Source organism: Vombatus ursinus, unplaced genomic scaffold (assembly GCF_900497805.2).
Source record: "Vombatus ursinus unplaced genomic scaffold, bare-nosed wombat genome assembly UNPS02014818.1, whole genome shotgun sequence".
Lineage (NCBI taxonomy): Eukaryota > Metazoa > Chordata > Mammalia > Diprotodontia > Vombatidae > Vombatus > Vombatus ursinus.
In genome coordinates this window covers 1,441,805-1,585,983 of record NW_020954596.1, presented here as the reverse complement: position 1 = coordinate 1,585,983, position 144,179 = coordinate 1,441,805, and the positions used below count along the sequence as shown (strand labels likewise).

The following is a 144,179-nucleotide window of genomic DNA, read 5'->3' as shown; positions in this document are numbered from 1 at the left end:
CACATTCATATCTCGTTCTCCTTCCTTAAGTGGGGAAGGGCATTTCAAGAAGTGACCTGCAGTAGAGAGAGTTCCAGGTATAAAAGCCCTGGAAAAAGGATGTCAAGAAAAGATGATGTCTGGAGCAGAACTAACTAGTAATGAATCAAGGAGTCAGAATGGCAGAAGAGCATATGGCAAGAGAACAACATGGTGTCCAAGCATGTTTGGACCCCAAGTCCTAACCCCCCACTTTTGCCAGAGGATCAACTAGTGTAACACCATAAATCACAGAGGTTGTTCAGGTCATGGAGGGAAGGAGAGGGGGAGCTCAACAGAAGAGTGATTTTTCTGTGGACTTGCATGCACGTTTGTTTTTTTATCCTCACTGTGTAAATAAGACTGTCCTATGTTTTGAAGTCTTGTGATCTTGAGTGCTTATCAGGGAAGCTGGTGATTATACTCTGAGGAATGCCAGGTACTGAAGTTCAGAAGCAATAAATCAATTAAGTAAGAGGCCTTAAAGTGAACTTTCAAGTCAGGAAGAACTTCTGACGAGGATGATACAAGGTAGAGTACGACAGGGGCAAAAGAGAAATTCAAAGATAAGTAGTCTTAAAAAAATTATGAGGAGAGAGACAGACCACTAGCTTTTGAGGGGGCGGGCGTATCAAGAAAAATTTCACAGAAAAGGTGACATCTGAATTGGTGCTTTAATGAAAGGAAGAATTTCAGCAGGCATGGTAGGGTGTAGGGGACGGTGGGGAGTGTGTAGACTGAAGCTGGACAGGGAAGAATAAGACTAGAGAATAGTCCGATGGAGCACAGAGTGTATGAAAGAAAATAATAAGAAATAAAACTAAAAAGTCAGGTAGTAGCCAGGTAGTGTTAGTATTTTATCATAGAGACAGTAGGGAGCCATTGAAGGTTCATTAGAAGAGAAGTACCATGATCAGATCTACTCATTAGAAAGACCATTTTGGCTGATTAACCCACTGTGATACACACTGAGTATGACAAGAACTGAGCTCTACATTCTTACAGGAATGGGGAAGATGACTTGAAGTCCCCTTTACAAAACTGATAGAAAGAAGTCAATGAAAGAATCTAATAGGGCAAGATCATCCTGGGTAATATAGGGGAATTGTGTTTTCAAAAGAATCTGCTTAGCTCAGGACAAAAGTCTTCCTTGTGCAAAGAACCTTTAATATGGAAATGATCACTAAAAGGTACAGAACGATTGTCTGTACCTAAGCAGTCAAATCAAACCACCAAGCATTAATTAAAGTACCTACTATGTGTCAGGCACTATGAAGATACAAAGAAATGTAAAAGGCAGTCCCTGCCCTCAAGGATCTCAGAGTCTAATGGAGGAAAAACATGCAAACAACTATGTCCAAACAAGATATGTGTGTATATAAAATTGGAAATAGTTTCTGTAGGAAGAGACAAAGATTAAGGAGGAATAGGAAAGTCTTCTTGCAAAAGGTGAGACTTTAATTTAGACCTGAAGGAAACCAAAGAAACCATGGAGCAGAGATGAGCAGGGAGAGAATTCTAGGCATGGGGAGAGTCAGCAAAAATGCCCACAGTCAGGAGATGGGATGTCGTGTATCAGAAAGCCAGTGTGATGAGGTCACAGAGTATGTGGAGGGGAGGGAGGGCTAAGGTGTAAGAAGACAAGAAGGCTAGGCAGGAATGTGGCCAGGGTTCCCAGAATGTGTAATCAAGTCAAGAAGGTGATGTCTGCTATCAAGCATAATTGGTGGAACCAAAGAATAGCTTGACTGAATTCAGGTACTGTGGAAGCAAGTTTGTGCTTTTATTGATTGAATTCAGCCACACTAAGGGGTGTGTGTGTGTGTGTGTGTGTGTGTCCCTGGTTTCCATCATACTGGCTCTCTGGGAACGTCTCTGGGCATCTCTGTGTATCAATGAGCATCTGTGTGCGTGAATATGAGCTCAGCCACAAGATGTGTGCACATGCCTGTGTGTGTCTATGTGCTGCATAAATGTATGTGTACTTGTCTATATGTTTGTGTGAACATGTCTATGTGTCTTTGTGTCTTTGTTCATGTATGTAACCATGTTTGTGTACACATGGGACAAAGTTATGCCTGTTCCTCAGGGAAGTTTTTTGAAGGTGAAATGATGGACCACCAGTTTTCTTCAATGTGAACCTGACCCGGGGAAATTGTGTGTGCTCTGGGCTTGCTGCAGATACTGTCCTGCTCTGCTACCAGCTGTCCTGAGAATGGGTGTGTTCTTGCTGATGGAGGAAAATGAGAGGATGAGTGAAGTAGCAGCTGCCATGGTATACAATGGGCCCAGCTGGTTAAGTCAGAGGGCACCCAGCACATAGAGCAGTGACGTCTCCTGTCTCCAGCTTGGACACAGAAAGGGAAATTTTCCTTTCGGGGATCTTCTCAAGGTCCTTATACAGTAGTTTGCTTTTTTTTTTCTTTCCCAGAAATAGTGCATCTTTTTGGAGAGAAGGTGGCTGGGGGCTTCAGGGGTGCTGAAGGAGCTGGAGATCCCTATGAGAATTTCCCAGAGTCCCATTCATAAGACCAGCCCCACCCCCACTAGCTCCAGCTAGTGTTACAAAGGATGTCAGGCAAGGAGTTGGGGGGAAGCCATAAGACAAATCATTCAATCAGCAAGCATTTATTAAGCACCTACTATATGCCAGGCCCTTGTACTAGGCACTGGGGATACGAAGACAAAACTGAAAATAATCTTGGCCCTCAAGAAGCGTCTCAGATGCACTCCAACTTGTCAATGTCCTTCCTAAAAGGTAGCCCTGAGAACTGAAAACAATGCTCCAGGTATGGGCTAACCAGAGCAGGGGACAGCCAGATCAGCATCTCCCTAATTCTAGACATTGCCTCTCTTAACGAAGCTTAAGGTCTCGATAGCTTCTTGAGGCTGGCCTCTTCTTCTGTTGACCAATGGTCTTGTAGTCTATTTAAACACCAAGGCCTTTTTCACATAAAATTGTTAACTAGCCATACTTTCCCCATCTCGTATGTGCACAGATGATTTTTTCCCTAGACCCAAATGAGGGACTTTTCATTTATTCCTATTAGATTTCATCTGATTTAATTCAGCCTATAATCCTAGTTTTTTTCAGGCTTTAAAAAATTTAGTTGTGTGACCCTGGGCAAGTCCCTCAACCTCTCTCTGCTTCAGTTTCCTCAACTGCAAAATGAAGATAATAACAGCACCTACCTGTAAGGGTTGTGAGGATCAGATGAGACAGTATTTATAAAGTGTTTAGCACAGTACCAGGCACATCATAAGTGCTTCATAAATATTTCTTTCTTTCCTCCCTTCCTCCATTCCTTCCTTCCTTCCTTTCCTCTTTCCTTCTTTCCTTCCCTTCTCCCTCCCTTTCTCCTTCCCTCCCTCCTGTCCTTCCTCTCTCTCTCTTCCTTCTTTCCTTCCTTCCCTCTTGCCTTCCCTCTCTTCCTTCCTCCCTCTCCCTCCCTCCCTTCCCCCCATATTGCTTTAAAAGCCTGTTTTGTTACCCCAGCAGGAGCTTCAGCGCTCACAACAGCTTTTCTACAAGCCCTTGCCACTCCTCTGTGTTCATCTGTGCTTACATCTCCTGCCCATGTAAGCTGGTTAGTGAATTCTCTTTAGATGCTTCCCTTTTTTTCCTCGTTAGAATAAACTTTCGCTAATACAATGGGGGAGGGGAAAACATAAACACAAAAAACCGCAGTACAAGCAGAACATGGTAAATGGAAAAGAGAGCTGCAGGCGGTGTGTGAGGGGAGATTTGAAGAGGGGTAGATTCAAAGTGACCTGAGCAAAATCCCTATCTTGGCACATGAATTCCTCTGTTCCACAGCTGCAAGGTCATAATAATAGATAACATTTATATCATGCTTCCTGTGTGCCAGGCACTGTGCTAAGCACTTCACAATTATATCATTTGGTCTTCACAATAACCCTGGTGCTGTTCCTGCAGCTCTCCATTTGGCCATGGGATTCCTGGTGGCTCCATTATGTCCACTCAGCGATGTCCATCTAGCGAGGGCTCAGGTGGTTGGTTGCAAAGGATTCTCTCCTGGAAAGGAGTTTATGTCTTTGTGGAACTCCTCTCTTCTCTCTGTTTGACCTCTATCTCTTTCCAGATCTCCCACCCAACCCTGTCTAAGGGCCAGGTTCAAGGGTGTGCAGCCCTGGTATTAGTATCAGCTGAGAACGTCATCTTATCCTTCATACTGTCAAAGAGAAACTAGTACACAGAACAAGGTGAGTTCTAACCTTGTCAAAGAACTGACCTTGTCCTGAGAATTTCATACCTTGTTGATGGACTGGAGATCATATCCCACGGAGCATGCTCAGAGCTGCCCTGCCTGCTTCTTACTAACCTCATGTCCTGGCACAGTGTTGACAGACGAGTTCTTTGGGGTGATGGAGCAATCCCTTTATTGGTACCTTTGCACTGTGATGGAGCAGGAGAAGGGGCTGCATCTATTTAAAGAGAGAGAGACAGCTTCTAGCTCTCCTTCTTCCTTAGATTCTACCATGTGACAGGTTTTTCACAAGACTTCTTCTAAAGTCCTGGGGGGAAGGAGAAGCAGGGAATTGTATCATTTCCCACACCTCTACAGCGTGAAAGCTAAAGAAAAGACTCAGTAAGGATAGCTGAGTCTATGCCTTGGGGGTCCTGGTTCTGTGTGTGTGTGTGTGTGTGTGTGTGTGTGTGCATGTGTATATGTATTAAGGCTCAGCCTCCTAGGAGACTATAACTGTAATGTTATTGTTGCTGCTCATTATGTTTTCTTTAAATCAGTGCTTGTAGGTCTTGTAGTTTTAAGTATTTCTTCTGTACAGAAGGAAAATAAATAGCCATCCTATGCCTGATTCATATTGTGCAGTGAATGACTTTCTGCTTCCTTTTTCGGCAAGATCATATCTAGTATATGAACCAAAATTTAAACTTTAAGTAAAAGGAAGAAAGGGCTTCTCCTGGTGCATACCTGTGCAACCTATTACTTTATCAAGGTTTTATTTATTTAAATCTGATTACCTACTTCTTTCATATTTCCACTGATAAACATTGGTTATCCCTTAAGGAGAGTACTTTAAGAGACACAGGGCATCATGGAAGGTTAGAAGAAACCAAGTATCATGGGAAAGGGTCCAAGTGTCAGTAGGTATCAGGTGCCAGAGTCCAGGAGACACTGGGCAATCATGGATGGGGATGGAAGAGACACAAATTGTCACAGGCAGATGCCCAAAGGACACAGGATGCCATAGATGGAAGATCCAGGAGACACGAGATATCACAGGCAAGGTTCCAGGAGACAAAGAAAGTCATAGTTAGGGATCCAGGAGACACAGATTATCATAAGCAGGGCTCTAAGAGATATAGGTTATCTTGGGTGGGGATCCAGAAGGCCTGTTATCATTTTGCCCACAAACGGCCCCAAGCTAAAGCTTGTGCCATTTTACAATATCTCTGTTCCAGAATGAATGGCTAAAAACAGATCCTGTTCATTTTCTCAACCAAAATTCTCATGCATGAGCCCAAATTACACTTTAGCCGGCTGGAGATGTGACAGCAATGCCAATGAGAGATACCATCTGTACCAGACAGAGCTGGAGGAAGTGAGCCAGTCCAGAGCCAGGGGAATACAAGGTTCCTTAGGGAGAATATGATTATACCCCATCCCAGATTCCAGCCTCATTAGTTCACTTGACAAACAATGATTGAGCACCTACTGTGTGCAGAATAGTGTGCTTGCCCCTGGATATAACACAAAGTTCAAATCAGTTTCACACACACAACTGATCCTTGGACTTGGGCACTAGAGCTACTGAGTTCAACTTGCTTTCAATTTTCCAAAGCCACATGCCTTAATCAATGGCACTATCCATTAAAAACAACCTAGATCTTTTATTTGGTACAGTGTTAGTCGCACACAGTCTGCTGTCCAATTAGCAGTCATGCCCTTCGACTTCTGGTGTAGACACTTCTATATAGCCTGCTTCTGTCATTCCTGGGGGAGGAAGGCTTCATACAAATTTGTTATCTATTTCATTTCTCTCTGCCAGTGTAAATGCTCCCACATCCTGTGCTCCACTCCTCTGTCTCTGGTGTAGACACGTCCACATAGTCTGTCCATCACCTTCTGTTGATGTAGACATCTGGCCTCCTGCTGGAATAGATACGTCAATAAACTCCTCTCAGTGCCTCGCACTGGTATCGATTTTCCTGTTTAGTCTGTTGACTACATTCTGCTGGGGTAGATAGCATGGCATTGTCTACAGACCTTCTCCTGGTACTGGGCACTCGTTCTGCTCTGTTGGAGCAGATGGTCCCACCTAGAAACTGCACCACCCTATGCTGACCTAATCTCTCTTAGGTCTTGCCCTATGCTTTTTTTTAATGCTGGTGTAGCTCCCCACAAGCAGTGTGCACACTGCCCTCTGCTGGTGCTGGCATTAACCTGTCCAGCACTCTGCTCGTATACCCTCACAGAAAGTCATCTCCCTGTCCTCAAATCTCGACTAGCAATTTGGACTTTTCTTTTGCACTTATTATATTCTGCCTTACATGATAGTTCTTTGTGCATACATCTCTCCTCACTCCCATAAGTTTATTAGCATATTAAGAAAATCTGAGCCCCATTTTTCCTAACTGAAATACCCCAATCATATGATAACATCTCCAGTTCCCTCATTATTGTTGTTATTCTTTTCCAGAGGCCTTTTGGTTCATCAGTGTCCCTAATAAAATCCTACTAAAACCCCTTGGAAACTGTGTGAAGAGGGGAGACTGGAGGCAAGGAGGCCATTAGGAGGTTGTTAAGTAGTCCAGAGAAGAGATAATAAAGGTCTCAATTTTGGTTGTGACAATGTGGGTAGAAAAAGGGGGGAATAGGTACAAAAATGTTCCGTGCTCTATTTGTCAGAAAAAGATGAACCTTCCCTGAGGGGGCTGATTGGATGCAACATATGGCCAGTGTCCCTGAGGATTCAGAGATTAAGGAGGTCTAATGGGAGATGGAAATACAGTTCCATTTGGCTTCTATTAAGTTGGCCTCATTGAGACCTAGGAATTTACATTAACAAAGTGTATCTTGGGAACCAATTACAACCAGAAATTTGTTATCAAATAACTATTAGAGGAAGAGAATCTTTAGTTTCTCATACCCAAAGTTGGATAGCATGCAATTATCTCAGGAGCAATATACCCTGAAATTGAAATTAACCAGAGAAGAGAGAGGGCAGGGGGAGAAATGTGGGAAGAAAATATAATGCTCCCTCCCTATCAGGAACTTCTTCAGATTTGTGATTTGGTGAAATGGGCAGCCCCATGGAGACATTATCATTTCAGAAAACGAGTCTTATTAGACCAATAAGAGACAATGACTAATTGGTCTGAGTGCAAGGCAGAAGATGAATAGAAGGGTCTTAAATACTTAACACTGGGATCCTAAAAGCTGGAGGCCACTTCTACAGAAGCTCTTTGGTAAACCCAGAAAGCATCAAACAAGAGTTAACCTATTAGGCAGAATAGAGAGGGTGTAAAGATGCTAGTAGTAGGGCTAGGATTGAGTTGAGAACTGAGACCAATGTCAGAGTTGGAAAAGGGTCACAATCTAGATTGAGTTGATGGTGAGTGAATAAAGACAATTTAAAGTGGGAGGAGGGCAATGGGGAGAGATCAATGTTGGGATGATGGTCTGGGACTGTTATTGAGGCTTGATTATAGCAAGAGTGGAGGAGAATTTTTTTAAGCCCAGAACTGTGATTTCATTGGGAACTCCCAACGAGGAAACGAATTCCACCAAAGCAAATCGACATGTCTATAATTTTATCATCTGGGGCAGCTAGGTGGCGTAGTGGATAGAGCACCAGCCTTGGAGTCAGGAGGACCTGAGTTCAAATCTGACCTCAGAACCACATAACACTTACTAGCTGTGTGACCCTGGGCAAGTCACTTAACCTCAATTGCCTCACCAAAAAATAAAATGATATAATTCTATCATCTTAGAAAGTTGCCTTGAGCACTTAGAGCTTAAATGACTTTCTCATAGTTTTAGACATAGTATGTCTTAGAGTCAGAACATGAACCTAGGTTTTCCTAACCCTAAACCCAGTAGTCTATTCACAAATTCTGCATCTATCCATTGCTATTCCTGGGGCTACTTTGTTCCCTGGAGGGTTTGACTGGTTGCATTTAGAGGTTAAGTACCACTAAGTGAGAAATGTATCTATTGGATTAAATAAAGAGTGGCTAGGGTGGGACTGGGGTTGGATTCAGTAGTGCTGGAGGATAGATTGGGGTCAAGGCCGGAGCATGACTGCTGGGTTGAGAGAGAGGGGTGGTGCTGATGCTGAGGTGGTTTGGGAGAATCTAACATTTAAGGATGCCTGTTGCCACAGCAGGTATCTGACTGAGGCCAGGTACAGGCAAAACAGATATCTAACAGACTGTGATATTTATGCTGAGAACAGTCTGACTAAGAACACAGAGATTCTTAATCAGCTCTGGGGAAGGGAGTGTTGGGCTAGGGAAGTTAAAAGAAGAAAAGAAAAGAGTGGTAAGAGGAATTAGGAAGAGGTAACACAGAGGGGCTGGGTTTGGAACATGTGTTAGCACAGATCCTAGAATTGCTGTTGGAATGAGGTGTGGCCCACACACCAAAAGACTGGTCACTGCTCCCTTTGGGATATTTGGGACATGACGAGAGTCAGGAGAGCTGGAATCTAGGCTATTCTGAGTCATTTCCTCGCGTGTTCTTCAGAAAGCCATGTAGTCCCTCTCTGCCTCAGTTTTCCTAATTGTAAAATGGAGTTGGGCTCACATGAGGAAGCTGTTTTGAAAATGGCTCAGTAGGGTCAAGCTCTCAGGACTGATTCAGACCTTCAGGAGTAACTCGGTTAAACAGATAGTTGTTTTTCCTACTGGTTCTTCCTCTAAGGCGGTTTTCCCCATCCTTAGACTCAGGCTAACCACTAGTCCACCATATGTGTTTGGGGTGGGCATGGAGAGAGGTGATTATTGGGAGCCCATCAAGAGGGCAGTCAATAAAGCTCTCATTCTGTAGTCTACCTCCATGTCCAGAGTCCAGTCTTCTGCCAGAAAGCATGGGAAGACATTTCAAGGGCTTGGGTTTGTTTTGGGTTTTGTTTTCCCCACTGATTGAGTTAGGGGAGAGAAAAAATAAATGTTTGTTATTTGAAAACAAAATGGAAGTTAAAAAGAAAGCAAAAAAGTTCCTTGGAGAAAAAAAAGATTTCTTTTTTTTGTCATGGGGGACTGAGAGAGGATCTCAGTCTTTTCCCCCAAAGAAACCTCTCACTGTGGTGAACACACGTGAGCTCTCACGCACACACACACACACACACACACACACACACACTCCCCCATCCTTTCTCTTTGGGGACAATTCCATCAGAATGTACCCAGATGGGGCCATAACAGCTCAGCACAGAAATTTCTGCCTCGATTACAATGTTAGGCCCGCGTCAGCGAGCAGAGAACAGGCAGGCTCCATCTGCAGCTTGGAGAGCCTACATCTAGCCTCCATTTGGTCACTAATTCCATTACCCAAACATTTATTAAGTACTTACCACGTGCCAGACCCTATGCTTAGCCCTGGGGAGACAAAGATAGACACAGCTGCAGCCCAGACTCAGCACACAAGGAACTTGCAATTTAATTGGGTTGTGGGGGGAGAAGGGGCATAGAGAAATACACAAATACCTGCTCCAAGGGTGGGTGTGATAAGCACAGGAGAAAGTCCCAGGTAAAGTGCTGTGAGAAATTTGAGAGGGGAATTTCCCAGGGGTGGAATGTGGGAGAGGAGGGCTTCAGGGATGAGAAAACATGAAGGAAGTGTATTCTAAGCACGGGGAACTGCCTGAATAAATGCATACAGACAGAAGAAGGTAAGAAAAAGCCAGGGAAAAGCTCATGGTTGAGCTTATGAAAGAAATAATATGAAATAAGACTAGAAAGGTAGGTTCAGGGCAGATCACAGAGGACCTTAAATGAGAAATAAAGGGCTTGTATTTTATTCTGTAGGCAATGGGTTGCTACTGAAGGTTTCTGAGCAAAGAAGTGATGCAATGTAAAGGGGGCAGGATTTCAAGTCAGAGGACTCAGATTTGACCTTGAACAAGTAAGTCACTTGACTTCTTCAGACATCAGTTTCTTCATCTGTAAAATGGGGAGTGTAGCTCTTACCTCTTGGGCTGTTGTGAGGATCAAATGAGATCTTATACGTAAAGTTCTTTGCAAACCTAAAAGCTTTATATAAATGCTACTTTGTTTAGATAGCAGCATGAAGAATAGAGAATAGGCACACTAATACATTATTGGTGGAGCTGTGAAACAGTACAACCATTTTGGAAAGGAATATGGAATTATGCAAATAAAGTGACTAAACTGTCCATACCCTTTGAACCTGAGACTCCATTTACTGAGCTTATACCTCAAGGAAGCCATCAATAAGAAGAAAGTTCCCAAACACACAAAATATTTATAGCAGCACTTTTTGTGATAGCAAAGAATTCGAAACAAAGTAGATGCTCATTGATTAGGAAATGGTTAAACATATTGTGGCACATGAATGTAATGGAATATTACAGTGCGGTAAGAAATTATATATGTGGTAAATATGAGGAAGCATGGAAAGATCTACATCAACTGATGCAGAGTGAAGTAAGGAGAGCCAAGAAAACTATATATGCAATGACTGCAACAATGGAAATGGAAATGACAACCCACACATAAAAAAAAAAGTAAATGTAACAAAATCAAAGAGGACTCAGATGAGGAGATATGAAAGGACACCCCCAACTCACTCCTTTGTGGAGTTTGGACATGTTTTTGGACTTTTTCAACCTATCATGCAGTTGTGCTGATTTTTTTCCTCTTTAAATTTTTTGTTTGTTTGTTTGTTATATGGGTTGGCTTTTGGGGAGAGAGATGAGAAAGATACTGAGGACAACTATGATGATGTAGAAAACAGCAAACATCAATAAAAACTTATTTTTTAAAAAATAAGAGAAGATGACTGGCAGGGGGGAGTCCAGTTAGGAGATTATTGTAATAGTCCAGAGAAGAAATGATGAGGACCTGAAATAGGGTGGTAGCAGTGGGGTGAGGGGTAGATGCCAGAGATGTTGAAGGGATAATCAGTGAGACTTGTAAATTTGTTGGCTGTCATGGGGTTTGGGGAAGAGACATTGAGAGGGTGGGAGGGTCAGAGATGACTGAGGATTAAAATCTGGGTGACCTAGAGTATTGAGTTGTCAGTAAGTGTTGGCCTCTGGGCCTAAAGGGGCTGCTCATCCATCATTTTCCTGTCATTCTTCCTTCTCATTTACAGCAGTGCTCATAGGCTAGATCTCTTCCCTATGCTGCCTCCTTCTATCCCTGTCACCACTGCCCTCTCTGCTTTGTTAAGGCAGCAAAGTCAGCACTGCCAGCAGCCTCTGGGTTTCTCAAACGCCTTCAGATCAGTAGCTAATTTGCTGGTTTGGCTTTTTACCTCTGGAGTTGTTTGTTTTTAAATGTAGCTGCTTCTTTCCTTCCTATCTTGGTCAATTTCCTGAGCCTGAGAGAATTCTGGTGCTCCATGTCTGAGCCCCATACCCTTTTATCTGTAGATTCTGGTCAGGAAGATTTGAAGGTCAGCTTGTGCTAGAGGGAGATTCTGAGGTTGAAAATGCCATCCAAGGGCATCTTTCACCTCCCTTCCCCTGCAGTTCCTTTTCATTTCCAGATACAGTAAGCCTGGTGTTCTCCAAGGGCTGAGGACACATTTAGATATTCGTCTCCAGCCCACACAAAGCATGGGCTATGTGGATGGTATGTGCATTTTTTGGAGAGAGAAGGAAGCAGAGGGCAGGGCCTGCCTTCCTGCCTCCTTCTTCATTGTTTTCATACTAAGTACCATGTACTCACATACCTGGAAAGGTCCTCAGAGGTCATCTAATCCGTCTCCCTGCCTGATGTCGGAATTTTCTCTACAACATCTACTCTCTACTCGAATACCTCCAGAGATGGGGGATTCACCACCATCCAAGGCAGTCTATTCTATTAGTAAGTAGATCACTCTAATCTTGGTGATATTCTTCCTTTCCTTGTGCAGATTAGGGTTATATAAGAAATGAGCCCTCGACAAGCTAACCTGGCTGATTAAAACTTTAGGAATTCCAACTTTATGGTTCCTAGAACATCAGAATTGGAGGGTCCTTAAAGATCATCCAGTCTCACTTCCAAATGATAGAGACAGGGAACCTTAGGCCAAATAAAAAGAAGAGACTTGCTCAATGTCTCATGCAAATCAGTATCTAACCTATTTCTCCCTAGTTCTGGGCTCTTTTTTGTGCCCTCCACCACCTCCATGCAGCTCACAGATGCTTCATGCTGCCTGCAGACTAATGCTTCCCAGCTCAACCATTTTGTCCAAAGACATAATATACATGCCTCCTATGAATGGAAATTTCCCAGGCTGGCAAAATAGCATGCCTTCTAAAGACACTCTTCTTTGTTTTTTTGTTTTTGTTTTTGTTTTTGTTTTTTTTCCAAATTAAATTTTGCTGAAGAAGACAAGTTTGGTAATTAAGCAACTTTGAAATCTCAAATAACCCACATCCCTTACTTTGCAATTAGAAGGTTTGGGTTGTGGGGTGTTTCTGTTTTAGGTTGTTTTTTTTTTTTAAAGAAAATATATGGTCATTAAAATTCTTAGACAACAATAAATCCATTTAAAAGATCAAAAGGGCTGTTAATTAGCTTGGCATTTCAGAGGATGACATTCTAGTGGAGGAGATGTACAAACTGCTTTACAAAACCTAGTTTTGGAATGGTTCCTGGCTGCTGCAGGAGACAGGTCTTCTTTTAAGAGAGTTGAATGTATAGACAGACTAGGCATCTGCCTTCTTGGTGTTATATAAGGGAGTTTGGGAAGGTCCCTGAGCATCTCCCCTATCTGCCTGTTATGATGCCTGAAATTCCCCTATTGGTACTTCAATCCTTTGGGTGACTGGATTAACCACTGTTTAAATGCAAATGCTACTGGAGGTATGATCCATTAAACCATTATTAGTCCATAACAGTTTCTAAATGGCCTCCTTTCAGTGAACACTACCAATCTCCAAAGAATTAAAGTTATAGTCCTCCAATGGGCAATGGTGAGGGTGACTAGGCTGAAACATATTTACCGAGGAAGAATTATTCAGGAGAAGTGATTGTGTAAAGAATGGAGAAATACAACAAGGCAAAGATGTGACCTGATATAGTGACAGCAAAGGATTTCCAGCCTGCTTGTTCTTAGAAGGTGTTATCTACTCATTGTCAAGAGATCTGGAGGAAGGCACATTGGGGGGACCTACCATAACAGATTTAGGACAGGACATAGACAACAGTCTTACAGAATAGGCAGGCATGGCTACATTGTGATGCTCACCTCTGAATGGAGAACCCACTTATCCACTAATAGGAATTCCTTTATCAGATCATGTGCCCACTCCAGATAATATTGCCTGACTCTATCTCAATATTCATTGAATCCTAGCAGGTGACTACTACCCACCTACAGTTGGGAATAGAATGTGCCTGGGTGCTGCTACAAACTCTGCAACCCTATCTCCACCCAGGCTTCAGTTCCAAGAGAAAAAAACAGAATCCCAGAATCCCAGAGCTGGCAGGGATTTCAGAGTTCAAGCCATCCAGGGGGCAAGAATTCCCTCAACAAACCCTCCAAACCTATATTTATACTGATATCAAACCCTTCAGCCTACCTCCCGGGAACGTGTTTCTTTACTTGCTCCTCAAACTCTATTTTGATCTTTTCACCGACCCCTGCTTCTGACCTAGATACTGCTTTCTATCTCTGAGCTCTTAATTCTTCACCTTATAATGGTCCAAGTAAAAGGCGATAAGAGGAAATGAGGGCAGTAGCAGTGAGAAGACAGTGAGGGGGACAGATGTGAGAGAGATTTTAGAGGTAGAATTGACTGGACTAGAAAACTGATGGCATGTGTTGTATAAGGATGAGGGAAGGATATAAGGTGATTCCAAGGAGCTTGGGTAACTGGGAGGAGGATGGTGTCATTTACGAGAAGAATGGGTTTGAGGGGAAGAAAATCAGTTCAGTTTTAGACATATTGAGTTTGATGTGCCAATAGGACATTAAAGCAGGCATTAGTTGTACATATAGAGCTTTGGGGAGAAATTGAAAGAGAGAATTATCTCCCATTAAAATCATAGGAGTGGATGAGATGGTCAGGAGAGAGAGTGTCAAGGATAGATCCTTGGGTGTAGACAGAGAGTATATATAGAGAAGGTCAGGAACGGGAAGAAGATAAGTCAGTAAAAGAAACAAAAAATGAGCAGTTAGAGGGATAAAAGGTTACTATAAGAGTATAATGTCATGCAAGGTAAGAGAAAATAAAGAATCTGGGAGGAGGATATGGTCAATGGGGCAAAATACTACAGAAGGGTCAAAGAGGAAGCTGCTTGGGGGGAAATGTCACCAGACTTAGCAATCAGGAGGCCACTGGGGGCAGAGAAAGAACTGATAAATAGAAGTATGTACAGAATAATTTTACATATGTATACCTATTTATGTCTAACAATAGCCATCTCTAGGGTGGGATGGAGGGAAGGGAAGAAAAAAAAGAAGTTTATATGATAACTTTATTATGTATTTAAAAGGACAGCAAGTTGCACATAATAGATTTGCAGTTTTGTGTGCAATCATCTTTTTATTTAATTATGTATTATGGAAATGCTTGTTTTATTCCATAAACTGAAAATAAAAAGAAAAGTAAAGTAGTTTCAGTAGAATGGTGAATACAAAAGTCAGATCTCAAGACATATGGGGGGAATTGGCAGTGAAGAAATAGAGGCATTGAAAGAAGATTTGTCTTTCTAAAAACTTAGCACTGAAGGTAAGGGATGAGAAAGGATATGAAATTGGCAGGAGATAAGTCAAAAGATCAAGGGACAGGATTTAGGGAAAATCTGAGGGTGCCTGCAGTCAGAAGGAAAAGAGCAATTAGAGATGGAGAGATCGATGATGATGGAAAAAAGAGACAATTAATCGAGCAAAGTTTCAGAGGAGAATGAAGAAGATGGTGTCAATGACATAGTTGGAGGCAATTAGCCTTGGCAAGAAAGAGGGGTTAGAATTTCTTCCAGCCCTTTCTCTGAGGAAGGCCAGAGATGAAACCTGCCATAAGCTAAGGCTGAAAAGGTTGCATAATACAGGCTGAAACTCCCCTAGTTAGGGAGAGAGGAGAAACCCTGACCAGAAGATTCCTATGCAAGGAAAGGGGTAAGACTCATAGAGTCAAACAGAGTTCATTACCAGGATGTAGACGTAGAGTGCTTAGATGAGGGGCCAGAGGTGGAAAGTGGCATCTGAAGCCAAAATTGGGTCATTGCCAAGATCAAAAAGACTTTGAGGGGATAAGTGAAAATAGATCCTCAAGTTAGGCAGCTGGGATTCAATACTGATACAAATAACAAGAGTCTAAATAAAAGGGACCTGAGTTCAATGGAGAGTCTCCTGAGTTTGCTGAGTTTGGTGTTCTTTAGAGGCACCTCATAATTTTTATGCCTAGCTGTGAAGTGGACCTCACCTCTAATTCTTCTAAAACACCTAGAGCGAGGCATCTTGGGCCACAAAGAATGCAATATTGTCAAGAGCAATGGCTATCTAGGTGTGCCTCCTGTCCTCTGAAACTGGGAGGGTGAAGAATGGATGAGAACCTAGAGAGGTTTGTAGGAGTGATGGAGTTTCTATCTGATGTGCTCAATCTTCTCAATAAATCAGGAGTTGAGGTTGTCTGCTGTGTAAGAGAAGGCAGAGGGAGAGAAAGTTGGGTATTTTAAATAAGAAAAGGTTTGGTACAGTCATGGCCAGGAATTTCAGAGGGATGAATAAAAGCATTACTGAGCAGCAGGGAGTGCCCAGTTGAGGTTCAATAGCATACATTTGTATTAGACCCAGTCAGAACAATTTCGTGATTTCTTCCAGCAGGGTCACAGGAGGCAAAGAGGAAGTGGATGTAAGAGCCAACCATGATTGAATATTATCAGGACTGGGGGCCAAGAGGGCAAGGGATTCAATGATGGAGAAGTCATTATTGAAGTGGCAATTTTATTGAGAACCAAAAGTAAGAGGTAAAATTAAATTAAATTAGAAGGCAGACAATGGACAAATTTACAGAGTATGGGAATCTTATGCTAAGATATCTGTAAAGTGGCCTTCCTTCCAAGATTATCTTCCATTGATTCCACCTACATACATATACACGTATACATACATGTGTATATATGCAATTAACTATGTGCATAAATATTTATGTGCATATTTATACATATAGTTAATTGCAAGTTCTCTCCCCTGTTAGAATGAGAGCTCCACACAATCAAAAAATGTGTTTTTGCCTTTCTTTGTATCTCCAGTATTTATTAGTGCCTAGAATATAGTGGGTGCCTAATAAATGCTTGTTGTCTGACTTACAGACTGCCCACACAGGTATACAGTGGTCTGGCTCACTAGCCGTTTTCTTACCTAATTCCTAGGCCTGGTTTCACCGTAGAACTACCACTAGGCTCCCAGTGGAGGAATGACCTTACCCCCTCATCCCACACCAAAGCATGGACCAGGATCTTCATGTAACTCCATGACCCCTCCCTGGGTTCTTTGATTTTTGTGGCTTCTTTTCAGTTTTCAAAGCTATCACTCCTTGTTCCAACTCCTACTCAGTTAAGCTTAAAGAGACTCACTGCTCTTTGCCATTCTGGGGGCTGAGAGAAGTCTGACATCCTTGAGTCCGATGAATATTTTATGAACCTATTCCAGCCAAAGTACAATCCCCACTATTTGGCATAGTCCTAGTACTACCTACAGAGCCTTACTTACCTTCCCCCAGTGGATAGATCACCAGGCCTGGAGTTATCTTCCTGAGTTCAAATCTGACTTCAGACACTTACTAGCCATGGGACCCTGAACCTTAATCCCATTTGCCTCATCTGTAAAATGAGCTGGAGAAGGAAATGGCAAACCATGTCAGTACCTTTGCCCAGAAAACCCCAAACGAGGTCAGGAAGAATCAAACATGACTGGAAAATGACTGAACAAAAATTACACTTTTCCAAGATCTTCAACTCTGAAATTCCATTCTCTGATCATAATCTCCTTTCCTTCTGTCTTTCCTACCCACTCATTCCTGGGGTAACGAAGACCATTCCATTTTCATCATCCCCTTTTGTCCCTTGATTATTCTCTAGTTTTTCACTAACTTACTCCTAAGCCTTCTGCAATTTGACTTCTGACTTGACCTCGCCCTTCTGTGAAACTGCTCTTTACAAGGTCCCCAATAATCCATTAATTGTCAAATCCTAAGCTCCTTTCTAGTCTTTATCGTTCTTGCCCTCTCTTTCATGACACTGATCTTTCCGTTGCTCTCTCTCGGTCTCCTTCACTATTTCATTTTCCTTCTTCCATCTGCTAAGCACAGGAGTTGCTCAAGGTCCTGTCCTTGGCCCTCTACTTTTTATTCTATATTCTCTCCCTTGATAATCTTATCCACATTTCTCATTTAAGTATAGCAGAAACTAGGTATAGACCAACATCTCACACCATACACCAAGATAAGGTCAAAATGGATATGTGCTTTAGATAAAAAGGGGGATATACCATAAGCAAATTAGGGGAACAAGGAATAGTTTACCTGTCAGATCTATGGAGAAGGGAAGAATTTGTGACCAAACAAGAGATAGAGAACATTACAAAACACATCTCTCAGTTATCACCTCCATGCAAATGATTCCATTCCCAAGTTTTGATCAGAACTCAGGCTCAACACATCCAAAATTGAACTTATTAGCTCTCCTTACTTATTTGCCTCTCTTCTAAATTTTCCTATCAAGAGATATTTCGCCTGGGAGACCTGGAGGAATGCTCTCCCAAGCGAAATATCTCTTGAATCTGTCTCCTTGTTTCCATTCCCATTGCCACAACTGATAAGGACGGGAACAACCTTGCAGAAAATGGAGATACCATGACTGACCAAGCATAGAAGGTTCCCTGAATGTGTTGGAGGCCAAGAGAACTATGTGAATTTTTTGATAACTCTGTACTTCTGGTGATGGTACAGTTTGAAATATTATTTTTAATCAAATTTCATGAAAACGCAGAATTTTGTTTTACCTTTTTCAAAGTATATGTTGTTAGCACATAGAATGTTTCATTGTTGCCTGGGTCCTCATTGGCTCATTACCTCTTATCTTGTCTATTTCAATAGCCTATTACTTGATATCCTTTGCCTCAGTTTCCTCATCTATAAAAATGAGCTGGAAAAGGAAATGGCAAATCACTTCAGTATCATTGCCAAGAAAATCCCAAAAGGAGTCATGAAGAGTCAGATACAACTAAACAACAACAACAAATGTTAGTCATTAATATTATTAAACATTTCTAGTGATGATGAAGAACTCTTTACTTTATGAGGTGGCAGAATCAATGCATCTTAGAGATTTGGGAGGAATCTTCATGGTCATCTAGTTCAACCTCTACCTGACTAATACAATTATGTTTTCTTCCTCTTTCTAGTCAAGTGGTTATTATACCTCTGTTTATGGACTGTCACCAAGGAAGAGCCAACACATCCAAAGGCAGTCCATTCCACTTTTGGACAGCTCTAATTTAGGAAGCTTTTCCTTCCATTGAGCCTAAATCTAAGTCCAGGGTGCGTGCCAGGCTCGACCTGACTTTTTTTCTCCTCTAGCTCATATTCTAAGATGAACTATCCACTTTCCCCTTAAGATTACTATCATTTCTGTGTCAGCTGCCAGCTCCTCCTTGTTGGTCAGAATGAGGTCCCAAGTGGCCTTCCTCTTCCTTTATTCTTCTACCTTTTGAAGAGTGAAATGATTATTAAGGCAAGTCCAAAATGTAGCAGATGTTCTCCAATGGTCAGAGAATGAGTTCCAGTAGACATCCAGATATTCAAAATTGCCCATCTTTAGGATATCACACCCCATGTCTACTCTGTGATCTGTTTCCTTAACTCCTGAGCTTCCTCCTGTTGCCCAGGTAGTCTGGCGTATAATCCCAGGATATCACTTCTGGTAAGTGATCTTCACTCAAACGATTTTTGCCAACATGCTCCCCACCCCCTTCTACTTCCTGGTTTTCCTCATGTGAGCATACCTTCCTTTTTTTTGGGGGGCAATGGGGGTTAAGTGACTTGCCCAGGGTCACACAGCTAGTAAATGTCAAGTGTCTGATCTGAGGTCAGATTTGAACTCAGGTCTTCCTGACTCCAAAGCCGATGCTCTATCCACTACACCACCTAGCTGCCCCCATATCTTCCTTTTTTAAAGAATTTTTTTCTCAATTACATGTAAAAACAATTTTTAACATTGATTCTTTATGGTTTTTAGCATATCTTCTTAATATACCATATATTAATCAATACTTTAATTACTATACTAATATTATTTAATTACAATACTAATATTAATTAATAATACAATATAATAATGAATGTTTTGCTCCAATGCTCTTTAATATATTCTGTTCCTTTAAAATAAGATATAAGCCTTCAGATTCCTATTTCAGTAGTGTGACATTCCATCAAGTCTTAGTGATATCTATGAGGTCAAATCTGCCTCTTCACATTTACATTAGGATTTCTAGTTTTGTTGGCTTATTACCCCTACTTTGTGCACTTATTCATGGATAGATATCAGAGGTCTTGGGTTTTATTGCTATCTTTCCTCTTGGATATTTTCTTCTGTGAATTAATGGTCTTTTCTGTGATAACCCTCATGTGTTGCACCTATTACTCTTGATGGTATCTGATGTGATAAATATGTGTGGGTGGTTTTCTTCCTTTTCCTTCCTTTTTTTTTTTTTACCAGATTCTCAAGACTCTGAGCAAATTTATTTTACCTTTTTTATTAGGCACACTACATCATTGACCAAGAGTCTATATCATGCCTGTACTGTAAGCTGTGCTTCAGAAATCCAAATCCATTCTCAAATATAATCTTTTAACTTTTCCAGTTCACCTTTCTTTTCTGAAACTCCTGTTTTCAATCAACAGCAGTTTTGAAAACATGATTCCATTTTTGGATGACTCTAATTGATAGGATTTTTTCTTCTTCTATTGAATCAAGACCTTTCATTAATGATAATAATGAATTAATTTTGTTTTGAATTATGTTGAAAAATAATTTTTATATCAAATCAAGATCTCCCACTGATGATGGTGATGATTAATCTCATTTTTAAACTGAAAAATTTTGTACCAGGGCACTTTACTAGCTTGGGCACAGTCATAAGAATCAATAAAAAAAAAAATCAAGCATTTATTAAGTACCTACTGTATGTCAAGGAATGGCCTAGGCCCTGGGAATACAAATACAAAAGTGAGAGAATCCCTGCCCTCTAGGAATTTACATTTCAATTGGGGATATATGTTCCTAGATAATTGTAGATAATGTACAAGATAAATACAAAGCGATTTCCTGGGGGGTAGGGGGGGTGGGATGCTAATAGGTGGTAGAATCATTAAAGGCTTCTTCAAGGAAATAAAGTTTGAGTTAAGCCTTGAAGAGAGCTAAGGGTTCCCAGAGTTTCAGATTCAGGCAGAGCATTTTGGACATAAGGAATATCCTGTGTAATGGTACAAAGGGGAGAAAATGGTATCATGTATCACAAACAGCAAAGAGGTCAATTCGGTTGTAACATTGAATGATTGGGGAAGAGTAATATACTTCCTGAGTAAAATACTCAACCTGGAAGGACAGGCTGAAGCCAAATTATAAAGGGCTTTCAATACCAAACAGAAGAATTTGTATTTTTTTTTTCTAAAGGCGAGGAAGAGTCTTTTTGAGCAGGGGAATGACATGATCAGACCTGTGTTTTTGGAAACTGACTTCAGTACCCATGTGTAGGATGGAATTGAGGAGGGAGAGATTGGATATGGGGAGATTAGTTCTGAAGTTATTGCTGTATTCCAGGAGATGGTTGATAAGGGCCTCAGCTAGGGTGTTAGTGGTATGTGAAGACAGAAAGACAGAGATTCAAGGGATGTTGAGGTAGTGGAATAATAAGACTTGGCCACTGATTGTCTATAGGGAGATGAGTGAAAGTGAAAAGTTGAAGATCACTCTTAGGTTGCAAACGTGTATTACTGGAAGAACAGTGGTGCCATCAGCCATCATCTTCACAGGAAGAAGGGTGAGTTTAGGGGAAAATATGAGTCCTATTCTGTACATGTTAAGTTTGATATGTTTGTGGGATATCTAAGTGGAAAAGACATGTGACTGCAGTTCACAACAGAGATGTAGATTGGAGAGGTAGATTTGGGAGTCATCAGAATAGAGATGATCATTGGATTGAAGGGAGATGATGAGATCGCTGAGAAGAAGCAAGGAGAGAAAGAGAAGAGGTCCTAGAGAGAACCCTGGAGAATGCCCATGAACAGGGGGCAGAACATAGATGATAATTCTTCAGAGGAAATTAAAGATTTGCTCATTCTGGCAGGAAGAGAACCAAAACAGAGCAGTGCCACAATAACCCAATGAGGAGGGAGCATTCAACATGGTCCAATAATGAAGGGAGGTCAAGAAGTATGAGGCATGAGAAAAGGCCATTGGCTTTAGCAATAAAGAGATGATTGCTGACCTAGGAAGGAGCCATTGCCATTGAGTTGTGGGGAAAGAAATCAAATTACAAGGGCTAGGAAGTGAGGGCTACATAGTTTTTCTAGGAGACTGGCCGCGAATTCGAAGAAATATAAGGCACATTGGAAGCAAATCCCAAAACTATCGACTTTGTGTCAAATCCAGAAAAACCGTAAGGTATCATCAAGGACCTACTTATCCATATTGTGTCTCTGCATCTCCAAGGAACCTTTTCTCTATTCCTGAGTTCAGAGAATCCTCACTCTTGGCATAAAGGGACTTAGATTTCCACTGAACAAGTTATGTAAGTTGAAATAATGAGAAAAATATGGTAAATTTGGGTAGTGTCAGGTATTAGTCCAACCCAGGCATTTCTTCTTTTCTCAGTTTCAAGCCTTTAAATATTATCATGAAAATACTTTATGAACCTTGATGTACTATACAAATATCAACTGTCAGTAATAATAATTATTAGTAATAATTTTTAATAAATCGTGACAGCTATCACAACCATATGGGGCTGTGAGTAATGCAAAATTCTTGGCCATCATGTGTTCCTATTGGCTGCTATGTTTTCTGTTCCACCCACCCAGGAGGCTGAACAATGATTCTGGCTGCTTGAGTGAGACTTTAGGACAGGGTCATCCCCTTTCCCCATGGTTATTGCTCATGGCCATGCTCATAACTCATCTCACTGACTGAATTATCAGCAAGTCAGTGATGGGAGGAAGGGGTAATTGTACAAGATGAGGTGGGAATGCATTTTAAAGGAGGAGTAAAAAACAAAAAAAGAACTGTGCTTAACTCAAGTCAATTCAATGAAACAAATGTTTAAGTATCTACTGCACTCTAGGCACTGTACTAGGTGCTAGGGTTACAAAGACAAAAATACAACATGGCTTGCCCTCAAGGGGCTTTCACCCTCTGGAAATTTTACAGTAGGGGCAGCTAGGTGGTACAATGGATAGAGCACTGACCCAGGAGTCAGGAGGATCTGAGTTCAAATTCAGCCTCAGACATTTACTAGTTGTTTGACCCTGGGCAAACCCAGGGTCAAACACTTAACTCTGATTGTCTCAGAGGGAAAAAAAGAAACTTTACAACAAGAATAATGTAAGGTAAGTGGAGGGAAAGAACACTGAGAAGGAAGGGGTGGCCTCTGAGCTGAGCCTTGAAAAACATTTAAGTTTTTGAGAGAAGAAAATGAGGAGGGATTCCAAGCATAGGGTACATTTAGTGGGAATGTAGAAGCAAGAGATGAGTGTTGATTTCAATAAATAGTTAGTAGTGGCTTTTGTCTGGTGCATAGAGTTCAGAGAAGAGAACACTGAGAGAAGGTAGGTAGGTGACTAATTGCATAGGGTCTTAAAAGCCATGATTGTGTTTCATGTTAAAAGCAATAGGAGACACTGAAGTTTTGTTCTTTTGTTTTGTTTTGTTTTGTTTTTAGCAGGAGACTGAGACCATCAGAACCTTGCTTTGGGAAGATTATTTTGGCACATGGGTAGAGGATAGACTAGAGTGGGGAAAGACTGGCAGCAAGGAAACCAGCGAGGAGGCTATTGCAATTGTCCGGGAGAGAGGCCTAAATTGAAGGTGATGGTGGTATGTTCAGAGAGGACACATCAGAGATGTTGTGGAGATAGAATCAGCAAAGCTAGTCAGCTGATCTGGTTGGGAAAAGGAAGAGGGAAAGAGAAGAGTGAAGGATAACTCCAAAGCTGTAAACAAGGATGACTAGAAAAATGGTGGTGGGCTCAACAGAAACAGAGAATGTGGTAGGAAGGGCAAGTTTAGGCAGGAGTAGATAATGAGTTTTGTCTGGGACAAGCTGCTCTTGAGATATAGGGGAGACATTTTGGTGACTACATCAAGCAGGCAGTGGTAATGTGCTTTAGGACAGAAATTGGAGTTAGATATATAGATGTGGTGCACATTCATGGAGATGAGAACTGAACCCATGGCAATGGACAAGGTCACCAAGAAAGAATGAGGAGAGAGAAGAGCAAAGGGCAGTCTTGGGGAATATGCCTGCATAGCAGGCAAGAGATGGAGGATGATACAGCAAAAGACATTGAAGAATGGTCAGTCAGGAAGAGAACCAGGTGAAAGTAGTTTATGAAAGCCAAGAGAAAAAAGAGTATTCAGGAGAAAGCAGTAAACATGGTAAAAAACTACAGGGGGATGTTGCAGGACTGAGAAATGAGATAATATTTATAAACCTCTGAGCACAGAGCCTAGCGCGTAGTATAGGCACTATATAAATATTAGCTATCAAAATCACTTGATGATGATGATGGTGATGATGATGATGGATGGCCACTCAATTTAACAGTTAACAAATTATTGGTAACTTTGGAGAAAGTGGTTTCAGTGGAATATTGGGGGGAAGGAAACTAGATTGTAGAAACAAAGAAATAAGGCTTTAATGGTGAGATTTCAGGAATTGTTGGGGAAAATACTTTGGGGTATTATAATAATAGACAGCATTGTATACTACTTTATATATGTTATATCATTTAATCCTTGCAACAGCCCTATGAGATCGGTGTTGATATTATCTTGTTGTCATCCCCATTTTACAGATGGAGAAACTAAAGCTAAGACAGTGCCCAAGGTCACTCAGTTAGTAACTGAGGCAGGATTCAAACTCAGGCCTTCCTGTCTCTTAGCCCAGCACTCCATATACTTTATCACCTCACTGCCTAAGGATCTCATGGCAACCCTGCTGTGTAAGGAAATGATCCCAGGCAGGAATTCTAAATGTTTGATTTCCTCTACTAGATCATAAACTCCTTGAAGGTAGGAACCCATCTTATTCACCTTTGCATTCCTTAATATCTAGGACTTCACTCTAAATTCTGTAAATACTTTTTTAAAAAATTTAACTGAAGAAAGGCAATAAACTCTTGTAGTCAAAGGCCAAGCACAATTTACCAGATATAGCCCATATGTAGACAAGGGTCCTTGTCCCAACTTCCACTGACAGTGACAAGTAGGGTCCCTAGAGAAGACAGCTCTCCCTCCTTAGGGTTCTAGGGCTGACTACATACTACCCCCACCCCAGGATTCTAGGAAGGGCAGTGAGATTCTTTATTTTACTCCTTAAAAAAGCAAAACACCCCAAAGTTTCCTAGGAGCTCATAGTTGACATGAGTCTCCTCTCCCTTTCCCTTCTAGTGAGTCCCACATTCACCCCCCCCCCCCCAGGACCTATAAGGCTTCCATTCTTACAGGAATCCCTAAGGGTTAGTCAGTCAGTCAGTTCACAAGTATTTATTAAGCACATACCATATGCCACATAACGTGCTAAATGTCAGGTTAGGATTCCCTCTAAAAAAAATGAACTCAGGATTGCTAGAGATCTATAGGTTAACAAGCATATCTTAGACTACTAGGCCTACTACGTAATGGACCCTGGGTTCAGTGCTACAGACACAAATACAATAAATAAAACAATACCTTCCCACAAAGTAGGTAAAAACAAATGAATACAAAGTAGGTAAACATCAGATGGGGCAGCTAGGTGGCTCAGTGGATAGAGTGCCAGGCCTGGAGTCAGGAATTCTCATATTCTTGAGTTCAAATCCAGTCTCAGACACTCACTAACTGTGTCGCTCTGGGCAAGTCACTTAACCTTGTTTGCCTCTGTTTCTTCATCTGTAAGATGAGCTGGAGAAGGAAATGGCAAACCACTCCACTGTGTCTTTCAAGAAAACCCCAAATGGGGTTTGCATATGATAGAAACAACTGAACAAAAACACAGGATGGCCTGAGAGGGACAGTGGTAAACACTTAAAGGGACCAGGAAAAGCTGCAGAAGGTGCTGCTTGACCTGAGTCTTGGAGGAAGAGATGAATTTCATAGGGTGGAGGTGTGGAGGGAGTGCATTCCAGGCATGGGCAGAGCCAGTACAAGGGCGAAGAGATAGGAGACAGAATAATGTGTATGAATAGCAAGAGAAGGCTGGGTTGGCTGGATCACGCGGAGTCAATTAATAAACATTTATTACATGACTACTCTGTGCCAGGCATTGGGCTAAGCACTGGGGATATAAAAAGAAGCCAAAGACAGTCCCTGCCCACGAGAAACTCACAGTCTAATGAGGGAGACAAACAAATATGTGCAAACAAGCTCAAAACAAGCTAAACAGGAAATAATTAGCAGAGGGATTGGGAAAGTTTTCTTGTTGAAGATGGGATTTTAGTTGGGACTTAAAGGAAGCCAGGGAGATCAGTAAGCAGAGACGAGGACAGAGAATATCCAGTGTCTTGTTTATGGAACAGTGAGGAAGCCAGTGTCACTGGATTGAAGAGACAATGGTGGGGAGTAAGGTGTGAGAAGACTGGAAATGGGACAGGGTGGGCACATGTTATGTAGAGCTATGAATGAAAACAAGGATTTTGTGTTTGATCTTGGACAAGATAGGAAGCTAATGGAATTTTTTCAGTTGGGGGGGATGGGAAAAGAGTGACATGGTTGGACCTGTGCTTTAAGAAAATCAGCTTGATGGCTGAAAGGAGGATGGAGTGGAACAGGGAGAGACTTGAGGCAGATAGACCCACCAGCAATAGTCCAGGCATGAGGTGATGAAGGCCTGTGCTAGAGTGGTGACAGTGTCAGAGGAGAGAAGGGGGTATAGTGGAGAGACGTTGCAAAGGTAAAATCACCCAACCTTGACAACAGCTTGGATATGGGAGGTGAGAAATAGTGAGGAATCCAGGATGATTCCTAGGTTGTGAGCCTGAGGGACCAGGAAGATAGTGTTGCTCTCTACAGTAATAGGAAAATTGGCCGGGGGAGGGCGCTTAGAGAGAAAAATAATGAGCTTTCTTTTGGACATGTTGAGTTTAAGATGTCTTTTAAAAATGCAGTTCAAGATGTCTGAAAGGCAGTTTGTAAATGTGAGATTGGAGGTTGGCAGAAAGGTTAGGGCAGAATAGATAGATTTGAGAATTATTGGCATAGAGACGGTAAGTAAAATCATGGGAGCTGCTGAGATCACCAAATGAAGTGTTATAGAGAGAGAGGAGAAGCAGGTCCAGGACAGAACCCTGAAGGACACCTATGGTTAGAGGGTGTGATCTCAAAGAAGATCCAGCAAAGGATGCTAAGAGGAAACTGTCTGATCGGTAGGAAGAGAACCAAGAATGGTATTCTGAAAACCTAGAGAAGAGAGTATCGAGGAAAAGAGAGTGATACACAGGGTCAAAGGCTGCAGAGAGATTAAGGAGAATGAGGCTTGAGAAAATGCCTTTGGATTTGGCAATTAAGAGATCACTGGTAATTTTAGAAAGAACAGTTTCAGTGGAATGATAAGGTCAGAAGCCAGATTGTTAGGTGTTAATAAAAGAACAAGAGGAGAAAAGTGAAAGCACCTATTGTAGATGGCCTTTCCAAGGGGGTTAGCCACAAAAGGCAGAAGGGAAATAGAACAATAATTATCAGGAATGGAAAGATCAAGTGAGGGGTTTTCAAGAATGGGGGCAACATGCGTATATTTGTAGGCAGTAGGGAAGAAGACAGTAGAAGGCGAGGGACTGGAGTGATAGAATGGGGATAACTAATGAGGTTGGAAACAGAGGTGAGGGCAAGGTTGTGAGGCCTTAAAAGCCAAACAGAAGAGTTTGTATTTTATTCTAGAGGCAATAGGAAGCCACTGGTGTTGATTGAGTAAGGGAGTCACATGGTCAGATCTGTGCTTAAGGAAAATCACTTTGGCAGCAGTGTGTGGGATGAACTGGACTGAGGAGAGACGTGAGGTTAGGAGACCAATTAGGAGAATGTTGCAATAATGTAGGCAAGAGAAGCTGACCTAAGGTGATGGCTGTGTGAGTGAAGATAAGGGATCTGATAACACCCTATTTCATCTCTGACATCATAACAGCTCACAGGAGTAGCAGAGAATGAAGTCCATGTTTTCGCTCCTTAATACTGTGGCCTCAGTCCCTTCCTGCCTCTGGGGCCTTGTTCTCAATCCCCTTCCTTCTAAGAGGCTAGTGCTGCCCAGATAAATCTTGTTTTCCCTCTAGAAGGCTGGGTCCCGAGATCCTCCCAAAATTGGAGCTGTCCAAGCTCTCCTGCATTTCTATTTCTCTAAAGGAGTAAGCCCTGCAAGTGCTCAGGGACTCAGAATTGTTCAAGAAATCCTCACTTCTCTATCCAAGAGACTGAGTCATGTTACTGCAGCCTTTCCTGAAGCCATTTATTTGAGAGGATCTACCACTACCTCTTGAAATCTACCATTAACTCTTGGGCTGTTAGGTGAGGCAGTGGCTAGAGTGCCCCATCTGGAGTCAGGAAGACCCAAACTGAAATCGGGCCTCAGATACCCACTAACTGTGTCACTCTGGGCAAATCACTTAACCCTGTTTGCCTCAGTTTCTTTATTTGTAAATTGTGCTGGAGAAGGAAATGACAAACCACTCCAGTATCGTTGCCAAGAAGACCACAAAAATGGGGTCACAAAGGGTTAGACGCGGCTGAACAAACAACCACCACTACCTCCTGTGACTGCTAGTGTCTCTGTTTCTGCCTCTTTAAGACTATCAATAGTGGCTTCCTGGGGAAATCTGTTCTGGATACATGGGCTTCTCATCATCATATCCCCAGGTTCTAGGCCTACTCTTAGCTCTATTGAGGATTCTTCTCTGACTCCCCAAAGCTCACACAAAAGATTCCCTGCTCTTTTTTAGAGCCAATAGAAAGAAGAGGGGAGTGACATCCAACCCAAGATTGCCCAACTCAATCAAACTTAATAATTTATCCTCAGAGCTATGCATGGGTCAGCAAATACCCAGGCCAAGGAGGTGGCTTCAACCTTCTCACCAAGGTATTAATGGGTATGGGCACCTTGCACTGGGAGAGATAAAGTCCCAAACGGTAGCTTCATTAAGTTAATCAGGCTCCCCTGATCTATTCCTCTCCACTGTATGAATAATATAATCATATCAAGCATATCCTTGCTCCACTGAACCAAAAGCATAAACATCAGAGCAGCAGTCAGGAGCGCTGCCAGGAGGTAACAAAGAAGGGTGACAAGCCTGTGGGCGTCAGAAGCCAAGGCTCTACATGCATGTTGGTTAGAGGGAGTAATGGAATTGTGTTTTATACAGTACCACTGGGATTTTAGTCTAGTGTCCAGGAGCACATTCTGAAGCCTCAGGCTTGATAGGAAAAATTCTTGCATTTAAGGACAGATCTTGTGCTCACAACAGGGAGCAGCCCCTATAAGTCAGAGGCTCTTTTGCTGAGAATGTACGGACACAGAGATAGCAATGACCAACTGCAGTCAATCTCATGAATTCCTCTCCCTCTAGAGTGTGTGTGCCCTGCCAATCATACCTCTCTCACAGCCATATTTCCGTTCCCTTCCTGGACTCTGGCTCACAGATACCTTCACTAACATTGTCCAAATACTCTGGCACTACTCCCAGAAGTAACTGACTTAGAACAGAGAATATGAGAGCTGGAAGGGTCCTTAGAGATCATTTTTCCCACCCACCCCCTCATTTTATAGTTGAAGAAACTGAGGCTATAGAGGAGAAATGATTTAGAAATCCTCTGGTCCAATGATTGCCTACTGGACTGCAACCTCTGCAAAATTCTGATGTTGCAGAAATTTTTCTCTTGTTTTAAGCCCTTTTCTCCTACTGAGAGCCTCCTACACCTCCATATCAGGCACATGGGGCCCTTCCAACATGACCTGGGTCTGACTTTAAAATAAGATGAGAGAAGTGGTATGTTAAACAACTGGATTTGGAGCCAGAAGAGCTGGGTTCAAATCTAGCTCTGAAACAGACTAGCTGTATGACGCCAGGTGAATCATTTAACCTATTTGAGTCTCAGGCTAATCATCTATAAAGGGGGACTAATAATACTTAATCTATCTACCTTACACAACTCTTAATGAGGAAAATGCTTTGTAAGCCTTAACAGGCTCTACAAGTGTGAATTATAAATTATGAGTTATTATTATTATGGGTTGCTGTGTATCTGTCAGTAATGAAATTCAATTATCCAGAAGTGGATTATAAAAATCCAATAGTGGGAAAGCAAGGTAGGAAAAGGGGAAGCCCCAAAGCCAGCCTGATTTGGGTGTGGGTAGACAGAAGTCAGAAACACAGGCTAAAAGAGATAATACCAGAGAGCAGGTTGTGCTGACCTACTGTGAAGAAGTCAGTATACTGAAGAAACCTCCAGGCATCGTAGGTCAGTTAGCTTGAATATGTGCCTTCTACCCCCCACCCCCCAAAAAAGAGGAATTAGGAAGGGAAAACTCTGCCATCATGTCTAATCTGGGGGTATTGTGCTATGAGAAGGTTTTGATGTTTATGATGCTTCCATTCAAAGATTAATTGAGGGGGTGGAGGTTAATGTTATCATTCTAGTCCAAAGTAAGGGATGATTTTGCTGCTGCAATAGTTTTAGGGGAGAATCTGAGGGCTGCCCCCAGAACTCGCTGCAGGCTGTGTGGGAGATTGACAAGAGTGAGGATTGAGGCAATAAAGCATCACCATCTCCATTCTGTTCCAGGGACCCTTGTGCTGAGACAAACAGCTGCAGCTGTACCAGGCCTGAATGGAAGACAGAGGGAGATACAGGCCCTTGATAAGGCTCTCCAGGCCTTGCCTCAACTGGAGGGCACTGAGCAGGCACTGGAGTGGGCTTTCTTGAGGGAATTCCTAGGAGGGGTTAAATAGAATTGACACTCAGACAAGTGCCTTCCTTGGGAGCATAAACCCACTGGTAGAAGCCCTCTCACTCTGGGCACTGGGGAGAAGGGACTGGGAGGAATGCAGATCCCCACTTCCCCAATGCCCAGACATGGATGGTCTAACTCCTGGAATCCAACACTCACCTGTTCTCTGGTCAGGCTTTGACACTGGCCCCTCACAGCCCTCCCCAGGGGAACTTGTTTCCTGAGCTCATGCTCTGACTGAAAAAGCAGTCTCCAGGAAGACAATTTTAGTTCCTAGAGTTAGAAGGGATGTGGTCCAGCAGGGAGATCCTTTGGGAAACCCTGAAATTATGCCCTGTGGCTTCCTGACAGACAAGACTAGAGACTCTAATGCGGCTTTTCAGGGCTGGTAGAGGTGGGGCCTGAGACAGATGAGGAGCCTTAGGGGTCCTTAAGATGGTGGGGAGGGAGAGACTTGGCTTGGCCTTCTAAGAAGAGGGCCAGGTACACTCCCACATGATTTCCTATGGATTGGCAGGGACTCAGTCCAGAGTGGGGGTGGCAGTGGGGGGATGGTGAGAAGCACTCTCTGCCTCCATCATTCTGTACAGGGTCAAATTCTCTACCTTCCCCCAACCTCAATCAATGTGAATAGTAGTCATTGTGGGAAACAACTGGGAAGACACTTTTGCAGCCCCCGTTTACTGCTCCTTGTGGAGCTGTTTCCCCGGAAACAGAATAATCACCAATAGCTAGCTAGCGCATGGCAACTGTGTGAGTTTGAATGTGTGTGTGTGCATGTGTGTGTGTTTAAGTGGATCAATACATGTGAATACGTCTGGGAGTGATTCTACTTGTGAGCATGTGTATATGAGAATATAAGCATGAGTGTGTGCTCATATGTAAGAGTGTATGTGTATATGTGTGTATGTGATAGTACTTTAATGTAATCATGTTTGGCAGTGGAGTAGACATGAGTGGGAAAATCTGCATTTGTGAGTGTGTGTGTGTGGATGAGAGAGTACATGAGTGTGATTGTGTGTGACAAGGGTTAGTTTGTATTTTTTCCTTTTAAAAATTATAAACTATAGTGTGGAAGAAATTTTACTCTTCTTCTCTCCCAATGCCTCATCATTGTCCATAGGAGACAAGGAAGTCCTGAGTAAGATGAATTTTTTCTGCAGATATTCATAACCGTGGCTCCTGCAGAAAACATTCTGCAAGTTCATATTGTAGGGATGACCCTTCTGACCAAACCCCACCAATGTTCAGGAAAAGGGTAGAAGCCATACTTGTTTAGGATCCTGGGGTCCTGTGCTCATATAAAATACAGAAGAGACTACCAATTGCAGCTATGTGTGTGATTTTATAATCCTCATAATTATATACAAACCAAGCCCTCCCTGGAAATGACCTTGACTGCTTGGAGTGCTATACAGGTTTCCCAAGGTCTTCTCTGATTGAGGGCTGAGATTCATACATGACTTCTTTCCAGCCCCTTTCTCTCCAAACTTCATTTTTTTCCCACTCATCACTTTTTTTGGTGCTTTACTCCTCCTATTTCCTGAGCTAGAAATAGAGCAATAAACTCTACAGTGATTAAATCACAAGCTGAACATTATGGTGTATATCATACATGACATATTATTAGATTATGACATATTTTAAACATAACAATGCTTCCATACCTCAATGGATCTGTGATCTCAGTGGTGTGGGCCCTCCTTCTATTGGCTCAGACCACAATCCCTTTATGCCTTCTCATTCTGACACCCTTATCAATGACTTTCCATACCCCAGCGGCCCCCCCCCCATTGAATTTCTACCCAACATGCTTGAGACCTTGTGGACACTAATGCAACATTGAAGCTCTACATCTATTATCCTTTACTGTTACCACATGGCCAACCCACATCCTTTTTTGGTCTTACATGTCCTTAAGGATGAGTGTATTTTATGATTCTTCTGCACAACTCATTCTTTCTAATATGGGGCAAACTCCTTACATCCTTGAAGGGGCTTTTTATTGTCTCTTGGCACACCCACAAATTTGATTCTTCTCAGATGATAGTGTTGCATAATTTACAATCATAGAGCATCACTGGGAGAATACTGTTGAGAAACAGAAGGAGGGAGGGAGAGAGAAAGAGAGAGAGAGGGAGGGAGGGAGGGAGGGGGAGACAGAGAGATTTTCTCAGCAATTAGAGGCAAGTAATCATTAAAGTACTCATTTTCCAAATGTAATTTAGCCTGATTTCCTTCCTCTTATTCTGATCCCAGCTTATAGGCCATATGCAGTACCTGCTGAAAATGTACATACTGATAGATGTATGTCTACATATGGTTACTTGTTATAATCTAGGCAATAGGTTTCTTCCATCCATTTTGTCCATGTGGATGGCCATATCAGATTTTTTTTCCTTGGTGGTAATTTCACTGAGGAATTCTTGTCTGGCTTGGGGCTCAATGTCATTAGTTCAATGTCATCTGCAAAAGGACCTCTCAAGGATTGGCAGTGTTGTTTTTGTGGGGATGTCATGTAAAATATCCTCCCTGACATTGGTAATACTTCTGAGGGCAGAGTGGACAGTTCCAATTTTCTCAAGACATTTTTTTGTTGGTTCTGAGCAGAAGGGACTTCAGCCACTGTCTCTGCCTCTGAAGTTTTAGGTATCTCCTTTCCTCATCTCTTTCTGCTCCTACCTCTAGCCTGGGTAGGTTTACTTATTTTGTTTTTGCCTACTGCCCAGAAAAGACCATGAAATCTCAAGGTCTGGGGACTCCGCAGCTCTTCCCTTTCAATCTCAAGCCCTGCTCTGTCTCTTTGGGTCCCAAGGCTGTCATAAGTCGAAAGAAATAACTTGCCCCCACAAAGAAATGTCCTTTTTAGTTGACTTAAAACAGCAATTTTCCATTAGTTTTCCTTCATCTATCAGTTTTCCTTCTGATGTACCAGCTTAAGCCAGGAACACGGAGCCATGGTCCTGTTCCAAGACGAACACCTCCTCGTTTGTATCAAAATAACTTTCCCTTCAAACAGGCGGTGCCACCCCAACCAACTAGCGGACCCAAGCGGTCTCGCCGCTCCTGCTCCTACTTTGGCTTCAGCCCCCAGGAGGGGGCGGGGTATCAGGGAGGCCCCAGAACTCCAGGCATAGTAATCCCCGGAGACCACCCCTTCCTTCTCTGGTTTTCCGGACAAGTTCTACCCCTCCTCCCCCGGCCGTGGGACGGGAGGGACTCAGTTTCAGCCGTCTCCTCACAAGCGTGGGGGTGAGGGGGTGGAGGTGAGATGCAAAGGTGAGGGTGGAGATGGAGGGTTGGGAGGCTAGAGATAAGAGCAGGCTTGGGATGGCCTGGGAACCTGGGGAATAGGTATGGGGGAAACAACGCCCTGGGATCAGGGATTGGGGCGCGGAGGCGCCAAGGGTTAGTGATGAGTTGACTGGAGGCATTGGTGGCGGGGGGGGGGGGGCCGCGGGGGTTGGGGGGGGGCTCAGGGGAGTGAGGGACTTGGGTGCCAGGAGTCAGGGCTCCTGACAGAGCCGGGCAGAAGTGGAGCTGTGGGCGGCCCTGTCACTGGGGGAGTTTCGGGGGGGGGGTGCTGTGGGGGGCGGGGGGGAGCTCTCTGCGGTCGGCGCCGCCGCATCGGTTTCCCTGAGCCTGGCTGAGGCGGCTGCCGTGCTGGGAGGCGGCGGCGGCGGCGGCGGCGGCGGGAGGAGGAGGATGGGGTCCCCGGCGGCGGAGGGCGCGGCGGCGGCGGCCGCGGCACTGGGCCGGGAGGACGCGGGAGGATGAGGAGCCGGCAGGCGGTCCGGCCGCACCGCGCCGGGAGGAGGCGGGGGAGGCGGAGGGAGGCGGCGGCAGCGGCGGCGCCCGGGGCAGCAGCCGCGCGGGGTGTGGGCCGGCGGGGGCGCGGGCGCGGGCGCGGGCGCGGGCACGGGCGCGGACGATGAAGTGGAGCGTCCGCGGAGCCTGCGCCGCGCTCTCCTCCGGCCTTCTGCTCGCCTGCGCGCTCAGCGCCGCCGCCGTGGGGCTCAAGTGCTTTTCTCTGGGCTCGGAGCTCCGCGGGGAGCCCTTCCGCCTGGGCACCGCCGCCGGCGCCTTCTACTCGGGGCTGCTGCTGGCCGCCGGCCTGTCTCTGCTCGGCTCCGCCCTGCTCTGCTGCCGGCCCAGGGAAGAGAGCCCCGCGGGGGCGGTGCCTGGCGCCGGGGCCGGGCCCGGGGCTCTGCCGGGCTCGCTAGGGAGCCCGGAGGCCGAGCTCGAGAGCGGAGCGGCGGAAGCCCGGGCTGGTGCCGCGATCCCCGGCAGCCAGAACTTCCTCCTGCTCGGAGTCTTGGTCTTTATGCTCGGGGTCTTGAGCGCCTTCGCTGGAGCTGTGATCGACGGCGACACCGTGTCCCTGGTGGAGCGTAAATACTCGCACTACTGTGTGAAGCCGCGGGCCCTCGCCCCCGCTCCGGCCCAGGCCCCAGCGCGAGCCCGCAGCCCTTTGGACAGCTCCGAGAATGCCCCGGCGGCAGCACTGGCCCCGGCTCCGGCCCCGGCCCCGGCCCTGGCCCCGGCCCCCGCTCGTGTCCGCAGCACCCTGGACAGCTCCGCGTCGGCCCAATGTGAGAAGCTGAAGGATTACCAGCGCGGCCTCGTCATCTCCACCGTCTTCAACTCGCTCGAATGCCTGCTGGGCTTGGTCAACCTGCTCCTCGTTAAGAACTACAAGTCGTCGCAGGCGCGACGAGGGCGGCGCGGCCGGCGGCGGGGCGGCCGGGGCGGGCGGCCCCGCGGCGGCCCGGGCTCCCGCCAACACGCGCCCTCGTCCCGGCAGCAGCGGCGGGGCCGGCGAGGCAAGCGCGGCGGGCGGCGGCTGCTGCAGCGGCCCAGCGAAGGCTCCCTCTTTTCCCCGGACGAGACCGACCTCCCCTCCCCGGGCCTCAGCGGCGGCGGCTGCGGCGGCGGCTGCAGCGGCGGCCCCTTTCCCGGGGCGCGCCACGCCGTCTCCTACATCAACGTGGGCGTCTTCCACGCGTTCGATGAAGCCGGCGTGGAGGTGCGCTGCGGGGGACACCCCTCGGTGGAGCTGCCCGGCTACTCGCCCTCAGACCCAGAGCTCCAAGTCTCCTACCCCTACTGCTGCCGGCCTCCCCACGAGGACGTCTATCCCCGGGATCCGGGAAGGGTCAGCTGAGGCACGCTTTCCGCAGCCCACCCCGGGGACTGGCCGCCTCAAGCCCAAATCCGTGCCAGAGAATCGTTTTGTTCATCGGAAGGTGGGCAGGCTGGGGGGAAGGGGCGTAGTGGGCCACTGCCTCCGCCCCTAGGGGAGAGCGAGACCAGCTTCTCTCCAGTTTGGCATCTGCCGGGGGTCCCGGGGCGTGGGACCCCAGGCGCCAGCCTCTGCCCGTCCCTTCTCCGGCTGCTAGACTCGTCCCGCTGTCGGGAGCAGAGGCTTTGGCTGCTGGCCACTTCTGTGGTATTGGATGTCTGGGATGGGCACCAAGAAGGGAGTACATTTGTATTCAATTTTTATGTCTGGGGACTTCCCTCCTCTCCTCTGTGTCTGTTCGATATCCGGATTCCGTTTTAAAGTTTACAATAAATGTTTATAGGTTGGTTCATCCAACCACATTTCTCTTTGGCAAATCGTTTTGGTCAAGGGAAGCTTCGGCAGCAGCGCAGAGCTACCGGAGGGCCAAGAGCAAGGGGGAACTCGAAGCAGCCTTGAGAAACGTCGGACCCTCCACTGGGAAGAGGAAGAGAGGGTCCTGTTGTGTTTGCCGGTCTGGCGGGAGCCTGCTGTGTGACTGGTTGTACCCTCACCCCAGAGTGCCGTGAGTTACACTTTGGTTGTTGGGAGGTGGATACACAAGCCAACTTGCACTTTCCAAGATAAAAGAAAAGAAAAATGAAGAACGACATTTTTTTTGTACACGAATGTGCCTGCTTTTGTTGACAATTTCTTACTGTAAAAGCTTTCCAGTGAATGGTGAAAATGGTTGGTAAATTTATTGCAATTTAATAGCAGGGGTTTCCTTACTTAAAAAAAAATTGAAATGATATTGGAGAATTCCAATTAAAAGAGAGTCAAAGGCTATCTACGCACAAAACGGTTTAGGAAAAGAAGGTGGGATTCAGTCAGAAATGGATCATTGTGAAAGCTATCAAGCAGGTCTGTTCAGTGGGTTATTTGCCTGAATCCAGCCTATCTTTTCTTTTCTTTTTCTTTTTAAAGTTGACTGTTGTGTGTGTGTGTGTGTCTGTGTGTGTAGACACTGACACGAGGTCCCATACATTCCTCTTTTGGAAGCCAGTTCTGGGTTTTTTACTGCAACGCAGAGCTTATTTTTGGTTAACAGATGAACAATTCAATCCTATTTTAGACAATTGCAGTCACAGTCTTTCTTGTAAAGACCATCTTGAATATTACAGCACTTGATTTAAAATATACCCCTTAAATAGCCTTAATTGCTGTGAAGTTCATAATCTTAAGTGAACAGGATATCTATGTAAATGTATGTATATGTATATTACAAATGACATGTCAATATACATACAGGCAGACACACACATATGAACTCTGAGAACATGTTGGCAGAAAACTCCAGTATTCTAATCTTGCCACCAGATAAAATATCACAGGACCCCTCTTTAAGATTGGTGTGCTAAGACAGGGCTAATGGCCTTAAAGACAAGCCCTATCATGTCAGACTGATAAAATATGAGCTATGGTATTTTGGAGGAAGCATCATCTGACCTGAATCAGGATAGTATGGAAAGAGCACTGGATTTGGAATCAAAGTACCTGAAGTTAGAGGACCTGGGCTCTCATGAGAGATCTGCTACTTACTACCTGTGTGACCTTGGGCAAGTCACTTCATCTACCTGGGCCTCAGTTTCCTCATCTGTAAAATGGTTAGACTAGATGATTCCTAAGGTCCTTTCCAGCTCGAAGTCCTATGATCCTATTATCCAAAGGGGTCTTACTCTAGTCCCCAAAGAGAATGCTTAATCCCCAGTCCTCCATGCTAATGGGCAGACTCACAGCTAAGATGGCAGAGGAAACCAAAAGAAAATGTGAATTCTCATTTGGGACTTCATGGTGGCAATGCTAATAGCATCAATTTACACTAAGCAAGCAAAGGGGAAAGAGTTAGGGACTTTATGTTTTGTGGTGCATGGAGTTTACTTTTAATTTTAAAAAAATATTTAAAATGAATGGATATTGAAGTAACCTATAATCTGGGGATTCTGGGATCAGATCATATTTCCTGTGGGTAGCAGGAGTGATGGATTTGGAGCCAGAGGACCTGGGTCCAAATCCTCACTCTGCCTCATTCTACTTACGTGACCCTGGGTAAGTCATTTGCCCTCTGAGGGCCTGTTTCCTCATCTGTACAAGACAGGGTTGGACTAGAAGACATCTAAAGGATGCTTCCAACTCTAAAATCCTATCATCTCAAACTGGGGCTATCTTTATTTAAAGGTTAGGTCCGCTCGGATGCCCCCTGCTGATGACATTTGCTCCATTGTATTCCATATAGCATCATCATAGTCAACCCCTGTCAGGAACCTGGAAATGCTGTTCCCACAACTATGGAGGTGGTCCTGGTGAATCAGATAGTTCACAAAGCACCAAAGCCAAACAGAAAACTGAGGAAACATCACAAAATTTAAGCAACTCCCCTCTATTCCAAAGTGGTCTACATGGCACAATAGAAAGCAGAGCTTTGTTATTTAACTGATTCATTTTGATCATGTAGGTAGATGAGCGCATTAATTCAGACCAATTAGTATTAAGCTGGTGTTTGGCTGTCAGCCAGTATCCATCAAATTAGTCAGATAATTGGTCAGTATCCACTTTGTGTTTTATAGACACACACAAAAAAGATGGAGGCATTTGGTTTATGGAATTCATCAATATAGACTCAAATTTATACTTCATTTTGCTTGTGTCAACAGTAGAGGAAAATGACTCATCTCCTCTAGCCATGTCTATATACTTATTGTATATCCACCTTCTCTTTCACATTAGTTATGCTTTGGTAACAAGCACTTACAAAGTGCCTATTATGTAAAAGGCACTGTGCTAGGTGCCAGGGATACAAAGACAGTTAAAAATAGCCTCTGCCCACAGGGAACGTATATTCTACTAGGCAAATATAACATAGGGAGGAGGGTAGGAACTGGACCTTTGATTCCATTGGTATAGGGAACTCATTCTACCGAAGCAGGTCAGCAGCCTTTCTGCCACTTATGGTCTTAGGATTCAACATGTAAATTTACAAATATATTAATGATCATTTGAGGAAGTAGAGAGCAGTAACAACTATGGGAATACACAAATACACCAATGGATGTGAGATTTCCTTGATGTGGTTATTCCCTCCAAAAATGAAGTTCACAGACTGCCCATGTCCTTCCAGGTTCATTACAAGGGGTCCAGCCAATGTGCTGGGAAGCCTTTATCAATTTCAGTTGACATCATGAAGATACCAATGAAACACACAAGGGTAGTATCACAGTTACATAAACTTGGGAGGGTGGTTATAGAATGTAAGCTCCTTGAAGACAGGGCCTGTTTCTTTTTTACATGTGTATCCCTAGCTCATTGCACAGTGCTTGGCACATAGCAAGCACTTAATAAATGCTTGTTGAGTTGATCACAGTTCCACAGCACCAAACAATTGTGGGCTCTCCACTTCACCTTGGCTAAGTACACATAACACAAAGTGACAGTAGGAGTGGGGTACCTCAGGGAACTGGCAATTATCCAGTTGATTTGCTCAACTTAACAATTAATCTAGATGGTTTGAGCCCCCAAATGGATGGTTTCACCACAATAACTCTGTTTGGCTGGCTATATTGATCAAAGACATTGGATGACTGCTAGAACTTCAAAATGGATGATTTCACCACAATTACCCTGTTTGACTGGCTATATGGATCAACGACATTGGATGATTGCTAGAACTCTCTTTGTGTTTTGTGCTGTGTAGACCCTGCTAGACTTGGCAGAGTTTAGATTTGATATTTAGCTGTAAGGTAATCTTTTCCTGAGGAAAAATAAGACTCTTTTCCTAATATTAAAAAATGGTATGAAGTGGAGAGGAATTCAATTTCTGGAAAGGTTGCTAAGTTGAGTTTGGACCCAGTGACTCAGAAAGGATACATGCAGTATTAGCATAAAGTGCTAAATCTCATAGTATTATTTTGTTTTCTCTGATGTTTTTGATGTGCACAATTTGTACAACCTAAACTGTCAAATGCCTTATGAGTCTTTCCAAATTTGCAATCAAAATGTGTAAAACTTTTTTTAGTCTTTTCTTGGGATAGCACACACTTATTTTTGGTTTACTACTTATTTCCAAACTCTGGTGGCCCAAAGCTCTGGACATGGCTGATTTTCCCCTCTTCCCAGAACCTGGGATGAGAAAAGGTGTTCTCTCAGATGGCCTCATGGAATGATGGGGGTCTAGCCACTGGTTAGAGAGAATGGATAGGACAGGTTGTCTGCTTCAGAGAGTCACCCCACAGCACAAGCATGCTGGCCAAAACCTGGGGTCAGGAGCTGTCATGATGGATATCTAGGTGGAAGGGAGAATATAGGAAGAGGAGCTGGAGAGGCTATTTGAGTTGTCCTTTTCTCTGTGGGCCCAAGAGAAATTTAATTCATACAAGCCCACGGGGCTAATAATGCCAAATAATATTTTAAAGGCAAAATATTGTTAGTTCCATAAACACCTAGTTCTATTTTTTGGAGGTTGATACAAAATCAGAATACCAACATTTTATTTTTAAAAGTTTTGCTATAAGAATCAAAATTCCAAATATTCTGAAACTCTAATTGTCCCAAAGACCAGTGCTCAGGGAAACTCCATGGAAAAGGAAGGAATTGGTCTGATTGTTCTCATGGTTAGAATTCTAGCTCCAGATTTCTTAAGGATGCTGAATTTATTATTTTTTTATTCATGTCCATCTCACTCTATGTTATCTTTTCTATCTGATATTTAGAATTTCCACTTTATGCTCATTCAGTATTGTTACTTTTCTTCAAATGGGCCTTTTCCCCTGTCACTTTTCCAGTTTATGATATCAATGAAAGGTATAGAAGTATATTAGATATGTCAGCAAGTATATATTGAATAATTCATCATTTATAAATTAATATATTTAAACTTCATTCTATGGTTTGAGGCAGTGGCGACATTTCTCAGCCCAAATTCATATATTGTTTATTTAAATATAGAACAGCTGAATTAGGGTAGCAGGTGATGTCTTGGGAAAGTAAACTTACCAGAGAAGACAGGCTTTCATAAAGGATTCATCAAATAGAGCTTGTGTGGCCTGAGACCCCTGGCAGAGCAGTAACACCCTGAAGCTACTGGGGAACCACTTCAGTTGAAACAGTGTTGACATAGGCAATGGGTATCACTTTTCTGAGTGAAAAATTCAGATAAACTACTGGCCATTTCATTTTTAAAACCCAATCAAAATGATGGCTTATTCATTTTCATGTACACCAAATAAGGTTGTCTGACTGGATTCCTGTCCTATCCCCCCACTTCTCCACCCCCATTAATTAGTGTTTCAATGTTGTATTGATAGTCAAAGTGATAAATGTGGCCTATCAGGCCTGGCTGTGATTCTTGTTACTTCTAGGAATATCAAGGAATATTTACCACCACATTCTGCTCATTGGGGGCTCCATGATAAGGATGAAGCGTGTTTACTTTTTAGTAGCATTAATTTTCTGACCCATGGATTGGAGGCTGTATTGTCTTAACATGGGGTGAGAGATGCCTCCAAAGGGGTCCATATTGGAGAAGGCCGTTCTTTCTAAGGTAGGAGTTTTGAGAGTAATGAGACCCTGGAGCTTGGACAGGACAGTAGAATTGGGCAAAAAGCAGCTTTTACATGTGAACCACAAGGCCAGGTCTTTGGAACCCCTTCTAATTACCAAAATGTTGAACACTTGTGCTAATGTATAGTGTCTGTAGACTCTGTACAAACTGTCCTACCCAACTGGAAACAGATTGCTGAGATAAGAATGAACAATGTCCTGTGGTGTCATCACAGAACAAAGTGGAGTTGAGATTTGGTTAATTATCTGGTTAAGCTGACAAAACCATGACATAACTGTAATCTTGTTGATATGCCATCTTTCTTCTTTGTTCAGTTTTATCCTTGAGGGGAATTGGTTAATGGATGCGCATTTTCAGTGCCATCCTTTGGTGCTGTCCTGTTATTGTTGGCCAAAAAAAAAAATCTCTTTCATCTTATAACACAGTAAGACCTGAGAAAATGAACATGCCACAGAGACTTGAAAGGAGAATTACTTCTGACATGTGAATAAGGATAAATCATTTCTATATCTCTGTAACTATTTTTTATATAAGAGGAGAAGGCTCCCACCTGTTGCCAATTAATATTATCCCCATACGCTCCAAATATATTTGCCTGATTCTGTTCCTTTTTTTTTCTTTTGTATTGTAATTGACAAGACAGGACACTTAGAAAGCTGGGAATGGGTTAAAGAAAGTCTCATTCAGTTCAGGAGTAAAATGGTATTAAAAGATTATGACCCTTTTACACAGTTTGACTTCTCTGAAGGATTTCCTGGTGCTGATGAGAGAAGAGCCTGGTCGTTGGTATTGCAGAGCTATATGTTTCAAAGCCAATGTTAAGTCATGTTAAATGGTTTTTTAAGTCTCTGGGTTGAGAGGGAAATCTATTTACCTATGTGAAACCATTCAAGGAAGCCCTGTTCTCCATTTTGCCTTCTGATCTGACATTTGATCCTCAGCATAATTTCAATAAATACTTTGTCATTTCAGGATTAATAAAACCTGTTTTAAAGCACACTGCATCTAATACAAGCAGCTCTACGCCCTCGGCTCCTTCCTGGTGACCTTGTGATCTTGTAGGCCTATTGCATTTCCTGTAATTTCCAGGGAGCATTTCAGGTGCTGAATGCCACTCATCTAGCGATGGCAGGATCTCATTTCCAGTGGACTACACAGGGATGGCCCATGATAACCAATGACTCACCAAGGATGGGAATTGCTGAGCAGACAAAAAATGAATAGGATATTGCTTTAGTTTCCACCTGCCAGCTGAAAGTAATTGAGTCAGAGCAAGAGAAAAGGAATACCACAGAGCAAGAGTATCTGAACCTTCACTCAACCCTAGCAAACAATAGCAGCCTTGGTGGAGCCCTTCAGCTGGCCATTTTCCCCCACTTCTCCTCCCTGCCCTGCAGGGCCAGCTGAGACCCCAGTTTATCCCTGATCAGGTGCTGACTCCACATACCCTCCTTCCTGCTTCACCTTATTTCTCACACCACCCCCATCTATTTTACTAAAATATTGTTTTCAAGGGAAACTAAGAGGCAACATGATGCCATGGAAAGATGCTAGATTTGGAGTTACAGGGCATGGGTTCAAGTTATAACACTGCTCCTTAATGTCTATCTGTGTGGCCTTGGTCAAGATCTCTTTGAGTCTGTTTCCTCATCTGTAAAATAATGAGGTTGGACTAGATGACTTTTATGGTTCCTTCCTATTCTAAATCTATGATATCATGATGATTACTCTTCCTTTTCCCGGCCACTTCTTCCACCCAGTGAACGACTTACGTAATTGACAACGTGTGCTTCGGACATGCAAAATATTCCTATTAATTACCTGAGTGGAGAAACTTTTAGTAATTATTTAAAAATATTTTCAAATGAGACCTAAATCAGCTCATCTGAATTTCTTCATGTAATCAGCTTACAAATAAATTCTCCTTAAGGTTAACCAGGGCACTGGTAATGACAGAGAGAAGCAACTAGCTTTCCTTATAAAAACATGTCAAGCTGGTCACACACCAGTCTGTTGGCAACTGTGGTCCTACCTGATTTTTATCACTGCCCTTCTTTGCTATCAACCAAACTGCCAGCGTTTTTCAGTTACCTGTTTGCTCAGCCCTGTGTCGTGACAGAAAAGAAACAGTTCCTGTCCTTGGGGAGCTTATAGTCTGAGGGTTTTTGTTGTTTTTTTTTTAAAAAAAGAGTAGACTGAGGTCCATTCTTCAGGAAGGTCACTGTTTTGGAAAAAACAAGACTCACTTAATGTGTGACTAAATACCCATTGGGATGTCTTCACGAAATAATCAACAATGACACCAACATTGCATTCTTAGGCCAAACAGAATCTATTGTTTTTCAAGCATATTTTAGGTACTTTTTTTTCTCACTTTATGCTTCCCCATGATGAAGTTTTTATGCTCTTTCCTGCCACGAAGACAGCCTAGGATCTGCAAGTTTATCCTGCCTTTCAGGGGGCATTTTGCTGCTTGGAAGAAATTAAGTGTCCTTTGTAAACTTGTAAGTTTCATTGTTGCAACGCATTTTACAGGTAACATACAGAAATGTCCAAGAAGATTCTCTGAGCTGGAAGGGCATTCAGTGGTTCTCTAGTCAGACCTATTACCATTCCCACTCTTTTGGGTTAGTTCTAATTAGTAGGATTTCCTTCCCCACCCTATGCCTTCTAGAGAGGGGCACACAGCATGTCAGACTCAGCTGGAAGGGTCATCAAGGACAGCTCATTCAGTCCAGATCTGAATGAGAATCCTTTCTACAACTTATCTAATACATGGTTATTCAGCCTTGCTGGAAGGTATCCAATGAAAGGGAACTTTACTTCCCAAAGGCAACTGATTTCACTGTTACCTAATCCTCATTATTAAGACTAGGAAGGTAGCATGGTGCAGTGGACAAAGAGTTTGCTTGGGAGTCAGGAAGACCTGGGTTTAAGTCCTGTCCCCAACACACACTGACTCTGTGATCTTAGGCCAGTCACTTAACCTCTCAGTGGCCTGGTCAACTGTCCATGACTGGAAGTTCCAGAGAAGGTGTTGACCTGTATTAACTAACTCCTAGAGTTCTCTATAACAATGAAATTATAGGTCCTGTTCCTTTCTCTAGTTGCTGAGACGTTTTTTGTTGAGATAATGAGCCAAAATCTACTTCTCCATAACCTGTAGCCATTACTCCTAGTTCTGCCATTTGACGTCATGAAGAAAGAGTTTAAATCCTTTTCCGTGGGAGGGTCTTTCAAACATCTAAAGCCAGCTCTCCTGTTCCCCCCAAGCTATATCTTCTCTAGCCTAAACGCCATCCCCCTCCCCACATACACACACACATTCATTCGACCAGTCCTCCTATGGCATAACCTCTTCCCCATCTTGGTTACCGGCCTCTAGATGCTCTTGAGTTTATCAACAAAATACTTCAGGTGTAGTCTATCAAGAGAAAAGACAGTCAGCCACCTTTCTAGTCCTTGAACCCATATCTCTCTTCAAGCATTAGCTTTTTTCCTGCTCTATCATATTGTTGAGTCATACCAAGCTTGCAGTACTCTAAACTCCCCAGGAACCGATTACTAACTCCACGCATTTCTTCTACTTTGTACTTGTGAAATTGTTTTTTTAACCCGCATTAGATTTTGTGTATCCCTAATAAATTTTAATCTTATTAGACTCAACCCAATAAGCTAGGACTAGAAAAAAGTTTGGGGGCTATTTTGTCCAACTGGCCTCATTTTACAGATTAAATAAACTGAGGCCCATGGAGGTTGTGACCTGCCCATGGTAACAAGCATCAGAGGCAGGATTGGAACCCAGGTCTTATCCCCACAGTACCACAATTCCTTCCTACATTTTGTCAAGATCTTTTTGGACCTGATTTTGCCAACCAAAGTTTTAACTATTCATCCATGCTTTGTGACATCTGCAAATTTGATTTTGCAAATTTTGCAGAAAGGCCAGTTATGCCTTTAAGTCCAAGTCATTGATAAAAATATTAAACAGCACAGGACCAAGGACAGATCTTTAGGCCTTCTAGGAGACCTCCTTCCAATAATATAGACCCATTAATAACTATTCTTTAGCTCTAGGCATTCAACTAATTCTAAATCTACCTAAATAAAATTCAATAACATTTATAAATTACCAGTGCCTGGCACATAGTGGGTGTTTTAATAAACAAGCTTTTATTTTCCCTTCCTTTCCCACTTAATTATATGTAACCCATTCTTGCCATTTTCCCCATATGAACAGCATAGACAACTTTGTCAAATGTTTTGCTAAAATATACGCAAGCTTTATCTCTGGTATTCTCCTGATCAACTGGTCCAGCAATACTGCCAAAATTGGGATAATTGTCCCTTTATAGTCATATTTTGTCAGGTATTTCATTGCCCTGTGATGTATGTAGACTTGAACTTATTTGAGGGCATCGAGGTGCTCTTTCCATTCCCTCATGTTCTTGGGTTTCAACTCTGTTATTCTTTGTTAAGTTTTCACCAGATCAAAGATCGTTCTCTTTGGTAGAGAAAATAAAAGCAAAATACAAGTTCAGTGCTTGTTAGTCCTCCAGTAACTCCAGTCTTCTTCTACTTACTTCCCAGAGAAGTCTATAGTTACTGGGTAATAGAAAGACCAAAACGTTTAAAAAGCTGTATAAAAAATGTTTTGTCCCATCTTGATGATGTGTGAATTGTAATGGATTTAGCATCAAAAACCGTGGGCTCAAAACTTGACTCTACTACTGACCATCTATGTAACCTTTGGCAAATCATTTGAGTTTTTGGGTGGCTCAGTTTCCTCATCAGTAAAATGAGGGGGTTGGACTAAATGACCTCTAAAGTCCCTTTGGGCTCGGTGTCTTTGGCAAGACCAAGTTGCTGCTGTATACTAACAGAACAATTCGACTTTCCAGAGGTCACACAGGACCCTCCTTCTATCTTTGCTATCCATCTTTCCTATACCCATTGGGTGAACTATACTGGGCATTTCTGGCCATTCTAAGTGGGAATCATCATCAGAACATATATCCACATAGCAGAGTCACTGCCTTATGCTTTATGTACCCTTTTAGTGGTCCTCTTGCTAGAATTCCCCTGCTATAGTTACCTCTACTTTTCATGTTCAATGTTGTACCAGCAGCAGTATAATTTTAAAAAGTCAAGCTACCACTTTAAAAAGAGCAACCACTGAAAGTTCTTCATCTTCACATCCCTCCTTGGGGGTCCAAACCGTTCCAAACCTTCCTCCCTCAACCCCCTCCCACCAGCAACAGTCCTGTCCCTTCTTTGATGTTCCTCTTGCCTTCCACTGAGCTTTGGCTCTTTGTATCTGACTTAGCATTCATTTCCACATTCAGCATCTTAATCCTCTTGGCACTGTTCTCACATGACCACACCACTCTTGTATTCATCGTCAGTTATCTGCTCTTGCTTCCATCTTTATGCATTTTTAAAATCTAAGTTGGACGAGTTCTGAATGCTTTCACAATGGTCTCTAAGGACAGTGTTCCACCCCTCCCCCAGTCCCATCCCACCTCACCCCACTCCCTGCCTTTACACTATCAGAGTCCTTAATCAAAATTTCATCTGTAAGTGTATTTTTTCTTGGACTGTCTTCCCTCATAGAATTCTAAGTTCCTTGATTTTCCCCAAGTTTGCCCTTTGCTCCTATTACCATCTAGGCCAGGCAGAATAAATCTAATCCCTTTTCCATGATTGCCCTTCGTATTTTTTGATGGAGACTATACATACCTTAAGTCTTTTATTCTCTGTGTGAAATATCTGCAGTCCCCTCAGTATGTTACATTTCAAACACACTGTAGGGTCTTCCCTCTCTATACGTGTCAGGGATTGTTTCTAAAATGCAGCATCCAAGACTGAATACAATACTCCAGGTATTGTCTGGCCAGGGTATGGAACAAGATTACCCCACCCTTGGTCCCGGAAAACTCTGCCTCTATTAATGCAGCCTAAGATTGCATTAACTTTGAGGACTGCTACATCACACGCTGATTTATACTGAGCAGGTTGTCCAAGATAACCCCCAGAATTTCTTCAAATGAACTAAGGCTGCTTTGCCCTTGTACAGTTGATTCCTTGAACTTAAGAGACCTTTGCATTTGTCATCTTATTAAATGTGAACCATCTATCTTCCACCCCCCACGCCCTATCCCCATTTCCTAAATATGAGGAAAGGGAAAGCCTCAGCCTTTGAAATGCATTCAGTGAGGGAATCTGGAGACAGATGTCTTGAAAGGTGAATTCCCATGGTGATACTACTGTGAGGAAAGTGCTTCAAAGCACTATAAAATCTGAGTTGCTATTATCAAAGTAGCCCAGACCATTTCTCAGGTTCTTTCCTACTACCCAGAAGGCCAGCAGAATCTCCCTAGAGATCTCCAACCCTCCTGGAAATATTATTCAGACAGGACTGGCCTCTGCAATCTTAGTGAAAGCAGGGGGAAGGGCAAGGGAACCAGGAAGAGGCAAAAATACACAATGGGCAAGAACAGAAACCCCAAATTATTGTGTGCAGGTTTGCCTTACATCAGAATGATGGTGCAAACTTGTTCTGACTTTCCTAGAATATGAGGCTGGTCTTTTCCAGATCACCAGCATCAAAGCAAACTCTTACTAGTTCAACAGACAGTAACTTGATGTAGCTGGCCATAGGCTACTCAGCCTCTGCCCCTGCCACACTAGCACACTAACTCTTGGTTGGGTTGATAACTCCTGGTACTGTTACATTTGCCTAAGGGCATGACTAGGACTGTCTCTAAACAGTCATGTTTACTGGAAATACTGACCCCATCATTCTGGCCTGTCAATATTTTTCTGGGCTGTGATTTTGCTCTTTCAACTTATTAGCCAATGATCCCAGGTACATGTCACACACACAGAGACACTCTTACACTAAAACAGTCATATGAAATAAGTTTTTCATTTTCAGGAATTGAAAGTAACAAATGGAATCCTCTCCAGCTCGATTTCTTTCTAATAATCTGAATCCCTTGTGTCAGAGCCCATCTCTCCCTGCTGGAGAAGGGCTGGCTATGACTGGATGCCAATTTTTCCAGTAACACTCACAATATGAAATCTCAAGACTAAAGGTAAATTTAGGTTGTTATAAGGTCAGTTACTTACACACCTGTATTTACCAATTCAATATAATGAATTTCATTAAACACCTACTACTTCTGTGCCAGGCAATAGATACAGGGTACCCCAAAAGGCTTAATGCAATTTTAAGATATTAGAGTTATATATAATACATAATATATAATATATGAAGGTATTAAAAGAAAAAAACCCAGGCCCTGCCCTCATGGAGTTCCCATTCGACTGGTAGGATTAAACGCTTTGGTCTCGACTCCCAGATTCAGTGCCCTTGCCCTTTTCCCCTCACTTCTAAAGGAGAGTAATCCTACTGAAAGGGGTAGGTGACCACAGGGTCAGAGAACCTAGTCAAGGTTTGACTTCACACAACTCCACCTATTATCTAGTCTCTGTGCTGATTTTCCATTCTCTGAAAATGTTTTCACTTAAAACCCAAAGGAGGGAAAGCACTTTGGCTGTTCTGGGCAAAGTCAGGTAGCTGCTTCCCAGAGCTCTCTGGGAATGTTCAGCTGGCTTTCATCAACCTTCACAAGTTTTGCAAAACTGTGGTTTTTTTTATTTTTTAATATAAAGTCAGTTCCTTGTTGAACATCTTCCATAAAGGAATATTTTTGTCACTCCAAGCCCAGTCTGGGGATCCATCCTAGAATATGAAAGAGTTGGAAAAGAGCTAAAAAGTCATTTAGTTACCATCCCATACCCTCCACAACATCCTGGAAAAGCCTTCCTCCGTCCTCCACTATAAGACCTTCAATGATGGGGAACTTACTTTCCCAGCACATAAATCTTTTATCTGTCCCAGCTCAGCCACTTAACTGTGGCCATAAGCAAATCATACTTAATATCTTTGGTCCTCAGTTTCCTCTATAATATATGAGGACTGAGTAATCTTCCTCAACGTTCTAGCTCTGAAACTGTGGTTCCCTCCTCCCTATACCAGTCAGCAACTTTCACCCAATGATAGACCCTTTGTTAACAAAACTGAATCAGTTTAGTCTTATGTAGCCAAGGAAGACAGTGTGGAATGGTGGGGAAAGCACTGTTTCCACGACCACAGGACCTGGTTAAATCCTCCCTCTTATGCTTACTACCTGTGACCTTGGGCAAATTATTAGCTTTCCCTGGGTCTCAGTTTCCCCATGTGTAGAAGTAGGGAAGGAGAGGGGCTTGAACTAGATGCCTCTCCCTTCCCTAATCCTTCTTCTGTAAGGCATCCCTTTAAATATATAGGAATGTATCTGGCACTTTCCTCCTGGGCCTCCTCCTGTCTAGGGTAAATCTCTCCAATCCCTTCAATCGATATTTACAGAACAAGCTATGAAGCCTCTGACCATCTTGGTCATCTTATCCCACAGATGCTCTAGTTTAACGTTCTTCCTGTTAATCACAATGTTAAAAATAACAGTTGCTAGCATTTATACAACACTTTAAGGTGTACAAAGCACTTTATAAATATCATCCACTTTGATCCTCACAACCACTCAGGGAGATAGGGGCTATGAATATCCCCATTTTGCAGATGAGGAAGGCGAAGAAGAGAGAAGCTAGTGACTTGCTCAGGAATACACAGCTAGTAAGCGTCTGAGGTGGAACTGAATTCATGTCTTCTTCATCCTCTAGGCCACCTAAGCCAGAAGAAAGAGGGGCTATGATCTGTGAATTTCTGGACAGGACGTTTTTATTGATGAAGACACTAAGATCACATTAGGGGTTTTAGCTGCCATGTCACATTGATGACTCACAGCGACCTTAGAATCACAAAAACCTCCAGGTCTTTTTCACAGGAACTGCCACATCTCACTGTTCCTGTCCTTGTTTCTCTCTAGCAAAGTTCCCAAGTGTTTGCAGGACACCTGGTGCTCCCCAATTCTTAGGTGCATGGACGTAGTCCAGGGACGTTGCCCTAGAGAACAGGGGGAGTAGAAGGGAGCATCCTCTCTCCTCCCTGACCCTCGACCAGCCCAGGGCAAAACGTGGGGCATCAGCATACTCATTAATGATTCTTTTCGAGCCTTCTGTACCTTCTGTCACTTGACTGAATCAGATGATCTTCCTCTCTTTCAGTTTCCTCCTCTTGTATCTCCTTCAGCCTAGGATATCTTTTGACTACAATTCAGTAAGTCAGCTGCTGGCTATTGCTCATGGATGGTCATATAGTTATACTCATGTCCCTCTTTCTTTCTCCCTGCCATCTCATGAATAATCATGGCAGAGATGGATAAAAACATGTTAGACAGACACATCTGCTTCACATGCACCACAGTCTAAGTAAGGATCCATCTTCTCCCTCCACTTCTTAAGCCCTCAGAATTAAGCACATCAAGCAGCTGGGTAAAGCTGAAAACTTTTTAAGACTGTCATTCACTAACAAACAAAACTCTGAGTCAGATTTATAACACATATGGAGTAAATTAACAAAACCAGAAGTTTTTAGACTTATTTGAGTTAAGGAAAAAGGGTCATGGTTTGTAATCAAATTTAATATTCTGGAACAAAATTAGTACTTTTTCAAATGGTCAAAGAGTCTTTCTCTTCCCCCTCCCCTCACCTGTCCCCTACCCAATCTCAACCACAAAAAGTCACTTAGAGTAAATCTATATTCAAATACAGAAGTCAAAAAAGTTGAATTTTTTTTTCAACAACTGGTAGAACTCATCAGCCATAAATAACTTTTTATCTTTTTCTGGAATGATCTTCTTAGTAGTTAAGCTTATCTTCCATTACTCAAATCCAGTCAGCAATTAATAGGCTTTTTAAAAAGCACAGTTCTTTTCTGCATACTTAATAGACTAAGGTTTTATGAGATTGGTTTGGTCCATGGCTGTGAAAAACACACAAATGGTAGCTGTGAGTAATAGATGCATTCCTTCATAGAGAAGTTTTGGAGAAAACACACTCCATATAAACAAATGGTAACGTAGGGACGTCACCAGGATGATGTACGCAGACACAGGGATGGAACATATCACTGCATAGCAGAAGCAGGCGTGACTCATTGCTGAACTCCTGCTAATGAAGAAAAAACCATGAAGAGTGTTAATGTTATTGCACACTTACACTTTATCTTAAATGCAGCTATTTAAAAAGTAATCAATAATCTGATTTCCACAAATGAGCCCAAGGAAGGCTATTAATTTTTACTTCTCTAATTTATGATAATTCATGGTAACAACCTGGGCTGGGCCAAATTCCATTTCTGCAGCAAGTATCATGAAAAAGGCATCCGCTAAACCAAATAATAGTGTAAATGAGAATTTAGGAGAAATGCTTAACTTGGTCAGGAACACAGATTTTTAAAGTACTTTGGCACCATCTATTTGAATGCTAACAATGTGATTATTACACAGGACTCTCCTCTGTTATTTAAAGAAGGACTCCAAGACTCTCTCCTTAATAACAATGTTAGTGGTTAGTTATTTGAAAACAATTTGTCTGTACTCCTTTAAAAATATTCAGTAATTCAAATTTTTACTAACTCAGACTGGCCTTTCTCCAACTTAATCTGAGATTTAAAAAAAATATATCTTAAAATATTTAGGGATTAATGATCCTACAGTCTAATGTTCTACAAAGGCTAATGTTAATTGACCATCCTTCTGTTCCAGCTGATGCTTAGGTACAAAAGAGTCTTGGAGTCAGGTCTCCCAAAAACTAAAGTTATCAGAAAGCCATTTTCCAGAGTAGAAATTGGATTAATGAGAGATTTAGACAAGGGAAGGCATGTGCCCTGAGGCAAAGGAAAAAGCTAAGCTAACATGCATAGTATGCATGCCAATGACTTTACGGGAACTAAATCTTATTACTAGCACAGACTAAAAAATGGTGGGATATACAACTCATGCTTGTATGCAAAGCTTAAAAAGCTATCAATGAGTCTTTTAAAGATTGTTTTCCTTAGATTACAGTTACAATGCTCAGTATACCAACCTGTAAATGTTAAATCACAGCATAGCATAAAAAGATCTTATTCTATAGAAGTCCACATTAAACAGTGACAGGTTTTTGTTGAATTTCTTTTTCTGAAAATGGTTTTTCATCCATCCATGTGGCACAGACCCTACCACAATCTCTACCCTAACGGAGATCCCTCTTCCTACATACTAAATAACTGTAATGGAGCCAGCCACTTCCTCCCTCTTCCTTTTGGAGATCTTTCAAGAAGCAATCTGGAATAATTTCTATGATCCAGTCCAGCTATCTGGGAGGAAGATGAAAGGTGGAAGACAAACAGAGAAGGCAGGATTTGCCCTCTTGAGCCTCTGGACTAAAGGGAAGGGAAGGGAGAAGGCAGAAGGAGAAGAGTGAAAACTCAAGATAAGGTGGAGGAGATAAGAAGGGAACACAGACTGTACAGGCAGACAGTACAGGTAGTCCAAAAACGAAGTCATTCCACCAGAGTTATGTGTGTGGGTGGGGGGCCGGGTGCTAAGTGACCCAGATGTAAGACAACAGGTTTCAAAAGCTGAAGGCACAATGGCCACAGGGCATAGAAATGTTAGCCTAGCCAGCCTAGTCTTCAGGGCAATTTTCCTATAACAGTAAGATGCAAAAGGTAAGCTGAATTGCTGCAAGCACAAGAGAGTCACCCACACATGCCTGGAAGGGCTTTGGGGGATAGCAACAGTGGTGGGAGTTGGGGACCCAGGACACTTGGTGGGACTGAAGGAGAGACGAGGGTAAACACTAACTGTAAACAGAGACTGGAGGAGAATCTTTGGCATGAGACTGGAAAGATGACATAGAAAAGGGAATTCTCACCTCTTTTGTTGGGCTGAATATAGGGCAAGTCTCTGGGGAAAGTGGCCCATTCTTTGGCTCAGATGTTAGCTCCTAGAGCCCCCACAAGAGAGGGGTGAATGAGCAAGATAGGTGAGAGGTCCCTAGGGCCTGGTGCCTCCCACACAAAGGTTTCATGCACAAAGGTACTGCCTTCCTCTACTGATTTATTTTCAATTTATCCTGTAGATAGCTCGTGTGTACATTATTGACATGTTGTCTTGCCCATTAAGAGTGTGAGCTCCTTGAGAGCAAGAACTGGCTTTAACCTTTCTTTGTAATCCAGCCCTTAGCACAGGGCCAAGCACATAAGAGGTACTTGGTAAATGTTTATTGATTGACTCTAATAGAGCACTACACATCAAGAATGCCACCCAACTGGGAAGCACTACAAAATACACTGTAGAATGACAGAAGGAAGGCTTCCTAAGATCTACGTCTCCTCCTATATGAAGAAGGTGGCACAGCAGCATCTCTATTGTGAAAGAAACTGATTGTCACACACCAAAACCACCCAAGTCGATAAAACCATTAGGCTCCACAGCACGCCAAAGTGAATGATGCAGAAGCACAGTAAACAAAAGAAAGGCAACCAAAGCCACAAATGTTTTTTTTAAAAAACAGAAAGTGCTCAAGGGTGAAGGCAGTCAGCTACCCTGGAAGCCTGGACAAGTATTCCCAGTTCACAGGTAAATAAAACATGAATTTCAATGAGGAATAATGCACAGCATCCAAATTACCAATTCTTTTGCTATCCAGATGCAGTAGCCTTAAAAGATCATCATACACAAACATTACCAACATGTAAATAAAGAAATGAATTGAAAAGGAGAAAGTTCTTAAGCTGAACAAGCTAAGGGTACTATTAAATCATTTTCTTTATGAACTACAAGACACAACAGAAAGGATAAAACAGAGTCTAAAGAATTTGGCATCAGTAAGAAAAGGTTAAATTTTAGTAGCAACTAAAATCCATGCACATGATGAAACCATCATGTGGGTAAACAAGGTAAATAAGGTGTGGGACTCTATCCCAAGTGCGACCCACAAAGAAGCAGCAACCCCCATTCCAAAGCCGAGCACAGAATGGGAAGAAGTCTAAGTCATCACCAAGCTCCCAAAAGCAAAGGAAGTCCTAAGGCCCAGGGAATCTCTTGGTGGGAGAATAAAGAGAAAATAATGAGAAATGAGACTGGAAGTGGTGATTAGAAGAAGAAAGGGAAATAAGCCAAGAAAAATCTTCTGGCTTTCACTGGCAACAGGTTCCATTTTTATTCCTCATCCCTTATATATTAACTATACCACCAAAATTTGTCTTTCCACTGATATACCAGCAGTACACTACATCTAGCTTACATACCCTAATCTACATAGAAAACAGAGACAGAAACAATCTCAGGGTTGGAAGACACCTCAGAGATCATTTTGGTACAAGCTCTACCTAAAGCAGGAATTCCTTTTACAGCCTCCCTGACAAGTGGTCATCTAGATTCCACTCCAGTCTAGGTGAATTCATTAGGCAGCCATTTGCACTTTTTGGAAAGCTCTGATTCTTGGAATTTTTTTCCCTCAAGCTAAACAAAAACGCATTTTCTTGTAATTTTATCCATTGGCCCTAGGCTGTTCAATAGGGCTCACCACCAAACAGCACAAACTTAACTCCTCTTCTACATGATAATTTATCAAATACTTGAAGATGGTCATTTAGTCCTCCCTAAGTCTTCTCTTCACTGTTCCTTCAACTTCTCCTCCTATAACATAGTGTGGAATCCTTTTAACTGAGTGTCCCTTCCCCGGACATATTCCAACTTACAAATGTCTTTCTTGATATGTAGCCCCACGATCCAAATACCACATTCTCAATGTGGCCCAACTGGGGCAAAGTTCTCCAGAAGTACTACTGTCTCCTTTGCTTTGGAGGTGATACTTCTGTTAACAACGTCTGAAGAAACACCTGCCTCCTCCTATCATAGAGGTGACCCTGGGTTCCCAAAGACTATGCTAGCAAGTCCCACCAATCTGGAAAGGCTTTAAAAGCAGTGATTGTACTGTGTCTGTTATCCTCTTCAAGGTCTCACAGGCAACTCAAACTCAGTGTCTAAAATAGAATTCATTACCTGTCCTTCCTCTAAATGTCCCTATTTCTCCTATTTTTGTTAAGAGCATCGCCATCCAAAGTCATCCAGTTTTATAGCTCTGGAACAATCTTTGATTTTTCACTTTTCCTCCTGATCCAATCAGCTGACAAGTCTAACCCCACCACATTTCTCTCCTCCTCCCATGGTCACCACCCTAGTCCAGGCTCTTATCTTCTCTCTCCTAAACTATTATAATAGGATCCTAATTGGTTTACTGCTTCTATTCTGTCTCCTCTCCAATCTATCCTCTAAACAGCTGCCAAAATAATCTTCCTAAGGGTAAGCCCTGACCATGTTACTCCTCTTCTCAAAAACCTTCAGCTGCTCCCTACTGCTTACAAGACCAACGTCCTTAGCCTGGCATTTAAAACTCTCCAAAATCTGACTCCTACCTACCCTTTCAGATTTATTTCACAAATTATATTCCTGCCAAAATGAACTTAGCTGTTTCCCAAACTTGACACTCCATCTGCACCTTCATACATTGATTGGCACAAGCTATCCCCATGCCTTGAATATGCTCACTTGTCTCCCCCCTATTCCTGTATTCTTTCAAGGCTCAGTTCATCCTCTTCCTGGATGCTCCCCAGTTATCAGTGTTCTTTCTCTCCTCAATTTTCCTCATTATTATTCTTGTTTGTGCATACATTGTATTCTGCTGCCTCCCCCAGAAAATATGTTCCTTAAGGGTAGAGGCTGTTTCATGTTTATTTTGTATCATCAGTGGCCAAAGCACAGTTGCCCAAGGTAGGAGCTTAATAAACGGCTGTTAAATTGACCAGCCTGGCAAATCTTGAGAAAGTTGAATACTAAGTGTTGACTTTTTTGCCCAAAGCAATTCATGAAGACTGTCAATAAAGGTACTGAAGAGCTAATGTGCATCAGGGAAAGGGCCTCGTTTCCATACCCAAATAAAGCTCCTCAGCTTTTCTGGTGGTCACTCCTACTGAGTTTGTGGTTCACCGAAACTCAAGTTTTTTTTTTTTTTTTTACATAAACTATTTAGCCATCTTGCCTCTGCCCAATACTTGTAAGTATAAGGTTTTAAATTTATCTGTAACAAATTTCAAATTTAAATAGGATTTTACTCATTATTCAAGTCTGTGGAGATCTGGGATCCCTACCTACTCCTCTTAGCTTCATGTTATCTATAAATTAGATAAATGTAACATCATCATTCAAGTTAGTGATAAAAATGCTAAACACAATGGGGTCTGGAACAGCCCTGTGGCTTGCCACTATTGATCTCCCTCTGGCTAACATAAATCCTTTAATCAATTCAATAGATTCAACTCTCCTTGGGTCTGGTCATTCAACCTGTTCCATTTCTCCATCTTGTCCAGAAGGACATGGTGTGAGAGTTGGTCAAAAGCTTTGCTGAAATTCAGGTATGCTATATGTCTGACATTTCCCTGATCCACCAGTACAGTAACCTGGTCAAAAAGGGAAATTAGTTTATTCTGACTTGTGTTTCTTAACTAGACCAGGCTTAATGAATGTGACCGCTACCTTTCTTTCCAATTACTTACAAACTAGGCTTTTAAGAATGATTTCTGGAATTTTCCCTCACATCAACATCAAATTCACATGGCTAGAGTTTGCAGAATCTAATTTCTCTTCACATTTGAAAATCGGTACAGATGTTTGCCAATCTGCAGTTCTAGGGAATCTTTTCTATTCTCAGTCCTTCAGGGATTACCAAGAGTGAGTTAGTAAATCTACATTACTAACACTTTCACTACCCAGGAAGAGAATCTGCACAACCAGCTGACTTGAATTAATTTAGCAAGAGGTAAGTGTTCTTTTCTCCCTTCACTTACACCAGGTTGCAATTTCCTCAATTATTTTCTCTCTTCTTTTAAATGTAAAACTCATTCTCCTTAACAGGGGAGACAGAAGCAGAGTTAAACAGTTCTGTTACCTACTGCCACTTTCCCACAAATCCTATGCATGGACTCAGCCCTTCCTTATTCTTCCTGCCACCAAAAAAGCTCCAAAATCACTTTCTGTTGTCCTTAGCCTTCTCCCCACGCCTCAGCCCAGCTCTTACTGGGTTTCAGCTGTCCTCATGCTAATCTTCTAGGGCCATGTCATTCCTCTGTATTTTGGCTTTGGTTATGGGCCCCTGATGTTATCTTTTGTACACATTCTTTTAAAATGCGAGCTCAACAGAGAGCATGAAAGAACTTGACAGTGGGCACATTCACCATGCAGGGAAGACAGACTGAGAATGGTAAATGAAGAAATTCTCTTTGGATTAAAGTCTAGGTTTAATTTTAGTAAAGGAGGAGTAGAAGGCTTAGTTTTATCTTCTCCACTGGGTCAGAAGCTTTCAAGAAAAAAAGATTCTAAAAGTGAAAGGGAGTAATTATGGAAAAACTAGCAGCACCACAGGCAAGGCCTCTCACTGTTTTTCATTTTTCATGTTATTGCCTCCTCTGACCCTGCAACATGCAGCTTTTATCCTGCTCTTCTATGGAAACTACCTTCGCCTAAACTGAGGAACTAGTAAAATGGAGGAACTATGCTCTTGCTGGACTAAAAACATAAGCCTCCTCTATTTAAAAAAAAAACCCAAAACTATTCATTTGATTCCCCTGAATTCTCCTTCCTGTTCTATTTCTATCCTTCCTTTGCTTCCACCGTGCAACACAGTCCTGGCTTTCCTATGTCTCTGATCACTCTCTAACTTCCTTCACTAGCCCTTTTTCAAGACCTCTAAATATGGGCATTCAGAGGTTGAATCTTTCACCCTCGTCTAGTCTACTTCCCCAGGCCTTCCTGAGGAACTTGTCTGCTCTCAAGGTTTTACCTCTCCCCACAAGCAGGCTTGACGGATGTCCCACTCTTGAGTTTTCCAAATTCTTGGCAGGTTCTACTAAGCTGACAAGGCTCTGCATATAGTTTCGGTGACAAACTATGTTCCCTGTCTGAGGCGCAGCCATGTTAAATATGGACAGGCTCATCAACCATAAGTGGCCACTAAGTCATTCATTTTTCAGCCAGGGCAGACCATGAAATAGAATGGGTTTTGTTTTTTTTTAAATTACAAAATGGCTTCAGTTCTGGACAACCTCCTGTACCAGAACAATCAAAAATCAGGTAAAGGGTAATAAGAAACACAGTTTTTAGGCTACATAGAAAGAGCAACTTAACCATTAGTAAAATAAATGAAGCCTTTGGTAAACATTCAGTAAGTTTATATACCACTGAAAGCACAATCATAATCAAATTGACATTCTGCTAGAAATCAAACCAACAAGGATCCTAGAATGGTGAACAAAGGAGTTGACAGAGTTAGTTTCATCACATGCTAAAAGGCAACAAAAAATTTTTCAAGACACTGGTCATCACTCTTTGTGAGGAAGGTAACTGTGGTTTACATGCCAACATCTGTTGCAGAGATTGCGCACATAGAGACATTCTATGGAAAATTTGTCAAGACACTACAAACAAAGGCAACCTATACCTTGATACATAGCAATACCAATGAGAAGGTAAGTACAAGGAGGATGGCAAAAAATGTTGGTAAAGAAATTAAGGGGTAGAGACTTGTGAATTATTTGCCCCCGAAAGGAATAAACTCTTTCTTTAAGAAGACAGTGAACAGCACTCTTCAAAATCATCTGGTATTGGTTTAAAAATAGAGAAATATATCAGTGGAACAGACTAGAGACAAGGGAGAATAAAAAACAATGGAACTCAATAAACCAATGTTTCATAAAATGAAAGACATAAATAACCTAGGGAAAAACTCCTTATTTGAATAAAACTGCTGGGAAAACTGGAAAGCAGTCTGGCAGAAATTAGGCTTAACCCAACACCTTACTCTACATTCCACAATATACTCTAAATGGACAAGTGACCTTAATATAACTATAAAAATATTGGAAGAGAAGCAGATCGTATACTTCTCCCAGCTATGGATAGGAGATATATCTTAATTAAACAAGAGATAGAAACAGTTACATAAGATGAAAATTAATAACTTTGATTAAATAAAACAAAGCTTCTGCACAGACCTGCAAATTGGCAGAAATGACAAAAACAGCAAGTCAATGTTGGAGGAGTTGTTGAATGATAGGCACACTAGTACATTGTTGATGGAATTGTGAAATGGTACAGCCATTCTTTTTTACATTCATTTTTAAATTTTGATTTCCAAATTCTCTCCCTTCAGCCCCTCCCCAACTCATTGAAAAAGCAAGCAATATGATACCCACATATACATGAGAAGATACGCAAAACATATTTCCATATTAGCTATGTTGCAAAAAAAAAGCAAGAAAAATAAAGTGAAAAAATATGCTTCAATCTGCACTCCAAAGATTATCAGTTTTCTGTCTGGAGGTGGATAGCATTTTTCATCATGAGTTCTTTGGAATCACTGTATTGATCAGAGTAGCTAAGTCTTTCACAGCTGACTATTGTTGCAATTTTGGGTACAGACCCAAATTTGAAAGCAATTTGGAATTACGAACACAAAGTGACTGAAATGTCCACACCCATTGAACCATTACTGGACTGATATCCCAAGGAAGTCACTGATAAGAGCGCTGAGAACTATCCCATGCACAAAAAGAAATGACTACATCTTAAAGAGCAAAAAATGACTAGTTGCTAATGTGGGAATCGTTTCAGAATCAGCTGTGTTTCAGGTCCTTAAGGTGTTAGATATCTAAGATAAAAAAATCCTTGCCTAATTAGAAGCATAAAGATGAGAAGAAAATGCATCTAATTTCACCACTTAAACCTATGTAAATTAATTGCTAGCTCTGAAAAAATGGATAACAGCTGTATCTATGTATGTATCTATAAAGACACCAAAGGGGTAGGCCAAAAGAGTCCAGGCTGCCTCAGCCAGCACTTTAACCTCTTTGCTGGGAGACTCAATAACCACAGGCAATAACAGTTTAGAGCACTAGTTCATTTGCAAAAGATTATGAAGAGGGATGATAGAAGATTATGAACAGCACTGCCTCACAAAATACCAAAAAGCAGTGAAAGCAAGCCTTTGAAAAAAGTTTGAAGTGAGGCAATTGGGTCATATCATTCATGATTTCAAGAGCATTTATAGATGAAAATGCCACCCCCCCAAAATGTGAAATGGATTCAGTACCCAATAGCCTATGTGAAGAAACAGAAATAGCACTCAAGAAAAAGAAGCCCAGAAAATGCAGCACATTCTGATCAAGAACACAGTAGAGGAAATCATGCACAAGGTAACAATTGTAATTGCAGTCAGAGATTTATTTTCAAGACACGTCAATGCAATTCAACAAGTACATATTAAGGGTCCATTATATACATGGCAGTGTGCTAAGTGCCAGGAATACACAGACAAAAATTAAAATCCCAGTTCTCAAGGCATGATCTTCTACAATTCCCTAGTGGGAAGGGACACAACGTGTTCAAAGCAGTCTGAAGAAAAAGGGAGCGTTAACTGGAGGTGGGGGACATCAGGAATGGCTTCACAGAAAAGGCAGCCTTAGAGGAAGATGAGGATTTTAGCAACTAGAGATAAGGAGGAAGTGCCTCTGTACCATTAAGCATGACTGCAATGGGCTCCCTCCCGGCTTCTTCTTTTGCTCAGACAGCACCTCCTACAAGGAGTCTTTCCTGACCTGCCCAGCTGTTAGTGCTCTCCATACTTTTGTGTACATGATATATGTCCCCCAGTTTAATGTAAGCTAATTAAGGGCAAACACTGTTTGATTTTTATCTTAATATTGTTCTTCCTTGTTCAGTAAAGTGCCCTGAACACAGTAGGTGCTTAATAAATGTTCAGTTTTATAGAAAGGCCAAATAAATGGAAGAGGGTTTCCCTACACGGATGCTCATATAGCTGCAGATGGCATTGCGCTGGCTGCACTGAATCTGGGATATGACACTGCTTCCTCAGATCCATGGCCAATCAAAAATGAGATTGGGTTTAGGACTGGACAACAGGAAAACCAAACGGGTAAAGAATGTTTATTGCTCAGATTATGTCATGCAGTTGAATGTGCATACCACTAAATCTATCAGTACATACTTTTGATAGGTATTAAAGATGGGCGATAGGAACAAAAGACTAATTTAGATGGACAGTTGAGTAGCACTTTCAATAATTCCAGTATTCCTTCCACCAAAATCCATCATTTTAACATAACATTTTCTCAGCTACATGAAAACCATAATCACAGAATAATTAAAATGCAGGTGACTAAAAAAGGGCAATGGAAAGGCATATGGTAGGCTATAGTACATTACTAAAAATAACAAGAATTGTCAAAGAAGACATCATAAAATGACTAGGAAAGGATGTGGGGTGGTCAGTCCATGCACTATCTACAAGAGGAAGGCCTCTTGGCATGCTGGGTAGATTCTTTGTGCAGGATTTATGGAAAGACATGAATATGAACTACATAGCATGAGAAGGCACAGATGGATTGTGTTATGCACTCATGACGGGAATACCAACTCACTTATATAAAAAAAAATATCAAAGTATTGAAGAAGCTTCACCCCCCTCACCTCACTCAATACATTTGAAACCAAACTCTCATTTTTCTCCCAAAATAGGTTCTTGGTCCTGGCTTCCTTTATCATGTTAATGGTATTGTGAGAAATGAATATTTCTCTCTTATATTTAATAATTATTATATTAGGACCAAGGTTTTCCCCCTTTTCTGCTTCCTCATCCAGAAACCTACCAGTGTGGGAAATCTCTCTTAAAGATTTACCCAGGCCAAGATATAATCAGACAGTAAAAGAAATTCTAAGTTTTGGCTAATAGGTGTGTTCTTATTTACTGTGTTTGCTCAGATAGGTCCTGGGATAATGCTGATTCTCCCTATTATCAAGAAAGGTGATATGGAAATTGATGTCTCCGATCAAGATTTGAGTGAACTAAGTCACATACCCCAACATAGCCTACCTCCCATTGTGTTAACCAATCAGAGGTGATCAGGTATCAATCAGGAACACCTCCTCTTTGAAGAGCATATAAACTGTGACCCTACCACCATTAGGGGTCTTTGGTCTAAGAAAGATGGCTAAATGACTTGCTGGCCTTATTAATGAAATGATTAAATTACCCAGAAATTATGTCTCTCGAACTTTTTAATGGTCATAATTTAGTCATTCCGCTAGTCTCCAAAGCTCTAAATCTCTGGGTCATTTTAAATTCCTCCTTCTCTCTTTACCAACTGTCAATTAGTCACCCAGGTCTATTAATTCTTCCTCGGCTATCTCATTTATTCTTTTCCATTCTCAGTGGTACAACCCTAGTTCAGGCTTTTGGAATATGCTATGGGCTTAGTTATTGTGCAGTAGTAAGCATATCTTCCTTTCAAGCAGGTTAGCTGAATTAACTTCTCATTCAACTTGCGGGCAACGAGAAGGGGGACCAGCAGTGAGTACTATCAACAAAAAGAGCACAGAGGAAGATGTGAACCCAGCAGAGAATAAAGGATGAATAAGCAGGTGGGGTTTAGGGCTGCACTTCCATGTAACAAAATAAAAGAAGGAGGAAACCTGGAATTCATCCAGTTCTGCAAATGGGCAGAAGATGAAGGTCAAAGAATACATAGTACTGCACACACAAGTAGGCTAAAATACTGATTAGTAATTATAAGCAAAGGATTGGGGTGCTTGGGAAAAGCCAATTTTTAACTAAACACAATGCATAATTGTATTATATATAATATTACAATAGATAATAACAGATTGTAGAATTTAAGAAATTGGGTAAAGAGAGAGAAGGAAGGAAAAGGGCAGCATGGATTTCTCCCTAGGATATTATTCTTTTTCTAAGAGAGGGAAGAGCAGAGGATTAACCAGAACAATAACATGACTAAGTACATACTACTCATTCCAAGGCTATTGCTATGTTGTAGAGAACAGCAGCAGCTGCTTCTACAGAAGGGAAGCAAGTTTATTAGCCATAAAAGTGGGGGAACAGAATAGGTACCAAGATGAGCGAGGACTCTCAAAAAAAAAAAAAAAAAGGCACACCAAAACTTGAGGAAATCCCCTTATTCCTTGGTGGATAGACTCTCCTGGAGAATTCTTGGATGCAGGCTAAGTCAACCAAGGGGCTTAATTCTGAGGAAACCCTACCTACTAATAGGGCAGATCACCTAGAGACTCTCTCCCTGGATAATGGCTGTCCCCATGCCTGAGACTTGTTAATTAGCTCAGCCCTTTGGGAAATAGTGGCAAACTCAGGCTTTCTAGGGAACATTTACTGCAGGTACTCACCTGGAGAGGTGAAGCAGACACCATACACAAGTGTCCTCCCTCCACCCTCCCAATGTCCAGCATAGACCCTCTCATATTTTGCTTGGACAACTGTAATTGTATATGAATCAGTTTCCCCAACTTGAGACTCTTTCTCCCCCTCTAATTAAATGTTGCACACTGCTGCCAAATTAGTCTTTATAAAAGACTGCATAACACATGTCCCTTCCTTCAAAGGCTCCCAATTGATCAATGTTCCACTGTTCTTCTGTTCTGTTTATATCCATCTAACTACCACAAATAGTCATGGAATCTCAGACTGGAGGGTGGGAAGGTATTGGTCCCCCTGAGCCTTTACTCACCATCCTCCTCCTTGGCTGTAATGCCCCAAGTCCCCATTTCCTTTGTCTAATCCCTACCCTTCCTTTTAACTTTCATTTCAAGCCTCTCCTCTTGCATGAAGCCTTCCCAGAGAGTCCCAGACTATACATTATATTGTATAGAAATTGTAGTGACATTAGATTCTAATAAATAAATGACTTATAGTGAATGTGGGCCAAGGTCAATTCCGACAAAGCAGAGAAGAGATATACTTCAGTACTGGACTACTGCAGGTGTCCACTACAATCAGATCTGCTTACCTATGCAGAATTCTCTAGAGGAGAGAAGCCATAATTTGTGTTACTCTCTTCTAAACTTAGAGAATCCTACAATTTTTTATAGGGCCTTAGAGAGTGTTTCATCTAACCCCCCATTTTACAGATAAGGACACTGAAACACAGAACAGTTAAATGACTTGACCACAGTGATGCAGCAGAGGAGCAGGGTCTAGGAAGGACAGCCATTCGTTCTTTTCCAGTTTTTCTGATTCACCAGAAAAATATGAAAACTAAGCCTGGCATGCTGCTTTAAGCCTGTGAAACAGTAAGAAAAAAAATGCAACTGTCTAATGTAGGAAATTTTCATATATTACTAACACATTAAGTTGCTTTCTTAAGAAAAGACCAGGATATCAGATCATCTCACTTTATAAAACTGATGTGCTACTGAAAAGGTCCATATAAATCAAATCATAATTCACATTTACTAAGGGACTTTGCTATTTTGAAGGGAATCTTTCACCAAGTAAAGAATCTTGATCTGTGAACAATGTCCCCTCTTTAACCCTCCCAGTGTGGCCAAACCTAATAAGATGAAATTTATAGGAATAAATACGCAATATTATGCCTGGCTTCAAAAAGTCAGCTTCACAAGGATAAGATGGGGTAGCAATGGCTGGACAGCAGTTTCTGAAAAACAAAACAAAAAAAAAAAACAAAAACCAAACCACGGGCTTTTTAATGGACTGTCAGGTCACTATGAGTCAACCATGTGACAAGAACAGCCAGAAAAGTTAACCTGACCTTAGCCAGAATGAGGGAGATGACAACTCTGCTATAGGCAGTCCCAGTCAAATCACATGTGGAAGAAATACTGTGTTTTGTCTTGATGACTATCTAGGAACAATCATGAAACATTATCACGACATCGGACACACAAAACACTTAAGATCTGCTTGGTACTCTTGACAATACCCTTTTTAGGTAAAGACTACAGATCTTATTATCTCCAGTTTGCAGATGAAGAATATGAGGACAGAAAATCAATAGAAGGGTTAGGGGATTTGTTCACCGTTATTCAACTAACCAGTGTCAAAGGTGGGATTTGAACCCAAGCCTCTCTTGATTCTGAGACCAGATTTCTTGATACTGTAGAATAACGTTGATGAGCTGGAAAATGTCAAGGTAAGGTAACTGGGAAAGTGTGGAAAAGGGATTTGAATTTTCTGCCTGGATCCAGAGGATAGAATTAGGAACAATGGGGGGAAGGAGCACAGGGAAACCAGTTCAGATAGAGGAATACTGCCCCAACTGGAAAGGGCTGCCCCACAGGGAGGAGTTCCCCCTCACTGAACGATGGTATGATCAGAGAGGTAGGGAAGTTCTTGTCCAGGGATGGGTTGGGTTAGAGGTCCCTGAGATCCCCTTCTACTCTTCTATAAACCAACAACCACCACCACCATCAGTATTTTAACATCCTTTGCATATATTATCTCATTTTATTCTCACCACAACCCTGTGAGAGAGGTCTACTATTCTCATTTTACAGTTGAGAAAACTAATGCAAAGAGAGGTAAAATGACCAGTATGTGCTTAAGGTAGGACTTGCACTCAGGTCCTGCTGTCTACCACACCACCTAAATACTTGGGATTCTGTATGTCTGATTTGCTTCACTGACCTAGACAGTCCTAGGCTGGGTATGCTCAGTGTGCATCTGCCTTGGAAATCCCAGCATCCTGCCTCATCTCTATTCTCTGGCAGAGATGGGAGCCTTTGACTTTACGTCTAAAATAGACACATGGCAGTCCCTTAGGGTGTACAAGGATCCAAGTTGGGCAGTCAGTAATGGGCTCTGCCTTCTAGGTGGACTGAACATAATGTTGAATTGAGGACAGGCTGTCCGTGGGCTTGAATGTAAAGCCACCCCTTGACTGGAAGCAGGCTAGCTACAAATGAGATCCTGGGCCAGCAGGAGTTGGGGGAGCTGCTGGGCAGTCAGTCAACAACATTTATTAAGTTCTTATTATACAGGGAGGAAATCCATCCTCCAGGCAAACTACTGATCCATGAACCATAAGAGGATGAGCAGAAACTATAGAGCACTGTAACTTCAGTCACGCATCACTGTCTACAACCCTCAACAGTTAAGTTATACTTCTTTCAGGCCAATCAGTCAGGAGTCCTTTGGGCTTCTCTCTCCACACTCTCCTCCTCTGAAAAAGACATGGTGGAAGGCAGACTGGACTTGGGAATCAGAAAACCAGGCTCTTCTGATTACTAGCTGTGTGACCTGGGAAAGTCACATTACCCCTGTACCTCACTTTCCCCATTTATCAAGTGCAGAATGTGATACTTGTATCTACCTCAAAGAGATATGGCAAGGATTAAAGGAAGTACTTGACACAAAGCACTTTGTAACTCTGAAGTGCTACATAAAAGCGGATCATTATTATGGCTTTAGCTACCTCTTCATTCAACAAGGCTTTGTAGAGTGTATCTACTATTTTCCTGGACCAGATACTTGCAAAATTTACATTTCCAGCCGTGATATTTCACCTGACCTCTAAATTAATATTTCATGCCATTCCAGGTCCTCACATCAACTGAAATGTAATGTGTCCAAATCTAACTTATTTTTAAATGAAATTCTAATTATTTTCAATCAGTGAAAATCTGCCTTTTATGTCCCACTTCTTCCCCTCTGCCCCCTCACTGAGAAAGAAAAAAAAAAACACCTATTAAAACATGTATAGTAAAGCAATATGGGCAGCTGGGTAGTGCAGTGAATAAAGTGCCAGGCCTGCAGTCAGGAAGATCTGGGTTCAAATATGGCCTCAGACACTTATTAGCTGAGTGGCCCTGGGTGAGTCACTTAACTCTGTTTGCCTCAACTTCTTCATGTGTAAAATAAGCTGGAGAAGGAAAGAGCAAACCGTTCCAGTATCTTTGCCAAGAAAACCCCAATGGAGTCATGAAGAGTCAGACATGACTGAAAAACGACAACAACAAAAAATAGTAAAGCAAAACAAATTCTTCCACTGGCCATGTTTAAAAAAAAAAATCAACCTGCACTGAATCCACCCCCCTTCTCCGCCAAGAAGTGGGTAGCATGTTTTCTCATGAGTCTTCTGGAACTGTGGTTAGTCATTTTGTTAATCAGAGTTCCTGAGTCTTTCCAAGTTGTTTGTTTTTACAATATTGTTTTTACTGTATAAATTGTTCTCCTGGTTCTCACTTCACTCTCCATCAGCCCAGACATGTCTTGCCAGGTTTCTCCTAAGCTGCTTCCTTCATTACTTCTTACAACACAACAATATTCTATCACATCCATAACCAATGACTTGTTCAGCCATTCTCCAACTGAATTCTCAGTTCTCTCCTCACTTTCCAATTCTTTGCCACAACAAAAAGATCTGCTATATATAGATATTTTAATGGTATTCCTGGGTCAAAGGATATGCACAGTTTAATAACAGTTTGGGCACAGTTCCAGAATGGCTGACCCAGTTCACAGTAATCCACTAACAGCATATTTTATATATATGTTTTCCCAAAGTCCCTTTAGCATTTATTTTCTGTCCAAATCTAAATTGATCATTTCTCCCTGCCAAAGTCTTTATTTTCATCACCACCAGTGTTTTCTACATTCAAAACCCTAGAGTTAGTTTTGACTTTGTTCTCTCCATACCTAATCTGTCACCAAATCCTGTCATTTCTTCTTTTCAAGTAATCTCTTAGATCTGTCTCTTTTTCTCCAATACCACCGTTACCACTTTATTCTTGGTTCTTAAAATCTCAAGCCTGGACTACTGCAATAACTCGTAAGAAGTCTCCCACCTCCAATATTACCATGTTCCAATTCATTTGACATACTATGGCCAGATTAATCTTCCTAAATGATCATTTCAGTGTTGCTTCTCTATTCAAGAACTTACAATGGCTCCCTACTGCCTCCGGTAACAAGTCCAAATTCTGTATCACTCAAAGCCTTTCATAATCGGATCCCATTTCATCTACCCAGCCTTATTTACCATATGCCATTTGCACTGTTCCCAGAACATGTCATACTCATCTTCCCCCCCCCCCCCGAACATCCTTTTCCCACTTCTTCACTTAATCAAATTCTTTGCCTAATCTTATCAATCTTAGAATTGCAGCATCTCAGACTAGGAAGTTATCTCAGAAGTTATTTAGTCCAGGAGGCAGCAAACTACATAGCCCAAGGGCCAAATCATGCCCTCTGCCTGTTTTTTTTTTTTAATATATATGGCTTGACCTGTGATCTAAAAAAGGTTTTTATGTTTTTAGATATATTTAGTATATTAAATATAATATGGGGGTAACTAGGTGACACAGCTGATAAGAGTGCTAGGTCTGAAGTCAGAAAGACCTACCTTCCAGAGTTCAAATCTGGCCTCACACTTATTAGCTGTGTGACCTGGGGCAAGTCACTTAACCCTGTTTATCTCAGTTCCTTATCTGTAAAATAAGCTGGAAAATGAAATGGCAAACCACTTCAGTATCTTTGCCAAGAAAACCCTAAATGGGGCCACAAAAAAGTTGAACATAGCTCAAACTACTGAGCAAGAAAACAAAAAAAAGATTTAAAATATACTTAAATATTAGACTATTTTAAAATGTAAAAACCATTCTAAGCTCACTGATAAACAAGATACCAATGTGGATTGGATTTGGCCATAGTTTGCTGACTCCTGATCTAGTCCAACTTCTATGTGAATCATAGAATGTAGAATCCTCTACATTTCAACAAAAGAAAGGAAACAGAGAATTCACTACCTCTGAAGACAGCCTGGTTCATTTTGTAGACAGATCTCACTGTTAGAACTTCTTCCTTAAGTCAAGGCTCAGCAAACGTCCTACTACCTACATGAGGCCTGACAACAATCCCTCTCGAGCCTGCCTTTCTCATCTCCCCTGCCCTCCTCCAGCTCTGGCATTCTGCTATACTATTTAAAGACTGGACGAGTCAATGTATTGCCTGGTGAGAGGTAGGGATCTATAATAAAAAGAGCACTGCCCCTGCAGTCAGGGCGTCCATCAAGTCCCAGCGAACTGACAATGGGAGCCCAGCTAGTGTACTGCAGTCTTAAAAATAATGCTTCCTTGAGCTGATTTCTCTCATGACATAAAACTGTCAATCCCAGAAGCATGCTCCTAAAGTTGTTTTCTAGAGACCCCCCAATTCCCTGCTTAGCCTCTGTCTTTGACTTTTGCTAGAATCTTAATCTGAACTATGCTCTTCCCCCGTGGGAAAGACAATCCCATGACATTTACTAGCTGTGTAACCATGGGCACATCACCCTCTCCAAGCCTCAAGGTTTTGTAAAAGTCTATAAAATGGGGATAACAATACTTACATTATCTTTCTTATAAGGTTGTTGGGAAAACATTTTGTAAACTGTAAAATGCTATATTTACACAGAAGTTATCATTATGAGAATATATCTTACATCTCCAACTAGTCGTACACGGACAACAAATAGCATTGGCTAAAAAGCAAAGGGATAAACTTGTACTTTTTCACTGACAATATCAGGGATCATTTGCAGGCAGGCTGGTTGTACATGTGTGACTCTCACATATGTAAAGTACCAGTGGACTGTCCTCTCTGAACTACTGCCTAGTAGTAAAGAGTCTCAGGGTTATGTCCTAATTCAATATACTATAGCGATTGCTGTGGACTTCTACAAATTCAAACTCCTACAGGGTATAGCTCCATGTCTGCTATGTGATTGGGATAATGTTGGTCAGTAGTCTTGTTCACACACTCATTTATTTTGATTTTCCCCAATGTCTAGCATAAAGTAGCTGCTTAATCATTTTTGCTAAATTGCACTGATTCGGTAGAAAGGTGGACTCTGGGATGCTACAGCGGGCTCCTTGCTCCATCTCCCACGCCCAATGCTTCAGAAGTACAGGAAGATGCTGCACCTATGCAGAGCGCACAGAGATTCCCTCCTCACCTTTCCTAGGGTTCTTCTTGCCAAGCTGGGGATAGGAGCGAGAGAAATAGTGACTGGGCTCTTTCTGTAGCAATACAAGATTTTCCTCCTGTACTCTATGAACCAAAGAAGTTCTCGAGCTATTTCCCATCCCTCGTTACCTTCTTCCATTCCAAACAGTATATGCAATGACAGTGGAGTCTGTACAGGAGCAGTAAAGTGTGGGAGAAGAGCTATCATCAATTAGTGAGAGTTAGTGCCCTATCTTGGCCCTTTTCAAGGACTGGGTTTGGACTGGACTTCTCACCTCCAAATTTACTGCTAGAAAGTCTATCTCTCTCTGTCTCATGTCATGAAACCACCCAGGAAAATAATGTCTAAGTCCTTAGTAACTAGTAATGCTCACTCTAGGGGAGGGGGGAGGGCTGCCCCATTTCTCTGCTGAACATCAACAATCACCTGCTGGACCAACCCCCCCAGGATGTCTGGCGACACCTCAAAATCCAACATTTCCCAAACAGAACTCATTGCTGAACCCATTGCTCTTTAAATTTCCCTGTTTCTGTTGAGGGCACCATCACTCCCAAGTTTCATACTCTGGGAATCATCCTTGACTTTTCCTTCTCCCTCCCCGCCCATCCAATCAGTTGCCATAATTTGTCATTTCTACCTCAACAACATCTTTCACATCTATCTCCTTTTATTTACAGCCCTATGACCTCATCATCCCTCTCCTAGATCAATGCAAAGCTGTGAGCTCTTCAATTGTTTTCCTTGCTCCCAGTCTTTCCTCGCTCATGGTCTTTCTTCTCTCCATCCCATCTTCCACATGGCTGCCAAAATCACATTCCTCTGGCATCTATCTCATGGGGCCATTTCCTTGCACAAAAATCTCACCAGACTCACATTTCAGAGCTGGAAAAGAGTTCAGAGTTCTTTTCAGCTAACCCCATACCCATAAAAGGAACTCCCACCGCCTCTAGGACAAAATACAAACTCCTCAGTCTAGGATATAAAGCCCTACCAATCTACCTGCAACCTGCCTTTCAAGACATTCCATACTCCCCCTCATACGCTCTATGTCCTGGCCAAACTGTTTCCAAACTCGGCATTCTATCTCCGGTTTCTGTGCCTCCCAGACTCTGCCTTTTCCACCCAGAATACCCACCTCATTCTAGACTCCTTAGCTTCCTTCAAGGCTCTACTCAGGTGTCATACTTTCCACTCAAAGCCTTTCCTGACCCCTTCCCCATATATCAGCACTCTCTCCCTCCTTAAACTACCTTGGTTTTGTTTTGTTTTCTGTTTTATTTTGCTATCTTGCCTGTGTGTTATATCTCCTTTGGTGGAATGGAAGCTCTCTGCAGGCAGGATCAGTGTCCTCAGTGCACAGCACAGGGTGTTGCACACAGGAGGCACTTAATGATTTTGTTGAGAAAGCATTTGTTCCCTGTCTACTGACACAATTCTGGATTGTTCTATTTGCAGGCAGATGATTCTCAGATTTAAGAAGTGGTTCTGCATATGACCTGCATGATCAGCCAGAGAATAGAACACACTGATTCAAATTTTCCATTTAAAAAAAAAAAGCCTTTTTAGAAAGAAACAGATTAAGCAAAATTCTGCTTTGAGAAAACAAAAGCTGGTGGAAAACCATCTGTAAGACACCAGGGGAGGCGATGGGAGGAAGTTTGCTTGAGCCCTGAGCCTTGAACTAGATTCTGGGGCCCTGCCCATGTGTACTGATCAGTGAATTCCTAAGAAGAAGTGGGCAATGAATCCCTTGCCAAGTCGAATGTCCCATCCAGAAGTCTGAGTTTTAAAATTCTCTATACCTCTGTCACAAAACAATCACAATGCCCCAAGCCTGAGGATACCAAACCCTTGCCCCCAACACCAGGCCAGGAAGAACTCAGAAATTAATGATTCTGCTATGCGGTATGATAAAGAATCTATCTTAGAGATTTTTCTAACCAGTCGCCATGTTCTGTCGATTCTAGCTCCGTAACATCTTTCTCTTTTGTCATCTCTCCACTTTACACAGCCATTACCATTTTTAGGCCTTTCTCACACCCTGCTAGTATATATTACTCCTACCTGGCTGGGATATGCTGTAAGAAGCAAGGGAACAGATGGACAACTGTCAGCCTAACCCGTCTTTCTCCACCAGGTCTGGATACACAGATGAGTTCCCAAACTGTTCGTTTTCCTCAGGCACGCCCCGACTCACTCTTCTACACACACCCACTGAAACCACCTTTACATGGGAATGATTCTCACAGCAACCTACAACCAGAGCCATTTGCCTCACAAGCTCTAGCTCTCTCCACGCTCCCACAACCACTGCTTCCGGTTCAAGCTCTCAACCTTCAGACTGACCAACACTCATCCGGAGCCTGCTGGCTGATATTTCTAAATAGTGCCACAGAGCAAAAGCTTGTGGGTCCTCCTGTGGCCTCCAGGGAACACTGGAAGTTCCACTTTCCCTCTCAGTTGCCCCACCCCAAGCTCCTGACATCCTAGCATCTTGTATCCTTCACAGAAGTCAGAGATAGTAGGGACCTCTCTAGACCAATTTCTACCTAAGAGGAATTCTCTGTACAATGAAGCCCAAAAGCATCCAGCCACCCCCCTCACAAGGCAGCCTGCCCCATCCCACTTGTGCAGCACTCTAGCGCAGAGCACTCCCCTAACATCAGGCCTCTGTTTGTCTCTGTGCTACCTCCCCTCGTCTCCCCACCTCACAACCTGGTTCCTGCTTCTGTCCTCTGAGGCCAAGAGCAAGCCTCATCTCCCTTTCATGTTGCCACATAACACCTACAACAATCTGGAGGCACCTCTCATGTACCTTTATTCTCCTCCCCTCAAGACTAAAGCTCCCCAATCACTTCAACCGATCCTCGAAGGACGCAGACTTGAGGCCCTCTACAATTCTGGCAGCCTCCTCTGGACTCTCTCCAGTTATCAATGGCCCCATACACCCCTTTCTGGACTGGACTTGGGACTTCAAGTGACTTCATTGGAAGAGGGCCCTTACTCTTTCTATGAACGCAGTTCAGCAGCTGCTCTGGGACTCCCAGTTGTACAGTGCTATCTGGGGACACCAAGGGGTTCAATGACCTCTCCAGCATCACACAACAGTCTGGATCAAAGGTCTAATTTCAGCTTAGGTCTTCCCAACTCTGTCTACTCACCATGCTATGCGGCTGCTTCTCCCCAATGATCTTCCTAAACAATGGCACCCACAACTGAACCTGACACCTGAGACATTGTCTGACCAGCACCACCACCCTCTTCATTGTCAGAAACTATGCCTATCTTAAGGCAGCCCAGGAACACACAGGTTCTTGTGGCTGCCCCATGGCACTGCTGGTCCAACTGAACCTGTGGTCCACTAAAATCCTCAGTACTTTTTCTGCTGTTTAACCATGTTTCCTTTTTTGTACATGTGAACCTGATTTTTTAACCCAAGTGTAAGATATTCTATTCATCCATACTTGAAAGGCATTTTAGCAGATTCAGTCCAATGCTCTAATCTGCCAAGACTTTTCTGGATCCTCACTCTGTCATCCAGTGTGTGTTTTCTCCCAGTTTTATGTCATCTGCAAATTGGAACATTATGCCATCTAGACCTTTTCTTATTAACCTCTCCCTGTCTTCTCCTGCCCTCCAAAGGAGGTATATAGCCAGGGGGATCTGATAGGGCAGGTCGAGGCGTGTCAACAGGTTTCTCTTCAAATTAGAAACACTTGACCCTTAACTAAATATTCAGAAACTCTTTGGAACGGTCTGCCTTGAAAGGTCAGGAGTTTCTTGTTTTAAATGTATTTCATTAGAAGCAGGACTGAATACCAGTCAAGAATATTGTAAAGAGAATTTGGTTTCAGGAAGGGACTTGCCTAGATGCCCCCGACGGTCCCTTTCAACTCGGAGATCCCATGATTCATTCTGCTAACTTCTCTACTGCAGCTCTGAGAAAGCCAAAACCAAACCACCTGAAGCCACAGAGGAAAAGCTCTCCACTGTCCTCCTCTGATTCTTAGCCCCAAATGGTCACAATCTGAATGGAAAAATGCTGAGCGACAGTCTGTACCCTAACTGCTAACCACTCCATCTCTTTTTGTCAGGAGCAGAAATGGGCAGGGACAGGCCCTGGGTGAAGAGATGGCCCAGGGCATGCCCACATGGTCTAATCTGACCTCAAGTGCACAGCTCTTCAGCTAGCTCAGTATTGTTCTGCCAAGATGCTGGGGTGGGAGGAGGGGACACACAAGCTCACATATCATCTCTCTCACAGGGTCGCCATGAAACGGCTTTAGATGGACCTTAAAGTGCTATAGAAGCGTGAACTGGGATTAGTAACCAGTTTTTCTCAACTCCTTGTAATGAAGCCTATGAAAATCAAAACAGTTATTCTCTGGAATATAACACACCATCCAAATCAAACACAATGAGTCTCCCCTAAACCCAAATATGGAAGACAGTACAGGTGGGCTTGTGAAAGAAGCCTCCCTAGGTTTTGGTCCTCAGGAAGATCTATACTCCCCAATGCACAGGGGACAACGTCTGTGAATTTTGTACTTCTTCAACCTAGAATATACTGTCTGTCATCAGAAGAAATTACTATATCTACCTGTACTATATAATTGTAAAAGAAATCAGAAGTGCTCTCTAGGAAAAAAAAAAAGAATTACAATGACACAGTCCATTAATTATTGCTTTTTGAGGGACGCTGAGACTGATATAACTCTAAGTTACTATTATTCCGCCTACAGGAACCAAAGCTGTCTCCCTCACCCCTTGCCTCTGTTCCCCCTAAGAGGACAGGGATAGGAATGAGTCTATTTCCCTCTCCTGGGGGCAGAGAAGGTTGGCTTCCACAATGCCACCAGCTTGTCTCCCCAGGTGTTAGCACTCTCTCCCTCCTGAAATGACTTGGTAGATTCTTTGTATTAACATACAGTGTACACATTGCATCCCCTGAACTACACAAATGGTTCTTAATCCTTCAGGATTAAGACTATTCCATTCTGCCTTGCTACTCCACAACACAGCACAATGCCTAGCATATAAATATTTGTTAAACGGAATTTTTCAAAATGCTGAAGCTGTCATGTCAGTTCCCTGATTGAGAAACTTACTCAACACTTCACCTCTTAGGTAGGAAGCTCTTTGAGGGTACAGACTGTGTCATTTTTCATTTTTAATCCTCAGAACAGTGCCTTAGGCATGTTAAATGCCTAACAAATGTTTGCTTCACTAAACTGATTAGACTGACATTCAAGGTCTCCTGAAATCTGGGCCCAATCCATTGTTCTAACTTTATAGTCTTTTTCCCAACTTCTATTCTCTATTCCATTGAATGGTGGGCTTACTGGTCCCTAAACACAACTGACTCTAAGCAAAGACCTGGATGGAGAAATTCATGCTCTCCTGCCTGAAATATATTTTCCTTTTCCCCTCAGCCTATCCAAATCTTCTCTGCCATAAGATGCCTACTTCACGGGGTCTTCCCTGACCACTTTTGTACCCAAAGATTTCTTTTTCTTATGAACTCACCTAGTACAGTTGGTGAGACCCATTCGGCATAGCACTGTTCTTTAATTTCTGAAGTGTATCTTCTCCCTGGCTGGACTATAAACTATTAAGAAGAAGGACTGTGTCTCATACTACTCTGGAACTCTCCTAAGGTCAGTCTGCACAGTGCCTTGCATATGATAGTCACTCAACAACATTTTTTTTCGTTGACTTATTTAACACACAGAGGCAAAGCTATTAGGCATCTATCTTAAGGAAGTCAAAGACAGAAAGAAAGACCCCAAATGTACAAAAATATTTGTAGCAGCTAAGAGGTGGGAAAAAAGTAAATGCCCACTGGTGAACAACAGCTGAACAAATCATAGCATGTTAACGTAATGAAATATTATTCTGCCGTAAGAAATGATGATTATGAAGAATTATGAGAAACTTGGGAAGAACTGAGGCAGAGTGAAGTTAATATAATGAGAAGAACAACGTACATGATGACCATGATATCATCGGGAAAAATAACACTGAAAGACCTCAGAACTCTGATCAACACCATCAACAGTCATGAGTGCAGTGGACTCAGAGTGAAGCGTGCCTCCCACCTCCTGGCAGAGCGTGTGGACCAGAGGTGCAGAATGAGGCAGATGTTTTCAGACAGGGTCAAGTGCAGATTCGATTTGATTGTACTTATTTTGGAGGAAGGAATGGAGAGTAATTAGGAAGTGACATAAGAAAAGATCAATAAGCTTTTTTAAATGACACAGATTTACACACCTTTTTAAAAACACAGTTAAAATGCACAGTCAAGTCTCCTTACTCATAGATACTCTATTTACCCACCAAATCTATGCCAAGCCTCTAGCACATTCTATGCAACATATCTCCCGGGGCAGCTCTCAGTAGAAACCTAAGAAGGTACCTTACAGGATTCTCCAGGGGTTCGCAGCTTTTAAAGTCAGATACTCAAATTACTCTGTTCACATGCTCCAGAAAAGTAAAGAACAAATTTCACCATTGAGCCAGATGCCCAAGAACAAAATCTGTGAGGACAGTTGAATATGTCTCGTCTCCTCTGCACTTAGAAGCCAGGCTGACTAATGTTGAGGCCAAAGAACTAACAGAGATAAGCAGACTAGGGTGTAGCCAAGAGCTCTCATGGAAAGCTCTTTCAGGGGGAGGATGATCCAATTCTGGAGGTACCAGGTACCTCCGTCTACCACACCTGGATGTCTCATAGGTAGAAGTCTCCCAAGCCCTTGTTGCTTAACGGTTCCTTCTTGTTATATAGAACAGTCAGGAACAATGGACATGAATAGCTAGTCTGGAAAAAAAAATCCTGTGGGCTCCCTAGTACTACTGTGAAGGTAAAGGATGGGCTGCACGTTGGAGGAAGAACACCAGACTTGGACCTAGGTTCCAATTCTGGCTCTGGTTACTTACTGCCTATCCCTAACCTTGAGCAATGTAATTCTCCTTTCTGGGCTTGATTTCCCTCATTCATAAAATAAAATTGGTCTACATCAGGAGTCTTAACCTTTTTTTTTGTGTCATGGATCCCTTCAGGAATCTGGTGAAGCCTACAGACCCCCTTCTAAGAATTTTTTTTTTAAAATGCATAAAATAAAATTCATACGATTACAAAGGAAACCAATCATGCTGAAATATGATTACTGAAATATTAAAAAAGACAAGTTCATGGACTCCAGGTTAGATGATCTCTAAAGTCCCCACCAACTCTAACTCACATAATTCTGTGAATGCAAGTGTTATTCTTAATTCTAGTTACTTTATTATCAGATTTGTAGTTAAAATAAGTCATTACCTGTTGTTTTCTGAACTCAAAAAACTCAGTAAGTGAATGGCCCAAAGGATAGGTCCTACATATGTTGCAAAGGCTGTGAGGAACATAGCTGGTACTTCGATATAGTGGTCTAGGCCAACAAAGCCTGCTGAAATATCCACTGTGGCAATGTTATTGGAATTACCCTGAAAATAGAGGAGAAAAAAGGTAGATGAGTCTAGTGAGGTATTAAATTTATTAAAACATTTTAAAAGGTTACACAATGCTTAGAGGCTTTAATGCCAATAGTAAAATCTTAATTATGTATTTGTTCATTAAATTTTTTATTAAGACTTACTACACACGACACTGTGCTAAGTATTGCCAGAGGTACAAAGACTAATAAAACAAGGTCCCTCTCGTCAAGGAGCCTATATATAGTCTAGCGAGAGAAATCAGTTGTGTAACCCATATAACTACAATACAAAATAGACTGTGATGTACATGATGTGCACATAAGAAAAGGACAAAGTGCTTTGAAAAAGGGGAAAAGTCACTTCTGGCTAAAAGATAAGGGAAAGCTTCACGGAAAAAGCAGCATCTGTGGATCACTGTAACAAATTTAAAAGTTCTCAGTAAGGACACCACGATAAAATAAAAAATGCCTTGTCTTTTGAGTCAGAATACTTGTGTCTAAGACTTCACTCTGACTTGGCAAATTACTTCATTTCTGAGACTCCATTTCCTTATCTGTACAGTGGGCAGGTAGATGGCACAGTGGATGGAGTGCTGGCCCTAGAGTAAAGAGAACCCAAGTTCAAATTCAGCCTCAGACACTTAGTAGCTGTGTAACCTTGGACAAATCACTTAACTCTGTTTGCCTCAGTTCCTTAAAATGAGCTGGAGAAGGAAATGGCAAACCACCACAGTATCTTTGCCAAGAAAACCCCAAATGGGGTTACAGAGAGTCAGACATGACTGAAACCACTGAAGAAACACTAAAAGGTGAGGATAATACCTACAATAACTACTTCACAGGGTTGCTGTGAGAACTATAAAAATGTGAGTCGTTATGGGGGAACAAGGGAAAAACTGCTTACTTTTCAACGAAATCTTGGAAATTTCAGTCAAGGGAAGACTTAGAGGGACATGATCACCAACTTCAAACACCTGAGTGATGCGTGAAGGACAGGCTTTGGCTAAAACATATCCAGGACAGAACGACAGAAGTTACAGGGAAACCAACTTCAGTCTCCAATAAGGAAGGACTTTCTAACTTCCAGAAAACTGAATAGACTATTGCATGAGGCAGTGACTTTCACCTCATTTGGCTCTATCTAGGTATTGGAAGTACTTAAGTGGATTTAAGTACTGGATGGTATGTAAGTAGAAATGAGTTGATCACATGAAGTTATAGAGGAATTCATGCTTTAGGTAAAGCTTGGAAATTAGATGACCTTTCAGGTCCCTTCCACCTCCTGGATTCCATGATCATATGAATTTTGCTGTTGACTCTGCAGTCCTCAAATAGCTTACTCCTTAGATGACCTACACGCCCTCAGGAACTGGTGTATAGTCCACTTCTATTATAGTTCAGCTTTTTCTTAAAAAGCAAGTTTCACTGACATCTTTTGTTTTTACACCCTGGTCATCTCTGGAGTATTTTTCTGTAGTCAGAGAAGCATGAGAAGACTTATTTGAGCTGATTAAAAAAAAAAAAAACGAAGAAAGCAGAACCAGGAAAACTGTACATAATGATTATGGAAACAGAAACATAAAGAATAAATAACCTAAACTGAACCCTGGAAAATTACAATATTTGAGCGTGGCTCAATAGAAGAACTGAGAAAATCAATTTCCTCCCCTCTTTACAGACATGGGGGATTATGGCCATGGAATATTATATATACTGTCAAACACAATTTATTGGTTGGTTTTGCTGAACTTTTTTTTCCCTCTTACCTGTTCCTGTAAGCAGTGCCTTGAAGGGCAGGAGAGAGGGGATGAGTATATTCAGAAAGAAAAGTAATATAAAAGCAAAAGATATCAATAAAGTAGAATTTTTAAAATGAGGAAGTTGAACTAGATGGTCTTCAAGATTCCTTTCAGCTCTAAATCTACAATTCTATACTTGTTTCATTCTGCAACAATTTTTACAAATCTTCCCATGCTTCTGAATTCCCCACATCCCTCATTTCTATCCACATAATAACATTACATTAATATATACACAATTCTCCAAATACAGCCATTCTCCAAATGATAGGTGCTCACTTTGTTTCCAGTTCTTTGCTACAACAAAACATGCTACTATAAATATTCTGGTTTATACTGGAACTTATTTTTGTCTTAGACCTCCCAGTAACAGGATCTCTGAGTCAAAAGGTAGGAACGGTTTAGTCATTTTCTTGCATAATTCCAAATTGTTATCCAGAATGGCTGCTCCAATTCACAACACCACCTGCAGTATATGAGTATGCCCGTCTTCCCACAGCCCTCCAACATTGACTGTTTTCCATTTTTGCCATCTTTACTGTTTTGTAGGGTGTTGGGTAAAACCAGTACTTGAATTTGGAGCAGTTATCCACATGGTCATTTATAGTTTTCAATTATTTTGAAAACTTCATATTAATAGTCATTACCTCTTAAAGAAGAATTTTTAATTATCTTCCCTCTCCCTCTTCACGTAGAGGAAAAACAGTCAAGTGAAAGAGTCAGAGTGCACTTGAAGTCAGAAGGCTGCACACAGATCTAGAAGAAAATCTATCTCCAGCCTAGAGGGAAGACATGGTGATCTAGCAAAGCTGGGCAACTGAACAATTCTATCTAAAACTCTTCACAGTATGACTCAGTGAATTCCTAGATACTCAGACTACTCATATTCAATAGTTTTTTTTTTTTTTAATTTTAATCCCTTGATAAACTGAATATAGATGATGTGGGGATTAGAGTTTGGAATAATCTTTGTCATTGTTTTCCTCCACTCACTGGAATGAATTGTTGAGAATAAAGACCAGGAACACATTTGTTGACAACACCCCACATGCAGTTCTATCGGGAAGGATCATCATTTATTAGCTTCTTACGTATTGCCTAAAAATACTAAGGACAAAACCATGATAGAACATGCCAGATTGTGTATAGTTAATTCACACATGTTTATGAAATGCAAGTACATTGTCTCTTACTAATTAAAGAGCTAAAGGATACTTGATTTTACAAGCAAGATTTTAGTTGACCACATAGCAGATCTAGATTTCAGCACATTTGCGAAAAAGTCTCTCAATCTATCTTTCCAGACAAGATGGAAGAATGTGGGTTGGATAGCACAAGAGGTGGACATATAATTGAGCATCCTTAAACAAAGAATATGGATTAATGCGTGGATATGAAGGGAGATCTCTATTTGCAAACAGAAAGCTTTGTACTGGATCCTGTCCCATATAAAAAGAATTTTAGATCCAAGAAGGTTATTAGAAGATCATCCAGTCCTTGGCTCTTTCTCTTTTCTCTCTCTATCTTGGATTATCACATCTGCTCTCACAATTCTAAGGATCCTCTATCTCTAAGTGGATGACTTCTAAATATAGACCTTCAGTCAAAAATTTCAACAGCTTCCCAGCACATCCACCTAGATGTTCCAACAGCCCCTGAAACTCAATACGAATTAAACTGAATTATCTTCCCCTCATTCTCTTCATTATTCTGTTGATGGTCCCAGACAACACAACTCAAAACCTCTTCCAAACTTCTTCCTCTTCCTCATTCTCTAATCAGCTGCCAACTCCTGTAGATTCCATCTTTGCAAATGCTCTTGCATACATACCCTCCTTGCTACTCCCACCACTCTGGTTCAGTCCAGAAATACACAAAAAGAGCCTAACAGTTGGAGGTCATTAAGCTCATTTTGTAGCTAAAAAGGAATTCTCTCTATGACATCCCTCCAGCTACCACTTAAAAAAAAAAATCTTTAGTGCCAGGGAATCCACGAGCCCATTCCCAGGGTCTCATTTTACAGATGAGGAAACTGAGGTCCAGAGAGGTTAGACAGTCACAAAGGTAAAAGGTAGCAGACTGGGATTCAAACCAGGCTCTATACTGTCAAATCAACTGCCCCGTCCTGTCTTCCTTCTACTTCTCTCTTTGGGCCAAGCACAACAAGTTCAATCCTTCTGCCATAATAAAAGCTAGCATATTTCTAAAGAGTGCTTTAAGGTTTGCAAAGCATTTCACATATGCTGTCTCCATAGATGAGATCACATGAGCCGGCCCTTCACATACTATTATTTGAAGACAGGCATAACGTGTCCCCCCAAAGTTCTCTCTTCTCCAGGAAAAATGTCCCCAAGTGTTTCTCATATAGCCTGTCGCTGAATCCCTTACCCATCCTATCTGCCCTTCTCTGGGTACTCTTGGCTCCCAGAACTGAACACAAATAATCTTTCAGATGTGGCCTGACTAGATGACAAGGGATCTTCAATAACCTGCTTCTGGACTCTGCTTCGCCCCGAGGAGTCGAAAATGTTCTTAGCTTTCCAGTTCAATCAAACTGCTGACTCACACCGAGCTTCCAGTGCACTAAGATCTGCTTGCAGGCACTATCTGCTATCTTCCATCACAGTGCACTTGTACAATTGATTTTTCAAAAAAAGACAAAAACAAAAAAAAACAAACCCAAAAAACAGTGTGGGTGTAGTGGAAAGAGGATCCGATTCTCTGTTTGAGAACTGAGGTCTGAAACCTGAGTGTGTTGTTTACCTTCAGTGCGACCTTGGGTGACTCCCTAAGCCTCTCTGGGTCCGAAGCCCTTCTTCTACAAAATGAGGTTTGGGCTTCTCTTCTAGTTCTAAGTCCTATGAACTAGGATTTTGCATGGATCCCAATTAAATTTAATCTGCAATGAGACTTAGCTGATAATCTATTCTAACTCTTGAAGGCTTTTGTCTCTTAATTCTGCCACTCTGAGAGGCACCATAGCCTAATGGAGAGGGAGCCAATGTCGGAGTCAAAAAGTTCTGGCTCTGATATATCCTTGGTTCTGTGACCTTGGGCAAACTGCGTAATCTTTCACTGACCCGTCAGGCAACTCTCTAAGATTATCAATTACAGAACAGTTGTTATTCTACCTTGGAGGGAGTTTCATTATCATGAAATCCCAACACTAATCAAAAAAAATTCGAGAACCCTCCCAATAAAAACATCTATCATTCAATGTGCTAGCTATCACTCCCAGCTTTACACCATCTATGCATTTTATAAGGAAGTTGTCTGTCTTTATCTATGTGGTTTATGTCTTCATCTGATAAAATGCTGAACAGTACAGGGTTAATGACAGATTCCTAAGACACTCTACTAGAGACCTCCCTCCAAAGTGAAATCCATCAATACATGACTACCTTTTGGGTCTGATATTCAACCAGTTCGAATGTGCCTATCTATACTATCATCTAGTCCACGTATCTTCAAATTGTTGATAAGGACTGTCAAATGTTTCATCAAATTACAGGTAAATGATGTCTTTGGTACTCCTCTGAGCTACCAGCTAAGCCAGTAAAGTAACCTCGGCAAAAAAAGGAAATTACATTAGCCTGGCATGACTTAATCTTAATGAACTTAAATTGGTTCTCAGTAATACCACTTCCTTTTCTAAATGTTTGCAAACCATTCCCTTAATACTAAGTTTCTAGAATTTTGGGAGGAATCAAAGCCAATCTTCATTGGCTTAGAAGCCCAAGTAAAAAAGGAAACAACTACTGCCCATCTCCCCAGTCAGATGAGACCAAAGAAAACCAGCTTTCCTGGCAATGAGAACTTCTGAATTCACTGCATCGAAGGAGCTCTCGGCAGCAAAGTCTGTTAACCAGTAGAATACAAAGTATCTTAAGGTGTAATAGTGAAGTGTAATAGAATGTTCAGAAACATAAAGTACTCAAGGAAGACAAGAATCTCCTGCGCAGAGAGTTTTGAAATGGGATCTGGACAACTCGTCACAGCCTGACATAAACAAGGCTTAACAAATCTGCTCTGGATTTGAAGCTAGCTACCTAGTTTAGGAGCCAGATAAATGTACCGAATAAACCACATTAAAAAGTGCTTTACCGTTTCAATCAATTTTTTTCATGTATTCCACTGAAGATAAAATCACAGCAACCAGAAATGAACACACTATTAGAGATGCGTTCTGACCAGGGCAGAATAGCACAGGACTAGTACCTCTGTAGTACTAGAGGAGAAAAGAGGAGGGGGGAGGGGAGAGAGGGAAGAAGAGGAAGAGAAAGGATGCAGACGAAGGAGAAGGGCGAGGGAAGAGGAAGGAAGGAGAAAGAGGAAATGGATCCAACTCAAGGTCAAACTGACCAGAAGACTGGAATTTTTACCTTGAGAGGAAATACGCTCTCCTTTCCCAAACTGTCCCACACTGAGATGACTATAATGGTGTCCTAATCCAAAGGCAGCATGATGGAGTAGAAAAAATCCTGTATTTGGTGTCAGGATAACTGGGTTCGAATTCTTGCCCGGCCCTTTACTCTGTGTGGTTCCAGGAAATTCACTTCACTTGTTTAACTCTTGCCAACCAGCATCTCCTCATCTGTAAAATGGGGGGATTGGAATGGATGTTCTCCAAGGCCTTTTCCAGTTCTAAGGTTTATGCTTCTGCTCTCCCTTTTCTCCAATCTAATGTACCTTCATGTAACTGCCAAACTCATCTTCCTAATGCACCTCTTCTTCTGCTTCAAAACCCTGTGTTCCCTTCACGTCTACAAAACATAACATAAATTCCTCAGGCTAGAATCTCTGAAGGCCCTCCAAAATCTGATTCCAAAGCTATTTCTACACTATTTCCCTTTCCACACTCTGCCTGCCAGTCAAAATGGACTCCAGTTATTCCCTAATCTGGTCTCTACTTCTGATACTGTACAACCTGACACCTGGAATGTGCACCCTATAGATAATTCTTTTCTCTAACATCTAGCTCAAGTACCACCTTCACCATAAGGACCTTCATGATCCTCCCATCCCCAATTTAAAGGGATCTCTCTCCTTATATTTTTCTATTACACTGGAGCTCTCTTTTGCTCTTATCATATTTTACCTGTGTTATACTTATCTGTGCACATAATAAATCCTCCCAATTAGACTAAAGTCCTTGAGGACAGGAACTACAGATTTTCATCTTTATATAGTTAGTGCCATGCCCAAGGAGGCATTTATTAAAAAGTTGACTAAACTGAATTTTGTTGAATAACTACCATTCCACCTCACATCCAGGAAACTGGCAGAGATGACAGCTAATGGAAATAGTCAGCCTTGGAGGAATTACAGAAAGATGGGTACACTAATACACTCTTAGTGGAGCTGTGTATTGGTGCAACCATTCTGGAAAACAATTTGGAATCACACTAAAAAAAAAGTGACTAAAAAGTCCATATCCTTTGACAAAGAGATTATATATGTGCACATATGTATGTACGTGTACACACACACACACACACACACACACACACACCAAGGAAATCAAAGACAGAAAAGAAAGGACCCATATACACCAAATCATTCATCTATTCATAGCATCTCCTTCTACGACAGCAAAGACTGGAAAATAAGTAACTGCCATTAGTGGAATATTACCATGCCTAAGAAAACAATGAATATGAAGGATGCAGAGAAGCATGGGAAGACATATAAAGTGATACAGAATGAAGTAAGCAAAACCAAGAAAACAATTTACACAATGACAGACAACAAAATAAATGGAGAGAACTGATCACTGTATAATTATAATGAAGAAGCTTGACCTAGGAGAAGAGTTGATAAAATGTGCTCTCCTTCCTTCTTTGCAGAGGTAAGGGACTATGGACTAGAATAATGCCTACACTGTCAGATGGTCGTGCTGGCTGGTTTTGCTGAAAAGTCTTCCCTCTCTTTATTCTTCATCATGGGGCACAGCTCACTGGGTAGGGGAAAAGTAAGGAGTATATTTGGAAATGAAGCTGATGTAAAAAACAAAATATATTAATAAAATATTTTTATAATACATATAAATCATAATGCTACACATTGACAAACAATTATTTCTTTCAGCAAAGACTACAACTTCTAGACCTGTAATATTGTTAATAATAATTTTCCCCAAGTTAAAGAAAGCAGAAACAATAGCATGTAAAAAGTAAACAGAAGACTCTAAAAGGCAGAAGTCTAAAAAACAGAAGATAGGTAAAAAGTAAACAACATACCTGAAAATAAAAGAACGCTTGGCCAAACCAATAATGCATTATGGTAATTTGAGCTGCATCGTGTTTCAAGGGCTTCCAGATGAATTTTGTCATTACAGCTTGAATCAACAGACTAAACACCAAAACAGGAAGATTGTGAGGTCGGAGCAACAAGGCTGCTAGGAGAACTAATCCGCTATATATTTCCCACAAACCTCGACTCTTGATATTGACATCTGCAGAAATGACTTGGGACTTAAGCAAGTCTTTGGTTCCGGTGAAAAGAATACCCAGAACAAAGACATACACAAAGCGAGCTTCAATAATTCCCCTAAAAGAGAGAGAACAAATTAGGTGTATTAGCATCTTTCTGTAAAATCCAAGTACTTACTTCCATATGTGGCATATAATTCTATTTGCATCAAAGCAAACAGTTAACACAAGCTAGTTCTGCTGGCTAAAACTCCATGGAATCAACTTCACTGCCCCATTGGTAGGGGACACTAAGAATAAGCCTTTGTGTGTGCATAAAAAAAGGAAGGATGGTATCCCACTCTATTCTAACATATCTGACAGTGCTCTGTGTTATCAGGTGAGATGGAAGGAGGGGGAGCCTGGAGTTTAAGATTCAAGGTAATATTTATGTGATTACAGCAAACCAAAAGCAAAGTTCCATTGGTTTGCCACGAGTAGTCTGAAAAATCACTATATTGGTTCCGTTATCAAAGGCACAATTCTGATATGAAGAACAAGATGCCTTAAACTATAATAAATGATGCAATTTCAGGCCCCTGGGTGAGCCACTGAATTACTAATTCTATCAGAATCACAGAATTACTGTTTTTCAACTCTCTAATGTACAACAAATACTATGGATTATAGCAGTGTTACAGCCATACCTCAGAGATATAGCAGGTTTGGTTCCAGATCAGCACAATAAAGCAAATATCACAATAATGCAAGTCACATGAATTTTTTCATTTCCCAGGACACATAAAAGTTATGCTTACAGTATACTGTAGTTTATTAAGTGGGCAATAGTATTTTATTTAAAATAAACATACATATCTTAATTAAAAAATACTTCATTGCTAAAAAATGCTAACCCTCATCTGAGTCTTCAGTGAGTCATAATCTTTTTGCTGGTAGAGGTCTGGCATCGATGTTGATGACTGCTGCCTGATCAGGGTGGGGGTTGCTGAAGGTTGGGGTGACTGTGGCAATTTATTAAAATAAGACAACAATGAAGCTTGCTGAACCGATTGACTCTTCCTTTCACTTGAACACGCAGAGGCCACTGTAAAGTTATTAACTGGCCTAATTTCAATGCTGTGTCTGAAGGCATTGGGAGGCCCGAGGAGAGGGAGAAAGCCGTGAACAGTCGGTGGGTGGGGCAGGTAGAGCACACACATTTGTCTATGAAGCTTCCTATCGTGTATGAGAGCAGTTTGTGGAGGTCCAAAACAATTACAATAGTAACATCAAAGATCACTGACAACAGACATAATGATAATGGAAGTCTGAAATATTGCAAGAATTACCAAAACATGACACAGAGACAGGATGTGAGCACATATTTGTTGAAAAAATCAAGCCGACAGACTTGCTCAATGGAGGGTTACCACAAACCTTTAATTTATAAAAGCACCCCCCCCATATCTGCAAAGCACAATAAAATGAGACGCGTCTGTAGTATCTTATAGATGGGGCAGCTAATTGGGAACACTTGAGTTTAGATAGTGCCTCAGACACTACACATGTGCGTGTGACCCTGGGCAAGTCACGTAACTTCTTGCCTCAGTTTCCTCATCTGTAGAATGGGGATAGTAATTGTAAAGCACTCAGCACTGTACCAGAATACAGTAAGTGCTATAGAAATGTTAGTTATTATTCAGAGGTTATCTGGTCCAACCTTTACCCAAAGCAGGAATCTTCCATAACATCCCCAAAAATGATGATCTGGGCTCTGCTTGAAGACCTCCTGAGGTGGGGAGCTCACTGCTTCCTAAAGCAGCCCATTCCGCTTTTGGACAGCTCTAGTTTTCCCAGAAGTCTTTTCTCATAACAAAATGACACCTGTCTCCCTGTAAACCCCTACCCTGGGCTGTAGTTGTGTCCTCAAGGGCCAAGTAGAACAAATCTAATCCCTCTTTCACACATAGAGAAATAACGTGAGTTAGTTATGTGGTAAAAGCAGAGGAGATGCCACAGAGGGACATCAGGGAAAAAAAAAAGGATAGGTCCACTTTAACAAGGGCACTGTCAGAAGCTGTCCTGGGGACAGCTAGATGGTGCAGCGGATAGAGCACCAGCCCTGGAGTCAGGAGGACCTGAGTTCAAATCTGGCCTCAGACACATAACACTTAGTAGCTGTATGACCCTGAGAAGTCCCTTAACCCCACTGCCTAGCCAAACAAACAAAAACATAAACAAAACAACAACAACAACAAAACCCCAAAAGGCTTCCTGGAAGAAGCAGCACTGTGGTTCCCAGGCTGCAGCAGCCTCCTCAAAGGGACCCTCTCCCAAAGAGCCCTAGGCATCCCAAAGATGCCTACCCAGCATCCACGGGCTCTGCTGTGGATAACCTCAGTCTGCTGCAGGGGAGAAGATGCTGCTTTTAGACCCTCCCCTCCCAGCTAGACTCCGCTGCTCCTCCTGCTGACCCATCATCTCTCTGGCCACTCCTAGGCTGAACTCCCTCGGTTTGTAGACCAACTGTGGAGTTGGAAACCAGACTGCTGCTGCCCCCTGCTGGTGCTGGGGACACATGCAGGTCTTGGCAGGCAAGTGCTGCCCTGCCCTGGTTAAAGCCATGTCTCTCAGAGCCCTACTTTACGTCAGGGACTGCTTGACTCGCCCACTTCTTAGTTCTTTACTCTGAAAGTCAGCCCCATCCAACCGTTTCATTTCAAAATTACTAAAAAAACCAAAATTCCCAAGAATGACCTTCAGTGGCACTCTTGCTCCTTTCTTTGTTAGGCAGCAGACTCCACAGGACACCCTGGCTTTTAAAGGCACCAGGGAGATTTATTTAGAAAAACTAAGGATGAGTCGGAGAGCCTTAACATATTCTTGCTTTATAGAAAGGGAAGTCATCCAGTTCATTCTCTGCCACCTGGTCCTAAAGGGATGGAGAGGCCGGAAACCTCTACATCACTTTCATCTATTAAATGTTTACAAGAAGTTATTGTTGAGGTGGGCACTGTGCTGATGACTTTGTGAGATCACGCCAAACGGCTAACTGAGGAGAACCTCAGCCAGGTCATAGATCCCAAGGCTTCCTGTTCAATACCAGCATGGGCCTCTAGTTTAGCACTTCAGAAATCAGGACTGGATGGGATTCCTTATTTTGTCCCCTTGCTCCCTCTAGGGAAAATATTATGAACACAAGGAGGCAGCAATTGTCTTCCAAGAGACTGAACTAAACAGCACAGTTAGGCCTGTGACTGGCCTGGCTGGTCGTCATTTCAACAAGGGATAAACAAAGGTGATTGTCGGAGAATCCCCTAGGATTTCCCAAAACACTGAACTTAAGACATACAACATCCATCGTGGCTTTCAACATAGAACGATTGTGAAGTCTGGTAGGAGGAAGGACCCTATACAGTCTTATTTGAATGTTCTAAAAACTATCAGAGATCACCAAGATCCCTTAAGATATATGTTTCTACATAATACCACCTACAGGAAGAATGTGGAAGGTTCTTTAAACTTGTAAGAAAAAAAAAAAAAGAGGCCCAGAAGTAGAGACCCAAGGTGAGGTCAGATAAATACATCAGCTGCTTCTGATAAAGGTGTGGCCTATCCATACCAAGCACTCTGAAGTGAGCCAAGGCTTTGCTTGGCTTCTTCACAACAAGCTTACGAAGGAGGTAGCGCAAGCAGGAAGACAAGCAACTTTTCTGGTCCACTAAGATCCCATTAAAGCCTACTAAGCTACCTTTCCCCTACTGGTTCACTGGCCTGAGGATGAACTCTGGAGGTTCTCAACTTCCTTACCTCCTTTTTAAATAAGTTTTAACTAGTTTATGAACTAGTTTAGAATGTGACCACATCTATGCATCATAGCAGCATTAAAGGCATAAAGAAAACAGAAAGTGGGGAGATGCAAAGACCTGTTAGAATACTATTATGATAGTGCAGGCAGAGGGCAGCGCGTGTTGTTTAAAGCCTCTCTACTTCTTCAGAGCCTTTTCTTCCATGGTTTCTTTCTTCGATAATTTTTATCCTATCAAGGAATACTTTCTCTTCTGATAGGGTAATTTGGTCTTTATTTCTAGAGGAAGCCCAAATGGTTCGATGCAGGTGTAATCTCTGCTACTTACTGGAACTGTTCTTCCGAATCTTGGGTCCTTGGTTGTGTGTGGCTTCCCTCACTGAATGCCCTCAAAACTTGCAGGGAGTTTGCTCTGGCTACCCGGTTTTCTGGCTTCTAACCAAGTGATTACAGGTCCCTGGAGCAGTCTTCTTATGGACTTCCTTTGTTTATCTGGTGCTAATATTCCCAGATATGAGAGCAATCAGTAATTAGCAAACTTCTGCCTGTATGTTAATTGCCACAGTGCTTTCATTAAGGCAATCATTGGCTTTCTGGATGGAGAAATTCCAAGCTGCCTTTCCCCCCTTCTGTTGGCTGGCTATTCTGCAGTAGGTTCTGTCCATAAGGGAGCTAAAATATAAGAAAAAGGTAAATAATCACCCTTAAATTTTTCCCTTTAGATTACTGCACTTTTGGGTTCCAAGTTCTCTAAAGTAGTCTAATTGTACAGGAAGAGGTCTTTACAAATGAACCACTTCTTCTCTGTCTCTTTTTCTTGATCCTTTTCCTTCTCCAGATTCCTTAAAATGGATATTCAGTTCAATAAATATTTATTAAAAGTCCTTACAAGGCACTTGCTAGGTAATACAAAATCAGAAACAAAAATCACCGCCCTCAAGGAAAATGCATTCTATTAGTATTCCCCAGAATTTACTGTACTTCGTTATTTGCCCTGTCTACATTCTCTTCCTTGGCAATTTTACTCACTTCCATGATTCTAACTCTCAGCACCATACAGATGACTTCTAAGTCTCTCTTCTTTCCAAAGCTCCAGACCTACATCCCCAGCTACCTACAGAACATCACTGTATGAATGCCCTGATGACACATAAAACTGAACATAGCTAAAACAAAGTATATCTTTTTTTTTTTTTAAACTAAGCACGCTTCTCCTCTGAGTAGAAGGATAGCAACTAGACTTTGCTGTGGATCAGACCACTGAAAATGTGCAGGTTTGCAGGATGTCTCTGAGTTCCTAGAATAACACAATACTCAGTAGTCTCAAGAAAAATGCAACAAGAGCAGCCCAGATCTTCCCACCACAAGTACCAAAGAGCCCAGCTCTAATATCAAGTTCAAAGTAAGGGTACTTCCTGACTTCTTGAGGCTGGAAGATTGGGCAAACAAAAAAAGAATCTCCCCAGAAAGAGCTGTTACGGTGGCAGGGAAGCTTAAGACACACACCCAGGAGTAGAGGATGACTCCTAAACATCTATATGCAAAGCTTCAGAGAAAACACATCTTAGACACAAACTCAACTATAGTGCCTGGAAGAGATGAAGCAGGAATTTAAAAAAGAATTTAAAATATTTTTATAAATGAAATTAGAGTACTCGAGGAAAACAGTGGAAAAGAGACGAGAGCTATGGAAGCAAGAACTAGAAAAAGAATGAATGGCTTGGCACAAGAGGTACAAGACCTTGTCCAAGCAGAACTCCCTGAAATTTTGAATGGACCAAACAGAAGCTAATGACTCCATGAAGCAACAAGCAATATTAAAACAAACTTAAAAGACTGAAAATATAAAAGAAAATGTAAGATATCTCACAACAATAAAAAACTGACCTGGAAAATAATCAAGGAGAAAAAAAATCTAAAAATCATTGTACTATTAAACACCATAACCGAAAAAAGAGCCCACACACCTTATTTCAAGAAGTCTTAAAAGAAAACTGTCCAGATCTCTTAGAACCAGAGGGCAAAGTAGAAATAGAAAGAATCTAACAGCCACTGGACTTCCATGACTCTGGAAGAGAGAGTGAGGCTTTAGCCTCACTTTGGACTTTGTCCAACTCAGCCTCACTTAAGTCCAATTCACTCACAAATTAAGACATCAACCTGGGATGTCACTGGTCTCCTTAGAAAATTAAGGATGAACAACAAACAGCAACGGGTGTGGGACACCTTTCACACAGATGAGGAATTATTTTCCTAGGCTCCAAAGAATGTTAATTTGCCCAAGGTGAAAGAAAGCCGGTCCTAGCTCAAAAGGTCTGGTCCACAGAAAGGTGATCAGAAAGGCAAAATGACTGCAGACCATTCCATAAAAGGGTAAGTTTAAAGAATCACAAAAGTTTAGCCTGGCAAAGAGGAGGCTCATCGAGGGCATGAAAGCTATCTCCAGATATTTTAAAAAGAGGAGTTAGAAATGTTCAAGTCTGCTTATCTCAGAGGCAAGATGAGAACCCATGGCTACAGCACAGAGGCATATTTTGGCTAAATATAAGGAAAAACTTCCTATAATTTGATCTATCTCAGAGTGAAATAGGTGCCTTGGGAGGCAGTAGGTTCCCTGTGGTAGAGGTCCGGGAAAGTATGTGGAACGGATCAAGATGCTGTAGCTAAGCTACAGGGCAGACCGGATGATGTCTAAGGTCCCAACTTTGAGTTCCTATGATCTACATCAGTACTTGTCCTATACATCCTCATCTATAGCAGGGCATCTGAGGCTCTGAATAGTAACCTTGGATCATCAAGGAAAGATTAAATCATGTTGAGAATACTTTGTTTTCTAAGGTAAGGAAGTGTGCTATTTCAGAAAGATTTCCAAACACAATTAAGATGAAGATTTGGGTACTTATCCTTCAATTATAGAGAAGTGCCTTTTCTCCAGACCATCTTACTCTCTGGATATTCTAGAATCTAGATAACAGTCAAACCTATACTATGGCAGGCTTGAATTCTGACTACTCAAATTTTCGGGTCAATTCAAGGTTGAACAGAAATCTCTCTCTCTCTCTCTCTCTCGATTCTATGGCATACCCTATAAATTGGGAGACTTTTTATACGTTTGTTTTTTAAATAAATCTTCATCAGCTGCCTTTTCCTCCTAAAAAGCAAAATGGTTAGCTGGGTTGCAGTCAATTAAAATTTTACCTTATTATAATTAATGAAAAACATAATACATGACTTTTAAGAACTAAATTGACATTATAAGCAACAACACAATGCCTTTCAGTACACAAGTTATTAAAAAAGATCTAAAACAAGATTTACATATCTGCCTATGAACTTACTTAGAAATATCTTTGTTATCTCGTTGCCATGGCAAAAAGACATTTCCAAATGCTGCTCGGTAGCAATAGACTCCCAAGAGCCCCAGTGCCATTGCTACTTTTGAAACAGGACAGCATCTTCTCTGAACCAGAATGAAGATCATGACAAGGGATAGAAATGCCAGAACAGAGAGTTCAGCTTTATGATCAGAACTGCAATGAAACAGAAAATGCCACAAATTATTGCAAAGTATAACCTAATTACTACATTTCTACAAATCTGTAGGAAGTTAATGGCTAAGATGCACATTTAAAATGCTTTCTTTTTTTCAGAATAAACTGTTTAGATTTTCTGTCCAAAACAACAATATCAAAAAACATAACCATATTTCTGTTCACTATTTCCTAAATAAAAGGTAATATTTATATATCACAGTAAATAATATAAAAATAAGGGAAACTCTTTTCTTTGGAAAAAACTTCAAAAATTGGAGCAAGAGTTCCATTCATTAAACCCTGAAGTAGAATCAATTGGAGATGAGGGAAGAAAAATGTCAGCTCCAACCTTGGCATAGGTCTCCCCTCCCTGCCCCTTATTCTGACTGGAAAAGAACCTCGCACATTTTAAAGGGTCCTGAGTATTTTGGCCTTCCCATCTTCCCATCATCTTAGTATTGCCCTAGGCCAACAGTAGTCTGCTGGAGCCAAGGATAAACTAGACATAGAAGATTCACCATGCTTTTGAGCACCCCATGAAAGGGAACTTCCAGAAACCAAGAACAGTGAGTCACCTTTATGCTACAAGTGCTCTCTCAAGCTTGAGCCCACTCTTCCTGGGACTATAAGTACTTGTGAGAGTGGGTGACACAGATTTTTGGATTTTTGTTAATGACTGCTCTTATTGTGCTACCTTAGTAAACACCGTTTTCTTAAAACAATTTAAGGCTGGCTGACTAAATGGTTCAACTGATAAATCTTGGGACAGGCTAAATGTTTCAACTGATGATCTTGGAGGGAGCACAATGATGGGAGTTAAAACCAATGGCATTAATCTCCCTCAACTCTTCAGGGGTACCCCTAGAACCTAAAGGGGGAGATAGAGCCTTGCTTTGGGACTTGACACTGGTCTATAAGAGGGGGAGTTGGGATAATGATCTTCAGAGCTTACATGGGCTCAGCAGAAACAACCACAATGTTTATCAACAGCATCCCCAACCTTTACGGACAAGTCAGGATGCAAAAGTTTGTAGTTACCTGGATATCTGAAGTTGCTAAATATAATTTTTCCCTTGTGGTATATATGATAGTTACGTTTCCAGACTAGCCCACAAAAGTCAAGTTAACTGGAATATGTCCATCAATAATTACTGTTAGATGCTATAGATATAAGTACAAAGAACGTTTCCGAAACCTGTGTGTATGATTTTGTATTTTACATACATATAGTTATAATAAATAGGAAGAATCCAAGAAAATGTCATTTATTCTAAATCTCAGCTTGCTACACTGTGTGGTACAGATAAACTGTGTGGTACTACTAATTATTTTGCCAATTATATCTCATTTAGTATGACCAAATGAAATTATTCTGTAAATCACAGTTGAGTAGTTTCCTTAGCCATAAAGTTCCCACAATCATGGGACACAAGTTGTCTACAGGTATGTAATAAAAAACCTGGATTGTCTGGTCTCTATACCCACAGAGATTTGCATTAATTTGTTCAGGACACTACAAAGTGAAAATCATTCCATGATCACCATGCTGACCTTAACCCTCACTACTTCCTAGTTTCTCTCTCTCATATAACAAGGTAGATTGAGAGGGTGGAAGGTTATAAAGAAAGACCTGAATACCAGATTATCACCAGCTCTGGTTACCATTCTCATTCTCAACTCATCAATATCTTCTAATAGATAAAGAGAGAGAAAAAAAAGAAAAGGAAGAGGAAGGTAGACCCAGCAGAGGAAGGGTGGTCCAGAGAAGTTTGTTTATACTGAGAAATGGGGGAACAGGATTAGGTTACAGTAGCCCCACTCTCATTGGCTCCCTGTTCCTGCCCACCTCCCTAGTCCAGCCTTTCCTTCTCTAAAGCACCCCTTATGCTGCCTAAGTTGCCAACTAAAACCTTCACTGCATTTTCCACAGCCAACAATGTAATTATCTCCATTTGTGCTCCGGGTTTTCGTTAATGACCTAATGAAACAAAAAGCCTTCATTAGCTCATTCCAGAGTCAATTAGCCAACAACCATGTGCCCTACATGGCTCTAAGTACAAGTGCTACAAAGGCCATGTCCATTTACGTGCCCAAATGGCCCAGGCAGACAACTCAAATGATCATAAGGAATTCAAGTAGGTCTCAGCATAATGAATACTATTATTAACGGAGATTCGTTCTACATTCATTCAACAAGCAATTATCAAGCACCTCATGTACTTCCTAGGCATTGTAGGAGGTGCTGGGAATACAAAGACAAAAATATAACAGTACTTGCCCTAAAGTAGTGTTGGAAATCCTACTGGCAGGAAACAACATGAGTATAGACAAGTAAATACAGTATGTTTGTGGGCATGCATTGTGCAAAGTAAATATGAAGCAATTTCAAAAGTGGAGGTGTCTAGCAAACAGAGACAAATAAGGACAGGTCTCATGTAGGAGGTAACATGAGTTAAGCCTTGAGGAAAACTTGGGATTCAAACTGGCAGAGGTGAGAAGAGAGTGCACTCGAGGCATGGGGACAACCTAGGCAAAAGCACAAATAGGGGACCAACGTCACATTTGGGAACAGCTTGACTGGAATGCAAAATGCAAGGGGAATAATGTTCAAGTGGAAAGACTGACTGGAGTCAAATTGCTAGGGGGTTTATATGCTAAACATCTGGGACACTGGGGCAGCTGGGTAGCCCAGTGCACACAGAAGCAGGCCTGGAGTCAAGAAGACCTGATTTCAAATCTAGCCCCGGATACTTATTAACTATGTGACCCTGGACAAGACATTTAAACTGTTCGCCTCAGTTTCCTCACCTGTAAAATGGGGATGATAATAGCATCTACCTCCCAAGGTTGTTGTGAGGATCAAATGAAATAACAGCGTGCTCAGCAGAAAGCCTGGCATATAGCAATAGTTATACTGTTAGGTATTAGGAGGAATTTATTTTCAAATGGAAACTACTGAAGCTTCCTAAACAGGTGAATGACATGGTCAGACCTGTGCTTTGAAAATATCAATCTGACAGCTGTGTGGAGGATAGCTTGAAGAGATAAGAGAATGGGGACAGAAAGAACAAATAGGAGGCCACTGCAGGAAACCACATGAGAAATGATGAAGAAATAAACTAAAGTGGCTATATGAGCAGAAAAAAAGGGGATGGATTTGAGAGATACTGTGGAGGCAAAATTAAAAAGACTTGGCAAGTGACTGCTACATTGCAGTGACTGGGGGGAGGTGAAGGAAAGGGAAGAAATGAGGATGAATCTGAGGTCTGAACTTGGGCAAGTACATGAATGGTGGTGCCCTTAAATAGAGACCGTCAAGCCTGAAAAAGGAAGGTTAGGGGGATGGAGAGAAGACAATGGTTCCGTTTTAAACATGAAGAGTTTAAGATGCCTGTAGGACATCCAGTTAGAAACGTCTAATAGTAATTCATGATGCAGGACTGGAGCTCAAGAGAGAAACTGAGACTGTATATAGAGATCTGGGAGTCATCTGTATTGTGGTTATTTTTGTTAGGTCGTTTTATAGTTGTGTCCAACTCCTTGTGGCCCCATTTAGGGTTTTCTTGGCAAAGATATTAGAGTGGTTTGCCATTTCGTTTTACAGATGAGGAAACTGAGGCAACCAGGGTTAAGTGTCTTGCCCAGGTCACACAGGTTTGGTAAGTGTCTGAGGCCAGATGTGAAGTCAGGAGGGGAGGCTTCCTGACTTTAGGCCCAGAACTATCCACTGCACCATCGAGCTGCCCCATCATCCATATAGAGATGATAATTGAACCCATCAGAACTGTGGGTCATAGAGAAAGAGAACATAGAGAGGGGCCCAAGCACAGCAGTACAAGCACAAATCAGAGGTGGGCTATGGATGATGAACCAAAAAAAGAGACTGAGGGCAGACATGCAAGAAGCAAACCAGGAAAGAGCAGGGTCTTGAAACTCCAGGAGGAGAGAATATCTAGGAGGAGAAGACCAAAATGCCAAGTGACTAACAGAGAGAGGTCAAGAAGGATGAGGGCTAAGAAGAGCTGATTGGACATGGCTGTTAAGTGGCTCCCTCTTCCCTCTAAGATTAGATACAAACTCCCTTGCTTGGCACTTAAAGACACGCACTATCTGGTCCCTTCCTAGCACTCCAGCCCTAGATATGACTCCCCTCCACTCGCCTGCTCTATGGTCTGTCCCAGTGGCCTATTTGCTGCACCTCACACACAACCCTCCACTGCCCGGTCTCCATGCCAAGAATGCTCCTCTTCCTCATGGCTGCCCTTGGAATGCCTGATTCCTTCAGAACTAAATTCAAATACCGCCTTTTACCTGGTCATCTCAGCTACTAGTGCTTTCTCATCTACGGTTGCTGTTCATCTCCTCTGCATGGGCCTCATACACAGCAGCAACGAAGCACCATAACATGATGGATAGAGTGCTAGACATGAAGTCATGAAGACCTGCAGTCAGTTCCTGCCCCCAATACTGACTAGCTGGGTGATGAGACAAATCATTTATCTCCTCTAAGTCTTAGCTGCTTTATTTCTAAAATGAGAATAATATACTACCTACCTGACAGAGATGCCATAAGGATCAAATGAAATAATACATGTAAAGGTTTTGCAAATTTTAAAGCTCTATATAAATGTGTACTCTCCCTCTCGAGACAGAGAGAGAGAGAGAGAGAGAGAGGGAGAGAGATGGGTATATGTGTAGCTATGTAGATATATATCTTATATCTATATCTACACACACACACACACACACACACATGTTGTTTCCCATGTTAGAATATAAGCTCCTTGAGGGCAGGGACCATTTTTTATTTCTATCTCAACTGCCTAGCACAAAAATGCTTGGTGACTAATTAGTTATTAGAAATCTTTATCCAAAATTAGTCACTGGTGACACTTCTATTGGAAAAACTGCATTTTACTTAAAACTGTCATTATAAAATTTGTGGAGTGATGACAAACCCAGCGTTAATAAAGCTAGTTCTAACTGAATAGCACTCAAGATGGATTTCTCCTCTAACATTACAGACTAAGGGATCCTCTTTCATCTCCTCTTATTTTAAATACTTTTTATATCAGTGTGAAGTTCTGATGTAAAGAATGTAAAAAATACGAATGAACTTTTCACTTTAAAGAATACAATAATTCAAGAGCAAAAGAATTTAACACTTGACATTCTTACCTGGTCAGCCAGTGGCCAAAGTCTGGTCGATGAGCCCACTGCACTCCAGTCTGATTTAATGAGCGGAGCAGTCTACAGCAAATCAATATAAGCCATGGACTGGCCAATCCCAACCACTTTTCATAGCCCTCTGGCAGTTCCAAAGAAGATATCTTGTGCATTTTGTCGTACTCTGGAACATCCACAGAGTCATTTCTGTATTGTAAAACTTTCTTAGTATCTTTTTGAAAATCTCCTTCCACAGCTAAATTATGATCAAAGTCCTTCCCAAGAAAGTGGTTTCTACATATTTCATGGCCCAGTGCTAGACAGAGAGTATTGACAAGAAAATACCAGGTTTGGTGTTCTTCTTCTATAAAACTGCTTGCACCCAAACTCAGAACGTGGCCCAGAGTTCCAAATAAAATAATCAGATCTAATCCCGACCAGCTGGAACCAGAGGCAGCTGAATTCTGTGGAAAGAAATGGGCTAACGTTAACGATCACATGAGAAGAACACTCTTACATGTATCATACGCTTGACACTTACCTACCTGTACCCCAAAAAAAGACTCTTTAAAAAAACAGGAAAACAGTGGTCACATTTCTCTTTGGATTTTCCACCACTTTTCTCCAAGAAGGTTAATTTTATTGTTGCTAAGTCAGTGCTTCAAGACTGTGCCTTTAGTGATACTGAACTTAAGCTAACTTACACTTAAAGTAAAACATGAAAAAAATCAACACTTCCAAGGGAGAGAACTATCTTGTTAAAAATATAACTGAGCACAGCAGTTAGGTGGCACAGTGGATAGAGCTCCAGTCTTGGAGTCAACAGGACCCGAGTTCAAATCCAGCCTCAGACACTTGACACGTACTAGCTGTGTGACCCTGGGCAAGTCACTTAACCCCAACTGCCTCACCGAAAAGCAAAAAAAGAAGGAAAAAATATAACTGAGCAAAGGTGGGAGCCTGTAGGTATAGAATACTGAATATACTGTTAGACTCAGGAAAGGGGTCAGTTTTCTCTGGGTAGGAAAGGGGGAACTCTGTACTTGGAACTGAAACTGATACAAAGACAAAAGATACCAACAAAAATGTTTTTCAAAAATTACTTCAACCATAAATACCTTTAAGTAAGGTTTATATGACCAAGGTAAAATGAAAATCATTTGGGAGACAGAAGCAAACCTTCATTTTTACCTGAATTTTTCCGTTCAATCCCACAAATATTTATTCAGTGTCTAAAATGGGAAAGACCGAATTCAACCATAAAAATTAAACAGTTTTTGCCCTCAGGTGCCTTACATTTGGAGAGGGGGAGGGGAAAGGCAGGGACAGGGGAGAGGGAAGGAAAAAGACAAGGCACCAATATGCACAGGGGTAAGTAAATACAAGGTAATTTGAAGGAGAGAGCACTAGCTGGAGGGGATGGAAAAGGCGACTCAGGGGAGGAGGGGGGAATGAGGCAGTGTTACAGGGAATGCTTCATTCACCAAGGAAGTAGCATGTAGAGCCAAATCCTGAAAGACAACAAGGATTCTGGGAGAGCATTCCTTTTTTTTTTTTTTGATTCCTCCACTTCCCAATGTACTTTATTTTTTTCCCACTTAATAGTATTTTATTTTTTCCAATTACATGTAAAAATAGTTTTCAACATTCACTTTTATAAGATTCTGAATTCCAATTTTTTTCTCCCTCCTTCCCTTCCCCCTCCAAGATAGCATACAATCTGATACAGATTATACATGTACAATGATATTAAACATATTTCCACATTAATCACATTGTGAAAGAAGAATCAGAACAAAAGGGAAAAACCACAAGAAAGAAAAAACAAAAAAAGTGAAAAAATTATGCTTTGATCTGCATTCAAACTCCATAATTCTTTTTCTGGATGTGGCTAGCATTTCCCATCATGAGATTTTTGGAATTGTCTAAGATCACTGTATTGCTGAGAAGAGCTAAGTCTATCAAAGTTGGCTATTACACAATGTTACTCTTAGCATCAGTTCGTGTAAGTCTTTTCAAGTTTTTCTGAAATCCACCTGTTCATCATTTCTTAATAGAAAAATAGTATTCCATTACATTCATCTACCACAATTTGTTCAGCCATTCCCCAATTCATAGGCATCCCCTCAATTTCCAATTCTCTGATACCAAAGAAGATACCAAAAAGATCCAATTCTTTGATACCAAAAAGAGCTGCTAAAAATGTTTTTGTACACGCAGGTCCTTTTCCCTTTTTTATCATCTCCTTGAGATACAGACCTAGTAGTGGTATTGCTGGATCAAAGGGTATGCAGTTTTATAGCCCTTTAGGCATAGTTCCAAATTGCTCTCCAGAATGATTGGATCAGTTCACAACTCAATCAACAATTCATTAGTGTTCCAATTTCACCACATCTTCTCCAACAATTATCATTTTCCTTTTCTGTCTTATTAGCCAATCTGATAGGTTTGAGGTGGTACCACAGAGTTGCTTTAATTTGCATTTCTCTAATCAATGATTTAGAGCATATTTTCATGACTATAGATAGCTTTAATTTCTTCATTTGAAAACTGCCTGTTCATATCCTTTGACCATTTATCAATTGGGGAATGACTTGTATTCTTATAAATTTGACTCAGTTGTCTATATATTTTAGAAATGAGACTTTTATCAGAAACACTGGCAGCAAAAATTGTTTCCCAGCTTTCTGCTTTCCTTCAAATCTTGGTTGCATTGGTTTCGTTTGTGCAAAACCTTTTTAATTTAATGTAATCCAAATTATCCATTTTGCATTTCATAATGTTCTCTATCTCCTGTTTGGTCATAAATTCTTCCCTTCTCCATAGATCTGACAAACTATTCCTTGTTCTCCTAATTTGCTTATGTATCATCTCTTATGTCTAAGTCACATTCCCATTTTGATCTTATCTTGGTATACGGTTTAAGATGTTGGTCTATGTCTAGTTTCTGCTATACTAGTTTCCAGTTTTCTCTGGAAGAGTATTCTAGGCAAGGAGACAGTTTGTGTAAATGAACAGAGGCAGGCACAACCGGTAGTCCAGTTTGGCTAGAATATAAAGGGCATGAATTATTCAGCTATCTCAGATGAAAGTAATTTGGACAGAGCCTGAAATATTCAGATAATTGCCTCAATTCTCTACTTCATTTAACATCTGACATTAGAGGCTTCAGGTTTTCCCTTACTAATCTTGTTTAGAAACAAAAAGCAAGAATTGGCTCTTTCCCTTCATTTGTAAAAGGAGAAAAAAAGAGGGGTCTGGTAGTGGTCAAAAAATAGTCATAATACACATTCTTTCTAATTCTCCATAGACTGTCAATTGCCACCTAACTTTTAGAAATCACGGATTCACAATCTCAGAGTTGGAGGAGAATTTAAAGACCATTGCTGCACAATAATGACCTTGGCAACATTCCTAACAAGTAAGCGGTCATTCAGTCTTTTTTGTTTTTTTATGACCTGCAGCCACAGAGAACTCACCACTCCTCAGGCAGCCCAACTGAATTTTAGATAGCTCTAATAGTTAGGAAGCTTTTTCCTTACATCAAGCCTAAATGTGCCTGTCTGCAACTTAGGATCAGACTTACAACTGAAAGGGACCACAAAAGTCATCCAGTCCACTCCCAATTTCACAGATCAGGTTCAGAGAATGTAAGTAACATTCCCACAGTCACGTTGGTATTAAGTGGAAGTACAGGGATTACAAAGTCTGGTCGTGTGACTCCACACCCAGCACTTCTGGTACAGGTGCTTCCTTGCTCCTGATAATGCCGTTGGGCCAAGCAGAACAAGTCCAATCCTACTTTCATGTAACTGCCTCTCAGACACTTGAATGACAGCTACCCTGGCTCTCCCAAGGCTTTTTTTTTTTCTTCTGCAAGTTAAACTCCCCAAGTTTCCTCAATCAATTGTCATGAAGAATGATCCTGAAGGCCCTGAACCATCTGACTGTCCTACGGATCTTTTCCAGCTGATCAGTGTCCTTTTTAAAACGTGGCATCCAGAACTCAACAAAGTTCTCTCAGATATGGTATAGCCAGGGCAAGAACAGTGAGGGACTGTCATGTCTACCACGTCTCTAGTCTTGACCACAATGCTTCTTTTATTATCTTGGCTTTCCTGGCTGCCCTGTCACAAATGTTCACTAGTACTGAGCCAGGAGTTCACTAAAACTCCCAGATCTTTTCCAGATGAACTGTCGTCTAACCACACCTCCTTTATCTTGTACCTGTGAAGCTGTTTTTTGAACCCAAGTCTTACATTTGGGTGCAAAGTGCATGCAAAAATGCTCATCAATGACTAGATATTGTCAATATATTGCAATTCTGACATCAAATGACCAACTTCTTTTAATGGAATTGCATCATGATGAAGGTCCTAGAAAAGAATGTGATCATATCATTCTGAGTATTTCCATAGTCAGTATGTCCCTCCACCTTGCAGAGTTTGGCTGCCCTTTCCAGTTTCATATCTACACACTTCTCTGATCTGAACCAGGCTTCCACACAGATGAAAGACCTTTGCAGCTGACCCAGGGCACTGTAAGAACACATCAAAACCACATTCAGGGGCAGAAGAAAATGACAATTTGCCCAGAACTATTAAAAACCAACAATGGAATGCCTTCCATGGCATTAGGACAACCTATACTCCACTGAAAAGGAATATCAAAATCAACACTTTCATAATTTATAAAGTAATTCCACTTAAAAAATGTTAAATGTCTTATCACTTGGCACAAAGTTCAATTCTCCAGCCTATGCAGGTGCTATGGCAGCAGATCAGTCCCTTCTCTGCTATATCCAGAGAGACCATACATCAAACCCCTCATCCTCAGACAGCCCTGGCCCCGAAATCAGGTAAGGTCTAGGGTTAACAGAGAGGAAAAGGGACAAGGCTGTACATTATATGTCTTCACTGATCTCAAGAGAGCTGCTGCTTGCTCCCTATGTCTTTAAAAGGGAGCAAAGTGATAGCATCTTCTAGGGTTGCACCACAGTGAGTCTAGGAAGCTATCAACAGACTTTCTCCTTCTTCTGAACAAGGATGGGGATCACGGGGACTAGTCTAAGAGAATGTGGAAGATGTTCCTTCTCCAGTACTCATATAGTAACACATCTGTCCCCAGGGCATGAGAGAAGTAAGCTTCTTAATAGGGACCCAAAGAGAAATAACAATGGTTGATATTTACATTTGCATCTTAAGGTTTACAAACTACTCACATACAACCTCTCAGCTGGTTCTCACAGTAACCCTCTGAGGAAGATTCTACATTACAGATGTAGAGATAGGCTCAGAGAATGTGACTGGAATACTGTCACAGAGCTAGTTAGCACTAGAAGTGGGAGCTGAGGGGCAGCTAGGTGGTACAGTGGATAGAGCACTAGCCCTGGATTCAGGGAGGACCTGGGTTCAAATCTGGCCTCAGACACATAACACTTACTAGCTGTGTAACCCTGGGCAAGTCACTTAACCCCACTGCCTAGCCAAAAATAAAAAGAAGTGGGAGCTGAAGCCAGGCTCTGAGTCAGAAGGCAGGGTGGTATAGTGGTTAAAGCACCAGGCCCTGCAGTCAGGAAACCTGTATTCATTATGTAATCCTAGGAAAGGGAGTCCACTTCTCTGAGCTTGTTTTCTAACGTCTAAAACAGACATCATAATATTGGGACTACTTACCTCAGTGCTTTGCAAACCTAAAGCACTGTATGTTCAAAGGTTCTTGCTGCTTAAATCTCGTGTTCTTTCCATTACACCCTCCTGGCTCTTTTGCTACTTACAGACAAAATAGGAGTTCTTCTAAGGCTATATGAATATAGCCTCCAGCTGGTTTCTTTCTTTCATGTTAATGATCAATCTCGGGAAGCATACATCCCCTAAAATGGCCCAAAGTCCCAGGTCCATCACACAGTGCTTTGTTTTGATCATAAAGAAAAAGCCTGGGGGCAGGTAGGTGGCGCAGTGGATAGAGCACCGGCCCTGAAGTCAGGAGGACCTGAGTTCAAATCCGGCCTCAGATCACACACTTGACACACACTAGCTGTGTGATCTTGGGCAAGTCACTTAACCCTGACTGCCTCACTAAAAAAAACCAAAACAACAACAACAAAAAAAAGCCTGAATAGTCTAGGGATAAGTGAAAGAACTCTAAAGGCCTAGAAGCTCCAAGAAAGTACACAATCCAGCTCCTTTCTTCAAGGAAGGTCAGCACCTTTGCCATACACAACAGATGGCTGCCTATTCTATTAGGGAAAAAGATAATGAAGTCACAGTCACCTAAGATGACCTGTGAAGAGGCTGCACAATCACAGAACTGGAGGTTGGGGGGCGGGGGGAAATACCAGGGGCAATCTACCCAAACCCATCCTTTATAACATACCCAAAACAAATGAACCAGCTTCTACCTGAAGACCTCTAAGGAAGGGCAACCCACCCCCCTGAAACTGAGCCATTCTACTTTTTACAGCTTTAATTATTAGGAAGTTGAATTGTTAGGTCCTTTTTTTCTTAGTCAATCCACTATAAACACAGGAAGATGATCTTATACCAAATCACTGAATGTCAGAGCTGAAAGAAATGTTAGGGATCACCTTGTCCAATCCCCTTATTTTACAGAGGAGGAAATAAAGACCCAAGAAGAGTTAAGTGATATGTCCTTGGTCAAAGAGCTTTCAGGTGGCTGAGCAGAGACTAGAAGTCTCTTAGACCAGTTCTCCTTTCATAATCTTTTATCTGTGGAACCTGAATCCAGACTAAGGTACACTCCTATTTATGGTCCTTTTTGGACACTGTTTCAGACACACTTTTATACATTAGTGTATGTAAAACAATGTTGTCAGAGTCTGACATTTTATCAGTAAAGGTAGATTTTCTCCAAGGCTTCTCTCTGTTTATCCTAATCTCTCATTCATTCTCATAGTTTCAAGGATGACTTTTACAACTACTTGCCCGACATTTCCACGTGGGTGTCTCACTGTTGCCTCAAACTCAACATGATCAAAACTAAACTCGTGATCTGTGTCCTTAAACCAGTTTCTAAACTCCCAATGTTTGTACATACTTTCATTCCCTTAGGTTTCAACCTGGGTAATTCTCAGATTCATTCCTCTTCTTGAACCTCTACACTGAGGTAACTACCAAATTTAGTCAATTTTTTCCTAAAATATGTCTCACACCCATCGTCTCCTCTCCCTCCACTGTGGCCATCTTGGTCCAGACCCTCACTATTTTGGACCTATGTTCCTTCGAGAGCCTTCTTGCCTGAAACTCTTCTCCACTCAATTCATTCCCTGAACCACCACCAGACTAACATAACTAAAACACAGCTTTCACTCTGACTTCCCTGCTCCAGAACCTTCTGAAGTTTAATGGCTCCCTACTTCCTAATGCACTAAATTTTAACCCTAGCATCTCAATTTCATGGGCCACGATCACCTAGTCCAACTCTACTTATCTTGTTTCCCAAGACTCCTGAACATGAACCTGCTGCTCTGGTAAAGCCAGTCTCTCCACTACCTAGATACCTGTTGATTTTCATTTCTGTCTCCACACATCCTTCTCTCTGTGCATGAAAGAAATTGTTTCCACTCCAGGAATGCCTTCTCCTCTTCTACCAGTGACTAGATCCTACACACCTATCCTTAAAGGCCCAGCTCAAATCCCATTTCCCTAAGAAGGTCTACCTACTTAACTCTCCAGTCCCGCTACTTTGAATTCCTACAGTAAGTAGGTAGTCTATACCACATTGTTCACCATTATTTCAAGTATTTTAGTCTCATCTCCCTAGTTAAACTATAAACTCCTTGGGTGCAGGAACCATATCCATTTCTGTATTACTCTCAATGACTAGCACTCAATATGCCCTTAAATTGCACCAACTAGGTATCTGGATTTTTGTTAGAAAGTCAATAGTTTTCTGAAATTATAGTCATCAAGCTGGGCTCCAAAGAAGGAACAAGAAAGGATAACTCTTCCAACTACATTGGAGAAGTAAGGGGTCCACGGGTGTGAAATGTTGCATGGAACACCTGACTTTTTTGATATGTTGGTTAGTTTTACAAACTTTTTTTCATTTCTTCTTCTGTTTAAATTCTTTTTTTTTTAATGACTCTCTGTGAGAGGATAAGGGAAAGAATAGAGCAAAAAATGTAAGTGATATAAAAACAAAAGATATCCATAAAAACTTATTTTTTAAAAAGCCACAGTCTATAATTTTCAGCATAACTACAACAGGTAATAAAAAGCATTCAATTTGATAATTCCACATTTCTGAACTTGAGGATATTCTGAAACGACAGAAGCAAAATACTGCTTTAAGACATGGGCCACAGGGCAGCTAGGTGGCGCAGTGGATAGAGCTCCAGCCCTGGAGTCAGTAGAACCTGAGTTCAAATCCAGCCTCAGACACTTGGCACTTACTAGCTGTGTGACCCTGGGCAAGTCACTTAACCCCAACTGCCTCACCAAAAAGCAAAAACAAACAAACAAAAAAAAAGACATGGGCTACAAGGAAAGGCAGACATGAAATTTTTAAGACTATATCTTACTGATCCCATTGCAGGTCATATAACCTCAAAGACAAAAAGAAAGCCCCCGTATCTATAGAAGCATTGTGGATGCTGACCAACTGTGGAACTGTGGAACAAGTCATGGTGTATGAATGCAATTACTGTGCTGTGAGAAATAACAAATACAATACAAAGAATTCCAGGAAATGGGAAGATCTGTATGAACTGATGCATTAGGACAATAATTTGCACAATCACCACAATAATTTAAAGGCAAAACAACTTGGGCAGACTCCGAAACTCTAATCAATGCCATGACCAATCATAACTTCAGAAGTGGATGAGGGAGCACATGCCTCTTGCTTCTTGGCAGGGAATGGAAGGACTATAAGTACAGAATGAGCTTTCCATTTTCTGACAATACCAATTCACTGATGTGTTTTGTTTGAGGATACTTATTTGTTATCAGGGATGGGGAAGCAAATCATAGTGAGAGAGATGCTCCAAAAAGAATCAACAAAACAAAAAATACACAGGAAAAAACAAGTTTAAAAGACATACACTGGTGGGGCAGCTAGGTGGCGCAGTGGACAGAGCTCTGGCCTTGGAATCAGAAGGACCCGAGTTCAAATCAGACCTCAGACCAAATACCTGACACTTACTAGCTGGGTGACCCTGGGCAAGTCACTTAACCCCAACTGCCTAAAAATAAAAATAAAAAAATTTATTAAAAAAAAAAAAAGACATACCCTGGGCAATTTCACTGCTAACTTGCTAAATTTAATATGTACTTTTAAAAAACAAAATAGAAGTTTATGGTTTCCCATATAGGACAGGGACTAGGCAGGAAGTGAACCTGTGATTTCATCAGTAGAGGGAATGCAGAGAGGAGGAGACATGGCACAGGAGCTAGAGAGCCAGCTTCATTAAGGAGGGTCTGGGTTAAAGTCCCACATCTATCACCTACTGCCTGTGTGACCCTGGACAGTTAATGCTGGAAGCGACTCTCTTACACTCTACGTTGCAAAGAAAGCACCATCCTGCAATGGCAGAGGGAATTTCCGGAGTCCCCTACACCAGTGAAATCACAGGTTCACATACATTCTGTTTTTTGTTCCTTGATGCTTAAGTCCATAATTAAAAATAAAAGAAAAAAAGAGAAAAATATCAAATATGAGGAACAGAGAAAAACATGGGGAGACTTGTTTGAATAGATACATAGAAAGAACAGAATGAAGAAAACAATGAACAAGATGACTAAATGATATAACTGAAAAAAAATACTAAAAGAAAACACTGTTTAAGTGTCTTGACCAATTTTGGTCCTGGAGATGAAAGGACACACACGCCTCCCTCTGTTCCTTGCAGAGGTGGGCAAGCACAAGTGAGAAATGTTTCACACGCTGCCAGATGTGAGCTGACAGACTTCGCTTCATTCTTTTTTCTCTGTTCCAAGGGAAAATTCACTAGCTGAAGGAGGGCAAAGATAGCTAGAGGAGAGTATACCTGGCAATGACTGTGATTCAAAAAACCAAGAACATCAATACAATTTTACTAACAAAACCAAAAAAGGAATACATCTCACCTTAGCTGGAAGTTTGACATTCTCAAATGTATTTGTGAGAACAGACAATATCACACAGAGAAGTGCGGAAATCAGCATCATTACCCCAATGGCCATCAGCCAAGAGACACCACAAAAGTAGCATGACCTCTCAGCCGAGGTGCACACGATGACGTGGACCGCAGAGAGAACGAGGACCGTCAAGTAGAAGAGCAGGGAAAACAAGGAAGACCACAGTGGAATCTCAAATTCAGCCTTCTGGCACAAGGTTTTTGGGGTACTGAGCAAAAGCAGAATCAGAACCTAGAATGGAAAATTGCAAAGTATCATCACACACTAATTTTGAGATTCTAAGAAATCCATATTTAAAATAGATAATGTACTTCTTGGGCCCTTGTTTATTCCAGGAAGTACACATAACACTTAACATAGGGAAATTTACAACTAACTATAATGATGCACAACTTGTTTCTCTGAGCATCAGCAAGCACTGATGCTAGGAAGTTAAGGAGGGCAGGTCAATTGGGGGTAAACATCTCCTAGCCTCATCCTCTCATCTCACTAAGTAACCAAGTCAAAGGGAATCATTTGGCACCTGACCCATGCCCAGAGCTGATACTGTGTAAAGATCAGGAAAGCCAAGGGCAAGGCCAAGAAACTGGGAAAAGGTTGGTTTCTCATGTTTTAAAGGACAGACAAGGATGATTCTTTAATATGTCATCAGTAAGTAATTTCATCCATACAGCTACTGCACATTTCAGCAAACAGTCTTTTAATCACCTCATGGTCAACCTTCTGATGATGATACAGCTTTCCAAGCTTAACCAGGCTGGTTCACAGAGATCAAATACAGCCTGTGACAGGGCTTGCACTCAAAGATGCTCCAGTTTAGAGGAACCTGTCAGAGAATGCACTGTGCTGGTGCCTTCTGAAACAGCTCGCACCTTTCCATACTACGATGGGGCACTGGAGGAGCGCTGTAGTGGAAGACACAAGATCTGGGGGAAACCCAAAGCACTCCAATATTTTGATGGACAGAGCAGAGCTATATAATGCTGGTCTATGACTATGATATTAACAAATAACAATCCATACCTCTAAGACTATGACAGTCCCAATCATCATTGAGTACATATCATACTGGGCTACTTGTTTGCTCAGTGACATACTCATGGTCTTCAAAGCATTTAAATACTGCTTAAGAACTTTTCTGCCAAGGTTTAAAAGGACTTCTGAATTATTTCCCTCCAAGTAGAGCTTGATCCAATTCCCATGCAACTTTTCTGTTACTTTAAACTGCTGAAATCCAGGATCTAAAATGAGAAGGAAAAAAAAGTTTTAAAACAGAAAATTATAATTAGATTATGATATAATTATAATATCTTCAAATTCTTACGTCTGACAACTGGAAAAGTCATTTTAAAAACTGATACTTCATGTAGTTTAATGGAAACTGGTTGTTGTTTTTTTTAAAACATACATAATGAAAATCTAAGACATCTCTGCAAAAAATAGCCAATGTGGTAAACACTTTAGTTTTTAATCATATTTGTTTTAATATTTTCCCAGTGAATGCTTTTCCAGACAATAAAGTTAAATCTGAAGTCCCCAAATAATGTAGAGCTCAACAAAGAATCTTAAAGTTGGAAGAAATCTCAGAGCTCAGAGAATCTAGTATCAATCCCTCCCTACAACATCCTCAACGAGTACTTAGCCAGTCTCTTCAAGAGCACATCCACTGATAGGAAGGTCATTACTTCCCATGGTAATCCAGAGCAATGAGTGTTAATCTCAAGGAAAATAAATTGTACAAATGGAGGAACACATTTTAGTAACCTCTGACCATGGAAGGGAGAGGGAGAAAGGAATAAACATTTATATGGTGCCTACTAATGGCTTTTATAAATGTCTCATTTGATCTTCACAGCAATCCTGTGAGGCAGGTGCTATTATCATCCTCATTTTATAGTCAATTTACACTGCTTCTCTTCTTCTTATTGGTGGGCACCCTTTATAAACTTATCATTCAGAAGACAGCTTTCCATATGCTGTGATAGACTTTTTACACCTCTGGAAGCTGGAAGAGTTTCAGTTTCTGCAGTCTAAAAAGAATGCTCATACTCCACTAACTATTACTGAAGCTGAGAAAATCTCAGTTTGCAATGACCTAAAGGTATCCAGACCAATCGCCTGTCTAAATCAAAATCCCCAACAATCTGACATCCAGCCTAAGCCTGAATCTGTTAAATGATGGTGAATGCACCACCATGTAAAAAAAGGCCATTAAGGGGCAATGAATAAGAAATATCTTCCCAAGACTAAGCTGAAATCTATACCCACAGAATTTCTACCCAACTGATTCTGGTTTTCTCAACTGGAGCATAACAAAACAAATGTATTATATCTCCTACGTGTGTAGGGTTCAAACACCTGTGGAAAGTCCTCGTATCTTGTCTTCAATTCTGCCTTTTCTAGGACAAAAACTCCTAGTTCTTTCAGCCAACCTTCACTGTTTGGTTTTAAGTCTCTGCCACCACAGTGATCACCTTCCTTTACATTCACTATAGTTTGTCAACATCCTCTTAAAATGTTGTTTCCCGCCCCCCCCAAAAAAAGTGGTCCCCAGAAATGGACACAAGATTTCAGCTCTGACCCAGGCAGGGGACAGTGGGCCAAATACTTCCCTCACTCAGAATGCTAAGCTTCTACTAATGCAGTCTAAGATTATGTTAGCTTTTCTGAGAGCTGTCAAACTGCTGGCTTATCTTAAGGTTGCAGTCATAAAAACAGCCAAGTATTTTCCCTAATGAAATACTGCCAAGCCATCTTTCCCTGTCCTGTACTTGTACAGAAACTCTGAACCTAAACTGAGGATTTTACATTAGATGCTATGAAACTGAATTCTGTTAGCATCTGCCCATCATTAGTTTTAACTTTCTAAGACCCTTCTGGTTCCTGATTCTGCCACTCCAAGTAGAAATCACATAATTTTAGACAGAAGGAAACTCAGGGGTCACTTAGCCCAAATCCCACATGACATGCCAATTCCTTCTGAGACATTCCTGAGAACTGATTAACTTGCCTCCACTGGAGCATTTCCATCATATTCCAAGGCAGCCCAATTCCATGTTGGGCATGTCTAATGGTTAGGAATGAAACGGTTGAAATAAAATCCCTCTGGCCCAAGCTCTGCCCACTGAGAGAAACCAGATCAAGTTAAATCCCACCTTCTACATCAACCTTTCAAATACTTGAGGTCTACCATCACGTCCATCCTAAGTCTCTTTTACTCTAGGTTAGACACCTCCAGCTCCTTCAACGAATACTACACAGCATGATTTCAAGTTCCTTTACCACCTTGGTTACACTGTTTGGGCCTGCTCTAGCTTGTCTCACCGCTCCTAAAATAAGGCACCAAACTGTGGGTTCCCTTGTGACCGACATGATACTTTCACGAATGTGGCCTAAGATCTTACCAGCTTTGGCTGCTATATCACAAATACAATGATTCACATTCATCTTATGGTCTGTCCATTAAATATATTGGCTTTTTCACATCAACTAGTGCCTAGTCACATCTGCCCAACTTTGTACTTACGTATTAGATAATATAATCTCTAGGACATTTGACTTTATCATCCATATTAATCATTTCAATGACCTGGGATTTCATCAGTATAGGTATTCCTACAGGTATGCAACTGCAGAGATTCTACTCATCTGTGACTCAATAGGTCCTCAAGAGTTACTATGGTTAAAAATTCCATCACTTTTCAGTCAACCCGCAGAAGTGCCTCTCCGGACTTAGCTAGCCTGACAAACGGGTGCCAGCCCCCGGGGTCCTCACGGCAGGACTCTGTGCTCTCGTAGCCCGGACTTCACACCACCCCTTCACCTTCACACCACAATGAGGCTCCACGAGAAGGTTTTGGTGGTGGTCCTCAGTCTTTCCCTTTTATTGCTATTAAAATTCATCTCATTAAATTTGGTCCATTGCTCCAGCCTGCTGGTATCTCCTTGAATCAAAATTCTGTTACTTAATGTATTAGGTATCTCTTGTATTTGCATCATCTGCAAAGCTAACACCTACACTGCCTTCCTCCAACTCATGGATAAAATTCTTAAAGGAAGTCAGGCCAAAGACAGGAAGCTAGTACCACTCACTTTGGGTTGGCATAGTTCTGTTAGTCAATACTACTTGGGGTTAGTTTGGTCAAACTCTAAAAAGTAAGGGCTAAGCTCTCCCTAGGCAACCACTCCCAGCAGTCAAAATGAACCAATGTCACTGTGATGCTTTCTTACAGAGGGACCAACTAGGGGCAATTATGTATTATATAGGGTGTCCCAAAAGTCTTAGTGAAGTTTTAAGTTTTAATAGCCTAAAATTACACTAAGACATGGGAACTCTGGGAGCCTGGGCTGCTCCCCAGCTCATTTTTTGTAGGAGGCAAAAAAGCAGATCTAATCTCAAGGACCATAGACTAAAGTAGTAAGTGTTAACCACGAATTTGTCCTAATATCCAGGTTAACTACGGACTTTTTCTCTAGACTCTTGAGTCCTAATCAATCCTGGTGCTTTGAAATAAATCTGTTATCACCAACAAAAAATACTGAGTATGTCTAGCAAGATTTACCAGCCATATCAGTAATTTATATTTTTACCTTAGGCACTTCAGTTACATGTTTTTTAATTCTCTCTACTATCTCTTTATCTGTCAGATCATAGATTACTAGTAGGACTCAAATGGTTCTAGATATTTAAAGATAAAAACAATGACCATAATGTGACCCACCTTCTTGTCTCCCAATTGACTTAGTCTTCTCTGCAGACAAGTTCCCTTTCCCCTCACCCTTTTCCCCACCTATTCTTTGTCCCTCCACTAACTTCTATTCTTTTTTCTCTTTCCTTTTCTTTATTTGGTGCTCAACAGTAATAAAGTTTAAAAATTGCTACAATATGCCTTACCCACTCTAAGAGTAGCAAACTACTTTATTAGGCATATAAAAATTCATCTTCCCATTGGTTATTCCCTAAACACTGCCAGCCAACTCACATTAAGCACCACAGGGAGAAAAAGAAGGCCTGGTAAAACCTTCCCAGAAGTGACCCTGATGTAGATAATCTCATGCACAAATTTTGCTGATAGGAAGCATGGCAGTTTAACAAAAAGAAGGCAGCAGCAGCATTTGCATACAGGAAAACAAATGACTATGCCTCATTTCTATTCCCTCGGCCTCATTAAAAAAAACCACTTTAGGAAAATGTCTGTGTGCTCAAAGGGAAGAGCAGCTCCTAAGAGAGAAGACGAGAGACTTGCCTTTTTCATACATCGGCACATTCTCTTGCAGCAGTCTGCTGAGCTGTACTGAATTTAAGTGCAGGAACCTCAGCTGCTCTCTCATTGTTGCTCTTTCTACAACTGGAAATAACAGGCTCCCCACGCTATTTTTTGGAATCGGCAAACCAAGGCCCACTGCTAGTGTGGCAGCCAGGTCAGTCTGCTGGACGTGCTTTGGAGGTTGGAAGTTACCTAGAAAAACGAGAAAAAGAGTTTCTTACTCAAGGTAGTGTGACATCAAGGAATCAGCCCTGAACCCAGAACCCTCACACCATCTCTTGGACTAACCAACTTTATGAACTTGGGCTGCTCTCTGGAGCTCTGGGGCCTCAGGGGCCCCATGTGTAACAGAAAGGGGCTGGGGGAGATGATGTCAAAGTGCCTTTCAACTCTAAAATGCTACCATTTTGGGATCCTCTCCAGCCTTCTCGAAAGTAACCAGTTTTCAAGCACAGTTCCAAAGGAGAGAAACAAAAAAACATCCCCAGTCTATTCCTTTGAAACAGTAGGTGTACGGGGCAGCTAGCTGGTGCAGTGGATAGCGCACTGGCCCTGAAGTCAGGAGGACCTGAGTTCAAATCCGGCCTCAGCCTAAACACTTGATATTTACTAGCTGTGTGACCCGGGGCAAGTCACTCTACCCCAATTGCCTAAAAAACAAAACAAAACAAAAAAAACAGTAGGAGGTGCATGGTGTGATACACTGCACATATTTTCACTTTTCCAATGAATTAATTTGTCTTGCTCATTTTTTTCTCTTTCTTTTTTTCCTTTAAAATATTATTTGTTATATGAGATGGCTCTCTGGGAATAGGAAAGGGGAGGGATACTATGAGAAAATTTGGTAATGTAAAAAAAGATATCAATAAAAATTTTTTTAAAAAAATAAATCATTTCACTTCAGAAAAACCTGGAAACACTTGCATGAACTGATGCTGAGAGAAGTGAGCAGAACCAGGACAACAATACACAGTAACAGTAACACTGTGCAATGACCGACTTTGAAACACTTAGTTCTTCTGAGCAATGCAATGATCTAAGACAATTCTAAAAGACTCATGATGGAAAATGCTATCCACATCCAGAGAAAGAACTATGGGGTTGAATGCAGATCAAAGCATACTATTTGTTCTTTTTTTTTGGTTGTTTTTTGTTTTCTTTCTCGTGGTTTTTCCTTTTTGTTCTGATTCTTCTTTCACAACATGACTAATGTGGAAATATGTTTAATATGATCATACATGTACAGCCTATATCAGATTGCATGCCATCTTGGGGAGGGGAGAATGGAGAGAGGGAAGGGGAATTCAGAACTCAAAGTCTTATAAAAGCAAATGCTGAAAACTAAAAATAAATTATTTTTTTAAAAAAATCAATCACTTTACTAACTGAATGCTAGTAGCTGGGACAATGCAAAATTCTACCTTATCTAATTTAGGACTTAATTAACTAAACCTTGCATTCATCCCCTCCTCCCCTACCCCCAGCCATCGGTTCTAACACAGTACACTGCACACAGTGAGTGCTTAATAAAGGTCTGTTGAATTGAATGTGGGCAAAATGATCTTACTTAATTCAATTCAATTAACATTTATTGAACACCCACTCAAATCCTTGCTCTGTGGTAGCAGAGGGATCAGGAAAGGATAAATAGAAGAGATAGCAATTAAGCCTTGGAGGATTCTGAAAGGGGAGATGAGGAGACAAGGAGAATGATCTGCATAAATGGAAAGAGGAACCAGTATATCAAATGCAGAGACTAGCTGTAAAATTGAATACATGAAGGGGAATAGTGAAAGAAGGCTGGAAATGGAAGGCTCAATGTTCCTGGTTGCTTCAAATGATAGCCTCCTCTAAGACTTGATGATAATCAGAGTCAATGATTACAATCACAGTAAATGGGTCCTTTTACCCATTTCTAATTTAATATATTCAGCATCTTATTTAAATAAGGTTTCTTGGGGATTATTATAACTCTATTGTCTTCTCATCTACTCCTTTTTTAATTTTGATTTTCATTTTTGCTCTAAGTGGTCTGACTATACATGGTTCTGAAATGACTCCATCAGTAACCTGTTAATTCCCACGATGAAATCAATTTCATTTTTTGAGATGATACCCAGTGCTCACCAGGTCCACAACCTTCTGACTCTTTGTTAAGAAAATATTCACAACATACTCGTCCAGACCTTCCTATTCTGTGCAGTTTTTGTCCAAGTCTTTTTGTAAATCTGAGACTTTCCAGATTACCTTTTAAACAGGAGTGAGGCAGTCCTTGATAGTTTCTGAGCCAGAGAAATCTGACCATGTGGGATGTAAGGTGAACTATGTCTATAGGTGCCTTGTAAGAAGCCCTCCTTGACATATGCTGGAAGAATCTCATTAACAAATAAGTTAGGCATTTTCACCTCATGATGTTAAGGGCTGTTAAGGGGTCCCGGAACTTGTCTTTTTGAGTTGCTGTATTTTCCAGAAACACTGGATCCAAAGTGCAGGAGGCCCTGAATGTGTCAAGGATGAAGCTCCCCCTAAGCTGACATAAATCATTGTTGCACCCCAAACTGGACTCCTCGTGTGTCCTTGGGAAGCAAGACAGACACCAACCAGTCTGTGCCAGGCTGGGACAATGCTTGTGTAGCTTGGGTCCTTTGCAGATAAGAAGAACTTCCTATCCTTATATTTTCCCCAGGGAAAAGAATGAGGCTTTTGCCATTACCTTGCTCCTCCTCATGGGGAGCAGTCTTGTCTTTTTTCCCACCTTTGCTGCACCATTCCCCCTCCCATATTACTCCCCTTCCTGGTATCCCTTCCTCCCTGGTCCTATTATAAAAATGTAAACTTCTGTAAAGACTGGGAACCTTACGGGTTCCACATGCATGATCATTTCTCTTGTAATAAACCTGGTTTTCACATAAGTCTTGTGATGTGGTGACTGACTGTTGACAGTATTCTTTCAGTTGCTGCTGCTACATCACTACATACATACCACATGTAGAGTACCTTCTTGACTGATATGCAGTGCTCAATAACTAACTATGATTCAAGAGACAGAGTATTACGGAATTTATTTTTGCAGATGACATTCATTCCCTCGTGGTCCAAGATGCACTGAGTGTTCTCGCCTTTTACTGTGATCAGTCTTCTCTGCTGCAATACGGCGATGCTCTTCTCCCTTCTCCAGAGTGTTTCTCCTCTCTGAATTCTTTGCTGTCAATCTGACCTTGATTTCCTGCCTTGGCCTTCCTTCTCCCTTTCATGGGCAGCCTACCTCTCCTATTGAGTTCCATTCTATTGTTGCATTCACGTAGGTCTCATGAGCTGTCTGAATGCTCTCACACTGTTGGCACCAAGGACAGCCTTGTGAAGAAGCAAGCCCTCGTCATCTGCTGCCTGCCTTCTCCACTCTCCATCACAGACCTGGCCCCTGGGCCAGCCAGTGAGCTCACATGGAGCACTTTGCGCAGCAAGAGTCCTTGGAATTCTTTCCATTTGATCTTCTTTTGCAGTAACATGGACAACCTCAAGTCACTCTGAGATCCTGGCAATGACTCTTTCCTCACTGACAGAAAAGAACTGCCTCATGTCACTGGGGGTGAAATCGACGTGATTAAATGCTGTCTTAGTGAAAAGAGTGAATATTCACAAGTGTTTCTCAGAATGGTTCTTTAAATGATTAAATTAAGCAAATACTGTTCAAATGCCTGCTATGTAAGGAACCTTATGCTAGGTGATGAAGAAACATTAAGACCTGGTCCTCGCTTTCATGGAATGAAGTATAGCAAGGAAATATGACACAAAGCTAAATAACCCCAGTAAAACTGTCTTAAAAATATAAAGCAGATTAGTAAAAGCAGAATATTTTTGTGTGAGGTCTAAGCAATAAAACATCACTGCTGCCTAGGGGAAGATTATGGAAAACTTCCTGGGGAAGGTAGAACAGTAGGGTTTGAAGAGATAAGGAAGATGACTAGGCCTAAAGAAATCAAAGAAAGAAGAAAAGAATCCATACGCACAAAAAATATTTATAGTGGCCTTTTTAATGGTAGCAAAGAACCAGAAACAAAGGAGATGCCCATCAATTGGGGAATGGCTGACAAAACTATTATAACAATGTAATAGAATACTATTGTGCCAAAGAAATGATGATAGGAACAGTTTCTGAGAAACCTGGGAATATTTACATGAACTGATCCAGAATAAGGAGGGCAGAACAAGAGAACAATTTAAACAATAAGCATATTTTAAAAACAAACAACTTTGAAAGACTTAAGAATACAACGATCTGATCAATACAATGACTAGCCATGATTCCTGAGGACTAATGGAGCATGCCACTCAAGTCCTACCTGAGAGGTGATAAGACTCAGGGTAAAGAACTAACATACATACATACATTTTTACATGATCAATGTGGGAATCTATTTTGCTTGGCGGGGCACAGTTATTAGAAAAGCTCTGCTTTTCTTTTTTTCAGCTGGGGGATGGTTGGTAGAAAGGAGAAAGAATGGATTTTTGTTCATTGAAAAAAATTCATTTAAAAAATATAGGCAAAGAATTCAGTATGTGAGGAGGTAGAGGAAATTCCAGATACAGGAAAAGCATGAACAAAGACTCAAAGGCAGGAAAGTATAGGCCATATAAGAGGAATGGCAAATAATTTTTTTGGATCCTCAGGCATTTGGCAGGTAGTGTAGTAAGAAAAAAAGACTGAAAAGATGAAATGGTACCAGATAGTTAAGATCTTGAATGCCAAAGTACCTAAAACTTAAAACTTCTCCGGCCTTAGTTGCATCAAATGTAAAATGGGAGGCCTAAGATAACCTCTAAGGTCCCTCTTTAGCTTGACTATGTCCATAATCCTAAGGCTTTGGTGGTTTTTTTCCATTTCTTCCCCCTCAACCATGTTTTCCACCCTATTTTTCCCTGTCCTCCCCAGACCTACTTTCACAACGAAGTTACTGAGTAACAAAATATACTTTAATTTGGAAGATCCTTATAGTTGCTTCGAGAATTTCTCTACCACTTCATCCTCTGTAATGTATGTTGGCACAAAAGTTATAATTATCTTTATGGCAATCTTTGCCCACACTCACCATGAGAACCACAAGGCAATATGACCAAGCACCCACAAAAGGATGTTTCTTGTTGTTTTGGGGGTATCATAAAACCAATGCCATTGACTCCATCATTTGCCTCTCCAAAGAAAGCATGAGAACCATCCTTGTACTAAGCTGCAACTTGACAACTTCTGGTTTCACTTATGATGAGAATGTTAACATGAAAATGGTTCAGTATATTAACCCATTTGTCAATGGGCAGAGATCTCATATATAATCCTAATAGTTATTTTTATAGATGATATAAAAACCATGTCACGCAGTAATATAAAAAAAAAAACCATTAAAAGGTCTCTATAACCAAAGCCATGTGCAATCATGACTTTTGAGAAATGACAGTGAAGCCTGTCTCCTACCCCTTGGCAGAGAGGTGATTCTGTGACTCCCCCACTCAATTAACTCTAGGGGCTCCACTGTTTCTGAGATCAGAAACAAACAGCTCTGTTTAGCTATGAAAGTCCAGTACAAGTTGGCTCCAATCCATCCTTCTGGCTTCCCTAGATATTATTCCCTCTGTTCCTCATAAGCGACAGTCCACCTCTCATCTGCATGCCTTTGCACCGGCCATCACACATGCCCTCCTCACCTTGGCCTCCCAGAGCCCTTCTTTACCCTGACGATGCAGCTGAAACATTCTTTTTTTATATGAAGCTTTTCCTGACCCCACTCCCCACAAATGCCAGTGAGTGCCCTCCTTTATATTTAACTCCTCTGTACATAGCTGTATTTGTTAACTGTATATATGGCTCCTGCTGAAAAGATTAAGATCGATCCTGTACCATTTTCTTATTGATCCTATTTAAAATTCATTGATTTTTGTCCCATAATTGCTTAAGGCATGGGTCTTTGTCTCTGAACTTAGTTCAGCTGGCCTGCAATGGCTTAAGGTTAAAAATCCAGCTCTCCTGCTCAAGGAATTTAACTGATCTTTGAGAATACATGGCAAAGAAAGGGAGACAGGCCTGATATCTTTACTCCACCAACCTATATCTGGGCCACTATCTCACACCTGGACTCAAACAAAGAGCACCTCTTAGTCTCATGAGAGAAGAAGGGAGGTCGTTGCTAGCCCCCGATTACCAACCTTCCAACTGTCCATGTTGCTTCCTGCACCTCAGCTCTGTAATCAGTCATGCTGCCCTTAATCCTCTATTATCTACCATACACTGTTCTTTGTTTTCTACTTCCGAAAACCTATATAAAGAGAACTGTTCCTTTGCTTGGAGTCTTTGGCATTAATGGAGGCAAGTCAATGACCTATTTACTGACAGGTAGCATGCCCCTGAAAATAAACGATATCATACGTAGAGACCTGACTCAGTTTACCCTTTTGTTAAAATTCAAACACTACACTGTACACGTTTTATATGGACATATTGTATTTCCCCATTAGAATGTAAGCTTCTTATGAGAAGGGACTGCTTTATTCTTTGTACTTATATCCATAGGGCCTTGCACATAGTGGCACTTTATAAATACTTGCTGAGCGACTAGAATGAAGTATATATTTTCAGATATAGCTAATGTGTTGATTTGTTTTGCCTGACTATACTCATTTCTTAAAGGGAGAAGGTGGGTGGGGGGAATCATCGGGAAGTGATAGTGATGTTAAAAAAAAAAAAACCATAAATAAAAAGTGAAAAAAAAAAACCTATATTATCCTTAGCACTCACCACATCTTTTTTCACTACAATCACTATGGTGGTGAGAGGTGCCATGAATGACTATTTTGTATTCTTTGTTTCACAGTTTGCGAAGGCCAAAGAATTAATCGTTTTCTAATAGCCAACCTGCTGGCTACTGAATGTCTCTGCATGTAGGCTGATCCATAGTCAGCAGCAGTCTACTGCCAGGCCCATAACTCAAAGCCTTTTGAACTTGGGTAAAACTTGCCAGAGCTAGGATGCTACTGGGAAGGTCTTTGACAACTGAGGCTCCCCTCCATGCCATAGTGAGGCATCAGAGGGAGATTTCTGTAGAGGAATCCTTCTTTACTAATAATACTATCCAAAATTTAAACCAATTTCAAAAATAAATCTTACTCATCTTTCCATCAACAATAAGAGAAAGATCATTTCATCACAAGCAACTGGTACTGAATTCTTTTAATCCCATACCTCCTATGTCTGAAGGTTCAGACAATTCTTAGTGTCACCTTTAAAAAAATTCTCTCTCTCCTAACAGGGTGTCAATTTACCTACAACCCCTTTCAATTAAGTCAGCCATATCCCTGCTAAGACCACAGCTGGAGAATAAATCGGAATATAAATTCTCTAAGAACCCTACAGGAAAAGGAAGGTAGCTGTCTGCAACCAAGCCTCACTGGCTGGGAGACTACAAAGGCCTCCAATGTTCAATCCAGTCCTATGGTATCGCCTGTGACCTCTGGTGACCTAGTTAACTCAGGCGAGCTATGTCATTTTTTTAAAATTCAGCTTGAGATAATGGAAACTTCCCCACAAAATGAAATATTCCTTTCCCCTGCTGGTCTAAATAAGCTGCTTAGAAATACTCAGGTTTCCCACAATACGTATTAATAGCTCCCGCTACTTCAACAGATCAGTGACTGCAGAGACAGAATTGCTCTTTCCGACGATGCTGATCACACCCCATGCAGGCCTGCCTAGGCTGGGCAACGCTTGTCCGCATCTATTTCCAGATATCTTGGCAATAATTTTCACATTTTACAACTCAGCTTCACAGGCTCACAGATCAAGGGCTAGGAGGTACCTCAGAGTCCAACCCCTTCAATTTTCCAGCCGAGGAAACTCAGGCCCAGAGAGGTCAAGTGTCCTGCTCAATAAGTCAGCTAGACTCAATCACTGGCAGAATTTGAACCCAGATCCTCTGACTCCTGAACCAGGGTTCTTTCCACAGTACCATTTCTGTTAACACTTCTGGTCCTTAAAATCAGACACATTCTAGGAAGTGGGCAAGTGATTCAGGCCCAAACTGCCCAGGAAAAATGTCAAAGAATCACATGCACAGCATTGGGGAAGCGACACAGGGAGACACAATGTTCAGATCAAGAATCATCCCTGCTTTCACGCAGCTTACATTAAATACACAAAGAGCTTTGCTGCAGATACACGTTAAGTGAATGAGAGGCACAACAAAGATTTATATGAGGGTCAAGGCAGTGAGGAGGAAAAGCATTTGAGCTGGACTTTAAGACAGGATTCCACATATAAGGACTGTGGTAAGCAGCAGAAAACTGAGGAGGGAGGGGCAGATGGGGCATGTACAAAGGCCAGTAATTACCTATTTTGTCTGGAACATAGAGTATGTAGAGGGGAGCAGTATGAAATAAGGTAGTGGAGAGGGGAGGAAGGCTCCATATTATTAAGAGCCTAGAATGCCAAGCTAAAGTTTCAGGGTATGGGGAAGAGTAGACACATAATTGAGTCTATGCATGAGGAAGAGGAATCAGACAGGGACACAAAGGATGGCTGCAACAGTCCAGGTCTATATAGGGTGATGGCAATGGGAACAGAGAGGAGGGGACAGAAGTCAGAGAAACTGCAAAGGCAAAATGATTAACAGTTTAAGAAAAACTTTCTTGAAAAACTGAGACTATGATACATACAATGTATATAAATGCAGTACTTTAAATTTAACAAAAAAAAAACTTCAAAATTCATACCGCTTTTCCTTTGAAATGCAGAGCTGATCAAAATCAGAGGTGTGCTCACTTCCTCTACTGAAGAGGCTCCATGGCCTCCTGTTTCAGACATCCCATGATCTCCACAAAGGACCAATAAATGGGGCAAAGAAGCCTCTCTCTCCTACAATTAAAAGGACAAACTTCTCAACTGTATTACAAGTTGAAGGCTGCTGTGAGCTCTAGAGGCCTTGGTCTGCCTCAGCACCGTAACATACATATAACACTGGGACAGGAGAAGACTAAGGCTCAGGAACTAAAGGAACCCATCGAGTCTAGCTCCTGACAGCCTTACAGCCCGTCAGGATTCCCCATCATCCACAGCCATTTAAAGCTATCCAACTCTGATCTTCACCAGTCCTGTGGATCTCCTGATTAACAGCTGCTGAAACACTACGGAAGAGTCAAGATTATGAGAAAATACATCCTAGGTGGATCGATGACTCTGTAGGAGTAATGGAAGTCCTAAGAAATAGGAAAGCAATAACTTGTAAGATAGGTGTGGGAGTGGAAAAGGCAATACCTCTAAACAGGCACAGAAGAGCAGTCTGATAGCCACTATGCCTTAATGAAATAGGGAGTGGCCATCTGAGGGGGATTATCTGTATTGGGGGAAAAGTATGTATGCAAGGCTGTCCTCATCACGTCACTGAAAATATCTTTCTTCTCCCAAACCACAACAAACTTACTCCAATAAAATGGTCTGCTGTTTCGATACACAGGGGTTCTAATAGTAGATGAACTAAAAAGAAGTTTATGGACTGAACCCTCAAATTCATCTCTAAACGAATCAGTAGTGTGCCCAGAATTCAGACATACTTAAGGTCATGACAAGTTTCCATGTTAATGTAATATGGATGTTTCTAAAAAAGTCTTCAAAATAAAAGCATTTGTGGAAGAAAAACAACCCTTATGACCCCCCACAGCACTCTTAATACAACAGGGAAGTTAGAGGGCAACATGCTATGCCAAAGAAATAAGAATATAAGTAATCTCAGATGATTGAAAAGTCTTCATTAATGCCATCCTTTACCAAATGTTTTTTGAACACCTATGATGTACATGGCACAAATTCTCCCTGAAAATATAATAAGGTATATGAATACTAATTTTTACCTAAATGAGTACATACCTTGGTAGGCAAAATGTGAAAACAGAAATTTCTTATTAGTTCTCTTTCTTAGGAAAAACAAATAGCAACAACAGAAAAAAAAAAATCTATCGCCACCCGAACAATTACCCCGCCTGCCCCCATGTCCCCCCAAGTAGCTTACCTTGGACAATAATGAAATGTGGATCTTCTTTAGGATGTAATCCATTTCTTTAAGCTTTGGTCCTATCATGGGACTATGTGGCCCAGTTATGTGACCAATATGATCTAATCCTAGGTAGTGAAGTATTAGCATATCCCAGTCTTCCCTTTTTAATACATTATCCAAATGCCTTGTAACATTATCATCAACCTTTAGAAGGAAGGAAAAAAATACCTTTAGAAGCTCATCTAATTTTCCTTCTCCTTTTCCCCAGTGGATGAAAATGAAATAATGGGCTGAATTATACTGCTAAAGCAGGCTTTTCTCTTCTAGTACAGTAAAATAACACTATTGTTAATATTAGGCCAAAACAATGATAGACTTTCAACCCTTTGTAGTTTTTAGGTTTCAAGTGACATGATTTGCTCATGAAAGCCAAGAGTAACACCAGTCTTATCAATTACAATAATGTCCCGGTGATGCTATAGGACTATGAATTAGGGAAAACTATGACTGCCAAAAAAAATCAAAATTGTGAATGACCCAAAGGGCAACAGAGAAACACAGAGTGGATCTAAATAAGCAAGCTGTACATAGCAAACTACTGGCAATGGCTCACATACAAGAAGCTGTATAAAAAATATTAAGGATAAGCATGACCAGAAAAGAAAGTGAGGGGTCACATAGTGAGACCAAAGGATGGATAGTCTGAGTCCTGTACTGTATCTGTGATCACAATCACAATAAAGATCTAAATCACAATCATTTATGACCTGTGGAACCTTGGGCCAGTCACATCCTAGTTCTGGGCCTCATTTGTTAATGAGGGAGTTAGACTAGATGACCTCTAAGATCCCTTCTAGCTCTCAATTTATTTTTCTAAAACCAAGAGAAATAGCTCCAGTGAATTTAGTAGATTTTGTATATTGTGTCTACGGATAAGAACTGCATTGATAAGAAGACGTAGTTACAACCTGAATCAGGGGAAGGGGTAACCCTATCAAAAACAACATGGCTCCTTCAAGGTAGAAGTAAATGCCAACAGAGATCTCCTGTGATATAAGAGTGAATGAAAATGGACAATTCTAAGTGAAAGCAAAACCACCTTGCAATGAAGTTTTTTCCTCCCAAATCAATGCAATGATTTTTATTAATAGCACCAACAACTTTATTAGAAGAGGAATTACAGCCAAAACAGGCAGTTTGTTTTGGGCAAACGTGACTTGAAATCAGGAACATCTGAGCTTGAACTCTGAGCAAGTCATTCAGCCTCTCTCAGCCTCAGTTTCCTCATCTGGAAAATGGGGATTTGCGAGGATCAAATGAAATAACATATATAAAGTGCTCTGTAAACCTTAGAGTATTATATAAATATTTTTATAACTATCATTATTATTATTTCACAGGATACAAGGCAGAGAATAATTAGGTCCCAAACTGTTACTTACACAAGGGGAAAGGAACAGTGATTTGTTATTACTGATAATAATAAAAAAAATAATACTAGCTAGCATTTATATAGCACCTACTATGCACCAGGCACTGTGCTGAGAACTTTACAAATATTATCTCATTTGATCCTCACAACAACTTTAAGAGGAAGGTGATATTACTATCCCAATTTTACAGATGAGGAAACTGAGGGAGATAGAGGCTAAGTGTCTTGCCCAGGCCACACAGTTAGTAAGTGCCTGAGGCTGTCTGTTGTTCAAGGACCAATCTAGCTCATTCAGAGGCTCACCAACACGCTAGTCACTGGCTAACAAAAATTTTTGGCCAAGGAAAATGTCTATTAAGTTGCAAAGATCTTGAGATCTGCATGAATGGAGGGTGTATTCATGCTGAAGAAATCATGGGTCCCTAACGTGCTAAAGTATAATAACTTGCTTTATCAAATCACTCACCTCTCTAAAATCTGACACGAAAAAGGAGGTTGTTCCATCGTATTCTACAAAATGCTTTGGGAATAATTTAATCCATGTATCATCTCCATAAAAGATGATTCTTTTCCCAGCTGCTTTTGCCTGCCCAATGAGGTTGTCTTCCAGCAACACGGGAGAATTAAAGTTCATAACAGCATCAATAAAGCCAGGGATGCTTCCCGTCATTAGAGCCTGTGTAGGAAAAAACATTAAACATTAGCCCACAAAACCATGGACTCTCAGAGACAGATAGTATTAGGTAACATTTACAAACAATTTAAGGTTCAGCCAGGTTTTCTTCACAACCACCCTGGCAGATAGATAGAAAAGTATCATTCTCACTGTACAGATGAAGAAAACGAGGCCCCAGGAGGTTGAAGTGACCCATGATTTTTAAAATATATCATACTGCTTCCCCAAGAGAAAAAAGATTATCTAATGCAGGGGTAGGGAACCTGCAGCCTCGAGGCCACATGTGGCCTTCTAGGTCCTTGGGTGTGGCCTTTTGACTGAGTCCAAGTTTTATAGAACAAAAGCTTTTATTAAAGGGATTTTTTTCTGTGAAGCTTGGATTCAAAGGGTTACATCTGAGGACCTAAAGGACCACATGTGGCCTTGAGGCTGCAGGTTCCCCACCCATGATCTAGTCCAACCCTCTCCCTTTACAAACAGGTGAAATAAGTTTCAGAGTGGGAACATGATTTGCCAAAAATCCTACAGCTAAGTCATGGTGAGCTGGGAATGGAACCCTGGACTGACATTGCATACTCTTCTCTTTTACTGTGCTGGGACCCAAGGACAGCAAAACTTGAGCCAAAAGGACTTAAATGCCAGACTAACTAGTGCAGACTTTATCTTGTGGGCAACAGTTCTCCATCAAAGATTTATAAGCAACAAAGTGACATGGTACGGAAGCAGTTTTAAAAGATTAATAAGAGTGGTATAAGGATAAGAACTGGAGATTAAAGGCTGCCCACTTAGGCTCCTGCCGTGTGGGCAGGCTTCACATTTCATCCAATGCATTGCTAGAAAACAGCATACTGGAGAAGTGGGAGACCAGTGGTACAGAAAGCTGCATGGGCTGTCAGACCCAACTCTCGCCAGTTTGCTGAAGTTAAAAAAAAAAAATTTGTTACAGGGGAAGCCTCAGGGGGAAAGTTGGAGTTGGCAGAAAGTGAATTATTCAAAAACAAATAGGACCTCTTTGGGATACAAGTCTAGTAGTGGTATTGCTGGATCAAAGGACATGCACAGCTTTATAGCCCTTTGGACATAGTTCCAAACTGCTCTCCAGGACGGCTGGATCAGTTCACAACTCCATCAAAAGTGCATTACTGTCCCTATTTTTCCACATCCCAACATTTATCATTTTCCTTTTCTGTCATTAGCCAATCGGATGGGTGTGAGGTGGTCCCTCAGAGCTGTTTTAATTTGCATTTCTCTAATCAATAGTGATTTAGAGTATTTTTATGTGACTATAGATAGCTCTGATTTCTTTGTCTGAAAACTGCCTGTTCATATCCTTTGACCATTTTATCCTTTGACCATTTTATCAACTGGGGAATGACTTTTATCCTTATAAATTTGACCCAGTTCTCTATATATTTGAGAAATGAAGCTTTATCAGAAATATTTGCTATAAAATTTTCCCCCCATTTTTCTGCTTTCCTTCTAATTTTAGTTGCATTGGTTTTGTTACTATTTTCGCTTTTTTTCTTTTTTTTAGTTTTCTTGCAAAAAATGACCAATATAAAAATGTGTTACATGGTTGCACAAGTATAACTTATAATGGATTGCTTACTGTCTCAGGAATGTGAGAAGGAAGGGAGGGAGGAACAGAATTTGGACTCAAAACTTGAAAAAAAAAACACGAATGTTAAAAACTCTTTTTACATTTACAACTGGGGAAATATATTATTTTAAAAAATAAAACATTTTTAAAGGTATCAATAAAAGTGGTTTGTTTTTTTTTTAAAAATACCTGTCATCTCCAAAAGACTCATAATGGAAAATGCTATCCATATCCAGAGAAAGAACTATGGAGTCTGAATGCAAATGGAAGCATACTATTCACTCTCCTTTTGTTGCTTTGTTTTGTTTCTTCTTTCGTGTGGTTCCTCCCATTAGTTCTAATTCTTCTTTACATCATGACTAATGGAAACTACGCTTAATATGAACGTATAAGTAGAACCTATATCAGATCACATGCCATCTTGGGGAGGGGGGAGCAGAGAGAAGGGGAGAAAATTTAAAACTCAAAATCTCATGGAAGTGAATGTTGAAAACTAAAAATAAATTAAACATACACACACACACACATCATAAAGCAGATAATTTTAGAGTGGGCCCTATTTTTTCCCTAAAATTACATTAAATTAGGAACTGTGTTCTTAACCCAGTACTTGAGCAAGGCCTGATCATATCATTCTCCTGCTCAAGAACTACCACTGGTTCCTTATTGATGTCCCAGCCTCTAGTCCTTCCATGACGAGGTGATGCCATTTTTTCTTTGCATTCAGCATAGTACCCTCAATCATGCACTCAACAATTTACACCAAATTTTCTTAACCTGGTCTCCACGAACTTGTTTTTTTTTACATAAGTTGATAACTATATTTCAATATATGGGCTTTCTCTGTAATACTATGTCTTTTATTTTATGCATTTAAAAACATGACTCTAAGAAGGGTTCCTAGGCTTCCCCAGCCCAAGGGTTCCAATGAGACAAAAATGTTAAGAACTCTCTCCTGGCTCTAGATAAAATGTTCTATTCTCTGGTCCACCTCCGTGTCTCTACTAATGGCATTCACTATGCTTATATACTAACCCAACATCCTCCCCTCACCACCTTATCTGATGAATTCCTACCCATCATTTAAATCTCCACTTAAAAACCATTTCCCAAGGGAAGCCTTTCCTGATTTCCCCTAAACAACGACCTCATCACCCCAGGCTTCACACAAGCACTTGGTTTTGAGCCTCTTCAACGTACTTATGATGCATTATCGTATATCATAACCCTGTGTATATATCTGCTCCTCCTACTAGAATATAATCTCTCTGAAAACAGGAAATACATTCATTCAAACTTTCTCCCCTGCAGGGCTTAATATACCATCCTAACCACAAAAAGCATTTAAACATTTGTTTGTTCTGCTAAATTGAAGGACTGAGAATCACAGAAATTATCAAAAAGTCATAAAAACAAATCACCACTATAAAACTCTAAAATTGTGTAAAATACTTTTTAATGCTCCAGTCATTGAGTTATAGAGTATTAGGCAGGAGAGGAACCTTAGAAACCATCTGGTCTGACCATCTCATTCTACTGTACATATAAAAAAACTGAGAACAATGGAGTAATTCACTGTTGAAAGTCACACACTTAGCTCTAGTGGCAAAGGGAACTAGAATCCGGATCTTCTAACGCCTAATCCATGTTATTTCTACTAAACCACACTGGCTCCCTTCAAAAGCCCTATAAAATAGGTATAAGTGCATTGCTGATATCCAATTATACTCAGGCCTCCAAGATATTATCAAAGCACATGCACAGTACATAATACAATGGTCAGAAATTTGACTTAAAAATAATATGCTAGATAAAAATCAACATTGAACATTTAATTTAAATTATTTTGCTTGCCTTCTTTATCTCAAGGAATTTGGGGAGGTGATCTAGAAGGCCTATGCTTCTTTTAAAATGCTGTCCAGGTAAGTCTTGCTATCTCTCACTCACAATAAATCCCTTGTAGCAAACAAAGGGATTCAAAATGATCCAACTGATCCTTTTTTTTTTTTTGTCGAGGCAATGGGTTGAAGTGACTTGCCCAGGGTCACACAGCTAGTTAAGTGTCAAGTGTCTGAGGCCACATTTGAACTCAGGTCTTCCTGAATCCAGGGCCAGCACTCTATCCATTGTACTATCTAACTGTCCTGTGATCATTCTTTTTAAAAAACAACAGAACCTATTAATATCCAAAAACATCCTAAAAGAATCCATATATAAGTGCTTTGAAAATTGCAAAGTAATATACAGGGTGTCCCAAAAGTCTAAGTATAGTTTTAAGCTGTAATAGCTACACAAATGTCGAGGGTTATAAGGGCTTAGAGAGCAAGAGTGCCCATAGTCTGACTCTCCTGTTTATATATGACCACTATTTCTGTATTTGTAAAATTAAGTTTGGACCACATGGCCTCTAAGGTCCCTCCAGGCTCTGACAGGCAATGATGGGGTTTCCCCTTCTTCTTGGCCTCCATAATACTCACCTTCTCAATTACTCAATCAACCAACTAGCATTGGTTAGTAAGCACTTACTACATGCCAGGAACTGTGCTAAATGCTGGGGATACAAAGACAAAAGTCAGACAGTCTCTCACCTCAAGAAATATAGTCTATAACAGAGGGGACTACACCAACATACATAGGTACATCCAAGATGCAAACAAGTCAGAGAAAAGATCACATTAGAAGGAAAGGCACTAGCAGTGAGGAGGACGGAGAAAGGTCTCCTACAGAAGGTAGTACTTGAGCCCAGGGAGGTTTGTGCCTTTACCATCAAAGGCAGAATGGATAAGCGGCCAAAGCACTGGATATGGAGTCCAAGCACCTGAGTTCAAATTCTGGCTCTGTCAATTACTACCTGTGTGAAACTGGACAGGTCACTTGCCCTCTCTGGGACCCAGTTTCCTTACCTGTAAAATAAGGGGAATGGACTAGATGACCTCTGAAGCCTCCTGTATCTAAATCTATGATCCTACATAGACCTTCCCCAACCTGGTAGCACTCTTACCTCTTCAAGCCTTTTCTCATATTACTACACTTCCCTCTGTATCATCTACGAACCAAGCAAACTACAGCTATTTACCATCTCCCTTACATTCCCCACAATTTCCAAGTTTGGCACCTTTGCTAACTCTATATCTGGAATTTCCCTCCTTGCCTATTGAATTCCTTACCATTCTAAGATCCGACTAATAGGCTGCCTTCTCCATCAGGTCTTCCCTAATCCCCTTCAGGCAGTAACAATTTTTCATCCCCTAAACCTCACACAAAACACTTTGCTTGCACTTTACCAGTAGATTTAGACACTGGTTCTATTTTTTGTTTCTACTACAGTTGTCTACTTATCATATTTCCTTGCTAGACAAAGTTCCTAGAGAGCAACAGAGAGGTCCTGTATGAGATCTGTAGCTTCCTCAATCCTAAGGATAAGGTTCTATTTACAGCAAATACATAATGTTTGTTGAATTGAATCCTGTACACAAATTTCCCAAAACAGAGAGAAACACCTGTGGACATGGACCAGTCCCAATGAGAGAGTATTAATTCATCTCATTTTATCACAAATAACATGAGGCAATTCTTCTCTGTTATTAAAGAATCATTACCAGGATCTCAGAGTGAGTGATGACTATCCATGTCATTGCAAAAGGTCAAATAAGACAAACTCAAAGCACCCTTGCTATGCTAACTGTTCCATGCCTGAGCACTGACTGGTACTAGCACTGCCTGGCATACTGGGGCCTGAAGATCTTTAGCTCAGAGTGAAAGAAGGTTCCAATAAAGAGGATGGGAGCTTGCTTCCTCACAAGGCTGTCCTTGGTGCCGACAGAGTGAGAACGTTCAGCCAGAGCAAAACGTAACTCAGCAAGAAAGGGAGACTGCCCATGAAAGGGGCAGAGGAAGGCCAAGGCAGGAAACCAAGGTCAGCCTAGACAGCAAAGAATTCAGAAGGCTTTGCCTCTAACACAAGAAGAAACTACCCGGAGAAAGGAGAAGAGCATCATCCTACTGCAGCAGAGAAGACTGGTCACATTAATAGATGAGAACACTCAGTACAACATGGACCAAAAGGGAATGAACATCACCCACGTCATCGGCCAAAAGTTCTACAGTAGTCTATGTGTTCTTGAATCAGTCAGATGGACACCACTGGATATCAACTAATAATACACCCACCCGTAAAGTGGGACCAGATGGTGGCAACAGCTAAATAGATGCAAGGTGAGAAATGCCCAACCAATGATGGAATTCTTCCTGCACATGTCAAGGAGGGAATTGTGTAAGGCCCCTACAGACGGGTTCACATTTTCCTTTTCATGTGGTCATAGCCCTCTGACATGGGAAGTACCAAGAACTACCTCACTCCTGCTTAAAACGTGACTTGAAAAGTCTCAGATAAACAAAAAAGGCACGGACAAAAGCTGCATAGGAAAAGAAGGCATGGAGATGTTCTGATCAATACCAGTGGAACAATGAAATTATAAGTGCAAGGATAATAGGAATGAGGGAAGCAGCAGTCTGGGAGAAAGGGTAAAGGCACTTAATAGCACTAGGGCACAGGAAATGCTGTGTATGTAAAACTGCATTTTTTAAAGAAGTCTCGGAGAGAAGAGATAGGGGTCAAGCAGGAACATACACAAGCAGGAACATACATCCACAGCCAAATGACACTCGTTCTCAACATTCTGTTCCAAGGGTCCTAATACATTATTTTTCTCTCTAGGTTCTAGTTAACATGCATGTAAAGCACTCTGCAAACCTTAAAGCTCTATATAAGTGCCAGCTAGTATCATCATTATTATTATTAATCCAGTAAAGACCTTGAAGACTGCTCTATGATGATCAGGATGCCTGTTATTAAAATTACATATGCCTAGAGCTCCCAGCTATATAGCACCAACTCTTGATAAGGGGACCACGGAAAACTTAACCAGGGTGGCTTCTGGGGGAGGGCTCCCCATATAGGGCTACAGTGAGAAAAAGGAACCAGGAACCTAGTGGTTTGTGTTAGTCAAATCAAATAAATATTTGGCGTATCATAACTGAAGTTAGGATCAGAAATATACGTAATGTTGTTCAGTCATTTCAGTTGTGTCCAACTCTTCGTGATCCCATTTGGGGTTTTCGTGGCACAGATACTGAAGTGCTTTACCATTTCCTTCTCTAGCTCTTTTTACAGATGAGAAAATTGAGGCAAACATGGCTAAGTGACTTGCCCAGAGTCACATAGCTAGTAAGTGTTTGAGGCTGGATTTGAACCCAGAAAGATGAATCTTCCTGGTTCCCAGCCCAGGGCTCCATGCACTGTGCCACCCAGCTGCCCTCTCCATATTATAGGTTTTATTTTTATGCTTGTATAAGGATACTACCTCATTTATGCCCTCTCTACTTTGTTTCCTCCTAAAAATTCCTTTTGGAAAATTCCAATCTTGTCTCACTTGAACTAAAAGGAAAGAGTTTCCTTTCCTATCCCCTCAGCCTTTTGTCAGAGCCCTGCTAGTATCCAGGTGTGATGCAGTCACATACATCAGCTTAAGTACCAGCAAAGTGGTCAAGTCAAGGTAAAATAAATAAGGAACTTAGGAGATAAAGGGTCAAAGAGAATTATGGATTTTCATCTCTTCCTGCTTAGTTTAAATTAATTATATGTAAAGAGCTTAGCACAGTGCCTGTACACAGTAGGCACCATGTAAATGTTTGCTGTTATTATCATCTCTTTAAGCTGTCTTTGTCTCACCTTAATTTCAAGGCTTGGGGGGGGGGGGAAGTAGTTCTTTCTTACAAAAGGATGGAGAGCCTGCAAAAGACTACTAGTCTATACCCAATGTTTCTATTTCCTAACTACCTACTCACTATCCTTTTAAGGTCACCAACCACCTCCTTACGGTCAGAAGTGATAACCTCTGCCCAGATGGAGACCTTCTACACCTCGCTGCTGCTTTTCACCCAGCTCACCAGCCTCTCCCACGGCTCCACCAAGGAGCCACTCTGCTTATCTTTCTAACTACTCCTGTTGCTGGCATTGCTGTAGGGCTTCCTGGAAAACATTCATCTACTACAACCCCTTACTTTTATAGATGAAGAAACGGAGGTACTAAGAGGTTAAGTGCTTATACAAAGGCTGAAAACATTTCAATCGAGCAAGAAAATTTATTAAGCAGAGTTGGGATTCTGCATCGTCTCTGAATTCTAAATCTCCGGCTTTTCCCACTAACCGCACTGCTTTTTCTCTTCCTTCTCTATCCTCTGTATCAGCAAGTTCTTCATGTCTGTAACTTTCAAATCTACATCTCCAGACCTAGCCTCCCTGTTGAGCTCAAATCTTATCTCCAGCTGCCTATGTCACCTCCCTGTCCCAACCATACTTCAAACTCAACATGTCCCAAACAGAGGTTATTTTCTTGCCCCCAAATGTGGCCCTCCCTCTGGCTTCGCTGTTTCTATTCTGCGGCTCTACCAGGTACCATCTCCCAAACACGAAACATTGGTGTGACTCTTCCCTCTAGCTCACTCTTCACAGACTACCACAACTTCTCCACCCATTCCTTTATCTCTGTTCCTAGGGTCATTCTGATGGGGTGCTTGGGCCCCAGCCCTAAGATAATGTCTCTGGAAGCTTCCCAATTCCTTAGTAGGCCCATATCACGCGAGGAAAATTTCCCTTGTTGCACGACACATTCTCTTATCCGAACAGACACAAAGATGCCTGGCCCAAGGATTTTTGTCCTTGGCTGGCCCAAGGACTCTTCCTCATGCCAGATCCCCAAGGTCCATGCCTCTGACAACTCCCTCAATTTCTGGTATTAACAAAGTTATCTCTGCAAAACTCCTTACATTTTCCCATCCACAGCTCCCAAAGACACCTGGACCCCTTGCATTATCTAATTAGTATCCCTGGCATTGCTTTCTCATGCCCCTTTTCCATATAAGTCCCAGTACCAGCCTCAGTATCTAGCAGGTTCCCTAAGGACCCTTGCCAGCTTTTGCTAAGGCATTATAATAAACTTTTCTGCCACTTCACTAAGAGAAGGCTTGAGTGTGTGAATTCATTCCAGGCAACTCTGTCTTGGCATTCTCAGGGTCCTAGCACCCCCAAACCTCGTCAACTCCACTACTACAGACCCTCATAACCATTCACCTACAACATCACAGACACATGCACAGATCTCTCCTATTCTAAGCTATCCCTCAAACCGTTGCCAAAATACCTTCCTTATCCACTGACCAAGAGGCAGCATGGTATAGTGGATGGAGAGCTGGCCTCAGTCAGGAACAGCTGGGTTCAGTTCCCGGGCTGCCTAACTGGGGAAAGTCATTTAACCTCTAAGTGCCCCAGGAGCTGGAGAGCAGCAACCTATCTGCATTGGTTGAGAGAGCTTCCTCATTAGGAATTACTTATACCAATGAACTCACAGGTCTAGGAGTTTGGGGGCTGGGTGGTACCAAAAACTCATAGAATTGGTCACGTTACTCCTAGACTCAGTCATCTTCAGTGGTTCCCTATGACCTATCAAATAAATAACTTCTTTGCCTAGCTTCATCCAGCTAACACAACACACATCTCTTCAACTTTCCATTCCTCCCTCCCCACAATACATACCCCGCTAGCATGCCCTCTACTCTTACTTTGGTGCCATACTAAATTTTATTTCAGGAACATCCTCCTCCTCTCCGGCTCCACTGGCTAAATTCTTACCTCCTTTAAACTCAAACGAAATACTACCTCCATCAATAATGATCATCTCTGATCTTCAATGGGTCACTAACACATTGTTTACACATTTCCAGTGCACTTACACAGCATGTCCCAGAAATCTTCATGCCTTTTTAAGCTATTAAAATTTAGGAAGAAAGAGGACAAAGTGCCAGGACTAAGACTTTTGGGACTCTGTATTCTGTCTCATAGGTATCTGTTCACGTCTTATGCCCTACTAGAGTTCAGGGACCACATTTGAGTTACACCTGGTATCTGCCCTAGTACCTACCACAGTGCTCTCTGCATCCAAACAGCTCTAGTTAAACTTTAGATGAAGGAACAAAAGAACTTCTTCCAGTTTGTGCTCTTCTGTGAAGTAGTTCCATGGTCACTTTATCTCTCCAGGGTGCATTCCCTCAGATGTTAAGATAACATCTGGACAGAACCTCCTCGAAGATCCCTTTTGGTTCTACAGTTCTACGACTCTTTAAACTTCTGGTCTACAATGATTAAACACAATTATGTATGGGCGCGGAAAACCACAAGGGAGATCTTGCTGAATGCTAAAGCTACAGCTCCTTCCAAAGTACCTTTCCTGGGAATTCATCATGCAAGTACTGATTTTCATTGCTAACAGAAGCCATAAAGGTCCAGACCACATTATTGGGGACATTTCCAGACTATTTCCTGCATTACTACTAAGCCCTAAATTAATATATACAGAGTGGGAAGGAATAAAGGTAGTAAGTGTGAATTCTAAGAACCAGAATACACAGAGCCACTCTGAACCACCATTATGAGGTCATAAAACACCATATCAAACTGTTTACCTTGATTCGAGGCAGAGTGACAGTGGGTGGCTTTGCTTCTGCTATAAAACTATGAGTGAATCCTTTTTCTATAAGATAAGTTGTATAAGGCATGAATTGCACACCCTTTGATCCAAAAACAAAATCGCCTCTCAAGCCGTCTACCAGCATTATAACAACTTTTCTGAAGAGAGGAGGTGGAAGCTGGGTCCAGTTGGAAGTTGTTCCTACAAAAGTATTTAAAAAGGGGAAAAGAAAAGAATTTGAATTCCTTTAACACAAAACCGTTAAACATTTAACATTAAAAATATGCTAAGGTATAAAATGATGGGATATTTACTGTAATAATATATATCATAAATTCTATATAATTATGTTTGAATCAAGACTGGTTCAGAGTCTCTAATCGAATATTGTGTTACATACATCCAATAGAACCTTGCTATCAATATGTTCTGCTACTGAGCTGTAAAAATGTTCTGCTACTGAACTTCGTACTGCCTATGAACACCTGCCATACTTCTCCTCCAATAACCTTTCCAGACAGCAATAACCTCTCTAGACCTTCTAATGGCAAGGAATGAAATGCAGGTGATCAAAATATTCAGTATAAGAACATTTAATATATAGTTTACATTAATCAATCAATAAAGATTATTTCTAAGTGCTTTCTATGTGTCTGGCAATGTGATAGGCCTTGATGATTCAAAAACAAAAATGCAGGCCTTTAATTTAAGGAGCTTACATTGCAGTGGGGGTAACATGTACACATATAAGCATATACAATATAAATTCAAGGTTACTTAGGGGAAAGAGGGTACTAGCAGCTGGCAGTGGAAGGGGTCAAGTCAAGCCAACAAGCATTTATTAGGCTCCTACTATGTGCCAGGTACTGTGATAAGCACTAGAGAAACAAAGTTAAAAAAAAAAAAGTCTGGAGAGGATCTATGTAAAAGGTAGCTGAATTTTAAAGGAAATGGGATTTCCAGGAGCAGAGGTGAAGAAAGGAAATCATTCCAGACATGAAGGGCAACCATAAAGAAAACATACTGGAAGAGCAACAGAAATCAATATAACTCATAACTATGTGGAGAGGAAATAAAGAACGTATAGCAAGCAAAAAATTCCAGTAAGGAAAAAGGAATGTGTGACCTCTGGGAATGACAAAAGAAGGCTTTCCCAGGAAAAGCAAAAAGTGAAACAGTCTCCATTTATAACTGTGCTGGATCTTTTTCTATTGGAGGAACAAGTAAGAAGATGGTATTAAAGGGGACCAAGAGGAGGAAGGATACATGAGGGATGGAAGAAATGGCCATGATCGAGCCAAACAAATAAAAAGATTAGTACAAGTCAAGAAAAAAGCTAAGGAGTTATTCTAAGACTTTATAATTTCAAATTAATAACTACTGGGAAAGCCGGCACCCTCTCATAGCAATCCTATATAATTTCTAATGTTTAAAAAAAAAACTAAAAACTCAGGGCAGCTAGGTAGCACAGTGGACAGAGCACTGGCCCTGGAGTCAGGAGGACCTGAGTTCAAATCCGGCCTCAGTCACATAACACTCACTAGCTGTGTTAATCTGGGCAAGTCACTTAACCCCAATTGCCTCACATAAAAAAAGAAAACAAAAAAAACCCAAAAACAAAAACAAAAAAACAAAAAACAACTCTATGGACTCAAGAGGACTGCCCACCTACCTGCTCAGGAACATGATGGAGGAGGAAAAGACAAGGTTGGGAAAGACCCTATTCAGAAATAACAGCCAGTTACAGCTAATAAGGAACAAGAAAGCCAGTCCCCATGGACCACAGCAAAGAAAAAAGAAGATATCAGTGGAGCTGTGCTTTGATTAATTTCACCTGGGGATTTCTACTATCAAAAAGGTACCACACTAACATATATGGTGTTAGGCTGTCAAAAGTACTGATGCTGAGGTTAACCCAAAATCAATACTGGCACAGGGAGGAGAGTAATTTTGGGAATTGGTTAGCATGTAGCAGAGGACGGATTTTTGTTTGGGAGGAGCTCAACAGAAGTGGGAAGTCATTCTGCCTAGTTCTCAAGGCTAAGTGAGCTACAGCAAGTCATGGAAGAGGACACATAAGATAATGATAGGTAACATACTGCAGGTGGCCTGGGGGAGGTCAAGAGAGCTGGGAGGTGAGGAGAGGGTATGGAAGGTGTTCAGTCCTCTTGAGCAGTGGTGTAAAAAGCAAATAGAAATGGGGCCCACTAATCCAGACATAAGGATCTCTGTATGCTGCAAAAAGATTTAGTTTTAAAATGTAATGTTTTATCTATATTTTGTTGTATTTTTATTTCTTCTGTCAAATATCTCCCAATTACATTTTAATCTAGTTCAGATCTCTTCAGTCTACCTCTGTTCTGGAGGCATTTGGATAAACCCGAGCAATCACTGACAATTTACAGCCATAAACACAAGGCTAAGGAATGCCAAATATAGTAATGATCGCTCACATTTGTATAGTACTTTAGAGTTCACACAGTACTTTTCACATCTACTTAACAGTGGAATATTAGCCCCATAAGAAAACTGTAGCTCAGAGTGATTAAGTAAATCAACAGTTACAGTGATTAATTAAAGACTCAAACCCAAGTCTTCTGAATCTAAGACCAGGACACTCCATTTATGATATCTCTGAATCAGAAATTAAAGGCAAAATAGGTGCATGCATTTTTTATTTGCATCACTCACCACACTGAATGTTACTGTGGATTAGATGACTGTGAAAACTTTGGGGGGAGGGGGTTGCAGGGCTCTTTGAGAGAGTTAGGCGAGAAGTGTTTGGACAATCACTCAGCTCTGCAAGAAGCCAAGGAGCAGTAAATACACAGCAATATCACACTGTTTTACATGCTCTAAGTTCCAGGAAACTCTCTGGGTAATATCAGAAGCATCCCCCATAAAATGGACAATCTTGTCTCAGATTAGTGAAAGATGTTTTGATAGAAGATATTCTGAAACCAAGGCCCAGCCAAGAAGAAAAGTCCAAAAAGAAAAGAAGACTCTTCTCTCCCATCTCCCCACCCCAGGGAACATCTGTTACACACATTTACATGGGAAGGACAGTAGGAGAGTATATGTCCAACATATGTTAATGAGAAAGAGTGGGAAATGTTTATGTAGCTTCAAGATGCCATTCAAGGATTCTGAAGTGATTAAAAAAATACAAAACAAAAAAATCTGCACATAGTGCCATTTTTCAAGGGGTCAGTAATATCCCAGTGACTAAAGTTTTATACCAGTAAATCTGAGTGACCAGGCTCTAAAACAAGTCATTTTAAGTGTTGAAGTATCATTCTTCTAAGAATCTATACATTCATATCTGGAGTGGGAGAAATGGCTCTCAAACCACTGAGGCTCACTATCTAAGTTACTGTAGACATATGCTCTACTTGGCAATGACGGAATGGAAAAAAATTGATCAGTACAGTAGTATGCAAAGGCCCTTTTCCCCATTGTGGGTGGGGTTTTGGGGAAGTGTGGTTAAAATCCTGGACCAGGGGAACCAGTTTTACAGGCCCTAGAAAGGCTGTGGAAATTACAAATCGGGGTTCTGTGCTTCAGAACCACTGAGGGCAGGGAACCCTGTACTGAGACCTCACCACAGTAGCATACTTTCAGTACTATCACTGGGCTGCTTTCACAGGTTCCCAAATCACATTGTTGGGCTCTAGGGGATCACTTATGTCGGTCATGGTTGTAAAATGTGCCTACACAACAACTTTATTTCCCCTCGTGTCAACTTTGTGCAACTCGAACTTAAATCCAATTCACACAGAAGTCAAGACGTCACCTTTATGATGTACTTAGTCCTGGTTTTATTCAACGTGGGAGGAAAGGTCTAAGGTCCTGTCTCTTTTCAGCCTTTAATGATCCCAATTGCTATACATAACATGAACTAAAAATTCACCATTATAAACCTATGGGGAGCAAGGAAGTTGGAAACACAATGCCTTGCACATAGTAGGGCTTTACTAAATTTTCACTAGCTGAACCGAAGGAACCACAGCGCTTGTGATTGGGTGAGGGCACAGACAAACTGAACGCATCTATGGGGAGGCCAAGGAAGGTCAGATGCTGGATCTTTCTGGAGGAATCTCAAGGTTGAGGCAGGGAAGGGTGTGAGCTGAGGGCGAGGACCCAAAAAGGTCCTGTTAACGTGTGAGTTGATTTATCAGACTTACGCGAAGCCCCTCCACCCCCCATCCAGCGAGAGAGCCCTTACCTGGAGGGCAAAGAAGGGAACTTGGGGCAGGGAGGACCCCCTACCCCTCACAGGAGGGAGGGTGGAGGGGAGGCGTACAGAGAAGAGGATCCTGGGGGGGGAAGAGTACGAAAGGGAGGTCCCCTCCCTCACCTGGCATATATGGGGGGGGCACCAGAGGGAGGCTCCCGGGGAGGGGGAGTGAGGTAGCGGAAGGGCGGGCAGGGGGGACAGCGGAGGAACCCCGGGACCGAGGGAGGGGAGGCCTAGCCTCCGTACCTGCCGCGGGCTCCGGCGCAGGGGTCAGGGGCTGGACCCGGGACGCAGAGCGCACCGACACGGGGAAGAAACCCCGGAGAAAGACAGCGACCCCGAGCACCTCAATCACCACGCAGCAGGCGGCGAAGGCTCCTGAGCCCAGCCGCATGGCGGCTCGTGTGCCGCCGGCCCCGCAGACCCCCAGGCAGCCCTAGCTAGCGCTCGAGCCGGGTTACAGCCAGAGCCCCGCTGCCGGCACTTGCAGACGCCAATACGACATAGTGAGCATGCGTGCTTGCACCCGGCCCGTGCGTGAGCGGACTCCCGGGGATCCCTGTGATTGGTGCTCGGCCGACGGAGGGCGGAGCTTTGGAGTTCTACCGGAAGTAACTTAGCCAGTACTTCCGCCTAATAGGTTTCAAATTTGACTTGGGGTTTGAGGCTGTCTTTGTACTGCGATGCTAGTTTACGTATTGTCGTCCTAGAACCCGGCACAGGCTCGAGTGTCGAGCCGAAGTGCACCCTACTCCCTCGACCCCGAGAAACGAGCGGTTCAGGCTCAGCCCCGCCCCTTCATTGCTCAGCCTGAGGTACTTTCGCGTTTGTGGCCTTGCTGGGCTGGTGCCGCGCATGCGCATGCGTATGCATCTACACCTGGGCCTGTTCGAGTGCAGGCCTGGGTCAAGCAGAAACGACGAGAGACATGTCCTGCCTCCGTCCTGGGACTGGTGCTGTGCAGTGCACTGGGATAATTTTTTTATTTTGGAGATTCGGGCCGTAAATTCCCAGTGTTGGAAATCCCTGCACCAATGAAGTTCAGAGGCTCTTTAATAACTGTGATTTCTCTAGGACAATGAAAGATAAGGTGAAATCAGATCTTTCAGACTCTAAAGCCAACCCTTTCCCAAATAACTCTTAAAAAGAAAAGGAAAAAATTAAATAACTGCATCTAGAGAGTTTGTGGCCATAAACTTCTTAAAATTCTTCTGAGGCCTAGACTAGCAGCTCACCAATGTTTTCTCTTTCCCACCTATCTAAAGCTTGGGGACCCTCTTTACGGTGTCCAGTGGTTCCAATATTCAGCTATTACTTAATTAACACTGGCTTTCTTTTGATTTTTTTTTCCTATAGTTTTTGCCTGTTTCTTTTTTTACTGCTAGTGGCTGCAAAGAATGAGATGAGGGTTTAAAATAAAGCAAAGGGGAGCCTTTGTACAAAGCTATGGAAGTCACACCTGCTCTTCACAGTGGGTCTGATCGTTCTATGTACCTGCCACCTTTTACGAAATCATTTATTCTTTTAGGAGGCAGTCACCTATTTTTTAATCTCATTTTTTCTCATTTATATTAAAAAAATTGCAACATTCATTTTTTTAAATTTTGATTTCCAATTTCTCCTCAAGAAGGCAAGCAATTTGATATAGATTATACCTGTGCTGTCATGCAAAACATTTCCACATTAGCCATATTGCCAAGTAAAACAAACCAAAAGGAAATGGAAAATAAAGTTTAAAAAAGTATGCTTCAATCTGCATTCAGACTCCATCAGTTTGTTGTGGGGATATGGATAAGATTTTTCCTCTTTGTAATTTTACCACTTTGTAATGTGGTTTGAGATCTGGTACTGCACGGTTGCCTTCTTTCACATTTTTTTCATTGATTCTCTTGGAATTGTCTTGGTACATTATATTGTTCAGAATAGCTACATCATTTACAGTTGATCATCATACAATGTTGCTGTTATTTACACAGGTATTCTTCTGGTTCTGCTCACTTCACTTTGTATCATCAGTTCATGTAAGTCTTTCTAAGTTTTTCTGAGAGCATCCTTTGTGTCATTTCTTATAACACAATAGCATTCATCTTAATCATATACTACAACTTGTTCAACCATTCCCCACATTTCCTCAATTTCCAGTTCTTTGCCAGCACAAAAGGAGCTGCTATAAATACTTTATCTATTTTTACTCTTTTTGGCTTTGGTATCGGTACCATATTTGTGTCATAAAAGGAATTTGGAAAGATTCCTTCTTTGTCTATTTTTCCAAATAGTTTATATGGCATTGAAATTAGTCATTCTTTCCATCTGGTCCTGGGGATTTTTTTCTTAGGGAGCTCACTGATGGCTTTCAATTTCTTTCCCTAAGACATAGTTATTTAAGTATTCTATTTCCTCTTCTGTTAATCTGGGCAATTTATATTTTGGTAAATATTCCATCCATTACTGCTTTACTCCCATAAGTTTTGGTATATTGTCTCACTGTTGTCATTCTCTTTAATGAAATTATTTATTGTTTCTATGATTTGTTCTTTGACCCACTCATTCTTTAGGATTATATTATTTAGTTTCCAATTTTTAATCTATATATCCGTGGCCCTTTAATGAATGTAATTTTTATTGCATTATGGTCTGAAAAGGATGCATTTAATATGTCTGCTTTTCTGCATTTGGTTGTGACATTTTTATGCCCTAGTACGTGGTTGACTTTTGTGAAGGTGCCATGTACAGCTTAGAAAAAGGTATGCTCCTTTCTATTCCCATTCAGTTTTCTCTAGAGATCTATCATATCTAAGTTTTCTATTCTATTCATCTCCTTCACTTCTTTCTTGTTTATTTTATGATTAGACTTATTTCCTACTCTAACTCATTTAATTTTTCCTTTGAGAATTTGGATGCTATGTCATTTGGTGGGTATATGTTTAGTATTGATATTACTTCATTGTCTATGATACCTTTTAGCAAAATGTAGTTTCCTTGCTTATTTCTTTTAATTAGCCCAATTTTTGCTTTTACTTTATCTGAGATCATGATTACTACCCTTTTTTTAAAACTTCAGCTGAAGTATAATAGATTCTGCTCCAGCCCCTTATTTTGACTCTGTGTGTTTCTTGTAAACTATTGTTGGATTCTGGTATTTAATTTATTCTACTATCCACTTCCATTTCATGGGTGAATTCATCCCCTTCACATTCATAGTTGTGATTATTAACTGTCTATTTCCCTCCTCCTTATTTTTTCCGCTGTTTATCCTTCTTTCTCTTTCTTTTTACTCTGTCCCTCATCAAAAGTGTGTTTTGCTTCCAAACACTACCTCTCTTAATGCGCCCTCCCTTCTGAGGCAGCCACTTTTGATGGATTAAAGAATACAAACAAAGCAGAGCTTTAGGGGAGAGATCCATAATTTTTTTAATCCTCTACCTCAGTGACTTTCAGTAAAACCTCTACCCCCTATATAATATAAAAGGAAATAAATTCTAGAATAAACAAACATTTTAGTTTCACAGAGTTGCTAAATTTTAACAGAACAGAGTCAAATAAGCAGTCTCCTGATTCTGTTTCTTGTTAACTAAGAGCTATATTCTTGGTAGAGCTTTAAATAGAGATACCAGCATCTCATGATCCATTTCCAGTTTGTTACTTGGTTGAGATTTTTATTAAGAACAAGACTTAGCATTAGTTGCTCATGGGTAGGCCAAGCTAATATAATAAAAATGACAATTCCACCTAAACTAATTTACTTATTCAGTGCCATACCAATCAAACTACCAAAACATTACTTTATAGAGTTAGAAAAAATAATAACAAGATTCATTTGGAAGAACGAAAGGTCCAGAAAATCAAGGGAACTGATGGAAAGAAATGCAGGGGAAGGTGGTCTAGCCATTCCAGCTCTTAAATTGTATTATAAAGCAGTAATCATCAAAACTGCTTGGTACTGGCTAAGAAATAGAGTGGTGGATCAGTGGAATAGGTTAAATTTGCAAGACACAGTAGTAAATGACTATAGTAATCTATTATTTGATAAACCCA

General features: G+C 41.5%; 2 protein-coding genes across 4 annotated transcripts; one reads left to right on the top strand and one right to left on the bottom strand.

Moving 5' to 3' along the window:
* The first annotated feature begins 34,302 nt into the window (after nt 1-34,302).
* Nucleotides 34,303-36,151, top strand: LOC114023558 (transmembrane protein 271-like). The gene is made up of 3 exons (XM_027836257.1): nt 34,303-35,526; nt 35,626-35,820; nt 36,005-36,151. The coding sequence occupies exons 1-3, from the start codon at nt 34,303-34,305 to the stop codon at nt 36,149-36,151; spliced, it is 1,566 nt and encodes a 521-aa protein (XP_027692058.1).
* Nucleotides 36,152-48,423: 12,272 nt separating this feature from the next.
* PIGG (phosphatidylinositol glycan anchor biosynthesis class G) lies at nt 48,424-140,569 on the bottom strand. 3 transcript variants are annotated; one of them, XM_027836674.1, is made up of 13 exons: nt 140,391-140,569; nt 135,903-136,108; nt 125,573-125,782; nt 123,690-123,878; nt 122,398-122,539; nt 113,620-113,832; nt 109,397-109,614; nt 108,323-108,604; nt 98,247-98,698; nt 92,874-93,065; nt 85,557-85,866; nt 77,365-77,528; nt 48,424-51,319 (listed from the first exon to the last, which is right to left on the bottom strand). In XM_027836674.1, exons 1-13 carry the CDS (start codon nt 140,536-140,538, stop codon nt 51,103-51,105), a joined length of 2,943 nt encoding a protein of 980 aa, XP_027692475.1. In that variant the 5' UTR covers nt 140,539-140,569; the 3' UTR covers nt 48,424-51,102. The 3 variants fall into 3 exon arrangements, with proteins under 3 accessions (XP_027692475.1, XP_027692473.1, XP_027692476.1); XM_027836672.1 differs by having other exon boundaries at nt 48,487-51,322; XM_027836675.1 differs by lacking the exon at nt 135,903-136,108 and having other exon boundaries at nt 48,488-51,322; nt 140,391-140,462.
* Nucleotides 140,570-144,179: the final 3,610 nt, after the last annotated feature.

Excerpts from the sequence above, each read along its gene's own strand:
- LOC114023558 (XM_027836257.1), top strand. The coding sequence starts at position 34,303 with ATGAAGTGGAGCGTCCGCGGAGCCTGCGCCGCGCTCTCCTCCGGCCTT. Across the intron at positions 35,527-35,625 it reads ATCCCCGGGATCCGGGAAGG|GCTGGGGGGAAGGGGCGTAG; the intron begins GTCAGCTGAGGC and ends GAAGGTGGGCAG. Across the intron at positions 35,821-36,004 it reads GGCTGCTGGCCACTTCTGTG|GGAAGCTTCGGCAGCAGCGC; the intron begins GTATTGGATGTC and ends GTTTTGGTCAAG.
- PIGG (XM_027836672.1), bottom strand. The coding sequence starts at position 140,538 with ATGCGGCTGGGCTCAGGAGCCTTCGCCGCCTGCTGCGTGGTGATTGAG. Across the intron at positions 123,879-125,572 it reads TCGTGTCAGATTTTAGAGAG|GTTGATGATAATGTTACAAG; the intron begins GTGAGTGATTTG and ends TTCCTTCTAAAG. Across the intron at positions 85,867-92,873 it reads GATAACAAAGATATTTCTAA|GGGAATTATTGAAGCTCGCT; the intron begins GTAAGTTCATAG and ends TCTCTCTTTTAG.